General features: G+C 46.3%; 1 protein-coding gene across 3 annotated transcripts; it reads right to left on the minus strand.

Moving 5' to 3' along the window:
- Positions 1 to 3,054: 3,054 nt before the first annotated feature.
- Positions 3,055 to 117,209, minus strand: SOBP (sine oculis binding protein homolog). 3 transcript variants are annotated; one of them, XM_054174113.1, is made up of 7 exons: positions 116,750 to 117,206; positions 107,135 to 107,273; positions 104,292 to 104,477; positions 92,853 to 93,004; positions 49,304 to 49,399; positions 14,657 to 16,611; positions 3,055 to 3,338 (listed from the first exon to the last, which is right to left on the minus strand). In XM_054174113.1, the coding sequence occupies exons 1-6, from the start codon at positions 116,843 to 116,845 to the stop codon at positions 14,659 to 14,661; spliced, it is 2,622 nt and encodes an 873-aa protein (XP_054030088.1). In that variant the 5' UTR covers positions 116,846 to 117,206; the 3' UTR covers positions 3,055 to 3,338; positions 14,657 to 14,658. The 3 variants fall into 3 exon arrangements, with proteins under 3 accessions (XP_054030088.1, XP_054030090.1, XP_054030089.1); XM_054174115.1 differs by lacking the exon at positions 116,750 to 117,206 and adding an exon at positions 114,357 to 115,493; XM_054174114.1 differs by lacking the exon at positions 49,304 to 49,399 and having other exon boundaries at positions 116,750 to 117,209.
- Positions 117,210 to 127,306: the final 10,097 nt, after the last annotated feature.

Below are 127,306 nucleotides of genomic sequence, written 5' to 3' on the forward strand. Positions count from 1 at the left end.
GTTTTGCTGAAGGTTTGCGTGTACTTGGATACTCCTCTCTAGATATGCAGCTGGGGATACGTTTAAAATAGCAAACAATGAACTGATTCAACTGTCCAGAGCAGTTGTTCAGATTCCAGATTTTGGGGTGAGATGTTCAGAAAGCGCAAGGCAGGCAAGCGTTCAGGAAAGCTAAGGTAAGTTTGTGATCACTGGAAACGTGTGAAGCCAGCTCCAGCCTGGCTCACTCGCTCTACCTCTGCTGTCCTGATGATTTTTGACAAGCTGATTGCGTTTCTGGAAAAAAGCAGCTCATGAGAGAGGAAGATTTCTCTGCAGAGTCTGTTGTTTTTCAGAAGAGTGAAAATGTGTGCTAACAATTCTGGACCGCTGACAAAAGCAGAATCAATACACACGGCCTTCAGTTTACAGCCAAGTTCAGATGAATAAATAGCAATGCAGCAAGCTGTTTACTAGGGAGACAAGCTTTGCTCTGCAAGCCCTTCCAAGCAGTCATACTTGGGCTGCTGCTGGCCTTACTTGGCTGGTTAATCACATGAAGGAGTTCCAGAGCTCACCGGACCTTTCAAACTCCTCCATCAGCACTGCTGGCTGTGCTGGCCAAGAGCTAGGAGGAAAACTCCACTGTGTGAGATAGCTCAGGACCTGCAATTCTGTTGCTGTTGCAAGAGTTTCGGGGGGCATGTGGAAAGAGTTTTTTGCTTTGAAGACCTTAGGCTGGATTTCAGGGGGAGCTGATGCGTAGGACAGGCCTGTCCCTACAAAAGGCAGGCAGAACGCGCTCCATGCACAGCTCCAAGCGCAGCGCGAGCAAACTGCGCTGGCGCTGACCCCCGGGGAACGAACGAAGCCGCAGCAAGCGCATCCCTCTAGGGCTCTTCTCTGAGATCAGGACCCAACTCTGCACTGTGCTAACAGCTAGCTAAACACTGCAGAAACTCAGAAGCGGTGAAGGAGGCATGAAAATGGCAGGGACATAGATACAGCCTTCGAGAAGAACCCTGAAGGCTGAGTTTCATTTGGTCTGTGACCAGGCAGGTAGAGAAGAATGAACAACCGCGTGCACCACAAAAAAAAAGGCAAAGATAATAATAAAACCAAATGCACATTTGCAAAGAGAATAATAAAACAACAGCACATTGAAGTGCTTTTTCTTTTTTTCTTTTTTTTTTTCTTTTTCCTTGGAGATTTATTTTGCTTTAATAAATCTGACACCAGCCAGGGAGAGAGAAAAGCGTTGCAAGCCCAAAAGGAAAGCAGAGCGCGCTGAGAGCGCTTCGGATTCTTGCTCTCTCGATGATGTTTCATCAGTCTCTCTTTGTGCTCTCTCCCTAGACTCAAGAGCTGTTGGATTTCCCCACCATCACTCCTTTTTGTTTGTTTGTTTGTTTTTCATTCTTTTTTCTTCTCTTTTTTTTTGTTTTGCAGGTTTTTGTTTTTGTGTCTCTTGTTGTGTTGTATTAAAAAGCGAGCTCGCTCGCCCGGTGTCTTTCCCAAGCTTTCACAGCTCTAATAAATAAGGAGCACCTGTAAAACAGTAGCTTGACTGAAGTGAATCTGTACAAAGGAAAATATAGAAATACAGTATATACACAGTGCTCACAGTGCACCTTCACTGCAAGGCTCTGACCCTGCTGCCCTCGCTCCCAGCCCTGCGGACAGCCGCTGGAGGCGCCGCTCCTGCGCCGCGCCGCTCCTGCGCCGCGCCGCTCCTCTCTTCCCCGCAGCAGCCTTATGGAAAAGGTGTGCTCTGAACACTCAAGAGTGAACAATTGCTTTATTCGAGTTAGTAAACAGTTACACTGAATCACAAGGTGATCTGAATTCAATTTTTTTTCTTTTTTTTTCTTTTTTTTTTAGTTTTTTGTCTGGTTTTGATTTTTTTGGGGGGGGGTTGGGGGAGGGGTTATCTTTTTTTTCTCTTTTCTCTTTTTTTGTCTTTTTTTTTGTCTTTTTTGTTTTTTTTTTTTTGTAATGTCTTTGTCAGAACGGGATACTCCACGACTCTCTTACCAATTCAGTGCCAGTATAACATGCTCTAGTGTACTTTTGGACTCTTGGCTACAACTGTACAAGTGCACACAAGTAAATTCTACCCTGTTATCCTCCACCCACTGATTGAGGATCGAATTGCACATTTCTCTTAACCATGACAGGAGAAAGCAAACAGTGAAACAGAATCATGGGGGCTCTTTCTCACTTTACCCTTGTTTTCATTGGTTTGTCCATACCATTCTAATTATCATGAAAGGGCTATGCATATGGAGAGATTGTCTCACTGCCTTCCTGGATCACTGAAAACCATCAGGGTTGAAATTTCATCCAAGTCTTTCGTGACGCCCAGCAAATATTCCCCTCAGATTATTTTACACCTTGAGGGAATTTTGGTCTTTAGTTCAACACTCTTGCTCTGTTCCCAAATGGGGCGCTATTTAGGGGAATTTAAAGAGAAAGCTGAGAAGAATAAACATTTACTGAGTTCTCTTGGCATTCAGTCTCTGAAAAACCACAGTATAAACTATTCATGCTGCTTCTTACATCTGTCAAATCAAAAAAAAAAAGAAGAAGAAAAAATTAAGGGGGGAAAAAAAAAAATGAAAAGCCATAAGAGTGTAACACTGAAAATATGGCATTAGAAAGGATAAAGGTGGCCTTTGTAAAAATAACAAGGAAAAGTATACTAGCCAATAAAATATTCTAACTCTTCATTTAAAAGTGCATCGTGGGTAGGACAGAGATGCCTCTGAAGCGTTGCTACTCCAGTATTACCCCTTTCCCCCATCAAAACTTGAACAGGTCCAAAACCATACAATGCAAATCACGATTCTTAGTGTAGCAGCAAAACCACAGCAGTTTTTCAAAGGAAAAAAACAAAACAAAACAAAACAAAACCCCAAAAATAATAATAATAATAATAAAAAAAAAACAAACAAAAAAATTGTTTCATTGTCCAGTCCCCAAATATCTGAACTTTGAAGTCAGAGAGGGAAAAAGTACCTATGTTGGTCCGTGTGGTTTTTGAAACCAGGGTCAAAAATCTCCCCCCCCCCCCCCCCCCAGCAAGAAACCAAGAGGAAAAAAAAACTGTCCCTTGGAGGAGCAAAGGGGTGGTTGCAGGAATGCTGAGCACACTGTGTGGGTCCATGATGTGCTGTCTTCTGGGTCAAAGGCACCCGTGGGACCGAGGCTTCCTCGGAGGGGCTTCGTGATGGGAAGCTGCTGTCTTTGCTGGACTTTTAGCCAGAGGGGTGGTGAGGACCAGCTGGTGTCATTCAGTGGAGTGGTGTGGATTGCTCTGCTCCCTTTCTCCATGCAAGGTACCCTGTCTGTGAGTGTTCCTGCAAAGCAGACAAGCAGAGGTGGTCAGAGGAGCAGTGAGAGGCTTGTGGAAGGCAGGCTGGGCAGCACCCGAGCTCACGCTGCTGGCCTGGGACATAAACCCACCGCTTCATCAACCCCTTGTGCCACGGGGGCTGTTGGCACACAGCACCTCCAGGCTGCTGGAGAGGAAGATGGAGCAATTCCTGTGATAAAAAGCTGGAAACTGATATAATAATAGTTTATTCTCTGGGTATGATAGAGAGCCTTTCATCCTACAGGAGCATGGGAGAATAATGATACTTTGCAACCACAGAGCACCCTTCTGCCCTGGATCTCAGTGTGCCTTACAGACCTGGGGGTGCTGCTCTTTGCGCAGCACAGGTGGGCAACTGGGCTCAGAGAAGGAGAAGGATTTGAACTGGGATTCCCCAGCACCTTTGATGAGGGTAGGCCAGGGTTCCCCAGAGCCACCTCTCTGCATGGGCTGGTGTGCAGCTGCACAGGGCTGATCCGTCTCACAGAGAAATTGGGAGAGCGCCCAAAGACAGCTCCACTCTCAGGAAATACACATCTCCCCTGACAGAGCTAACTGCAGGTACTATCCATGCAACCTGAGGATGTTCCTCTTGGCCTTGCTCCAAATCTGTCACTTTCTAGGTCCTGTCTCTTTTCCCCTGCTGCAGGTAGAGTCAGTGTAACAGAACATGCAGACTGGAGAGAAGGACCTGCCCTGGCTCACAGGGCAGTAATTACCTTTGGTGAATGCATTTTTGTAGTCACCAAGTGACAGAATCCAAGTCCCTAGCCTGAAGAGATTTCTAAAGGAATGAGCACACACTGGAGTCATCACCACTTCACACTTAGCTGTTGCCCACCTTGTGCCAACACTGATGTGCACGACCAGCACACTACAGTCAGCTATTTATACCTCCCCAAAGCCCCAAATTACTTTTTTTAGGAGAGCAAGAGATGTTCTTCACCCCAGCTGAACTTGTCCTCAACACACACCAAATACTGCTGATCAGCTAGGAAAACTACAGCAGCCATATGAGAAGAATTTTTGTAGGCATAAAGCCACCGAGGTGAATTCATGTGAGATGTACTGAGGTGAGCACACCAGGGGGCTTCTGCTTCCCAAAGCTAAAGCAGGGCTGGGCTGATCATGGATTGGAAGACCACCTAGAAGCCAGGGAGGGCTGTAGCCTCCAGCTCCAGGAGGCAACAAGGAAAGGATGACAGAAAGGGAACAAGCAAGAGGGCTCATTTCTGCCCTGCAGTCAATGCAGGAGGGAAAAGGGATAGTAACTCAGTTGGATGCTGACCCAGCTCCAGCCGGTGACTTGGAAGCTCATCTGTGTGGGCTGAGTGCTCCCCTGAGCAGCAGGTGCCAGCCACGCTGATGGGCTCTGTGGATGTGAGTCATAACCTGAGCAGTGGGCAGCTATGAAACTGGCTGCACCAATGCAGAGCTGCCTCTTTGCTTTGTGCCCTGACACATGAGGATTGAAATCCTTGCTCAGAACAGTACACAGTTTGAGTTCAGCAGGACAGTTTGGTAGCTAGGGCAAGGCCTCCCCAGCAGGCTTCCCTCCTCCCTTTCTGCAGGCACTCAGCTCTTTCCAGGTGTTGCTGCACACCTCCAGTCCTGCAGCAGCACCTGGTTAGAGGTATGGTGGAAAGCTTGGCCCTGCTTGGTAGAGCCAGTTGCTGGAAGTGCTTCTTACTCCACTTTCCCTCCATGTCTCTGTGCTGAGGAGCTGGGTAGCTTGGCTGTGGGAGCATTTCCTACTCACCCATACCCATATCCTTGTGCTGCCCCACAAGCCACACCAGCTGGATGTTCCTGCAAGCAGAGACAGCTGCCAGAAACAGATGTTCCTACCCTGTGCCCTCCCCAGTCATGCCCTACCTCCTCAGGAGGCCATGCCACTGACATGGCTTTGGACACCGGCACGCATGCAGAACCTCACAGCTCTTTCCATGGTGGCTTCTCCTCATCCTGCACTCCATTGGACCTTCCTGTCTCCAGACTCACATCTTATTGTTCAGCAAAACTCAGATGCTGGGTGGGGAGAGCTGAGGCACCCGTTGATGTGGGCTGGGCTGGCAGAGTTTCCATCATTTAGCACAGCACTTAATTCACCCAGACAATGAATGCTGATGTGCTACAAGAGGTCTGGTTCATCTGGGACGTGCATGGCCCTAGAGTAAAGGCACTGCAATTATTTTCTCAGGGAAACTGCTCTGAAGAGAAACCACAAGAGTGCAGCTAAAGTCAGCATGGGAGCAAGCTCAGCCCTGGAAACACTCTGGACTCATCTGTTACTTGTAATAGTTCTGTCATTTTATTTATTTAATTATTTTCAAGCAATTCTTCAAACCATTCAAGCTTCTTCATTAAAACCTTCCCCTTTGAATACTTAATGATTTATCCTTCCATGAGCAAAGTGAAGGGATGCCACATTGAGGCAGGGGAAGCCTTCCTTCAGCACCAGCCCTTGATTTTGAAGGTGGTGTTTCCCCCCTTGCTCTGGTGTTGTCAGCTCTGGGTCAGATATGGGACTCAGGCTCTGCCTGCTGACCGAATCACAAGCTGTAATCTGAGCAGACATTGTGACTCTATGGAATGCACTGGGGAAGAGGCTTGGGATTTGCCCTCCTTTTATGTCTAAGCAGAAGAAGTGGTAGGGACAGCTTAGTCATCCCCAGCTCTGTGACTGAATTTTGTAGGGATGCACCAGAAGCTGTGCTTGCAATCATAGCCAGTCACCTTGTAGTTAGGGAAGGAGCTTAAGGGAGAAACATGAACTGGAAAGCAGATCTGTTGTGTGCTGGCTCCTGCTGCCTTGCATCTATTCCTAGAAAAGCCTTTGGGGAAGTTTCACCAATTTCCATCTCTGATTAGCTCCTTGCTGGTAGGTTTTGTATTGTCTATCACTAAACTCATTCAATGTATCTTAAACTGAACCCTGAAAGGAGCTGGTGAAGGTAGGAAGAGGGATGTGTGTCACCATCCATGCTCTTGTTCTGTAGCAAGGACACGGTGGAAATACCAGTTCCAAGCTCTTCTTCAAGGCCCATTGCCCGCTGGTTAGTGCAGCACCAGGGCACTGGGCAAGCCTGGAAACAGTTTGCTTTGCCCCACTGATGCTTCACGTGCAGATGAGGCTGGCTTTCACAGCCCCCATCCTGGATCATTTCAGCCTAAGCAAGAGCAGATGCAGGCTCATCCAAAGCCAAGGGGGCATACTTATGTGGCCAAAAGGTCAGATAGATTACACTGTAAGGGCAGGAAGAGAACAAACAAGGACCAAGTGAGTGAGACCTGGCATGGAGCTCAGTGCAGTGCCAGGCACCCCAGGGCATCTCCCTTATCCCCACAACTGCTGGACACCAACTGACCTGTGTTGGACCTAACTGTTGTTTTAGGTTTCCTCTATTTCCCACTTCCCCTCCCACCTCAAGAAAACTGGAACAGGTCAGGCACTGGAACAGGCTGCCCAGGGAGGTGGTGGAGTTGCTGTCCCTAGAGGTGTTCAAGAAATGTGTGGATGTGGCACCTGGGGCCATGGTTTAATGTCCATGGTGGTGTTGGGTTGATGGTTGGACTCAATGATCTTAGAAGTCTTTTCCAATCAAAATAATTCTGTGATTCTAGGAGTATTTTTTAACCACCAAGACACCCACTCCAGCAGTAACTGGTAAACTGCTTGAAATAAAACTGAACTGGCATTTTAACTGATCTTTTACCTTTGGGATCAGAATTCAGATTCTCAGTGACTTCATCAGGTATTGCTTCTTGGCTGCTCGTGTTCAAACATCTCTCAGTTGGAGGATTCCTGTGGGAAAGGGGTGCTGTGGCCCTCCTTTTGGATAAGCAACTTAGAAGGGGCAGCACAAGTGGTTCATGAAAGCTTTTAAATATCTGGAGCACAAGCAGGCAACACCAAAGTTTTACACTGAACCACGTGGGTTCCAATTAAACAGCTGAGAATTGCTCTAACCATAGGTTTTAGTATCAATCAACACGTGATGGGATGCAGATCTTTCCAGAGAGCTCAGAACTTGAGAGTTATTTCACTCTGCACTGCCCAATCCCTACCTCTCCTGTTTAAAATGTCTTTTGTGTGTGTGTGCTTCCATACATTACACAGCCTGGCAGTCCAAAACCAGGACTGAAAAACGGAGTGCAGCAGAGAGTGGAGGCGTCCTCTGGACCGACGCAGTTCAGCCTCTTTGCCTCTAGATAATTTGTTATTGTAGGGTTGGCTCGAGTTTAAGACAGTAATGTTTCAGAAACACTTGGAAAAACAAGCCAGCTGCAGGGAGGATATCATTACAAATTGAGACACATGTTGTACTGCAATGCCATTCTTTTTCAAATACCAAAATCGTGTCTGGGGGAAGTAAAGCCATGAAAACGAGTCAAGAGGCAGGACCTCGGTCTGTAACGCGCTGAGGACCTTCAGCTTGCATTAGAGGCACCAAGAGCTGAGTGCACACAGGATCAAGCCCAGATATTTAATTAGCTCTAATTTTTCATGGTAGAAGCAAATGTAGAATAGTTGAGGGTTCTGCAAAATGTCCAAGGTTGCTTCAATTCACATCTCTCACGAGCTGCTCACACTGCTTCCAAACACAGCCTCTGCTTCCAGCAGTGTGATGCAGCTCGTTATCAAAAGAGTGCAAATAAGGCAATGATTAGTAGGCCTCAACTGATGGAGGCACCCAGGAATGTGCTTAACTTGCCTGTTTTGCTCGACAGGACCTAAAAATAGAGAGGGAGAGACTCAGCAGGTAATCTGGAAACAAGAAGTGCTTCAGAAAAATCCTGCTCGTCACAGTTTGATTTCCTCCTGATTTCTTGCTCAAACAGCTTTGCTCCTGCTTTGCTTGAATCTCCCACTGCTTTTTTGAGCAGAAATTAATTTCATCTTCAAATCTGTTGCTCACTGCTTGATTATGCCCAACTTTTTCACAGCCACAGCCCTCCAAAGTGCTGTGCTCCTTTCCGACCCACTTTCAGGCACTGCTTTTAACTGAGAAATAGTTTCTAAGCTCCTCACAGTTGTCCAGAGCTCACAGCTCCACACTGAAGTCAACTGTGGCTGTTCAGGGGTCAGGCTTCACAAAGGTTTTTGGATGCTTACCTTCTTATCAGATTTCAGTGGCAGTCAAACATACACTGTCCAGGATCTTGGCCTCTGAATGTAAAGGCAATCGTCTCAGATGATGTTTTTACCAGGGTGCCTGTCCATCTTGCTATGGTTTTTTGTTGTCAGGGACTGTGTTTATTCATGAGTTGTGCTTTTTATCCCCCCATAAACTTTGGCTGTGCCACTGTCTTTGGTAGTTTGGCAGCACAAGAACAGACTGATGGAGAGCTAGAGCCTCTCTCTATGACCATTTTACACTTAACACATCTGAATGCAGCTAAATCTTCTCTGCACCAACTTAAATGAGAGCATTAGGCCTTGCATGTGTGAAAGTGCCTGGTCAGTCTTTAGAGCCTGATGAACAATTACCAGCAACTCCTTGTTTCAAGATGAACGTGGAGTGTGCCACAGATCTCAGTTCAAATCATTTTCATTCCACAAGACAAGTAAAACTAGAAAAAAGGCAAGAAGGCATCAAAATGATCTGTGAAGGTGGTGGCTTCAGATCCTGGGAGCTGTCAGGTAGGCTGCAGCCTCCTGAAGGCACAGGTTCTGCAGATTTCTGTGGCTCTTTCAATCACATGATGATATTCTTTTTTGCTGGCCAAAGTTCTGGCTGCATGTTTTGGTTGCCAGCAAACCCCAGCAGCTCCCCACCTTTGCAAATCAACCCAGCTGTAATTATTTTCTAAACTGAGTGCAAGAATGAGATTTCATATTTGAAACATGAGCCCTGTGAGGTTTTATGGCAAAGCAAGATGAACCCAGCAGAAAGCAGCTCTTGTTCTTTTGATTTCAAGGAGCGTGCAGTGATCTACAGCAGTGTACCACCAGCCTGCTATTTACTGCCACTGAGACGGAAGTCAGAGCTCCCACACCCTGGCAGCAAGATGTGGGAGCTGAAAGCAGTATGGCATTTTAGACCTCACCATCTTTTTCTATTCTCTTTTTTTCTGGGACATTCTTTTTCTGATTTAATATATCTGAGAAACTACACATTCAGTTTGGAAATGTAACACCACGCTGCTAGAGCCTAGAGCCAGGCAGCTCTCGAGGGCAAGACTTCAGTTCCAAGCAGATGTGCTTAAGGCTTTGTGATGTTAACAGTCTCTCCTCTCCCCTCTTGGATACATGGGAAATTCCTGTAGGCTCCTAAGAAGCCAGGTGAAGGAAAACTTCTGAACCAGAAGAGTAGGTGTGAAGCATGCAAGTCCAATTACTCTGCTGATTTAAATTAGTTTAGCATCAGTGGAATGACATCCAGTTAAAATTAGCTAAGACTCGGGCCCCAAGTACTGTGTCAATGAAGATGTTTAGCATTAAAATATGTTTAAATATCTGAAATGTAGAAAATCTGTTTTCAATTGTATCTTTAAGGTCAAATTCTAGCCTGGCCAGAGCAAGGAAGGCAGGGTAAGATGCTCCAGTGACAGGGGAGTGATAAAACCTCTTGAGGCAGAAAAGGTTAATAGCTATACCCTGTGCCTCAGGAAAGGTTGTGCTGGACCATTCTGGGTGGGGGAGCTCACAGCAGGATTTATATTATGTCTGCCCCTAACTGGAGTGTTCTGCATGGTGTGTATTTTTACAACTACAGTCTATGGACTGGACAGATGGAGACCTGGGCCTGTAACTCATCAGATGCTAACCCTAGGACATACAGGTTGGCTCTGTAGGTGGTCACACTCCTACTACTACTTCTATTACTTCTGTGAGAAATTCTGCTGACATGAGAAGAAAAACTCTCTTCTGCCCCCAACATAGGATAAGTCAACACACACAGAGACACATACACACGGAGACAGAAGCTAGTTGTGAGTCTCACTTCTGCCACTTAATTTTCTGAGTTAGTTTACCATAACTGTCGTGTTAAATCCAAGCAGACCTTGGTGCTTCCATTTATTTGCTTTAGGAAAGCCTGACAACAAAACCCGAGGGTTAAAACAGATCCTGCCTGGATGTAAAAGCATGTAGGCAGGCTACACTATCACTGCTAATTTTGGAAACTCACATTGCTCAAACTTGAAAAAATAACACTCAAGAGAATATTCTCCCTTGCTTCACTCCTTATATCATGGCAGGACTTTGGCACTGAGACATCTTTTGCTGGTTCTTTGAATTGCATCGAGCTCGAACAGCTTGACAGTCCACATCCTGATGGAGAGACTAAACTTTAACATCCAGGATTATGTTGCTGATTAGCACTTCCAATAATCAAGTAATTGGTACATTAAATAATCCAGAGTTTGGCAACTTGCCCCAAAAGGTCATGCTTGCATTGAATGCTTTTTAGAGAGTCCATGTTGCTATGACACGAATTCAATCTGCCTGCCCAGAACTCTAGCGTAAAAATATTTGGCTAATTTCCCTCTTTTCATACTATTTGATGGGAAATAAAATCCTGGAAAAGTAGCACATTAGGGCAATATGTTCAGATTTTCCAATCAGAGTGGGTGGGGAGCAAGACAGAAGAATCCAGTCCTCTGGACTTTTCCTCCTCCCAGGTTAGCATGGCCAGAACAGTCCATACAAACTCCCAAGCCAGCACTGTTACGTGCAGCTCCTATCCTCTTTGTGTTTTGGTAGAGTTCCTGTAGGGCTGGGAGTCTCTCATGAGGAATGCTCCCCACAACCAGGATGGTTTTACCTCTGTCTTTCCCCAGGCCTGGGCAGAAGGAATTCATGAGAGCAGCAGAGGTCAGGGCTGGCTGCACCAACTCTCTGCTCCCTCTGCCTGTCCCTGCTCACCAGGCATGGGCGGGCTCTGAGTCCTGCCCTTCACAGTCAGACTGCTGGGAGACCAGAAATCTAAGCAACCCCTGCTATTACCAGCACTAGCAAAAGGAGGGCTCTGCATGAAACCAAAGTCCTCACCTCAAATCAGTCATCAGAGCTGCACTAATCACTTGTGCATGCCTTGAGGGGCCCAAAACCCACCCACATTTCGCCGAGGTACCCACTGGAATGAGCTGGTGTGAGATATCAGGCTGTTTATTTCTGCAGAGTACTTTGGGTATCCTCTTTCCCTTGAAGCACAGAAGGATCCTGGTTTCATATCTCCTGCACAGAGGCTACTGCTTCTCTCTTTGTGGAGAAAGGAACGGATGAACACAGACTAACAACTATCACCATGCCATGCTCTGCTATTGCACAAACCCAAGGCGTGGCAGACACCTAGACTGGGGTTTGCAGTGTCTGTGGGGACATCTATGTCAGTGCCAGCCACCCTAAGTTTCCTTCATGGCAGGGAAAAATAGGCCCTCCTAGGGCACAATTTGTCTGAGCTGTCTTAGTTGTTGACTTCAGGATGAGCTCAGCTGTCTCTTTGAGGTGTCTGCTTCTCTAGGGTGATTTTAAAGGGAGTTTAGACAATTAGCTCAGCTGTGTCTTTGTTCCAGATGTCTATACTGGGTCAGATTAATCTTGTCTGGCAACCTGAAATCTTTCCTGTAAGACAACGCTTACAGTGAGGCAAAGGAATACATAAAACTCTTTGTGAATGGGTTAAAATGCTTTAAAATGGTTACTCCTGAGGGCAACCACAGTGGCAGATATTGACATGCAGAGAATACAAACAACTGAGGACAATAACTGAGTGCTGAAGCATCCTGGTTGTCTTTCCAATGCAGCTTGTCCAGCTTGCCCATTTCCTTTGTCAAACACTATCTGTGAGGTGATGTCACTACAGTTGTGTCAACAGGCTAAGACACAAATCAGTGATGCTAGAGCTCTCCTGAGTTTCAAGGCTTTGGCTCTGGATGATGGGATTGGCATCCTGGAGAGGTGGTACTACTGCAGCCTGGATGGTCTAGGCCAGCCTAAATAGATAGGATGAACCAGCTCCTTTGACTGCAGTGCCAGCACACAAACCTGCAAGTCTCTTAGCGGTGGTTTGAGGTAAACCCCAGCTACTGAGAGCTTGTGCAAGGTGGGAAAGGATGGGTTAAGGACAGCTCTCCTAGAATTAAATAGCAGGGACAGAATCAGAGAGTAGCCTTTTCACTAGATCAAATCACAACCCCTAGACAAAAGCATGCATACTTAATGAAGAGAGACTCTCTCCAGTTCCAAAGGTGGCACACTGGGGTTTCCATATAGTCCATCCACACCTTGGGAGGTGGGCAGCAAGTCTGCAAAGACTTTAAAGATTCATTTGACTCCTGAGTTATTGTATATGTTAGTTATTAGGCCAAGAAATTAGAGTTGCCCTCTGCTCTTACAAATGTATCTCTTAATTGTGTCAGCACGTGCCCAGAGCAAAGAATAATGGTTCTGCTCCACCAAGGAAAGTAAACAAATACTGCCTGTGGTCAGGGGAAGTCATGTTCCCAGCATGGAAGCCAGCACAGGGAATGCAGCATTAACAAATGAAAAAGGGAGCCCTGACTGTACTGCAGTATCTTTGCTGGTGCCATCAGCATGCACTGATGGAGCAGGGAGATGTTGCCATGGCCCAGATTCCACAGCCTGTGCTGCTATCTACGGTTGTAGGTGCCAAGCCCTTGCAGGCAGTATCCATACTGCACCGCTGCAGTCACTATTTGTGCTACCAGGGACAGGGATTTACTGGAGGCTACAGAATATTCCACGGATTGTAATGAAAGCTGGCATCTCATCAAGCCACATCCGGCACACTGTCAGTATTTTACTGCTGAACAGATTTCTTTCAACACCCACCATTTTCCCTGTGCCTGAAAGAAGCTCTCCATGCTTGTGAATCTAAACAAATGCAGTCACATTTGTTTCTTGCTCACAGGTTGGAAGCAACACTCATATATTAAGCTAACAGTTTTACAGAGGCACTGGTTTATCAGAGGGATTCAGAAGGCTGGGAATAGGGAGTGAAGGGTGGGGAGTTTCTGCTTCTGGAGCATTGTCCTTGGGCAGGCTACAGTTGTTGGTGGACTTGGCCGTATCTCTGTCTTATGTTCTAGCCCCACCAGGAACCACACACACACCAACCACAGGGGTGGGGGAGACCTCAGCTGCTTTTCTAATGGGGGGAGACTTGCACCAAAGGCAGATACCCCAGGAAGAGAATAAAGCCCTGTGGCACAGGTCTTGCTGACATAAGCTACAGCAAGCAGGGCCCACAGAGCAGGCAATCCCTAAGCACTGATACCTCAGGGAGGAAAGTGCAGGGTGAGGGACTCTAATCCCTGGAGAACAGCCCAGCTAAAAGCCAGGGTGCAGTCTGGAGGCAGACCAAAGTTAGATGATTGGAGATGATGATTTGGTAAGTCAATTGGATCTGAGCTAGCAGGAAGCAGCTGGGTTGTCCTGCTCTATGCTGTGGTGCAGGACAATTCCTATTGTCATCATGAAGGCTGGAGCTGCTGCATAACAGATGGAAAAAGCAAGAGGATTCATGACTCAGACCTGAACCACATCCTGGGCAGAGCCCCCCTGATTTTGACATGCACTGCACAGCAACTTCCGAGCCAGCACCAGCACGAGACGCTGTGTGAGCCAAGGTGTGAGGAGGCTGCCGGTGGCTGGCGTGGTGAGGAGCAGAGATGCAGTACCACACCGGGAGCAGTATGAAAACACAAATACCAATTGTCCCCTGAAAGTGCTCAGCAGCCCCAGTCTGCAGCTTTGTTTTGGTTTCACAAAGGCCACAGCCACACCAGAGTCTGACCTCAGACCTGAAAATCCCCGTTCTGTCACAGAATCAATCGGGTTGGAAGAGACCTCCAAGATCATCAAGTCCAAGTGATCACCCAACCCTATCTAATCAACTAAACTGTGGCACCAAGTGCCTCATTCAGTCTTTTCTTAAACACTCCCAGGGATGTCAGCCCCACCACCTCCCTGGGCAGCCCATTCCAATGGCAAATCACTCTTTCTGTGAAGAACTTTTTCCTAAGACCAAGTCTAAACCTCCCCCAGGACAGCTTGAGACTGTGTCCTCTTGTTCTGGTGCTGGTTGCCTGGGAGAAGAGACCAACCCCCAGCTGGCTACAGCCTCCCTTCAGGTATTTGTAGAGAGCAATAAGGTCTCCCGTGAGCCTCCTCTTCTCCAGGCTAAGCAACCCCAGCTCCCTCAGCCTCTCCTCACAGGGCTGTGCTCCAGACCCCTCCCCAGCTTTGTTGCCCTTCTCTGGACACGTTCAAGCCACTCAACATCTTTCTTGAACCGAGGGGCCTGGACAGAAGGCAGTAGTGATGGCACAAACCTTTACTTATTCTGATTTCGAATTCGGAGACACCTCCTTTTCAGCGGTGGCTCCAGCTCCTCTGGCCCTGTGCTGAGGATGGGCGCTGAGATAATGCACGGCGCCATGGCAGTCTTGTCTGCTGGCTTTGGCACAGGCTGGATCACGCAGCCTGTCTTGGGCAGCATCCGCAGAGCGTAGGCGTGGTCCTCGTCCGCCGGGTTGTTGAGGTTGGGGTCCTGTTTGTCTCCCCCAGCCAGGGGCTCCTCCCCGGCCTTCTTGCCGGCGTCTCCCTCCAGGTGGCAGTTGGAGGCGCAGTTGTTCTCCTTGACGGACTCCAGCTCGCTCACCGCCAGCTCCTCCGGGGGCTGAGGCTTTTTCAGCTCCTGGGGCGGCTCGGGGTTCTTGGGCCCCTCGGTGCTCTTGGTGCCGTTGACGATGACGTTGCACACCGCGGCGCCGGCTTCCAGCCCCGGCGTGCCGGAGGACAAGGAGGCAGGGCAGCAGTGGGTGCCGTCACTGCAGGGTAACGGTTTGGAGTCAACCGGGCTGCAGTTGTCCCTGCAGTCGCTGCAGTTCCTTTTGTCTGAGCTACCAAAAGCCAAATTGACAACACTGTTAGGTTCACGTTCCACTTTCACTTGGGCGTGTAAAGCCCTGTGGATGACATTGTGCAGCCTAGAGCGGTGCCCTACCGTGAGGTCTATCACACCGTCCTGCGGACCCTGTAGCACGCTGGGGAACCCAAATTTACTGTTCACCGGGCTGCTAGGTCTGACAGTCAAGTCAACGACTTCATTTTTACTGTGCTCCTGAAGCACTTGAGCTTGATTTAGGGACTGGCCTGAGCAGCTCGGTGACGAGTCGGAGGACTTGGACGATCCTTGCTTCGACTCTCGAGGGGATGAAGAGCTATTGGTTGGCTTTGCCCCAGGCGTCTCGCTGGAGGTACTCGGAATGAAGCTTTCGCCGTTGCTGGAGAAGCCGTTGGGGGGTTTGGAGTCGTTGATGTGAGGGATGGGGATGGGAATGGGGATGGGGACGGGCAAAGGGACAATGACAGGATATGGCACTAGTAGAGTTGGGGGTGGCACCAGTGGGGCAAGGGATGGCAATCCGAAGTTCATCATCTGTGGCATAGGCATAGGACCATTTGGCATCATGCTGACGGGGGGGAAGGGAAGACTGGGCAAAGGAGCTCCGGGAGGGGGAGGTGGCAGCAATCCGGGAGGATTCCCAGGCATGGTAGGGGTCGTGGGGGGGTGGATGTGAGGGGAAAGCATCGGCCTGTGCATGGGGCTAGAGGTGGGACCCATATTTCGGGGACCACCTGGTGGGGGACCGATTCCAGGAATCATTGGATTTGACAGAGGGCTGTTAGGGTTTGAGGCATGGTGAGGCGGCCCACGAATAAAGGGTGGACGGATTTGCTGCATGATTTGCTGCTCCATGAATATGGGCAGAGGAACTGGTCCACGGTTTGTCATCACCATGGGAGGACTGCGAGGTGGGACACCAATTGGAGGCACAATGCTAGCAGGTGGCTGGACAGAAACCGGCGGAATATTTGGATTCTCACTGATGGGAATAGGTTTGGGAACTGGTGTGGGGATTTTAGTGACAGAGCAGTTGGCAGTGTCAGACGGAGAGGCAGTGGTAGACGCTGACGGTCCAGGACCTTGAATTTGGCCAGCTGCAGACGCTGGGGATGGGGCTTTTCTCCGAGCATCTGCTAGCGGTATATTCCAAGAATCTGGAGTCAGCAGCTGCACCCCAGTGCCTTCTGCTTTATTTTCGACTGGAGGATGTAATGTACTGCACAGTCCAGCTGGAAGATTGGCCTGTGTCTCTTTGTAGAAAATGTCCATTTTGTACTGATTGAGACATTTTGCACTGCAGAACTGAAGCCTTCTTTCCCCGTCCCCAAAATCCAGATACTCTTTTGTGTGTCTTATGTGCTTACACCAGTCACATACCTACAACACAGCAATAAAATCAAATCAGGTAAGAAAAGACATCTTCTCTTCATAGTGTTACTTTTAAAGTTTGTTGTGTATTTTTTTTCTCAGTTGCTTTCTAAATACATTATTTTTCTAGCAGGAAAAAAAAAGTCATTAAAAAATAGTTATGTTTGTGAAAACCATGGGGGTTTTGCTCCAAAATATCTGTGAATTGAATGTCACTCCCTTTTCTGGCTACCAAGCTCTCAATTCTACCTTGCACAGTACATTACATGTCTTAAACCCATACCACAGAGAAGAATCCTCAGCTGTCATAAACTGTTGTCACCTCCATATGCAAGGGTACAACATCTGTCGGAGCATGGCTGCAATTACTCCTCAGTGGTATCTGAAGCACACCTGCACCATCTGAGATGCCACACCACACGAGGAGTATGACAGCTGGGGAAGGACTCAGAAAGTTGCTGGAAATCATTGCAAACCATTTTTGCCAAGCTGTAACACGTACTACGAATGGTCAGTGGGGAAGGGTGTGGTACTTGACAATGGCATCACGAAGCTAAAGGCATCATTCATCCTTTGCCCTTCGTTCCAACGAGAGACTTGGAAGCAGCCAGGACATTTGTGCAAGGTCCGAATAGTTCCTCATTTGTGATGTTTTGGCAAGCTGCAATTACTCTCTGAGCTGTTTGGCCACTCTTGTGTACAAGCCACTTTGAGTAAAACTTCTTGGCAAGCAAAGGCCTATTTAGCAACTTTTCAAATACTACAGCAAAAAGTTTGCATTGCAGGCTCACTGCTGGTTTGTTTCTCTCCTTTCCATTTAATCCTTTTCGGTGTTACTGTTGGTGTGGCAAAGGCAAAGCCAATTTGTGTACTTTTTTTTTTTTAAAGTAAGACTGCAGAACTAATTAAGCTGTGAAAGGTTTTCCCAGTCGTAAAACCACTAGACACCAAAGTTCAAAAAATAGTCATTCTAAGCTTCAGAATCCATTACTTCAGAGAAATTATTGTGATTTCATTAACACATTAATTTTGCAACACCAACAGCTCTCACAGATGGTGAAGACATGATCTACAATTCAAATATGACTCTTGTTTGCACAAATGCCTTTCCTTCATATGGCATTTTAAACAAGAATTAATATGAGTAATCTTGCCATAGCTATAAACAGATAAACAGATGTCAGATTTTTCCGTGCCGTACTTTCCTGACAGAATTTTGCACACACAAACTCTCCCCCCTCCCCATTTTTTTGTCATTTACATTACTCCTCAAAATACTCCACTGACAGAGATTTTTGATTTGATTCTATTATTTTTATTTTTTTTTTTTTGGTGCTTTCTAGCAGCATGTTGAGCCCCTGACCATTGTCAGAAGGCATCCTGGGATTGTTTGTCCGGCCTTTTTCTCCCCACCCCAATAGCTTGGTTTGAAATGGCTGCAGCCTTTGTGCAGAAGGACAAAAAAAAAAAAAGAAGAAGAAAAGAAAATAATCATTAAAAAAAAAAAAAAAGGAAAAAGTAAAGAAAATGATTGTGGAAAGACTTCATTAAAAGGATAATTAATTTTAATAACTATTGGCCATATAAACAATTCAAAACAACATATGTCAGGCGTCTGATTACCCATCTCATTTAACTCTCAGCTTTCCTTGAGTATCAACAGTGGTGACATTTTTGAGTTTTCAGTCTTATATCTTTAATGTATCTATATATGCACCCATACATGCTCTAGATGCTATGCTATTCACCCATTTATTTCCTCTCTACATCTTTTTGGTTATCCAGCCAGGCTGCTGTTTGATTCCCCCTCCTCCCCATTCACAGCCTCACACACACACACACTCCCTCTCTCTAGCACTAAGTTTTTGACCCAACATTTAACTAAAACAAAATAATGAATTGAGAAGTAGCAACTAAGAAGTCACCCCTGAAGTTTGGGAATGCAGGGCCTGGATTTGTAGCTTGGTCACACAGAGCCAGTGCCAGCTGTGCTAAAGCAGAGAGGGTGCCGGTGCTGCTCGAAGTGTGTTAGCAGCATGGTGCCCCACACAGGGAAGAAAACCTCCTGGTGTGTTACAGATACATCCAGCCCTGCACTGAACACACACTGACAATGTAGTGCACTAAAAAACGTGCACAAAAAGGCTCTCAAATGCACAGAAGGGATATTGAGATGAATGCCTCCACTGCTACAGCACGCCTGTCTCCTGCAGGCATCGGGTGGATGGGAAGCAGGAGTGCACCCAGCAGGGCAGAGCAGGAGCATCCCCAGGCTCCCAGGTTTTACCAGGCATTGGCTCTCCCTCTGCTCCCCACCAGGAAGGCTCAGTGGCAGACAGTACCAGAGCTGGGCAGCCCCTCACTGCATGTACTGAGTGGGCACTGAACCATCCCAGGTATTTGGCACCAAGATGGCTTTTGCCACCCACCCGGCAAGCCAGCACAGGATCATCTGATGGAAACAGCTTATAACTGACCTCCTGAAATTTTCTGGCTTGCCAATGTTTTCCAAGCAGACAAACAAGGAATTTGTGAGTCTGTGCTGTGAGTTAATAGGGTGTTACTGAACCAGTAAAGCTGCTGAATTTCCCTTACAGTCACTTCTGACTGAGAATGCTGTAGCCACGACACACTGTTCTGCATGTGTGGAATCAGGATTCACACCACTTCTCTCCTGCTGCTTGCAAGGTATGCTCATGTCGCAAGGGCTCTGCAGAGGCAGAGGGGCTCCACACATATCTCAAGAGAACCAGGAGCTCCCAGGGCAGGCTGGGGCAGGATGAAGCCCTCCTCGGCCCATCACCCACAAAACCAGTGTCTGCTTGCAGGGGAAAAGTTGAGGGGGACACTTGCCCTAGAGGCAGTGGCTGTAAGGAGTGGGACAGGATTTAGGTCCAGTTGCTTCCCTAATTTAGTCCTGGGATGCTGCAGCTAAGACTTCACAGAATCACAGAATGTTAGGGACTGGAAGGGATCTCAAAAGATCATCCAGTCCAAAATTCCTTCCAGAGCAGGATCACCTATGTCAGGTCACACAGGAACACATCCAGGCAGGTTTTGAATATCTCTGGAAAGGGAGGCTCCACAACCACCCTGAGCAGCCTGTTCCAGTGTTCTGTCACCCTCACAGTGAAAAAGGTTTTCCTCATGTTTCCATGAAACTTCCTACGCCTCAGCTTCGACCATTGCCCCTTGTGCTGTCACTGGGCACCACCGAGCAGAGCCTGGCTCCAGCCTCTGGGCACTCACCCTTTACATATTTATCAATATTCACGAGGTCACCTCTCAGGCTCCTCCTCTCCAAGCTACAGAGCCCCATCTCCCTCAGTCTCTCCTCATAAGGAAGAAGTTCCCACTTCCTTGATCATTTTTGTGGCTCTGTGCTGGACTCTTTCAAGCAGTTCCCTGAAGTCCTTCTTGAACTGAGTGGCCCAGAACTGGGCACAATATTCCAGACGCAGCCTCACCAGGGCACAGCCGAGGGGGTGGAAAACCTGACTCGACCTTTCCTTCCTTCATGGCAAAGGAAGAAAAGCAAGTTGCTGCCAAAGAAGCACCTGAGAAATACAGCAGAGCAAACCCAGCCTCCCTGTATTTTTTTAGGAGGAGCCCCCTCAGTGACTTCAATTAAACAGACTGAAAGACAAAGCCCCCAAAAACCTTGTGGCATTTCCCCTAATAATCAAATTTTATTGGTTATCAGTTGAAAAAAAATCACTGAAATACTTCAGCATTTTATTGCTGTATTGATTTGTTTATCTCAAGTGGGCTCCTGTGTCACCCCTGGCTAAACAAATATTTTCTCTTCCTTGGTAAAATATTTAGAAATCTTGCTAAGAAATTCTCTGCTGATTTCTCCTGTTTTCAATAATTCACTGAGGTACGAGAGACTCTGAAGCCTGCCTGCCTCACTCACATATTGATCACAGCCCATTCTGTATATTTTATCACTGGAGAAAATTAATTAAAGCTACATAAATTAAAGGCTGTGATTCTCTTCCTTTCAACATCCTGGATGGATCAAATATCTAATAATTATTTCATTGATTTTACACAAGATCTCAAAGTTTTGATGTTAATGCCACTGAGAAATGGCTATCTACTACCTCCATGTAGTTCATCTTCTTTTTTCCCCCCTTTCTTCCCTCCCTCCCTCCCTTCCTTCCTTCCTTCCTTCCTTCCTTCCTCTTTCTTCTCTTTTTCTCTTTCCCTTCCTTCCTTCCTTCCTTCCTTCCTTCCTTCCTTCCTTCCTTCCTTCCTTCCTTCCTTCCTTCCTTCCTTCCTTCCTTCCTTCCTTCCTTCCTTCCTTCCTTCCTTCCTTCCTTCCTTCCTTCCTTCCTTCCTTCCTTCCTTCCTTCCTTCCTTCCTTCCTTTTCTTTCTTTCTCTGTCTTAGCACTAATTCTCTGGTGCTTATTTAAGACACAGGTATAAAATGTGCATGTCACACAGAGGCAATACAACATCTTACACTACCAAACTGAAAGGCAGAAAACTGGTCCCTACAATGAGGAGGAAATTACTGGAGGAGAAAAAATGCCACTTAAGAATTAATGAATCAAGTCTGTCTTACAGGATTGATCATTTAAGATGAGGTCAATGAATTTATGATACAAATGGCTATATCACTAGGGGTAATAAAATGGAGCAGTATCATTCATTTTACATCTAACTAATGACGTGCTCAGAGTAATTACAGACCTCTTCTAAAAGCCTACGCTGATTAGTTCAGATGTGATAGGTGAAGCATAGATCTCTCTGCTCAATAGAATAACATTTTCTTATCTGTAAAACACAGTCAACATCTTCTTTTTCAAAGTCCCTGCATTATGTACAGAGCATCCTCGTTCCTCACAGTCAGCTCGAAATCTCTCTGCTCATTTGTTCCTTCTGCTTCCCTTTTCCTGCCTCATCCTTTCCCTTCACCCTACGATCAGGAGCTGAGCTGCTGCAGAGTGCTTGTTAACACAGCACAGTGGATTTGGCAGCAGCTCTCTGGGTTTCAGTGGCTTTAGTCACAGCAGTTAGTGCTGTGGGATCACCTTCAGGGGGTCTGACCCAGCACCCCTGGAATGCAATGGAGAGACTCCTCTTTAAAGCAATCAATCATCTTTGGGTCTGATGGTTAATATCAGTCTCTGCTCACCCTGGAAGCAGTGGGAGCCTTGCCCCTGACCTCTGTGGGAGCAGAGGCATGGCAGGGGATTTTGGAAAGAAGTGCAGCAGACGTACACAGGAAGGAAATGAATGCCATGGGGCTGTTTCCTAACAAACACAGGTGAAGCAACCAGCTTATACATTTGTACCCAAAAGGAGGTGGGGCCAGGAGCCGTGTGACTGGCAAGGAGCACAAACACTTCTGAGATAAAGACTTGGACCTTGCAAGGTGGTAATAGATCCCCTAACACACCTACATCTCCTTTGGAAAGTACTCCCAGCGCTGCTCTTGGCCAAGCACACTTCACACCACGAATGCCAGAACACAAACCCTGAATGACAGAGAGATCAGTAATCAGATAACTGCCTATCATCTCGTTCAGCTGTAAGGCAACAACCCTCAGGAAGATTAAATTTACCTAACTGGGGCATGTCCAACCCTAAACAACAGAATGAACACTTCCCCCAGTACATTTAATGTATTTATATTTTAGTGGCACGTTGCCAGGGTGCTACTTATAAGCTCCATGAGTTGATACCACTCATCCGCTCTCCTGTGAACGACACAGCAATCTACACCAGGAGACAACTCCGAAGACACAGCATCAGCAGAAACACCGACACTGGAGCACCGAGGAAGCCAGCAGCCAGGCAGCCTGCAATGCTCGGGTTTCTTTGACACAAAGAAGGGGCAAAAGCCATTCCCCTTGGCATCTCTAGCTCTATTTTGATAGAAATGCCCAAAGCAGAGCCCAGACCTGGCCACAGGCACAGCGCAAGCAGCCTGCTGCATTTAAAGGAGCCATGCTTGGGCTTTAGAGACACCCACCCTGGACCTGTTCAGCCTTCCTCCAGAGAGTGACTGAGTAGCCTGGGGTGCAGATGGAACCTGAGCAGGGCACAGAGGGGTCTGCCTGTTCAGCACCTCAGTTGCTGCCTGCTAGCTCATGGGGCAGGGGAATTTGGGCCAGGGGTCCCTGGATGAGAGGCAGATTGTCCTCCAAGAGGAAGGGCAGCTCACAGCATCTGCTTTCAAGATGACTGTGACCAAGTCCTGGCCTCAGCTGCTGTGACTGGGAATTGATGCTCTTTCACAACCAAATGCCAAACAATGCTAATAACAGGCAAAACACCAAGTGAGGAGGCTCTCAGCAGCTACCCAGCCTCCGTCACCTTTTGCAATGTGTTTGTTGCAAGACCTTCAGCATCTGTATCCTGGCAGGATTTTTCTGCCCAAGACGGCTTGTGCTAAGTTTTGGTAACAATAGCTCCATTTGAGTGGAGGGATCATTACAAAAAATAAAAATCCCCCCCCCATTCCAGCTGAAACCTGCTGGGAAGGAACCCCGAGGCAGGCTGTAACAGCAGCGGCAGTGTGGTTACAATATAGCTCATAGCAATGTTAGGTGTGAAGGCAAACAGATTTTTACAATGTTTGGAGCTTTGTGCAAAGAACAGTTGACAAAACACAACAGTGCAACTCCAAACCGTCCTGTGATTGGTTTCTTTCTGTTTAAAAGGGACCAAAGCTTTCTTTTTTGTTGTTGTTTTTGTTTTTTTTCACTCATTTAAAGGGTGTGCAAACGCGGTGCTTTGGGACACGGTTTAGTGGTGACCTAGCAGCCTTGGGGTAGTGGTTGGACTCCATGATCTGAAAGGCCTCTGTCAGCAAAATGATTCTGTGATTCTATGAAAACTTGCCTTCTTGCTTCCCCTTCTCCTGACCTAACCCTCCTAGACATCTTGTCCACATGAAAACCATCAGCAGAGTTTTCTAAGGAGCAAACACTGACTTCATGCCAATGAAATGCAAAGACCCACTCTGCCTCCATTTTTCATCCTGATTATGCCAAAGTCTAAGCTACGTGAAGCATAAGGAGAAAATAGAGCTATTTGGTAATTAATGGCTAATGATTAATTGATTTCATTTTTTTGAATCACTGAAGTTGTCATCTGTGGTATTTAAAACAGAGCCTTTTCAAAGGCCTTGCCTTGCTTTATGTTGGGAAGGGGGTGGGGGGAGGTTAATCTTCCCAGCCAAAAGCAACGAATATAAGCTATGCTAATGCCCAGTGGAGATCCAGGCTGGGTCTTGTTTCATCAGAGTGGCTACATATTTGATTTTGTATATAAACAGCTGAGCTCTGTGTTTTCAGCTTCAGTCTGAGGCTTTGAAACCACAGGAGGAACGCTGGATCTGAAACCATTGGTGAAGCCCACAATGTGGAGGGTGAAACTTCAGGGAAAATTAATGTAGGGCGAGGTGGGGCTTGCCAGGGGGGAAGCTCTTCTCCCCAGAAACCTCCCTGCCTGAAATTACACAGGACAGTGACAGCATTTAAACCTTAATATCCTTAATGTTATGAGTTTTACTCTTGTACCATGCAAGAGCTGATTACAGGGCACAGCTGCACTGCTGAATCAGTACTGCTAAGGCCACCACTCCAGCAGTTAAGTCCTACAGAAAATTAAGACGATGCAGCAGATGAAAGCAGGGCAAGACTGGGGCAGAGAGGCAGAGGGTTTGCTTGCTCTCAGACTGACAGACAACCTGGCTCACCAAGATTCACATTTCAGAAATGCCTAAAGGACATCTAAGTCTCAATGCTCTTTTCAAGAGTAATGCAGGCCCTGAGAAACCTCATCCCGCTGCAAATGGATGGGCTTTGAGAATAACTACATCATGCAAGAGATTACAGGGCAGAACAAGCCCTGGCTCAAGCCAGTGAGTCTCAAGCTCCCATCAGGCCTCAAGTTCATCAGATGGCTTCCCATGATGTGCATTCTCAGACTTCTCTTGGTCCTGAAATGATCTGGGGAGACAGCAGCCAGAAGCAAGAACTACATCAATCAGGTGAGGCTGTGAATCTCAGTAAGCTTCAGCAGGTGGGGCTTAGAAGTACTTCCTAAGAGTGTCCAGTGCCTACCAGTTCTTTGGGGCAGCAAGGGAAGGAGGCACCAGGAAATTCCCCCTTTCTTCTCCTTCACAGGGTGGAAATGCATTTCTTCCCTCATAAGGACATTTATTTCCATGTTCTTGGACAACCTTCTGCACAGCTGCTCCACAAGCAGCAGAGCAGCTTCTCCATCCCTGGAGTGCCCAGGCTGCAGGGTCCGGGCTGAGAACCACTGCCAGCCCCTTTGCAGGGGCCAGGTGAGAGAGCCAGCACCTCTGCCGTGCCAGGAGCAGCTTGCTCCTATGCAGGGGCTGCAGGGCCAGGAGAACAGGACCAAGCATCAGCCCCAGAAAGTTTCGTCTGCAGAGCAGCTGCCAACTGAGAAAAGAGAGCCTGTACACATGAGGCTTCACAACACTCCCTGCACTCAGCCCCAGCAGTCAGGAAAAGAAAAATGGAGAGCAATTAACACTGCAAGTGTGTTTCTATCAAATAACTTTTGAGAATTAGGGATGCTGTTAAGTACAGGAAAACTTAAGAGGCAAAAGAGGGAAAGGACACTTCACTGGCCTCCAATAGCATCTCAGTGATTGCCCAAAGTCTCCCCCAATGAGAAATGTTCACCCTTGACAATCTCCTGCTGCCACAGCTGCAGGTAACTTCAGAAGCCAGAGGGAGATTCACATTCTCCCATTAATTCTCTTTTTGATTTTACTCAGTACCTGAATAAACATATTCACCTTGGGTTTTTTTTACCCTGAACACAACTTTATGCTGGTCATATAGCAAAATAACATTGTGGGCTGGAAAAGAACCCATGTGGCTCATCTGTCTAGATTTTATACCCAGTGATATCTTGCATGGGTTTGTGTGTTTTTTCTCCCCTCCAATATATTTTCTTTTTAATATTCAAGAGAATATAAAAATAACAGTAAAACCCACTCCATTATGTTTCCAGTGGCTCATAGGTTGGTTGACAGGACTATAAATGTAATAATGAGGTGGTTTGAGGGGCAGGTTAATGTTTTTTTGCTCACACATGATGCTTTTAGCCTAAGGCATTGCTGGAGGCCAATACCACTTCACCTGGACCAAAATCACCATTGAACAGCCATTAAATCACTCAGACTTAAACACAGTATTGCTGGGTCTAGAGAATAGTACTGTAATCCAGATTTGAAATATCATTAGTGTGTAGAACTGCAAGTGGGAATGCAGTCTGAAACCTTGAGAAATCTTTATTTACCTGTAATGAGGGCTTCTAAGTTCAGTTCTTCCTCTCACCATTTTACAGTGGTGCAACTCTCACAGTTTTTTGTGTTGTTTCCTCTGATTTATGCTTGTACAAGAAAAAGGCTTACAGAATAAATACCTCTGGGTGCTTTGGAATCTAGATTTCTTTCTTTCTTTCTTTCTTTCTTTCTTTCTTTCTTTCTTTCTTTCTTTCTTTCTTTCTTTCTTTCTTTCTTTCTTTCTTTCTTTCTTTCTTTCTTTCCTTTCTTTTTATCTTCCTTCCTTCCTTCCTTCCTTCCTTCCTTCCTTCCTTCCTTCCTTCCTTCCTTCCTTCCTTCCTTCCTCCCTCCCTCCCTCCCTCCCTTCTTTATATCTATCTGTCTATCTATCTATCTACCTACCTACCTACCTACCCACTCAGGTGTTTTCCACCTCTCTGTATAGGCCAGGGATTTTCAGGCTTTACTATTAAATGTTAATCTTTACCATGCACTAATACTTAGAGGTCAGGACCCATAATGCTGTGTGTCACAGCAGCTGCAGATCTGGGGCTCACAGCCTACCTGAGGCAGACCCCCTGCACACATTTCCCCAACTTATACAAGCCCCAAGAGACTGCAGCAGAGGCTGGCTTGGAAACACAATGTTAGGGAAAGATTGACTTGATTAGGGAAAGATTGACTTGACTGTTAGCAAAAATGGATGAAAAGAGATCCAAACTTTCCAAGAGGAGCGTTGCTGGATTTTAGTCTATAGGCCTTTGAAGGGAGTCAGAGCTGTTCCAGATTTGCCTGCGTGTGATTCACACTTTGAGCCCTGCTTGTTTCGCTCTGGGAAGGGTACACGCGCCCCGCGTCCCAGAATACCTTCAGTTTAAAGAGCAGCTCTCTTTGGAAACCACACTTGATTAGAACAGCTCTGGGCCAGATCCAAAATCTGCCTGGATCAAGGAACAGTGTGTCACATTGGTTTCAGCCCAGGACCAAGACATGTCACATGTCTTGCAGATTGGGCATGGAGAGTGGAATTAATTTTCCCATTTCCTCTGGAGTTGGGGGCTGGAGAAGACAAAGCCAAGCGAGGGAAATTGCTCAGCCACGCACAGGGGAAGAATTCTGTGTCCCTCCAGTTTCTCTTGCTGCAAGGCACTGATCCTGGCTGGAACCCAGAGCTTGTTGGTACAGACCCAGCTTGCCTTCTCCCTCCTGTCAGCACAGAATCATCACTGGAGAGAGACTTATTCTGAGCAAATATTGGACTCACTCTTGGGCACTCCCATGTGGTGCAGGTAAGCATGATATAAGGACCAGGGAAAAGAAGAGAGGGGAATGCAACAGTCTGTGCAGACTCCAAATAGGGAGGAGAGAGGGGGAGAGGAGAAAAGAGAAGAGAAAAAGAAAAAAATAAAAAGAAAAGAGAAGAGAAGAAAAGAAAAGAAAAGAAAAGAAAAGAAAAGAGAAGAAAAGAAAAGAAAAGAAAAGAAAAGAAAAGAAAAGAAAAGAAAAGAAAAGAAAAGAAAAGAAAAGAAGAAAAGAAAATAAAAGAGAAAAGGAAAATAGAAGAAAAAGAAAAGAGAAGAAAAGAAAAAAGAAAAGAGAAAGGAAAAAGAACCAGAAGAGAAGAAAGACAAAAGGGATAAAAAGAAAGATTACTCTGTCTGCAGTAGGCAGGATTTAATCCCCATGAGCATTTTGGTCCCTAGCTACCTTCAACCACTGTATTCCAGAATTTTAGTCTTAAAAATAATACATGAGGAGTCATAAAGATCTGAAACTGCAGCTTAGAGCCAAACATATGGTGAACTAATGTGTGTGAAAACTTCCTTGTCTTCTTCTGCTCATGTCCCTCTTGTTTTACTGAGGACATTCCTGCTGTGAAGCCAGGCTTCCTTTGACAGGACCCACCAGCTGTGAGGGTGGTGGGCAGCAATCAGCTTTACTTGTGACTGATGCTTGAGGGAGGAAGGGTCAGCCTTTCACCTCAGCTCCCCACTATGATGCTTTTCTCAGGCCTGGAACACTTACTGTTTCTCAAGGAACAGAAAATGCACCTTCTTCCTTGGTGACTTACACCATCTCCTTCTAAGCAGGGTATGGTTGAGGGGGGGGGGAAATCCCACCAGGTCTTTCCTGTTCAAATTCAAAGGTCTTGCTTATCTCTCTGTTTAGAAAGAGTGCAGTGCTGCAGCCTACCTGACACCCAGCTATTTCCAGCAATCAGATCTATTCTTAGTAACCCCAGGATGAAACTGGGATAACTCCACTGAAGCCAGTGTTGTTCTTTTCAATTTAAAACGTGTAACTGAGAGCTGAATTTGGCACAAAGTCTTCAGTTCTCACCAAGGAAAATACATTGTGGCAGAAGTCATCAGATGTGCTATTGGGCACATTACTCCACTCTGGTGAGACCCCACCTGGAGTACTGTGTCCAGTTCTGGAGCCCCTAGTACAGGAAAGACCTGGATGTGCTGGGACATGTCCAGAGAAGGGCCATGAGGATGAGCAGAGGGCTGGAGCTCCTCTCCTCTGGGGACAGGCTGAGAGAGTTGGGGTTGTGCAGTCTAGCGAAGAGAAGACTCCAAGGAGAACTTCTTGTGGCCTTCCGGTGTCTGAAGAGGGCTACAAGAAAGCTGTGGAGGGACTTTCTAGGGTGTCAGAGAGTGACAGGACTGGGGGGAATGAAGCAAAAATAGAAGTGGGGAGATTCAGATTGGATGTTAGGGAAAATTCTTCCCCATGAGGGTGGTGAGAGACTGGAACAGGTTGCCCAGGGACGGGGTGGAAGCCTCATCTCTGGAAGTTTTTAAGGCCAGGCTGGGTGTGGCTCTGAGCAACCTGATCTAGTGTGAGGTGTCCCTGCCCATGGCAGGGGGACTGGAACTGGATGATCCTTGAGGCCCCTTCCAACCCTGCCAATTCTGTGATTCTTGTAATAGGAATGGCTTATTGCAGGGTGCAATACAGCAATGGGAGAAAGGAAGACAGTCATGTCTGGTGTATTTCCTAGTAGCCATGACTGAGAATATTGACTGTTCCTCACATTTATCACCCTGTGATATAGATGGGGAGATGACTGGGAGGTGGGGAGATGACTGGGAGGTGGGGAGATGTCTGGGAGGTGGGGACATGCCAGTTAACCTCAGGCACTTGTCCAAGCACAACGGGAGATCTGAGGTATGCACGAGGGCTGAAATTCCATTACAGGTTTTAAATAATTAAACACTACATGTTTGGAAGCTCATTCCTTCCTATTACTTTTTAAATAATTAATCTGTATTTACATCTATTGAACTTCATGGAGCTATACACATAACAAATTTGAGTCAAGTTGCAGAAGAGAGATTTTTCTCCTGTCTGACAGCGTTACAAATGTTTTATGTTGTATACAGTAGCTTCAGCTATTAGAGATCAGTCAAAACCCAAATCCAAGCTAGATGCTGTACATCACAGGCACATGTGAAAGGGGGTTTCTATCAAATTATTCACAAGTAATCAAAACACTAAGAGAAACTGTAAATCCCCAGAGGAAAAAAATGTGCTTCTAACATCTTAGAATAGTAAAAAAAGTGATTCAAGTTGGACGAGAGTGAACCAAAAAGCTGCGTGTATTGTTCCTGTTGAACATATTCATTATGTTCAAGCCAATGCTGTCAGTTCCATGCAACTTGGAGTACAGTTGGATTTAAAACAAAACAAAACAAAACACCACAAATTCCTGCAATTGGAAACACCAACCTCAAAGTCTAGAACAGCAGATAGAATGGAGCAACAGAATCTAGAACAGCAAACTAAAAGACCTTCCTGTAGAGGACTTCTCTTCCTGCGGCACCTTATTTCCCTCTATTGCCTTCTGCTTCAAGCTGAGCAAGCCATTAAATACCCACCAGCTTTCACCCAACTGGAGTTACATTTGATCCAACAAAGTGAACAGTTAACACTGTTCAAACCTTCAGAAAAAGAAAGCACTGAAATGGGCTCTTGAAAGCATAGCTCTGCCCTGGGAAATGCATTTGTAGCGATGGCATCAGGATTACATGTTTATTGTACATGTGATTTCCAGCTCAGGTTAGCCTCTATTTACAAGTAATATACATTCACTTATGCAATTCTAGCTGGCATTCCTACAAATTCACTCCCAAAGTCCAGCTAACTTATTTCCTTTTCAAACAGCATTACTACTAATAGAAGTGCTGGTGGCCAAACAGTTCCTTCAATTAGAATAAGTGGAGCAAATCTGCCTTCAAACTGGGATCTCGGTTACACCTGCACAGTTACTCTGGAAGTTAATTAGATTGCACAGGGGTAAATACAGACTTAATGTGCTCTTCAGAGGCCTCATAATGGCAGAAGACATATTAGGGAGAGAAGAAAGAAACCAACTTGACTTTCAAATCCCAGGCTGGCTTTGCTAGGAAGAGAGCAACACCATCTGCAGCTGCAGGGGAAGCAGTCGTGCGTTAGAGATCACGGAATGCCGGTGCCAGCTCCTGGGGGAAAGGTTCGCTTAGAAAATGCCTCACAGGGTCCTTATTTTGTAATGATTATTAAAAATAACCCAAACCAAGGACACCTATATCAAGGGCAGGCATTGGATCCAATAATGACAACTCTCCTGCTTGCTCCTTTGACCCCTGCAGCTCTAATTCAGAGTCCTGAGGACAGAAGCCGCACATCTCTGAGCGGCAGAAGACAAACAGGGCTGCAGAAGGCGGCACCACGAGGTCAGGTTTCAGTGAACGCTGGGCTTGCATGCCAGGCATGGAGATCAAGGACTGACTAACTCAAAGAACAGGAAGAATCAGCACTTCAGATGTCAGCTGTTTCAAGGATTACAGGCCCTCCTGTTTCTGGTGTGAAGGTAATAATCAGAGCAGCGGCAGCGCGAGGCTCCTCGCAGTGATAGCTGAACGTGCAGCCCTCGATCTGGATTCAGTTCGGGGGCTGTGTTTCCTTTTCAGACAAAGCCAACAGTGCCAAGTATTCAGATTTCAAGGCTGTTTTAAGGATCAAAACCCATCTTACTTAATAAAAAGATGAGCAAGATTCAAAGCAGAAAATTATATGGGAGCTTCACGTACAGTAGGTGGAGAGGCAGGATCCTGGGCTTTTTATCAGAGGTATCGGTTCAGACACTGGTCCTAATGACAGCTTCTTGAAAATCCTATGTGTGTGTGTCCCCAGTATTTGTGTTTTCACATAAATCCTGGTTTTGGCATATTACTTTATTGTAGAGACATGTTCTGTGTACTGGATGGCTTATGCAAATTAACCAAATGTCCTATAAATTAGTCTTGAAATGCCTGGGATAATGAGCTGCTTGCATGGTGAGCAGTGCACAGGATTCAAAGGAGGACTCTTTACAGGTTGAGAGAGTGGAAGAACATGATAAATGTACCCAGGCTGCACACCAAGGCAGGATGTTCCCCTGGCATTGTGCTCCTCAGCCTGAAATACAAGGCTCTGACTGACTAGAATTGAAGAATCCAGTGCTAAGAGAGACCTCGAAATTGAAAGCCCCAATAATTAGCTGGTAGGCAATGTGGCCCTCACTACAGAAGCCCAACCCTGCTGACCTTCTCAGCTGACTTGGCCAACATATTTTAATTGGCTGCAGGCTGGGTTTTCCTCCCTGCATAATTTGGATGATCAGTGAAGGCCTTTTGATGTACATTCTGTATGTAAAAGGTCTTGCATGCCCTGCTTTCTTCTGGGGATGGGGATCCACCCACCAAAAGTCATACCTGCCTTGTGCTCCCTGCCTGAGATGGAGAGAAAGCTTCGAAACTCTGCTCCCAGTTGTATTTTATAAACAAATTGGTTATGTCACTTGCCCCTTCCTTGTGAGGTGTAGCTTTAAGAGCAAGCTTTATACACAAAGGGCTGGTTCTCTGCTCCTGGCTCAGGTGTTGCTGTCTGAGGCACAGGAGGTGAGAGATAATGAATCAGGTGCCAAATCAAGAAGACACCACTTGCTTTTGGTGTGTGCTTAACAGGCATTCCCCCTCTAATAACTGCATCCATGTTGAATTTGTGTGTGGGCACCTTGATTTGCAACACCCCAGCAATTAACTGACATCAGTGCTCAGGAGATGGCATGTGAGAGAAGCGTTACCTGGCCACAAATGACAGCCTTGAGGGTGCCTTTGCTCTGCATTTTGTTACTGCCACAGAACTATCGTGGGCAGGGTGAGGGAAAGAAGATGCAGAACAGGGGTGAAAACCGGAGGTGGGTTTTACAGAAGGAGCAATTGCCTTGCCTCTCTCCTGGTACTTTCAAGGCCCCACATTTTCTGCTAACTGCCTCACTGAACAAGCCTGCAGAACAAACCATTTTATCTCTTTGTCCTGCAACAGAAGCCTAGAATCAGAATTATTTCCATTGAAAAAGACCTCTAAGATCACTGAGACCAACCATCACCTAACTACCAAGTCTGGTGCTAAACCATATCCCTCAGCACCACATCTCTGTGTCTCTGAAACACCTCTAGGGGTGGGGATTCAAACACTTCCCTGGGGAGCCTTATACCACAGTGTACTCCTGAGCACCCTGTCTTGGAAACTTCTCTGCTTGCTATTCACAGGTAGCATGGGAAGCTCCTCAAAGCACACGAGACTGCCATGCAAATGGTAATAAAGCTGACTCTCTGATCCCACTGTTGTCAGGATCTGGCGAGCTGCTGGGCCAGCCACTTGGAGCACAACCTTTGCACTGACCCTGGCTGCTCTGCTTCAGTGGCTTTTCATCCCAGCTGACAATTGTGCAGACAAAAAGGATGAGGAAAAGACAAAGCAAGCAGGAGGAATTCATCGCTGCAATTCCACATGAGCTTCAGGAGTGCAATTATGCCAATTTCCTGAACGGTGAGCAGAGGTAGAGAGAGATAAAGTGACTTGGCTGAGGTGGCAGGGAATATCTGTGACAGAGCTGGGGGCTGAACAGGCTCCTCATTAGGGACTGGTCTGATACCTAGGCATGGAGGCAATCTTCCTTCTTGCATGAAATTCAGTCACAAAGAGTCCAGTTTGGTCACACAGTGGAATCAAGCTGTGAGCAGCAGCAGGTAAGCGACAGGCTTCTAGCTGGCAAAAGTCACATTTAGTAACCCTTGAGCCTTAGAACATTTAGGGAAGAGGACTTTCTACAGCTAACAGCACAGAAGAGCCAAAGGCTGCAGAACTTTGGAAGCAAGTGGGAGCATAAGGAATGAGTTATGTGACTTATCGTGGACCTGGGAAAGAAGATTGTTAAACTGAGAGAAAGGAAAGATAGTAACAGAGGAAGAGAGATACTCAGAAGGGGAAGACAGCTCAAAGGCAGAAGATGCAAGGAGCAGAAACCCAAAAAACAAAGGGCAAAAAATAATTCACACTGGAAGAGTAGCAGCTACACTCAGGTGCAAACAGCTCAGCTGGAGTGCCACAGAGACCATCCCTGCCTCCCTGCAGCTTTTGGTAAGCACACACCAGCCTGTGTGGATCTTGGCCAGAGAAGCAGGTCTGTGCTGGGGACAATCACAAGAGGAGCAGCCTGAGGAGAGAGACTCCCGCCTAAGGGGACTGAGGCAGGCGAGGTGCAGCAGCCTTGCCCTTGGGTACACCTCACCTGGTGTCTGCAGTGAGTGTAACATTAGCAGGAGCTGTTGCAATAACGTTTTAAACCTTCCTGCCCTCCTTTTCAGAGCTCCAACATGTAGATTGAAATCCCTGGACATTCACAAGCAATTATTTTCTAATGATGCTAGAAGCAAAGCTTCCAGTCCTACAGCTTCAAAAACCCCTGCCCAGCCATGCTCTGCTGCTGACCTTTTCAAGACCTAAATATATATGAGGTCCCTAAATAAGCTAATTGGCCAAGTATAATGCTGCTGTAAGCTGGAGGTCTTTTACCAGAAGTGACACAGGCCCCCACTAAGCAGGAGAGAAACTGCAGGAACTCCATCCTTGCTGGTTTGCCCCCTGCCTTCAAAAGCTTCTCTGATGCTTGCTCCTCTCCTGATTGTGTGTGATTTTTATTCATGTGCCTCTCAGTGTCAGGTTTCACAGTGGATGTGCTTAGTACAAACTGTGCCAAGCGAGCTTACCAGCATGGCAATGCTGTGCAGAAGATGGCACTTTTGCAAGGGCAGCCCCAAATTCCTGATTTCCAATGGGAACAACCTATCATGACATGCAAGATAACAGTGTCTGGTGGCCTTGCAGATAAGCTGGACGTGCGGCTGATCCCTCAGCCTGACTGCAGCACCGCCACCACCGTGACGGGATGAGGAGCGAGAGCTGATGGCTTCTGCACAACAAACAAACAGGCACAGTCTGAGTGTTTGCTCATTTCAATGTGCAAAGCTGACTTGTTTAAATATGAATATGTTGCTTATAGGCAAATTTTAGTGACAGCAGCCCCGTGGCATCTATCACTGTTTGCACTTTTGCTAAAAATAGTGGCGCCGGCTCTGGACTTTTTCCGATGCCACATTTGCAGGTAGATTTCAACTCCCTCCACCCCATTTCTACCATTCCCTCCATCCTCCAGGGCATATTGTGCTCAGGAAGATACTAACCATGCCAGATTTGCACCGTGTCACAAATACCTGAAATCACTTCCCTGTCCTCACCAAAAGTCTGTGCCCTTTTTAATCTCTCTCATCTCCTCTCACTTTCTTTCTCCATCACGTTTTACAGGCAGGGGCACCAGCTTCAAAATGCCCCCAAAGCCTTCACTGAAGAGTGAGGTTGTCTAAAATAGAGCACACACTGTCTCAGATCAGATCATGATACCCACAGCTTCTCCATTCACAGAAAAGTAAGTGATTTCCTCTTCCCCTCACACAGCCTACAGCATGTTACAGTTGTGCTTCAGAATCGGAGCACAGACCGGAGGAACTAAGAGATCTTTTCCATTGCTAGGTTGTCACTGTATGTATTTATTCAGGTGAAACACCAGTCTCAAAGTCAGAGTGACCTGCCTTGAGTCAGGCTCCTCCCAAAGCTCACCTGGGTGCTGTGAAAAGGAGCAACTCCCAGGCAGCAAACAAGCAGCAATGGGAAGACGTGCAAAATCTAAACACTTCTGGTTCCCTCTGAGTGCCACAGCCCAGACAGTCTCCAAATTCCTCTTCTAAGACAAAGTTCCTGAAGGATCAACAAGGTCCAGGCTATTTTGGATTTGCCCTCTTTGCAGTTTTCTAACCCTGAGAGCACTGGGAGGTCCCCATGCCCACAGGAGCTTGCACAGGATCTTGCACCTCCAGCACAGGTACCTGCATTCATCTGGATGGATTTTGGTGCAGGACCAGGGCTTTGCATACCAGATGTGGCACCTCCCCTGTTTCCATGTGCTGCCACTCGAAAAGGGGCTCTGAAAAGGTCTTGCAGGACTTCTTTTGCTAGCTCATCACCCCACAGCCAGCCACCAGAGCCCATGGACTGCTGTGCTCATCAGTGCACAAACATTCAAACAGGCATTTTGCCTCCTGCACAGAAGGTACCTGCACTAGTGGCAAACCTCGGTGATTTGCAGCAGGGCTATTTACTCTGCTGTGTTAATCACATTTGCTTTCAGCAGGTTTTCCTAACAGTGAGGGGGGGAAACTGGGCCAAACTTGTCCACATGATGGCTCCTCCCTGTACTCACACTGACTCAGCTGAGCTGGAGGCAAACAGTGGTGGGATTATAGTAAACTGGATGGAGGCAAGCACAGCCTGCTTTCCAAGAATGTGAGCAAGCTACCGCAGCTCACCCACACAGCCCCCCGCCTCCTGGCTGAGCGCTGAGGGGGACACAGAGGGACAGCAGCTCAGGGACATCTCACCAGGGTGGCATTGGAGGGAACAGCTACTGCTTCTGGTGTGGTGACTGAGGGCAGCTGAGATTTCAGAGAGGTTCTCAAGGAAGAATGTTGATAACCATTGCAGGCAAATATCTCCATTTCTTTGGGGAGCATGTCAGCAGCCAGGACTTCTGGTTATTTCCTTTCACCGACCGCAGGATATCGCTCTAATCTCATCTGAACTTGGGAGAGCTTGCACTCATCCAGGCCTTGGCTGTGCCTGGCTGCTGGGGAGACTCCAGCTCTAGTTTGTGCTGGAGGAAAAAGGAACCTGAAGGTGGGCTGCCGGACTCTGCAAGCACATCAGCTAGAACCCGTCATTAAACAAATGTGGCGTGCTGAATAGGAAGGATGAGAGCACAGAGCCCTCTGCAGAGAGCATGGCTTGCTCAGCACAGGCACTGACAATCTCTCAGAAAGGAAGAAATAGGATATGCATAAGATAAGGCTGAACACATTTTCCAGGTCCTGCACAGCCCCTGTGCCTGTAAGGGTGTGCAAGCTCCTGTCGAGGACACTGTTCCTCCCTGGGCATGTGCTCTGGCAGGAGCACCACGTGCTGTGGGTGCCTGCACACCCAGGAGTCACCTCTGTGCTTGGTTCATGGCACTCTCTGCTTCCTGAGACTGGATCCTGAAGGATCTGGCAATTTACAGGAGATACAGTCTCAGAGATTTATTAATGGAAAGTGAAAAATAACTGATAAGAGAAGCATTTGCCATTTCTCTCTGCTTTAGTCAATCTCTCAGCTCTTTAATACTTCAGTTTCCAGCATCCTTCAGGCCTTATGACTGGGTGCAGGGCCAGCTGTAACACGATACCAACACAATGTCCTAGTGCTGGCTTCTGGCATTACATAAACCTATATTTGGGTCAGATTCTCATCCACTTTGAGACTCCTTTGCACCATGCTGGCAGCAGAAAGGGGCCACAGCAGTACATTACATGCACAACACCATTTGAGCCGCCTTTCTCTTGCCAGAGTGATGCCTGGCCCGAGCCAGAATCTGGCCCTTCACTTAATGTGTTTAACAAATGAGGCTGTTCCTTGAATCTCGAAGACAGAGAGAGGGTCAGCAACTGCCTGAGCACCAAGCAATTCTTCCCTGGGCAGCTGGGAATCTGCGCTGTTAGGAAGTGGAAATGCATCTTGTGTGTTAGCTGCCTCCCCACAAAGAAACCTCTCTCAGCAAATGCCTGTTTCCCCTCTTGACTAAGGAGACATCCATTTCAGTGGCAGTGTGCAGCAACGCTCATCAGGACGGGCCACAGGTGGTCAATTATTCCTCTGCCTGTCTACAAGAAGTGTGTTTATTCCTCATAATAAAAAGTATTAGTACAATACAGAGTTTATTGCTCAATTAGGAGAGTGACACACTAAGAGTTACAACCTCTCCTGGAGGATACAACCAGAAGGGAATTTTTGCAGCTAGAAGGGAATTTTTGCAGCTGAGTGAAGCACCAATCTCCTCCCCTCCAGGCACAAAACCTGCACAGCTCAAGAGGAACCTGGTCCAGTGCAAGATGTCCCAGCCCATGGCAGGGAGGTTGGTACTAGATGATCTTTAGGGTCCCTTCCAACCCAAACCATTCTATGATTCCATAATTCTGTGAAGGCTTCACTGAAGTTGCTCTTGCCAGTTTGCTGTAAGGTGTACAGCATGGAAGTAATTCAGATTGCCATGAGCAAAAGGGACCCTGCTTGTAAAGAACATCTGGGCTCAAGATACTGCTGCAGGTTGATCATGTACCCCCATCTGAAAGCCCCCAGCGTGCAAATGAAAGCATGAGCAAGACAACTCTGTGTAGGGAAGCAGACATCTCTACCCAGAGAGAGAACCAACAGCACACCAACAGCACACCGCGAAAGACAACATCCATAAAAATGTTGACAGATATCATCCCCTGCCTGACTTATGGAGCCATCAAGAGCTCACTTCCACAGAGCATTTTTGGAGCCTTTAGTTGACTAAATCACCAATTTAGAATCTGTCAGACTTCATTATGCAGATCAAGAGCCTCTCCTTCATTTCATTTGTTATGCATTAATAAGAGCACCGGTGACTGTATTCTCCTGCACAGCCAAAGCCTCTCTGCCCTTGCATAGTAAATTTTGTTCTCTCTGGCATTCAAAAGAAGACCTGAACACAACAGCAACATGGCTTAGTTGCTATGCAGAGACTTAGAGCTGCTGCATAGGGATCTGTTCCAGAGTTTGGTTTAGATTTGAAGCAAGCCAGGCAAACTGGGGTTGGGATCTGATGAGGTTTTCCTGCTTGCCTGCTTGTCTCATCCGCAGGTGAAGTGTGTGCTCAGGCCAGACTGACCCCAGGATCCCCCCCAGCCCGGTGCAATCCCAGTTTACTGCCATCCAGCTTGCTGCCTGCTGCAGTTACAATACTCCTAACAACAGGCAGATTTATTATGAATGCTGGTAAGGATCTTTTTTCTCTCTCATTGACTAGATGTGACTCAAAAAGTTAATGGTAATTGCTCTCATCTTCATTTAGCAACGAGAGAGAGAGAGAGAGAAATGGGAGCAATTTGCAGATCTGAGAGCAGGTCATTACAGGTGTGTTATATTAGTGTATTCATGAGCCCCCTGGGACAGCCATGCTGAGATATCCAATAACTTTCTTAATGTGTAATTACACACCATTGGACTATAATTGATTAATTGAAAAGGGAATGTAGGCAGATGCTAGGCCAAGGCTGCTGCTGCTCATTAAACGAGTATGTCCTTGCTTCTTTTTAATAAGTTAACTACTCAAAAGCAATTAAGTGAGAACTGGTATTTGTTAGATTTTAGGTAATGATTGGTGTAAACTTCTATACTAAAATGCAGGATTTATATTTTGGTGTTTGGGATTTTTTTCCCCCCATCCCCAAAGCAAATGATACATGTCACTGCTGAGATGCAGAAGAGGTGCCTGCTCCAGACAGCAGTGAGCAGTGAGAGATGCTCCTCACAGACAAATCTTCCTCCCTGTGCTCTGAGATGACTGCATGGCATTTGTCTGCCTTCTTGGGACGTCATTCCTGGAAGCCCTGCACAGTGCTGGGGATTCCCAAAGAGATGAGGCCACAGATTCGAAACCCCAGAGCACCCCCAAGCCTCCCTAACAGTCCAAGTGGTGGCCAAGCTCTTCTCAACTCTCCTTCCCATAGGCTGGATCTTAGCTCTGAGAAACAAAAAAAGCTCGGGCTTCTGATTGTCAAAATCCCTTACCACTGCATGTTGGCTTTTAAAGTGGTCACAACCTTGAAACTGCTTTCCTTTATCATGGGGAGGACAATGCAGGCAGCAAGGGGTGGCATAAGCCAAGTGCATTACAGAAAGTCACACTGCTCTACACAGGCATCTTGTCAGACCTGGCCAAACTCATTAACACCCTGCATGAGTGAGACTCAGGCTGAGGTGCAAAAGGGTCTGAGCAGCAGGGGACTAGCAGCAGTTTTACAGGCCGGCTGTGCTGTGGGTCCAGCCGTGGTGAGGCGTGGTGTGAGGGACAGCTCCCCCCCAGGTAGCTGCCAGGGTGCTCCACAGGCCCTGCAGACCCCAAGAAGGAAGTAATTTATAGCTCTGGGTGACGGCTTTGGAAATATTCTTTCCAGTTTCTGTGGAAGGAAATCCGCCGCAGAATTTTCTTTCCCCACACTTCCCCTCCTTTGGAACAAGGCATATCTTTATTCTTTGACATTCTATAAAAACTGTCTGAATTTTATTTAAATTGGTTATGAATGCCAGGTTCAGAGAGCAAAGCCATGATTCACAACTCGTTTTCTTTCCAAGGGATACACACTTGGGTTTGGTTTGGGCTTTTTTTTCCCCCCCACAGTTTTATAGAGGTTTAGGTTGGGGGGGGAAGGGGTGGCTGAAGTTGTTGTTGTTGTTGTTGTTGTTTTCAGGCTTTTTTATTTTAACATGTATTGAAATGGTTATTAAGAGGCAGCCTGCTGCAAAGTTACATTTTCAGTTAACACCGAATCACCCAAGTGCCAGGTTCTGCACATTGGCCACAGCAACCCCAGGCAGTGCTACAGGCTGGGGTCAGAGTGGCTGAGAGCAGCCAGGCAGAGAGGGACCTGGGGGTGCTGGTCGATGGTAGGCTGAACATGAGCCTGCAGTGTGCCCAGGCAGCCAAGAGGGCCAATGGCATCCTGGCCTGCATCAGGAACAGTGTGGCCAGCAGGAGCAGGGAGGTCATTCTGCCCTGTGCTCAGCACTGGTTAGGCCACACCTTGAGTCCTGTGTCCAGTTCTGGGCCCCTCAGCTTAGGAAGGAGGTTGACTTGCTGGAATGAGTCCAGAGAAGGGCAACAAAGTTGGTGAGGGGCTTGGAACACAGCCCTGTGAGGAGAGACTGAGGGAGATGGGGTTGCTTAGCCTGGAGAAGAGGAGGCTCAGGGGAGACCTTCTTGCTGTCTACAACTCCCTGAAGGGAGGTTGTAGCCAGCTGGAGGTTGGTCTCTTCTCCCAGGCACCCAGCACCAGAACAAGAGGACACAGTCTCAAGCTGCACCAGGGGAGGTTTAGGCTGGAGGTTACGAAGAAATTCTACACAGAGAGAGTGATTGAAGGTGTTTAGGAGGAGACTGGATAGGGTGCTTGGTTTCATGGTTTAGTTGATTAGGTGGTGTTGGATGATAGGTTGGACACGATGATCTCGAAGGTCTCTTCCCACCTGGTTTATTCTATTCTATTCTACTTGGAAGAGACCTCTAAGATCAAGTCCAGCCTCCTACAAGGGGATTTTCTGTGCTATTTACTCATTTAAATTCCCAGTCAATAACCTGGTGTTCTTCAAAAAAAAAGAAATCACTTTGGAAAGGGGAATTTGTCAGGGAGGAGATGTGGAATCTGAAGATTATAACTTCAGTAAACACGTCGAGGGAGGAAAGCGAAGAGTGCAAACGCAACACAGGACTTAATGAGGAGAAATTAAGGCTGGAGAGATTATTCAGAGGTTAGCAGTAATTGCACATTTATTAATAAAAATTTTAATGCTTGTTCTGGGGAGGAAGATGACAGAATTTGAGCTGTAATGGAATTTTAATTATTTTCCTTCTTTTTTTCCCTCACAAATGCAATTTGCTTCTCTTCCTATGTAATAACAATAATAATAGCAGCAGTGCTGTTAGAAAACATGTCTCCTTCTGGGGAAAGGCAGGCTGGGGCTCACAGTGTGTCAAGTGGCACATCCTCATATTGCCCCCCTGTTGGCATGAAGGCAATGCTAACCAGAGATGCTGAGCACAAGGTGCTTGCTGTTCCCAGGGGCCCCAAGCAGTGCTGTGGGACAGGGGCTGTGACTCACTTTGGGCTCTGGGAGGCCAAACACCCACATTGGTAGCCATGGTCTTTCCCAAATCTGCCCTGTTTCCATTGCCTATCTTCCTGTGCCACCCCCTCCTCTCACTGCCACACCTATTTTCCCATCTCTTTAGCTCCCTGAACTCTTTAGTTCACTTGACCAAAAAAGGCAGGGCTTATGCAGTGCTACTGGGGGTACCATCCTGCTTCTGCTGAAAGCCACATCCCTGACAGGGAGGAGCTTCGCTCCTTTCATCCCCTTCTCCTTCCCTTCCTCCCCATGCTCCTGGGGATTTTGTACCTTGTATTTTGTATGTCACTGGGAACTGACAGGGACTTACTTTTCTTGCTGCTCTCAAGGGTTAATGCCCCCCTGCTCTCTGCAGGAGGTGTGCTGAATTCCTCACTCTCCTTCCTGATGCAGGTCACTCCTAACCCTGAATAAAGAAGTGAGGTTTGGATCTCATTTCCAGTGGAGCTGCTGTCTCAGCCTTGCTGTGGCAGGGTTGTATTTTCTATGTATTTTCTGTGTATTCCTACAGCTGGTCTCTGATTGCAGCCTTCAGCTTAAGCAGTATCAATGAAGATTTGTGTTTTCTACACTTTGTATTAGCTGTTAGCTGTCTACAGCAGTTTTTGGTCAGAGATGGGGAAGACATCTCAAAGCAGTCATTGGGAGGCTTAATGGGAGGCTTCCTACTGATTTCACTGGGCTTTGGGTCACAGGTCATGGAGTCCTAAACTTCATGGGAGTCAAGGAAAAAAATCACAGAATGCCAGGTAGGAAGGGACCCCAAGGATCCTCTGGTCCAACCTTTCTAGGTGATAGCGCAGTTTAAATGAGATGACCCAGCATCCTGTCAAGTTGAGTCTTAAAACTGACCAGTGTAAGAGAATCCACTAGTTGGGAGATGATTCCAGTGTTTAACTGTTCTCACGGTGAACAATTTTCTTCCGGATTGCAATCAGAATGTCTCCAGGATTAATTTGCACCCATTGCCCCTTGTATTTTCCATGTGTTTCCTTGTAAAAAGGGAGTCTCTGGCATCCTGGTAGCCCTAATTTTTCAGTAGAATGGAGGTACAGGATGTGGGAAGGGGAACAGAAGGCCTGAAACACCATGGAAATCTCTCAAGACCCTCAAGGTTTCTGCAGCCCCAGGAACAGGTCCCAAACCTGCCAGGTCCAGCCCATGCTGCTGTAACATGAACAACAGCCTTCAGCTCCACTGTTGGGTAGAAAAACCTATATTTCAAAGGCAGGGCAAGGAGGACACAGCCTGTGCACCGAGCAAGACAGTAGAGGCATTTATTCTCAAGCAGGAAACAGATCTGTGCAGACAGGCACGGGGCCTATCGCTTCCCAGGGCCTGCGTATCGCACGGCGGCTGGCAGGCAGCAGCTCCACGCCTGGCCCTGCATTATCCCAGCGAGATGCTATCAGGGCAGGGGAGCAGAGGCAGCCGGTGCCCCGTGGGGACCTGTGCAGGTAGGCAGCGGGCAGGGAGGTTCAGCCAGAGCTAGGTGTCACAGGATCACAGGATGTTAGGGGTTGGAAGGGACCCCAAGTCCATCCCCCCTGCCAGAGCAGGACCATAGCATCCAGCACAGGTCACACAGGAACACATCCAGATGGGTCTTGAAAGTCTCCAGAGAAGGAGACTCCACAGCCTCCCTGGGCAGCCTTTTCCAGAGCTCTGTGACCCTCACAATGAAGTTCTTCCTCATGTTGAGGTGGAACCTCCTGTGCTGCAGTTTATATCCATTGCCTATCCTTGTCCTATCACAGGGTGCAAGTGAACAGAGCCTGTCCCCTCCCTCTTAACTCCCAGCCCTCAGATATTTGTAGATATTTATCAAATTCCCCTTCAGTCTTCTCTTCTCCAGACTAAACAGCCCCAGGGCTCTCAGCCTCTCCTCATCAGGCAGTGCCAGTCCCTTAATCATCCTGGTAGCTCCCTGTTGCACTTTCTTCAGCAGATCCCTGGCCCTCTTGAACTGGGGAGCCCAGAACTGGATGCAATATTCCAGGTGAGGTCTCACCAGGGCAGAGTAGAGGAGGAGGAGAACCTCCCTTGATCTGCTGGACACACTCCTCTTAATGCACCCCAGGATCCCATTGGCCTTCTTGGCCAAAAGGACACATAGCTGACTCATGGATAACTTATCCACCAGGACTCTCAGATACTTCTCCAAAGGGTTTCCTCTCCACCTTGGGGCTGCAAATCTGCCTGTGGTCTGAGCACTGCCTTTGGCAGTGTGTTCACCCAGCACCCATGGACTTCCACAGTCCCTAGGAGCGTGCGACCGGGGAACAGCACACAGACCTTTGTTCAGCCTGGCTGCAATTAAGGACCAAGAAACCTTGACAATAATTTTGCCTGGTTTGCTGCCCTTGCTTGAAAAGAAACAGAATGTGAAGTTATTTTGGTGGGGGCTTTAAAATGCTCTGCTAGGACTCAGGAACAATTTGCTTTCTGCAAATGAAATGTTACAGGCGATTAGTCCACGACATGACCTAAGCCTCACTGTTATTTCAGTCACAAGAAAGGTTGGATTTCACGTGGCCAAGATTACTGAGCTTTTAAGAACATCAGCAGCAATTCACTGCTGCAATTGCTTTTCTCAAGCAATATTTTTGTTCCAGAGCCATAACTGCCATTCTGACAGCTCCTTGTGCCTGGTCCAAAGTCCCCCAAACCCAGGGCGAGCTTCTCCGTTGGCAGCTGTGGGCTTTGCACTGCTGTCTGCTCCAGCCACTGTGTGCACCATGGTGCAGCTGATGGAGCAGTACCAGTTGTGCTCAGGCTGCTGTAGCAAAAATGATGAAATCTATTGGTAAACCACCAAAAATCAGCACCAGTGGTGAGACACAGCAACCACTGAGTGATGCTGAAGCAGCAGTAGGCACTTCCATGGATGTTTTAACTCTCAGCAGGCTTGGTACCAGTAGCTCTACAACCTGGAGCTCCACAGGGTGTCACATGTCTAGTCCTCCTCTCCTGTCCTCCCCTCCAGGGTGCTGAAACCACCTCCTGGTCAGTACCACAGAGGCTAGATGTGGCTCTACACCCCTCAGTGCTGCTGGGCAGCAGTCCTGCTCCAGCTTTCTGGCTGAAAGTTCTGCGTGTCCCAAAGCTGCAGCCAGGATGAAGGCTGAGCTCTCCCTGGTTCCCACCTAACAGGCTGAGGGCAGATCCAGGGGGATCTACAAGGGGAAGAACTTTTGCTTCCTCTCTCTTAAGGATAGAGGCAACCTGGGACACAAAAAGGGTGGAGAGGCAAGAGAGGGGATGAGCAAAGCTATCTCCCCCTAATCCAGTCCTCCCTTGAAGGCACTGTGATGACAAATGGACTGAAAGGTATTTTCTGTTCATGCTAAATCATTTACAGGCAGCAGTTTTGCTTGACACTGGGGCACAGGAATTCACACCTCACTTCCTGGAACCAAAACTCTGACAGCCTCCAAAGGATACCAAAATGCATATTTACATTTACCTGGACTCTGACAACAAAACCCATGGGCCCCAACTGATCACAAACATTCTCACTGCTTCTAAAACTCAGTCTTGTAGGCATGACCTCTCTCCCACATTCCAGTACCATAACACTGATGGGAGCCTGCCTGCATCCTTGCTGCCCTGCCTGGACGTCCCACAGTGTGCCATGCTTTCTGACCCTATCTCTAGTGCTGGAACAGCAGAGCAAAGCAACACAACTTTAATCAAAGTATCAGCTGTAGCTCTGGCTCCTCTCAGCCTTGCCAGAGCCTCCCCAAAGGCCTTCTGCTCACAGAAGAACATTTTGCATTTCATGTTGCAGATGCTTTCAGAGCTTTCTATACCTCTTTGTTAGTGACCAAAGACAAAGTCTGCATTAAATCCAGTAACAGGAATGTTTAGTTTTGTGTCTTTTACCTAACAGCTTCCAAGGACTATCCTATAATTCATCACATATTGGACTCGATGAATTTATCCTCCCAGAGCAGAACTGCTAGGAGCAGACTTTTTGATTTCAAAGAGGGGAAGATCATGATTTTACTGCAGGAAAAGCGGGGATCACAGCTGGGTATGGGACTGGAAATGAATTTTTTGTTTCCAGGGTGTTTATGCTCTGTTTGGCTATTTGTTTGCTTTACATAGAATCCCACAGTGGTGGGTGGCACTCAGGTCATCTCTATAAACAAATGATCTGGAAAGCAACCTGGGGTTTAATTTCCTTAACCCATCAAATTCTCCTCTGCTCGTACAGCAGCATGCCAATCTGAACCCTTGACTCAATACTCTGGGTAACTCGGGAGGGGGAGGATGAACTGTTGGTTTTTCTTTCCCACTTTTGTTAAAAGGCATCCAAGCATGGCTCTTCCTACCCTGACTAACCTGGGTAGGTGCCAGATGGATTCTTCCTTTCTCTAGGCAATGGCTCAGGAATTCCAGCCGGCTAGAGCTGGGGCTGTGGGCTTTTCATTGGCCTTTTCACTCCAGCCTACCCTTTCTCTGCAGTTAATCCCATCTCTCTCTCCACATCCACTATGAGCTGGGCTCTACTACTCCCTAACAATCAGCTTCCAGAGGACTAAATTCTGCCTTTCCCTTCTGGAAACAAAGACCTGCATGAAAGAAAAGCTTCCAGCCACTGGTGGAATAAGAAATTAAAATCCTGAGGCAGCGCTTATGGGAGAGGAGTGGACAGCTGGCCAAGACAGCTTGCTGGCCTGGCTCTTGAAAAAGAAATTTGTTTTATGTAGTTCCCAGTATTTATCATGGGTAACTACACTTAAGAAAGCAAGGTTCTCAAAAATACTCAGAAGTTCACAGGGAAAATTTGGTGTCCTCACTGAGCACTGCATCTTAGCTGCTTTGTTCTCCGTGCTTCACAACACGCGGCATGAGACGGCGCGTCGGGATTAGCATGGGCAATGAGTGTCCTAATCCTCTCCCTGCACAATGCCTGCCTACACCAACCACAATCTGTGATTCTCACTGCTCTGCTTACTCTCTAGAGCTACCATAAGCACTTCAGGGCTTTCTTTTGCCTTGCATTATACATCTTCCTTCCTCCTATTTTCTGTCAAGCTCTCTCTCAAAAAAACCCCAAACCCAATAGCTGAGTTTTACCTCACTACCCAAAACCCAGTTGAGTTTTACCTCACTACCCAATACCCAGATGAGTTTTACCTCACTACCCAAAACCCAGCTGAGTTTTACCTCACTACACAAAACCCAGTTGAGTTTTACCTCACTACCCAAAACCCAGCTGAGTTTTACCTCACTACCCAAAACCCAGCTGAGTTTTACCTCACTACACAAAACGCAGTTGAGTTTTACCTCACTACCCAAAACCCAGATGAGTTTTACCTCACTACCCAATACCCAGCTGAGCTCTACCTCACAACCCAAATTATGTCCTCTTCTGGAGAACTAAGTGATGAAGAAAGCATTCACTTTGTAATCCCCTACATCACTATGCTTTCAAATCTCTCCAGGTACCGAGGAGTTAAAGCTTGCTGTGCATGCCTGGGAAGTTGGCACGCAGCACTGCTCTTGTGGGACAGCCATGGCATGCAGAGCCAGCAGCAGCAGCATGACCTATGGATCCCACCTGGCAGCACCCTCCCAGCACCAGCATTTCCCAAACAGAGGAGCCTGCGCTTGCCAGAAGAAACCTTGCTGGAAAATAGCAGCTGAACCCCGGAGCAAAGAGAGCACTTTTAAGCCAAAATCTCCAGTTTCACCTGACAGGCTGCTACAGTCCTCACTCTCAACTGCACTGAGAAAAGTCCAAGGATGTTCCTGATACTCAAAAGCATAAACAAGTTTCAGTTTCTCTTTCATTAATAAAAAAATCTCAGCTTTTCACTCAGCCAAGCATCTGACTTTGCACTGTTGAGATTCCAGGTTTTTACCATCGGGAAAATACTTCTTTTTTAGAGGAAGCAGCTGTCCCCATGCCTGCCTTTCATATTTCTTCCCCTCTCCCCTCCCAAAGAGACAATTCCTAGCACAAACACAGGAATAGTGACTGCCCTTCAGGAGAAAGATGCTATCTTAATGGCCAGTTCCTGTGAAATTTGCTTTAATCTCAAGCACATTTTTATACAGCATTGTTTGCCAAGAAGGAAAAAAAAACCAGAGAAGGAAACCCACGGCCTCTAGTTCCCTCTCCATCAAAGCCTAGACTCAACATTGTATTTTCACTGAAAGTTCCTAAAATACATCTTTAAAGACAGCAGAGCTACACATTCATTTGTCTAGTTTGTTGGGTTGGGGTTTTTTTTTCACATACAAATTGAGTACAGATCACATCCCTGCCAATTTTGTTTCCAATAGCATAGGAAAAACAAAACTATGACAAATTGCTTTTATTACTTCCTTAAACAAGAACTGAAACTTGTCCAAAAAAGCACATGAAAGACTAACTTAGATGGCTTGAGCTTTTGCCAGGTGCAGGAGTGATATAATAAAGCAAATATGTAAATACATGTTAACAGAGGAGTAATTAACTGGGCATTAAAAGAACGCTTGGTTTTAATAGCACAAAGGGGGTTAATTGGTTCATTGATTGCTTGCACTAAAAGTAAAGCAGATTTTCAACCAAAATGATGCACAACTTATTTAATACTGTGCTGTCTGACAATTTGAGTCCTGAACTCCCCCAACACCAAGAGGCACTTGACTTCAGGGGCATCTCAGTGTGCTGGGATGGTTCATCAGGTTTGGTGTGACCAGTGGCACCACCAATAGCTTGGCCTTGAAGCTATTTGGCTTCTTTGGCACAAGCACTGTGACTGCACCGGTGAATTACTTTCTGTTTCCTCCCCTTAGTACATAACCCTCCTGCCCCTGAAACCAAGAGGAATGTTGGTCTTCTGGGTGATGGGAACAAACTGACCCTTCTGAGTGACACCTATGGCCCAAAACCCCACTGTCGTTACCTAATCAGGGGTGGGATCAGCATGGAGGACACCTAAGGGGTAGGAGAGCCTATAGGTCCACTAGTCCAGGTGTGGTCAAGATGCTCTGTGTGAGTAGAGGGGACTGGCCCTCCACTCGGGGCTTCTCTGGTCAACTGCCTGAACCTGAGGGCTGGTTTTGGCACTCTGTAATGTTGGCTCATCAGCTTGGCTTTGCTGGGGAACCATGAACAGGGTTTGAATCCTCCACAGGGAAGGCAGACAGGGGTTGTAACGCAGAGGAAGTGCATCTTGATCCTCTACTGCCACCCACCTCTTCTATAGTTATAGTGACCAAAGAAAAAGTGATGGTGTTTCAAAACATAACCCAAACATTCTGACTCTCCACAAACTTTTCCATTTAGCTAGACAATGCATTTTACTTCAGCAGGGCCAAGAAGAAAGGCAAATGTGAGGGAGAGCTGCACCAAATCACCTCAAGCTCCCCTCCTGATAGCTGTGTCTGCAGCTCTCTTAAATGTATTACAATTCATTCTCTGTTTACTTTAGGCAAACAGAAAAACTCATCGTGGAGCACTCATTTTTGCAAGCTAATCAAGACCATTAGGTCCCAACAGAATCATTTAATAGAAATGTAATAGGCATTCCTTCTTGCTTTTAATCTTGCCTAGCTGCAAATGCTGAAATGAACAGTGAATTAACCCTGCCTTGGAACAGAGATGCTTTCACAGATGATATCATCTCTCTTACGCCTTGTAAACACTCCAGGCTCCCTGTATCTGCTTTCCTTGCTTTCACTCTTTCCTCACAGCAGAGGAGAGGAGAGGAGTGGGGAGGAGAGAAGTGAGGAAGAGAGGAGTGAGGATAGGAGAGTGGAGAGGCTGCTCCCGCCCGCATGCAGCTAGGAAGGGGAGGAACAGGCGAGCTGTGGTGGGAGTAGCGTGCGAGCAGCACAAAACGCAGCACCGCCGCCCGAAAACAAGGCAGAGCTAAAAGGTGGATGGGAGAGAGTGAGTTTTGGGGGTGCCTTGAGGGAAGAGGGGTTTTCTGTGTACCACCAGCCACTCCCTGCACTGCTCTCCCTGATGCAGCGTGCAAGACAAGGTGGAACCACAAGGCCATTCACGCGCTGGCAGCAGACACGAGAGATTTCTTTTTGTTTCAAGCAATCTGAGATCTTAAATCGTTCACGGACAGAGCAGAACTAGCATTAAAACAAAACCTATCATATTTCACACTCTATGTCATCATGAACCAAAAAAAATTTAAATAAATAAATAAAAAAAAAAGAAGAAAAGGAAAAAAAAAAGAAGGTTTTCACTGTGCTAAAGTAACAATCTAGACTTGTTGTAAGTACGTTATTCTTACAAGTAGTTCGCAGTTATTCTTGAAGGCAAGTCTTGGAGTTTCCTTAGCATAGTGCTGCTGGGGAAAATTTTCAGCATGTCCATCTTCATCTCTAGCCTGAAGGGAAATATAATGGCCTATTTAGGGACTTACAAATAATGGAAGGTAAAAAAAAATAAAATAATAATAATAATTTCTTTTTCTTTTTTTTTTTTTCTTTGAATTAAAAATTACTTATTGTATTTATTTAGTTAGTTAGTTATCTTAAATAGCTAAAAGCACAACAGCTCAGATCATTCAAACAGATGGGAATCCCCCAATACAACATCATTGCATTAAGTTTCTTTCAATACACCTTTCAGAGACGAGAACCTGGGATGCTGGTTTTCTTACACAGCTGAGGTTGAACATGCAAATTCATCGGTGCTGTGATCATCAGAACGACAAAAGACAAACCCAGAATGAGAGAGTTGAGCTGGACACTGAAGTAACTCAGGGTTGGTTGGTTGTTGGTTGGCTTGTTTGGGTTTTTTTTTTCCCAATGTACTCCACTGCATTTATCAGGGTCACATTGCATAGGTACTCAGTTAAACTTTTTCAGAGATCCCCTAGGAAATTTGTTTTCAGGGTCGAAAAATGGTTTAAAATAAATAAAGAACTAAAAATAGGTTTTCATACTTGTCCTTTCCATGTAATACTGTCAGGGATAAAGGGATTCTCCCTCCATGTTTAAGGGAAGCTTTGAAAGGAGCAATCATCTAGCAAGAACAATGATCCCTCAGTCAAATGTGGTCAAAATATTTAATGACAAAGATGCATCAGAACTCGCTGGTTACTTGGAACTAGGCTGTTAATTAAGCAAGCTGAACTTTCAATGGAGACATTACCAGAGCCCATCAGCAGTCCTGCTTCCACATAGGACTTTTCTTTTTTTAGGGTATCTTTTTCCCTTTCCTACAGTGTTTTCTGCTTTCCAGTGAAAGCAAAAAGGGAGAAGCAGGTGAAAGGAGGAGTGTCAGCAATCCACTCATTACACTGTTCATTTGAGTGACACTTGCACTCCGTTCCGCTCCATCTCATCTGATCCCTGACTGTTCGCTCGCTCTCTCTCGCAGCCTCCCGAAATTCACAGCTGAGCTGTCTCCCTCACATATGGCTCGCATATAATTATGCACATTCCATTTTACACTGCATTAAAATGATGAGCTCCTGGCTCCCTGCCAACCTATTTAAATCAGCCCCTGCCCAAAGAAGCTGGGGGAGAGGAGGAGGAGGGTTGGATGGCGGCGGGGGAAATGACTGGAGTGGGGGGCGAGGGTGGAGGAGATGGGGTGAGGAGCAGGTAGTCCTGCCTCCCATGCTTCCAGCTGCTTCCCATGCTTCCAGCTGCCTCGTGTCTCCCCTCCCGGGGCAGGGGGCGCAGGGGTGCCCGGGTGCGATGCGGGCGCATGGCGGCATCTGCTCAGTGCCGGCGCGGCCTGAGCTGCCTGTCGCTGTGTGTCACACTCCCCACGCCCAGGCTGCTTCAGCCTTGGCATTTGTGAGAGATATTTACACCTTGTAGGCTCTATGGCTTGTTTGTCTTCGAACAGGCTGCTGCCTCTGCCCGGGTGGAAAAGGGGAGCAAAGGGTTAACAGCACCCTGGGCTTTTAGGAACACGTGAAGGGGTTGTGTTGAAAGCCCCTCCTTGACTTCAGCAAGATTCAACTTGGGGTTCTGCTTGGCAGCCGTGGGGCATGAACAAACTCTGCCCAGCAGAAAATACCGTTTAAAAAAGTGCAGAGTTTGTCCAAAAGTGTGTTTTGAGTGGTACCTACAACTGATGATTTGTACAAGAAGTGGGAAGTGATTTTATTCTACACATTTCCTAGCAGCTCATAGGTATTTTCTTTCACTGCCCTCAGTACCTACAGGGTGGAAAATGTTTACAATTTTTCCTTCAAACCAGAAGGAAAAGGCAGAGCATTCCTCAGCACCTGAAATCACTTTCAGATTGACAAAGGTTTAAATGTATTCATCTAATTATTAGTTTGCAACTGAAACCTGTCTCACACAGTAAATCTACCTCCCAAGCTGCATGGAAGATAAAGTCCAAATTTGACCATGTTTTGTGGAAAAAAACAAACCAAACCCACCCAATTCTCGTTTTGAAAAGAAACTCTGTCCTTTCTTCTCTCTGAAGGGATGTGGGCAACTCACTGAAGCTCCTCCAGGTCAATCAGAAGACAACTGGGGTACAAATGCCTTAAAAATGCCTTGCACCAATAGAAATGGACCTGGCAGCTCGGAGCCGCAGGTGCCAAGGGGATGCTTGGTGACAGAGCTAGCGAGACATTGCGAGGGGCACAGGTGTTTGGTAGGGTTCTGAGTGCTATCAGTGCCCCCAGCCTCCTGAAACTGTATCTTGGCACTATTCTAGACACTGTGCACATGATGGCTGGCACATTGTAACCTGCCAGTGACCCATGGGAGCATTATCCTGCTGCACGCACACACCTTGTCAAAGGAAATGGATCCCAGGGTGTTTGCAGCGCACGTGTCAAAACATAGAGACAGCCTCACTGACCCTGAGCCTCTTCCCACAACTGCCAGTTACACAAAGGTTGTTCACCCTTGCTGATCCAAACGTGATCTTCACAGAATCACACAGAATTGCCAGGGTTGGAAGGGACCTCAAGGATCTTCTAGCTCCAACCCCCTTGCCATGGGCACAGACACTTTCCACAAGATCAGGTTGCCCAGAGCCACATCCAGCCTAGCCCCTAGGGATGAGGCTCCCACCACCTCTTTGAGCAACCTGTTCCAGTGTCTCACCACTCTTACGGTGAAGAACTTCTTCCTGACATCTAATCCAAATCTCCTCTCCTCTAGTTTGGATTAATTCCCCCCAGTCCTATCACTACCTGACATCCTAAGAAGTCCCTCCCCAGCTTTCTTGTAGCCCCCTCAAGATATTGTAAGGCCACAATAAGGTCTCCTCAGAACCCTCTCTTCTCCTAACTGAACAATCCCAACTCTCTCAGCCTGTCCTCATAAAAGAGGTGCTCCAAACATCACCAAAATGTCCTAGTCTCAAAACCAGTTCAGCTACATACTGCTGTCACTTCCTCAGGCAGCAAAGCTTCATCTACATTAGCTAGCTGGTCTCCACTGAAAAAAAAAACCCAAGCCAAAAACTAACCCAAACCCTATTTGCAGCAGTCTGAGCTAATTCTCCATTGCCTTACATTCATTCATTACTTTTGTCTTCCAGTTGTAAATAATTAGCAGAAGGAAAAAACTCTGCGCTCTTCTAAGTGTATTTTAAAAGTGGCTCAGAGTTTATCTTTGCCTTGGTAATATTACAGAATCACAGAATGGTCTGGGTTGGAAGGGTCCTCTAAAGGTCATCTAGTCCAACCCCCTCTGCAGTAAGCAAGGACATCCTCAACTAGATCAGGTTGCTCAGAGCCCTGTCAAGTCTCACCTTGAATATCTTCAGCAATGAGACCTCAACCACCTCCCTGGGAAATCTCTTCCAGTGTTCCACCACCCTCATGGTGCAGAACTTGTTCCTAACATCCAATCTAAATCTGCTCTTCTGTAATTTCAAACCATTCTCTCTCTTGCTATCACTCCAGGCCTTTGGAAACAGTCCCTCTGCAGCCTTCTCATAGCCCCCTTCACATAGCGGAAGGATACCTTAGGTCCCCTGGAGCCTTCTATTCTCCAGGCTGAACAACCCCAGCTGCCTCAGCCTGTCTTTGTAGGAGGGGTGTTCCAACCCCCTGATCACTTTCGTGGCCCTCCTCTGGACCAGCTCCTTCAGGTCCATGTCCTTTTCCTAGTGATTCACTCTCAGTCACCTCAGCACACCAGTGACTGGCTCAGCTCCCCAGCATCCCCACCTTGCTCACAGCAGGCTGGCATCTACAGCTTCTCTGTCAGGCTTCCATGGGATATATTTCACCTGTTATTGTTTAAAAGGAAGCAACTGGGGTAAAAAAAAAACAAGCCAAACCTGTGGTCTCTCTGCTTTTGTAAAAATGCTCTTAAACTGCTACACAATCATTAGAGAAATGAGAGCACCAAGCAATGTGTGCTCACAATGCTGGATGGGATTGATTGCATATATGCAAGATATGCTACGACTGCTCTCACAGCACATTTTGTTCCAGGGCTAAAAAGGCTTCAGCTCCTGCTCTGAAGCCTGGGACCGTGGTGTGCGCTGCTAGATTTATCAGCACAAAACTGCTGCAACTTCACTGTGGCAGCTCCTCTCTTGGGATTTCCTGAATCTCCTCATTCAATAGCCTCTGCTGGCAGGCAGCCACCTTCCCGTCAGCTGCACGGGATGGAGAGGGAAAGCTGCCCACCGCCCGCCCCCGGGGTGCTGGGCTGGACACTCAACAAAGCCAGAGGCACTCACATGGCCCTGGCTACTCCTGGCAGAAGAGAGCACATCACCCAAGGAGCAGTGCTGGCAAGGAACAGCTAGTGAGGAAACGGCAGGGGACTTGGCAGGGTGGCTTGGCTGTAAGGTCAGGCTGAGGAAGGGCTCGAGCAGGAAACGGTGGCCTTTAATTGCAGGTTAGATAGCAGGAAACCCTTCTTAATGATGGGTGCAGCAAAGTGCTGGAGCAGATTGCCTAAGGAGACTGTCAAAGCCCCATCACTGGAGTTTTTCAAGAGCAGATTAGGCAAACATCTGTCAGGAATGACATGCACAGAGTAGCTCCTGACATGGGGAAGCTGGACAGATGAAAACATCTCCTTCCCTGGGTCGCTTTCCTCTCTTCTTTCTACCACTGAGCTTTGAAGGAAAATGTCAGGAGGGTAAGGGGGGAAAAATTTAAAAGAACAGAAAACAAGATCTAAAAGGATCTCTCTGAAAATAGCACAGCATTTGATGTTCAGAGATATGTGTACTCATTAATAAGTGCATGATGACAACTATCCTTGGCTACACAAACTGTGCTATCTGTTTGTAAGCCAGCCAGCCTATATTTGTGAAAGATGCCAATAGTTTGGAAACAGACTATATGTTAACTCAAGATTCCCTTTTTTAACAAGACAGAGGCAGCACTAGCTACAGAACTTCCTCCTCTCTGAAGTGCACAGACATTTGCTTCTCCTTATCCTGAGAGAAAAGTTATCTTGATCCAGACAGAGGATTCCTTAGCTTCACACTAAGTCTCTTTATGCAGTCTTAGTGTTGGGAGAGGTAATCTGTGCTTACATTTTCCTGTAAGAGGTAGGATCTGATGATATTGTACATCACAAGGCAGGCTGAGCAGAATAATTTATTAAGGTGGAAGTTGTTAATGCAAAGCTTCCACTAAAATGGGACAATGCATTTGCAATGAAATCTCACTGCTTGGTACACAAAAGTTTACTGCCACTGAACTGAAAACACCTAACATCTATTTTCTAAGAGCAATAGCCACTTGAGTAATGCAGAGGGGCAGAATATGCTTATTCAGGATAAAATTACCACCTAATTGCCAAAAATGTCTTTTAAAACAGATGAACCATGGGACTGGTACCCCCCTGACATGTTAAACACAGATGTTAGCTGAACACAGATTCCTAGAATGGATTATGTTGGAAGGGACCTTAAAGATCATCTAGTTCCAACCCCCCTGGGCAGGGACACCTCTCACCAGCCCTGGTTGCTCAAGGATTCATCCAGTCTGGCTTTGAACACCTCCAGGGAGGGGGCATCCACAACCTCCCTGGGCAACCTGTTCCAGTGTCTCACCACCCTCACTGTCAAGAATTTCTTTCTAATCTCCAGTCTCAATCCGCCCTCCCCAAGCTTCAATCCATTCCCCCTCATCCTCTCACTACAAGCCCTTGTAAGAAGTCCCCTTTCCAGCTTTCTTGTGGCCTCCTTCAGGTAGTGGAAGGCGGCTAAAAGGTCTCCCCGGAGCCTTCTCTTCTCCAGGCTGAACATCTCTGGGAGGATAAAAAGAAAGCAAGCAGGGCAAAGCTGCCTGGCGTTGCTATAGAAGCAGAGATGAGTGTGCGGAGCCTCTGTCCCGCGGTGATGAACAGAGGAAGTTCACATCACCCTTAATCTATTGTCTCCGGAGCCTGGCTGCAGATGGGAGCTGAAAGCCATGTTTCCGTTTCCCCCACAAAGGTTATCTCTCCCTGCACTGGAACTCGAAGGAAATCCTCGGGGAGAGCCTAATCCTTGAAATTCTAGTTCCTGTGCGTTGCTGTGGTCCCAGATAATCAATTGTCATGCTCTCTACATTCAGCATCATAGCAGCCACAGCAAAAATAGGCCTGCACTTCCATCTGTTGAGTGCATTCCTCCCAGAAATATGAATGCCCTTGCTGTGGGCTGGGGCAGCAGGGGAGCCTGGGCTTGGGGTGCTGGGTCGTGGCTCTGCCGGACACAGAGCAGGGCCAAGGACAACAGTGCAGGGCCAAGGACAACAGTGCAGGGAGGACATCCCCGGTTCAGCAATGGGTAGCTCTAATAGCAGTGAGTGAGCCCTCGGCTCAGGGAACCTCTTCCCTCGGGGAAAGCTCCTGCTAATGTTTGATGAGAGGTTTGCTCTTCACAGGGATTTCAGGATTCTCCTGATGGAATAAGCAGCATTTATTAGCTGGTTGCCTCTCTCAGCTAGCTGCACTCTATTCAGTAATCTCTGCCATTGTAATATTTTGCCACTCCAAGCCTCTAAAATCTTCTCAAGCTTTCTGATCAAGTCCCAGGTATTTTGAAACATGCCAAAGCAGTGTTTTATAAAATCTCCCACAACTCACAACAGTGAAGAGGAAGGACCTGAAACCACACTGGCTAATTATTACATCGTTATCATTGACATCCCACTAAAACTGAGGTTCTCGCTTGTGTTTGACCTCCTATGACAACCCCAGGTTAGAGGTGACCTCCCTGCTCAGCATTTCCCAGCCTGGGGTCCCTCTGCCAGCAGTGGCTCTCTGCACACTTGGTGGTGGTCTAGGGAAAGCTTGCAGGTCACGTGCTACTAACTCCCCTTGTTTCCAGCTGCTAAAATGCATTTAAAGACAGCTAAAAATACATTAAATACTTTCCTAATGTTATTTTTCCATGTAAGCAACTGCTGTAGTCACCACAGGAATGTTATTTGATCGCCAAGGGGAGGGGAAGTGGTCCATGAGACAATCTGTCTACTGGAGGTGAACTACAAAGTTAAAAAGAAACTGGGAACATGCCCTCTTATAACATCTTTATTAAGCATGCAGAGGAGAACCAGGAGGGATTTTGCTGCCTTCTTTTGCTGCCTGCTCTTGTCTCCCTGCACACAAACGCATGTACCAACGCACACGTGCACATCTCCACCCCACATGTAAGTTGGGAACTGAGATCTTGCCTAGGCTGGAAGAAGTCACCAGTGGGCAGAAGCTAACAGAACAATATCAGTGTGGCAAGCAAAGACTGGGGACAGTGTGCATGCCCTTCTGAAGCCACGAGCAGAGGGCAAGCTGCTGGTGACAGATTTGTGCCATTTTGTCACCTGGGATCTACCCACAGCCTCCCCTGAAATCTCTCTCAGGCACTCAGCTGCTCCTGGGTCCTGTATGTTACAGTGTCCATTATAGACAGTGATGAATTTAGACCCAAACTCTAACCTATGGTCAAATCCTAGTTGCTGTTTCAAAAGCAAATACAAACTCTGAACACAATGCCACTAATGGTGGCAGCCCGGGTTAGAAAGGAGTCCCAGGTCCACATTTAGGAGAAGGTTTGGTGTGGAAATACATTCAGGAGGCAGCGATCTGGCTAACATGATTAAAACCATTCAGAATATCCTGCAGCCTCCTCCATTGTGCTGACTGAAGAAATATTCCCCAGCTTCAAAAAGAAACAGTCACCAGGTCAAACCTGCTGCTCTGACTAAACCAAATCCACACCCCCTCATTGTCCCTCTCTGGACAGGTGTAAAAACTCTGGGAAAGAGGAGGTTTTTGCTGAGAAGAGCCACCCCAGGGGAAAATGCATTATGACAAAGAAGAGGAAGGTGCCAAGCTGTGGAATGATAGGGGCAGTGTTTCTGAAATTATCCTTGTCAAAGCAACTGAGGGATGTCATGTTCATTTCTTTGCATAACTGAAACACACACACAAATCCCAACAAATGTGCCTGCAAATCTGATAAATGGTGATTTATGGCTCTGTTCTCTTTTCTTTGAGTAATGCTTAGCTTCCACAGACTGTGGCTCTGAGTGGTCCAGCTTTATGTATTAAAATTTTTCACTCAGAATTTCAGGGTATAAAATTATCCACAGTTCATGTTTAAGCTGCAAACTCTGTTGTAATGTATGGAACATTCTGTGTGAATCAAAAGGAAATACTAATAACAGCACTACCCTACCGCCTGCTAAAGTCATAATCCTACTAGGCTTAAAAGTCACTCAAGAATTACTCCAGGAATAAAGAAATTAAAGGGGGAAAAAAGGAAAGGGGGGAAAAAAAGAGAGAAAATAAAAGAAAGAAAAAGGAAGGAAGGAGGGAAGGAAGGAGGGAAGGAAGGAGGGAAGGAAGGAGGGAAGGAAGGAGGGAAGGAAGGAAGGAGGGAAGGAAGGAGGGAAGGAAGGAGGGAAGGAAGGAAGGAAGGAAGGAAGGAAGGAAGGAAGGAAGGAAGGAAGGAAGGAAGGAAGGAAGGAAGGAAGGAAGGAAGGAAGGAAGGAAGGAAGGAAGGAAGGAAGGAAGGAAGGAAGGAAGGAAGGAAGGAAGGAAGGAAGGAAGGAAGGAAGGGAGAAAGAGAGAGAGAGAGAAAGAGAGAAAGAGAGAAAGAGAGAAAGAGAGAAAGAGAGAAAGAGAGAAAGAAAGAAAGAGAGAAAGAAAAAAGAAAAAGAAAGAAAGAAAGAGAGAAAGAAAGAAGGAAGGAAAGAAAGAAAGAAAGGAAGAAAGGAAGAAAGAAAGAAAGAAAAAGAAAGAAAGAAAGAGAGAGAGAAAAGGTTTCCTCTTTCTGGATTCTATAAACCTTTTTCTCCCCTTCCTTCCTTTTGTGTCATCTGCTGTATAGAAGTTTGATTTCCTGCTGGACTTCTCATCCTTCCAGGCAAAACTGGGACTTGCTGTTCACGCAGCACATGTGCAATGCTCCACATTTGTAGCCCCTTCTACCACAGTCATAAGGTACTTAGGAATAAGTGATGATTGCCTTTGGTTTCGCAATGCATCCAGAAAGAGCAACTGAAGCACAAACAGAGGTGTCCCCTGCCCTGGACTACTCTCCTGATTTTTATAAGAAGAGGAGTAGGATTGAGACATTCAAGGCCCACAAGCAAGCAAAGGTGGTCCAGCCTCAAGCCAGCTGCTTCAGCAGGGAACTGCCATATGCTCTCAAATGAAAACTCCCCTTTAAATCTCCTTTTCCCATTACATTCCAGAGTTCTGCACCTGGCTAATAACCAGGCATCTCCTGCAGCTTTAGCAGCTTCTGCAGGACTGTGCTACCCTTTCCCTGACAGCTCACAGCACGATGATACATGGGAAGTGTTCAGGTGGCTGTCTCAAAAGCTAATTTTTCAAGCTGCACAAACCTTTACCTAGATCATCCATTTTTAATGAGCAGTTTAGGATTGTCAGAGAATAAAGATGATAACAAACACTTAGCATTGTGATAATTTGAAATAAACTGTGGTTATTGCCTCTTTGAACGTTTCTTTGACAAGTCACAGCTGTGTGGGACCTCCATAAAAGTGAGTCTGTCCTACTAATCTCCCTCCTGATAGATGACAGGCCTGACCCAGAGACACTAATGGACCATGCCTGACAGTTATTGCAACATATTCAATACACTTCCTAAAATATGGCCAGGAAAGGAATGAAAATATACTACAGACTTCCCAGCAGATTCCATTTTGATAATGGGCAGCTCACATCAGCACAGCTCTCCCTCTCTCTTCCCATTCCCTGCTTATTGTACTTCATGAGATAAAAGTGTTTCCCAAAGTGTTCTGTGGGGTTCAGCCATCCCTTCTCACCGCTGCCATTTCACAGAATGCATTAGGTTGGAAGGCACCTTGATGATCACTTAGTTTCAAGCCCCCTGCAATGGGCAGGGACACTTTCCCCTACACCAGGATGCTCATCCACCCTGGCCTTGAACACCTCTAGGTGTTCAAGTGTTCCAGTGTCTCACCACCCTCACTGTCAAGCATTTCTACCTAATCTCCACTCTCAATCTGCCCTCCTCAAGCTTCATCCATTCACAACTCCCTGGGCAACCTGCTCCAGCAGCTCACCACCCTCCCTGGGAAATTCTCTTCCTAGTATCTAGTCTAAATCTACAAGAGTTCCCCAGCACAGACAAAAGACTTCTGTGCAGTGCAAGCACACCCTTCCAATCAACCTGCCAGAGAAGGAATGGAAGCAGAAAACCAAAATACAACACCAAAGTGGGGGGGGAATAAATAAATAAATGAAGGGGGGGGAGGAATAAAACAAAATCCTTGAATATTGGTTATGGTTAGCTAAGGCTCACAGACCAAACAAATCACTGTCCCTAATGAATTTGTTCCAATGCATCTGCTTCTTTCAGACTTTGGCATTGTAAATAGCAGAGCACCAGTGTGGTTCTCCTCTGATTGCAGTGTCACATCTATGATTAATCATCTCGACTCACAGCATATTCTTTCTTTTTTTTTTAAGCAATTGCAGGGTGGTTTAATGAACTCCTCTCCCACTGGCTTTTATAGACTAGTCATGATCAACATACCATTAAGATAAACCTCGTGCCCCATCCCTCCCCTCGCTGACAGCTTGCCTTATTTGCCTCACAACAGTCAATATCCAATTAAGAGGCAACGGGTTTGATCGATCCAGAAGGTAACAATAAGAGTTAAACAGCTGGTAAATTCTACATGTAGTCTTTCTTTTCTTTAATACCCATCCTGGTGGCATGTGAATGCAGAGAAGGAAAAACAATGGGCAGGTCTGGGTAGTAAAGATGTCTCTCCAATTGGCTGTGCCTGTAAGCTCCTTCACAGCCAGAAATGCTTGTCTGGGAGCTGTGCAAGGCAGGAGGGATCCTGTTCCCTGCATTTTCTGTGGCCTTTTAAGAGGTGAAAACAGAAATCTCTCCCTGCTTTGGTTTCAAGCAACATGCCACTTGGGCCACTCACACATGGAAACAAAGGGGCTGTACTATTATTAAAGCAATCTCTTAGGGGCAGGAGAATGAGTGGTAAGGAGAGGGGGGCAGAGCCCAACAGGAAGGAAGAGTGTGCAGGAGAACAGGCAAGGAGAGGGTGAAAAGAAAGGAGAGGAAGCTCTGATATAAATGACATCTACAACCTTAATGTCATCTCCCAGTCTTCCCGCTGGTGATGAACGGCTGCAATAAAAGGTGGGATAGCAGCAGATACAAGCAGGACAAAGGCAAAACCTGGCTGCTGGTGAGGAGCATTCGTTATAATTCCCAGCTGGAGGCTAGGGACTGAGGTCACGCTGCTGCCACTGCTTTTGGGTCTGATACCAGGTCCAGGACTCCTCCCTCCTCCCCTGCCACCTTTTTTTTTTCCCCCCAGGCTTTTATTCCAAGTTTTCCTTTCAAAGCCATTTCAGAGTAATAGGCTGAGCTAATCCAAATGAGGCAGCCCTCCTTTTCCAGGGTTTCCACTCTTCTTTTAAGGAGGAGAAATCATGACCATGGGGGATGCCATGCTCTCACTGACAAATGGGACATAACTCAAACTTCTCTGAGCTTGCTCCCAGTGCTGGCAGAAAGTTCTCTCTAAATCACTGTGGTGTGCCTGTGTTTTCCAATGCTCACTGCAACCCTCTGTCACCTGCAGGGATTCCAATAACATATATCATGTCTCAAACCAGGAAACTGTCTGCTCAAACTCAGTAGAAAGTTCAGAGCACACAGATCTTTTCAGGCAATGGGAGGCAACTGACCATAATTTCATTTCCCACCTTCCCTTGGGATCTGACAAGTCCTGTTCTGAGTTTTCTCCTTTCTGTCACAATAAGATGAGAGGTGCTGAAAAACATCTCTTTATTCCTAGTTACATTCACTACCATCTTCCATGGGGGGCTGTTGTGGGTAGATCCTTGGCCAAGTTTCTGAGCCTAAAGGAATCCACTTCTCGCTATTCCCAACAGTTTACTTCAGGCCACGGAGTTTATCAGCCTGCACCTTTGGTTTTGAGTCTTGGCACTGTTATTACAGAGAAAGAAAAAAAAAGTAGTAATTCTACTACCCCAACTCTTAAAGACAGGCTTTAAAATGGGGATGATACCACTGCAAAAGGGAGGAGGTAAAAATTGATTCACCATTTTTTTGTCTTCTGCACTGACTCAGACGGCTTGGTTGCCACTTTTGACCCTCACCCAACCTACCTGGCTCTTCATCACAGGGCAGAGGCTTGCCTGTTTTGCCACCTCTCCTGTAATCTTGATTTGCTCCTTCCTACTTCTCCCTCACAGCTCCTGTCATGAAAAGCATCCCTTGAGTCTGCACCAGGCTCCTGCACGCTCCTGGCTCACACTGCTGTCTCCTCATGGGCCGGCAGGAGTGTGTCCACACCACCCCTACCATTTCAGGGTGGCAGTGGCAGTTCCATGGGTTCATTGCACCTCTGATGTGCTGGTCACTTATATAACACCTCTTGCCTGACAAGTACCAATAACCTTGTGTACAACTCTGGCCCCTTTTAATGCTTCCTCACTGTCCACTGGACTATTTGGTGTGACCTTAAATGTGCACCCATTGTGTTGCTGGGCCTACCCAAGCCCAGCTGGTGGCCTGTGTAATAGATCTGCTGCCATAGGCCTGTCCCATTTTTTTCTAAGATGGAGCTACTGCTTCCACAGGGAAGAAAGGAGATGGAGCTGGGACAAGGACCTTCCCCTGCAAAGTAGGTACCACAGCTATGGAGCTGGGAGCTGCCAAAATCACACCCTGACTCCTCCACTCAAGGGCTGGGCTTGAAGCAGGCAGGTGGGCTTTGCAATATTTAGGGAGCAAAGTGCTCCTGGTGTCTCTCCACTCCCAGGCTGGAAATCAAGCACCTGCCTGTTCTGTCACCAGTGCAGAGCCTTGTCTATCTCATTTGAGGGCAGGGTCTGTCTGAAAGCAGCCTGGAGAAACCAGTAGAATTGTGGCCTTTGGCCTTTCAGCCACCATGCACAGCTCCACAAATTCCCCATTGCCTGACCAAGATGTTAAGGTCTTTATCTTGTGCCCAGCGAGGCCAAAGCTAGCAAGCTAACCACCAGGCCAGTGACAGGCGTTCAGCCCAGCAGAGGACAGAGGCTGACAGGAAAACCTGCTTCCCAGTACCACTAGCAGGAGCAGCACTGTGATGCTGGCCATCATCTTCTTTTCTTTGCCAAGAACAGGCTGGTCAGAGGGAAAAGAAGCTAAGGAAACCTCTTTTCATCGAGTGGGGATTGCAAGAATAGAATTAGAATTTCAATTCATTACATCTAACCATGTAATTAAGGCTCCTGTCAGCCTGGTACAGGCATCTTCCCCAGCCATGCTGTGAAAAGCAACTCAGTGAGGTGTTTTCTTTTTTGTGGGGAATGAGATGGAACAACCATTTGTCTCACTTGCATTGTTTGTATATTAACGGTTAAATTGTTGCTAATATTATTAATCTCATTACCCTAATTACATGTGTTCTCTCTCTTTACAGTAGCATTCCTTCCAGAATTAGACTGCTTCACACATCTCCATTGTTCCTCTCTCTTGGTTTAGAAACCTGATGGGGAATCACTGGCATTGAAGAAAGGGGAAGTGGGTACTGAGCATGAGGGGCTGCAACACAGCATCGTAGAATGGTTTGAGTTGGAAGGACCTTGAAGATCTAGTTCCAACCCCCCTCCTATGACCAGGGATGCTTACCACTAGATCAAGCTGCTCAAAGCCTGGTCCAGCTTGGTCTTAAACACTTCCAGGGATGAGGCACCCTCAACCTGCCTGGGCAACCTGTTCAGTGTCTAACTTCCCTCATAGTAAAGGACTTCTTCCCACCATCCAACCTAAATCCACCCTTCTCTAATTTAAAACCATTGTCCCTTGTCCTGTCACCATATGCCTTCACAAAAAGTCCCTCACCAGCTTTCCTGTGGCCCTCTTCAGATACTGGAAGGCTGCCACAAGGTCTCCCTGGAGCCTTCTCTTCTCCATGCTGAACAGCCCCAACTCCCTCAGCCTGTCCTTGCAGGAGAGGTGCTCCAGCCCTCTGACCAACATCAGCTGCTTAGCAGGACCGGGGCAGGGGGGGAATCTCGGAGCATTCTTTACCAAGCAGCACCCTCCCCAGCACACAGCAGCAGAACATTCAGCAGGGTGGCAGGGAGGCAAGGTTTAACTGGACCATTCTAATCCTTTGGAAGCAGGCAGGGTCTCTCTCTGGAAGTCAGGTCATGTGCCTGGCACCGCGTCATATGGTGTCTCTCCTCCGCCATTTGTTTATTTGCTTCTGGCAGTTTTGGCAGTGAGGTGTCGGAGTGAAATGCACACCGGCTCCATACATATGGTGGGAAGAAGCTAGTGCCTCAGCTGAATGCATACTGTACTGTATACACATTCTGTTTTATCTCTGAGCACAGCTGTGCTGTAAAAGCTTACAAAATGTGAAGCCTTCTGTGCAGCAAAAACATCGACAGGAGAAGCTGGCCTATAACTTATTAGGTTGTGACACAAGCCAACAAAAAAGCCGGAGTTAAAGCTGACAACTCCTGGCATGGTGCTGAAAAGCAGAGTGGCTCGAGTTAAAGAGGGAGTGTCAGCCCTGACTTCGTCTTTGGGGCTTTCACAACCAGCATGGCTGGGCCCTCCTAGGACAATGATCCCCAACCCCAGTGTGTGGCTTCTAGCTAGAGAACATTCAAATCCTAGCCCCCATCCCCTGCTGTGCCAGGCAGCCTGTGCTAGGAAGGGACTTGAGGTGGGGGTGGGCAAGAGCCAAAAAGCAGTTGTGGCTCTCTTCCTTGCCCAGCACAGTAGCCTTCAAGCTGCGATCAGTCCTGTGTCTCCTACTCCCCCAGCTCTTTGGGCTGAAGGTAGTGGAAGCATATGGTAGGAAACTCTCCTCTGCTGGTTGGACCAGATGCCTGATTTTTTTTCCCACCACAACCTTGAAACTGGGACTCTTTATTTTCATGTAAAAATAGTCACACTGGGTCAGATCTAAGGTACCCTAGCCCAGACTTTTCTCCAGCAGTAGCCAGTATCACCTTCTTGAGGAGCAATGAACCACCAGTCCTTCCTGGTGTACTGACCACAAGGGCAGTGGCTGTGTGAGAGGTCTGATGCCCACTCTTCCTGGACTTTTTAACATGTATCTCACTGTGTGGTGCTGAGCTAGGTGAAATTGTAGTGCATCTCCTTTCCTACCTACTGAGGGGTTCCATATGTGCATGTATGTGTAGGAAGAGGAAGTGTAGTGAGTAAGCAAAGGAGGGAAGGGAAACATAAGGTGGGATGACATTTTTAGGATGCAGGGGAACTGCCTCAATAAGGAAAGCCATGACTGGAGATGTCACATTTCCTCCCTGATGCCACAGGAATTAACTCCTCACACAGCTGAGCATTGAAGCTGTCAGGGCTGACCTGTGTGCTTCCCCTGCATGCTCTGAGGGCTCAGCTAATGTCTGGGAAAAACCTCTCCTGTCCAGCCCCACTGCTGTTTGAGATGACACCAGCTCCCCAGGCAGGTCTCCAGCTCCAGTAGCTTCCTTGACAGCTACAGATTGTGGAGAGCAGAACCTTGTGGTGGGACAGCGCCCGAGCATCCCACGGGCACTCAGCAGGGTTAGCACACTTTTGTCTGCTCCTGAGTCCAACTTGCTTCTCCCAGGCAAGAGCCTGCCTGATCCCAAGGGGAAGGGGGAGCTGAGGGAAAAAGGCATCCCATGGGGAAGCTTTCTCCTAGCCTCCACCACATCCCTCAGCTGACAGGGAGTTTCCCTCCTCTGACACGGTCATGTCAGCATCTCCAAACTCAGCTGCTCATTGGGACTGCCCAAAAGGCACCAGAAGAGTCCTGTGACAGGGCACTCAGCCCACTCCCATCACAGCCCTGTGCCTCTGGGGCTCCCCTGGAAGGGTGACTGCCCTGCACAGAACGTTGCCATAGAGGACAAAACACAGTCCTCAGCTAACTTAGCTTATCTGCACGGCTGGATGGTTCTGCCCCTGCCCTGTGTCCACCAACTTCCTCACCATGGCAGAGGGGAAGGGGGACATGGCTGTCATGCTTTTGGGAGGAAGACAGACAAGAAACAGCATTTAATGCTCAGCCAGATATTTTGTCACCTCTCCTATCAAAGATATGAAAATAAAAGAGAAGGAAGGAAAGGGGAAATGAACAAGTTCTTGCCTGGAGCACTAATTACTGCTGATGTTAGCTCATTTTCAACAATCGACTTTAATTGCATCTCCACACTGGATAAACCTTCCCTTTCAGATGTTCTGTTAAATACATGGCAGGCTTCTCCTTCAAACCAGGCCATGGTCTGCACTAAGGGAAATGGTACCAGTGGAGGGCAATCAGAGGTTTGGAACAGCTCTTACGAAGTTATTAAACAACAAGGACTTATCCACTTAAAAAACAACCAACCAACAACAAAAAAAGAGGATGAATAGAGTAGAGGAGGAATAGTAGTCTGTGTAGGCTGCTGTGTTTTTATGTCACCAGCTCTTTTTATGTTACTAACTATCCACTAACTACCCATTGTTTCTCACAACACAAAAGGTTAGAGGTTCAATAAACATGCAAAAAACAAATGAAAGAAAAGGACTCTCTGCAGTCACCAAGCTGGGTGGTGTGCAAGCCAAAGCCACACATGAATTCAGGAGAAGTCCATTCTGGAAGGACACATTCACCAGCTATTAACAACAAAGGGGCAAACATTCCCACACTAGAGCAGCCTGGAGGAATTGCTACAGAGAAGGTCTTGTTAGGAGTTTTATGCCCCCCTGAAATCAGGCTCTGGGAACCGACTTTGGAGATGGGAGCTCTGGATCTCTTTTCATACCTTGAAAGTAACCCATGGAAATCAGCGTGGGCTCCTATTTGTACCTCCAGAAAAAGGTTAACAAACTGTTTCCAAAACTGGTGAGAGACTTCAGAGAAGGGTTGGATTTGCCACCCACAGCAGGCACACCTGGTCATACTACATTGGCTGAGAGATGGAAGGGCAAAGCACATACGCATCTCTCCTGAAGATGGACTAGCTTTTCTTCTCATACATGATCACTGAAGGGCTTTGGAAAGCCAGGAGGTCACAGCCTCTCTGGCATTCCAGGTGTCTGTTCACATCTGTTCTACTCCTGTTGTGAGGAAGCACAGTGCTCTTGAAGCTCAATGACTTTCAATACCCTGACTTGGGCCAAAACAAGGCAACTGGATTTGAAACACATAAATGTGCAGATGGAAGCATGCAAATACCATGAGGAGTACAACAGAGAGAGATTTCGCTCTGATTCCTCATTTTCCTTCCTTCCTGCACTTCTGAGCTCTCCAGGAAAACAATTCAGATTATACTCCTGGAGATAACATGAAGTAACCAGCAATGACATTACTCTCGTGATGCCTTTCAGCAGGAGTTTAAATCTTTCTCTCCCAATCTAAGGAATGCAGAGCTGCTCAGAGGAATCCAGACAATTACAAATGAGCATCCTAGAAAACACCACCACTGCAATGGGAGCTTGCTGAAGTATTGAAGATTACACAGACACCTTCCCTAAAACACAACATGAGTGAGAAGGGAAAGGGCAGCTCTAGATGTGAGGAAATCATTCTGTCTAGACTCTCAGCAGGACCTTCAACATTTTAAATTCTTTTGTTACTGAAATTGAGATCAACACCCAACAAGAAAAAACAAGGGCAGAGAATGCTAGCCTTGGCTAAACAAACTTTGATGCTACAGTTTTAACTAGCTGTATTACCCAGAGCTTTCAAGATCACCTTCAATAGCTCCATTGGCTTCTGTGAGACCCCCCCAAATCCACAGTCTGTTGCTACTGTCAGTCACAAGCTGTGATAACAGGGGAAATGGGGAACGTCTCTGCAGCTCTGAGACACAGAAAGGAGAATGCAGTGATGGCAAAGAAGTAAAACCCACTGGCTGTGCCAAGAGCTGCCATTTCTCTCTAGATGGTTCAGAAGATACAGTGTCCTCACCACGTGCTAGTAGGTGAGCATGAATCTCTAGGTTTGGTTGCACCACTCAAGAGAAGTATTTGACCCTTAACATTCTAAAACTACAACTGAGTTGCTCCACAAGAGAGTGAAGCCACCACATGCAGCTGAGGCTGACCAAATGCTGAGAGCCCACCGAAGTCTCTGGGGGTCATTTTCTTTTTGAGTAAGTTTTCTTCCCTCTTGAGCATCAAGCACTGGCTGCTGTAGAAAGCTCACTGCAGGCAGCAGCAGATCTTAAGAACCAAACTGAAAAGGGCTTTTTAAACCACTCTTGCTGGATCTGCTAGATCAGACCACCTTCTGGTTTTGTACGTCCCTGCTTGCCTCCCCACACACTGGGGATCACCTCTCTTATGCTATGGAATTACTTACATGGAAAAAAAATGAACAGACCTGGAATACCCACAGCACACATGACAGGCTTGATGGCTGACTGGATTTCAGCAACAGCTGGAATCTGATGAGTCTAAAATCAGTTCTTGTGAGAAAAGCTGATCGAGAGGATAAATCTTTCATGGATTACATTCAATTAAGAGCTTTCACATCATTGAGAGGCAGCTAGAAATCCATGGGCAATATAGGCTAAAACTACCTGGGTTCTAGGTTCACCCACCAAGGTTGAAAGCTCAGGCTTCTGGAGTTTCTCTGCCAGGCTGGGTGATTAGTGTGAAAAAAATACCCAAATACATTTGGCAGTGGGCTAACCTCTAAGCATCCCTCCAAGGAGATCCTCTCGTGCTAACAAAGCACACAGCTCCTTTACATTCATTACTCTGATGTGCAGGAGATGGGTTGATTCCTAAGAGCCACCACTCAGTAAGAAAGGCAGCAAATTCTTACACCAGCTGCTTTTAGCTGTGGAGTAGAAAGTGGCAGAGCCAAGCCTGCCATGCATGCAAAGGCTTTCATTCCATGGGCTCCCAGGGTGCAGAAGCTGTGGTGCTCTTAGCAAATCTGAAATAGCTCTCATGGTTGGAGATCAAGTCTCCACAGTGAAACTTCATGAAACAGCAAAGGCACAGAGGCAGGTCCTGAACTCCCAAAGCAAAACAAGCTGACAACTGACTGGGAGGACAGCGTGTCTCGTAGGAAAAGCATTCAAATGCGACTGGGTTTTTGGGGCTAAGAGTTGAGATTAATCAACAACTAAATGTAGAGTTCTTAGAATATCTGAACTAGGAAAAAAAGAAAAGGCAATTGTGGGGGCATTTTTATAAAGGGGCTTACATACACCTGCTTTTTTGACACTGGATGCCTATAAAGTGTCAGATCGAGAAGCGGCCCTCTTAGTCGAAGGAAGATCACGCACATGTGACTGTGAGGAGAAAACCACAACAGCTCTTCTCAGCAGTGAACAAGCTACCAGTCCAAAGTGACATCTCTCATTCTCATTTTTTATCAGAGGAAGGTTTGAAGAGGAACAGATTTCTTGCCAAAATTTCCCATTACAAGTGTGTCATGACAGTAATTAAGACATGACAGAAGGAGATTATGATGTGGGGTTTGGATTTACACAACAGAGCTGGAGCTGAGAGCCCATGTGATTCCCTCTTGCAAGGTCATCTGGGCTTGGATTCTCAGAAGACCCGGTGTGGCTTAAGCAAACAAAGTCCATTGTTCCCTTTTCTTCTGGGAATTCAGCTGCTTCGTTTTGTCCCATGCTTTTGGAAATCCCAGCCTTGGAGAGAGGAGCAAAGGAAACATGCTTCCCTCATTCCAGAGCCACGATGATGACAGCACTGGCCACAAGTGCACAGCTGCATCAAGGCTGCTGGGGTGTGGTGCTCCCCTGGGGTGGTGGGATGCTCTTCTGCTCCCTTTGTGGGTGCTCCATGGAGGAAGAGGCTCCTGTGGTGCAGGAGCCTCCACCCATTTTACACCATGCCTTTGAGGGCACTTTTCCTCTCCTGCTGGAAGCCTGCACCTCTCCAGCTGCTACAACCATTGATCAAAAGGAAAACCCAATGGCAGCAGCCTGTCTTTTCCTGCTGTGTAGCTGTTTGGTGGTGGGAGAAGCTGCTCCCTGCAAACCTCTGGCCAAGATGCAAACTCACCACAGATCTTCAGCTGTCAATCAGCCAATTCACAACCAGTTACCTCAAACACTTGACCTAGGGATCCATCAAGCAGTGGCTGCTCTCTGAGACCTTTTTGGTGGCACCAACATGAGCTTGACTTCACTTCGAACAGTTACTACATCAGATAAGCTCAGCTTCATTTCTCACTCTAGTGGTGGCTTTCTGAGGGTGGATCAGGTTGTGCTTTTCTGTCTCATCAAATCACCCTGTGATCCAAAAATTAAGCTGTGCTCTTTCAGCAAAAGAATCTGTGTCAGGCTCCCTTGACCATCACCCTGGCGATGCCAGCTGAGGTAGGAAGTCATCCAGTCACTCTCTGGCCACACTGAGAGGGACAAGATAGGTCTGGGTCAACACAGGATGCATACAGGGCACGCAGAGGCTCTTTGTTCCACAAGAAGGTCCTGTTTCTAAATTACCATTTTCTTAACTACAATCTCATTTTAAATGCAGGTCACTGGCCTGTGTTCCCCAAGGAGTAAGCACACTGTGATAAAATCAGCACCAGGAAGGACAACAGGGGGCAAGGAGTAAGGATTTAGGCGGTTGAGAGGCTGTGCCTGAGCCTCCGAAAGCGCTCCTTTGCTCCCAACAAAACTGTACCGTTCGGGTCCTGAAACCTGAGACTCACCACAGGAGCAGGAGAGCCCTCACACCAGCCAGGGGTTTCTGCAGCTCTGGCACGGAATTTGGTGCAACAGCTCATGGAAACAGGTGGTGAGTGTCCGGTTCAGGCTTGGAAGCGGTGGACTACTGCAAAATTCCCATCTTCCCACCCCTTGAGTTAAGAATTTCCGTGTCAGAAGCAAGCAGGCAGCTCAGCAAGGAGGCTGCACTCTGTGGTAGGAGCCTCGGGGTTTTGTCACTTACAATAGCTGTGAAATACACAACACAGCTTTAAGATCTTCCAGTGCTATGATATAAAGGACCTTAAATACCTGTCATCTGAAAGGATCTTAATCATTTGGAACATAAAAGCTCTTAAATATCTTATCAAAGCAATAGGCCTGCAGCTCACAGGGATGTTTTATGAACGGCAAACCGGCAAGTCCTGCTTCTTCTTTCTTGGGTCACATTCACAGCAATGCAACAGTAAAGAACAAGTCTTCCTCTCTTTTGAAGAACTGATTTGCTTCATTAAAAGCCAAGCCCTCTTTCTCTTGCCACCTGAAAATAGCTGTGTGGTAGTTTTAGGCTATGCCTTCAAAATTTAGCTGCAGATTTGGAGCAGAGAAGTAGCAAACCATAAATAAACCACTAAAGGGTGCAAAAAGGAAAACAAAAGATTATGCTAAACAAATTCTAACTGAGCTGGTCTGGCTTCAAAGTTAATGCTGGGGGGAAATTTCAACCCAGCACAAGCTGCCTTTGTACCCTTAAGTGGAATCGTTAAAAGCCCTGTCAGGCTGAGAGAGATGTGCTTTTCCCAGGTACTCCTGAAAGCCATTGAGTCCTATGCATCAATGCTATGGAGTTACTCTGCACCACTCCAAGCGTTTGTTTCTCTCCCCAAACAGAGCATCATTGTTCTTATTTAAAGAAATAACCCTCACAAAGCTGAAATAATTATTCAGCCCCAACAGCTCAGAGCAAGTGAAACAGTCTTTAGACAGCTGTCATGGCTCAGTCTTCCGGAAGCTTTGGTTTTAATGAAACTCATTAAGGAAAGAAATTAACAGAAATTAACGGGAAAATATCATAATTTGTCTTGTTTCAGAAAGCTTGAATGGAGACAAAAGGCTCTTTAACTTGACACATAATGTGACCAGTCAAAACTCTCTGTGTCACTGAGTCTCACACGTTTGAGTAAATAAGCCTGAAGTTGCCTGTGCTGCAGCTTCACAGTTTGGTGCAGTGAGATGAAAATGTGAAATGAGAATGCTCTGTCTTTGGGCACTAAGGAGCCTGTCTGCCAGCATCTGCACGCTGTGTGCTCGTACAAGCATGCCAGGATGTTCAAGGTAATGAATATGCTACCTGTAAATATCCTAGGGTAATGAAAGGTGAAGGGTAATAAACTCTCTGGAGAAAGGAACCATCTTATAGATAGTTCATGACAACTGCTCCTTTCTGCAGCACTCTTCGACAGAGGGGGGAAGAAAACCCACAACATTAGCTTTTCAGATACATGCCAGGTACCTCAGTTATCTCTGAGTCCCCATTCAGAAGCACAAAAAGGAACAAGTCATTGTGGCTTTTAATCTGAGGGGAACTGACAGAGGAGCATGCGGTGCTCTAAGCAGCTCAGAAAGGCAGAGATAGTAACATTGGCAGATCTTGGGTTAGTGTCCTCAGCCTCCCCTCTGGCACTCGCTGGCATCCTGGCCCTTGACTGAGCCTGCCACACCACTGCCTCATCCCAGCAGAGCCACGCACAGCCTCCCACAGTGTGGGATGGGCGTCTGCTCAGTCAGAGTGGCTGGGCTAAAATCCTGCCCTTCTGCAACCAGCTGAGCTTTACCTTTGACATTCAAAGCAGCTGGGACCTAGACCCCGGAGAGCTGTGAAAAGGAAAGGAGCAGACCATGCACTCAGGGCAGAGCTGGGGAGCAAAAGGGGCATGGAAATCCACAGACCACACGTACAAACAGTTCCCCACAGTCACTCTTTACTCCTCGCAAAGACAAGTTGTTGCTGCAGAAATGTGGGGGAAGCTAAGAATCCTTTGGAAGCACATAAATAAAAGCATTACCTATTTGACATTTGCCCTTTGCCTCCTGCAGTGGCAGTCAGCTCCAGAGTCATTCTGTTTTGCCATCATATTACAAATCTCCTGGCAATGCCAGAGGAGTACCAGGGACAGGTTACTATCACTTCCTAGCACAAGCAATATGTATAAACACTTCATAACAGACAACATAGTGCTTCTGGGGAAAACAGTCTAAGTTATGTGGAACTTAGAAACAGTTTTCTTATTATTCCTTGTGGAGTTCACAGTGTCAGTGATGTCTGGGAAGTGCCAGAATCCATGAGGGCAGATGCAGAAAGCAGGTAGGACAGACAGGAAGAGCCGAGGGAATAAGCAGAAGCTGGTGGCAGGAGGGAGAGGAGGGCAAAGGAAATAGAGGACTAATGAAAATGCTGCTGAGAAAAGTAGAAAGTGTTGAGCCTTCAGACAAAGGAATTTTGGAGAGACAGGCAACAGCAAAATGAATCCCACCCAGTTTACACAAGCCCTGAAAGATAACACAAGCTGTGGAGGATACGGCTTTGGAAACTGGGTCCTGTCCAAATGGCCTCAGAATGAGCTCTCTCTGTCTAAAGTGGAATCACCTGGACCTTCCTTTATCCCAGCTGAGTAGGAAATGTGCCCCCCCCTTGTAGTTAGATAATTCTCACCTGACCTTTATCCAAGATTGTAGACTGTTTCTAATCAAGAGTACCAGCAACATCCTTCAGACTAACAGGTCCATGCCAAAAGGCAATGGCTCACTTGTGAATGCAGCTGTTCCAAAGTAAATAGTTAACCTATTAAAATCACTCCAGCCAAACTGATGAGAATGACCAGAATTCAACCCCACAGCATACACAGCTAATGCTGTTTACAAGCTGGGGAAAGATGGTGAACTTGTACTTATTCTTTAAACTTTCTGAACCTCAGGATGTTGAGAAAAGCTATTGAAATATATCAAAAGGGAGAGTAACTCCTTACAGTCTCTCAGACTATTTGTTATATGCTTTTGCCTAGCAATGCCATCAGGACAGACTGGGATTAAATTAAACAAATCCTCTTGCAATGCAGGGAAATGTCTTGGTGGCCTCCAGGAGGTAATTCCTGCCCTAACTACCTCTATGTCAGAGTAATTTTAGGAATATAAATGTGTAGAGAGAGTTGAGTCCTGGATATGGAACCATTGTAGGTTCACCAACTTTTTCTCAGCTAGCAGCAAAAAGGAACCCCCCAGAATTCTCCTCCTCTCCCCTGTATTACCTTCTCCCTGACTCTGAGAGGGAGCTGCATGTCTCTTTCATTGGCACTCCTTCTCATGTGATGCTGCAGATTGCTTCCTTAGGCCTGAAGACTCTCTCATGTGTCCTCAACCACACCAAAAAAAAAGCTCACATAAATGATTCAGAAGTACACGTTTTCTCCATTCCTCCTGGTTAAAATCATGTCAGTCAAAAGCTAATCACTTTACTGCCACTCAGCTCACTCTTCTGACTTCAGCCTGCCTATCAACAGACCAAAGATGACCTGGCTTTCCCAGATGAGGATGTCTAGCTGCAGGCTCCATCACAGCTCCTGAGAGAGGAGCTGTTCACAACACCTTGGACAATGAAGTTGCTGTGATACAGCTCTTTACTCTTTGCTTCGCTATCGTGGGGAACAGAAAGCGTTCCACCAAAATACTTCTACTGTCTTGATTTGCTCTCATTTATCCTGGATGCAATTCACATGCACACATTCACAGGAGTTAGTTCAAAACTGTTTGCACTTCATCAATTTTCCTTGTATATCTTCCCTTTTTCTTATTCCAAGGAGGGCAAACATAATTTATTCACCTTTTTATAAAGGAAACTGGGATCCTGCTGAAGCCCTTTGCAAGCCCCCTACTGCCCCATATCTCCACAACTGAAACACTACATTCTTGACTCCCTAGCACTTCTCCTCTTTTGTAATTCCTAACTCTAATCTGTGTGCTCCAGGAGTGACCATCCCAGCAGAAAGCTCAGTGGCTGTACATGAGATGTGCCTCTATGAGCCCTCCAACTACTCAGTGAGGAGAATAGCTCCCACAGGACTGCTGTGTCCCCTGCTTTGGGAAAAGGTCAGCACATCTCTCCTACGTACTGACCTACTTCTGTCCCTGCTCTCTCATTTACAAATCCCACTCCAAGGATGACTGGGAAGGAGACCCATATATCTCCATCACCATTCACTCTTCCATAACACTTGGCTGAAAGAGCTCCCTGGGAAAAGTCAGGAATCCATACCAAGAAACTTGTATCAAGAACACAGAGCCCCTGTACAACAAAGCAAAATCTTTCTCTTCCTATGGAATCCTCAACAGAGCCACCTCAGCATTGCCATCACTTTGGCTGGTACAGAAGATCCTGCCCTTTGCTTTCAGATGTATTTATTTTATGTAGTATGGCAAGAAGCCACAGACAAAACTTTCCATTGCTCTAGCCTGAAAAACAAACAAACCAAAACCCCACACTTTTGCTTCTGTGCTATAAAGCAAGGAAAGCTCTGAGAGCTCAGTAGGCAGGTTTGTTGATGAAGTGCTTTAAATACGAAACAGAAAACATCCTCAAGATCTTTTTCCTGAGTGTATTTCTGGGGCAGCCTTCAGTTCTGGAAACAACAGCATGTGGCCTCTGCATCTGCAATCTCCAGACCAGATTTTCCACCAGTTTTACTTCACTTTTATAGAAACATAATTCAGTCCATTTCTCTGGGACTACTCCATCGTAAAGCTGGGTGATCCCATGGAGAATTTCTCTCTCAGAGTTCTTATTGTTACTTATTGCAAAAAAAAGCATGATCCAGCATTCCAGGAGAGGCAATTTTTCACTGGGTATTTACACACTGCAACAGCCCATGACAATGTACAAGTAAAACATGAGTAGAGTGGAACCACCCAGGGCACTGCTTTCATTTATGCCTGGAAATTTGTGAGTGCGTGTCCCGGCTGCAGGTGAGGTTGGTCAGCTGGGGATAACTGCTATTAAAATCACAGACCCACATTACAGAATCACAGAATCATTGAGGCTGGAATCAACTGAGATCATCAAGTCCAGCCTGTGACCTACACCTGGCAAGAGGCTTGCTTCACCTTGGGAAACGTGCTGCGACTTACTGGAGGCTCACTTTTGTCACTGGCATTGCTCTGGTGGACAAAGGCTTCGTTTCACGACTAGACCCTATCTCATAGCGGAGCATCTGTGCCTCAGCAGTGCCAAACACACACATCCTTCCTGATGGGCTAGTCAGAAGCAGCTCAGCCTGGCAAATGTGTTTGTGCAGGGCACTCCAGCAACACAGCACACGCAAAACCCGCTAGCTTCCTTCCATAATATTTGCAAATTCCACCACAGTTGATTATTTATACATTAACCCACAGACTGCATTTCTTCCAGCATATACCCATCCATTGTGGATGTAGTGTTGTTGCCACTTGCTCTGTTAGGCACAAATTAATGCATCAGAGCCATGTAATTTATGCATGCTACTTTGTCAAGTCTGTTTGTATGGAATCTGCTTTGGAGAGGCAAGCTGCTCTGTACTCTGGGGCCAGAAATAGCATTACATTTGCTTTGCTTTTCTGTTGTTGGTTTTTTGCCTCCCCACCCCCACCCCCTTTCCCCCCCCACCCCCCCTTTGGTGCCATAGATCAAGATAACTTCAGAGCAGTCACCAGCATATCTTGGATGAGATGGAAATTGCAGCATTCCATGTTTTATGCCATTTCAGGTAGAGATGATTTGTGTGCATGCAGAAGTATGAGGCTGATAGAACAGAAGAAAACCTTAGGTGACGTGGATATTCCCGGGATGCCATTGTCAGGGCAGCCAAAGGACCAAGGACAAAGGGCTGATTTACAGAGTTAGAATATGACTGTGCATTTCTAGGCTGTGGAAACGAGGGAGGAAACCAAAGTGCTGCCTTTCCCTGGAAGCAGTCTGACAAGGCAGACAGCTTGTTCCACTTAAACGCGCCCCACTGCAGTAACAGCATTACTCGGGAGATGAAGACACAACACCCAGCCTTCTTCCCAGCGCTTTACAATTCTCAGGTCAAGTGCTAATACATATTACAGAGCTCTCCCTGGCAAGTATTGTTAGAGCTGTCATTAAAGACCTCCAAAAGTCTTAGCTGTGCAATTGAAAATGTTTCCAAATCCTCTTATCCCAAACATAACAAATCTCGCTGTTGTTAAATCTGATGTTTTGTAAACTTGATACTGCTTGGCTTATTGAAAGGGCTGGAGAATGGTTTTGTGCAATAACACAGGTCTCCAGAAAAGGAATAATGCATCTCTGTGGCTAGGGAATAATGTGGATCTCTGGGAAGGGATTTACACAGATGGAGGGAAAAGGAAAAATCAGAGACCACCTCCAGTACAGTGTGAAGATGATTCGGGGATTAAAAGGCACACTAACGCTCCCCAATTACAGCTCCGCCTGGGTCACGCGCTCTGCATAGCAGAAAGAAGCAAGATGGCAGATACCCTGGGTTATTTTAATTAATTTAATCATGTGACTAATTGGTCTCTGCTGGGTTTCTGTGGTAACTGCTTCCTAAGTGCTGATGGGCAATTGTGTTAAATGTAGCTTGGAAACTGCACGTAGGGTGCAGTGCCTTCTAGAGAGCAAAGGGAATTGTACAGCTGTGCGGGGAAGGTGCTCCTGCTGGGGTGCTGATTATCTCCGAGCAGAATGTTTACAGCTGTACTGTCCTCCCTGCTCCTGGGCAAGCAGGCTTCCCCAAGGAACAGGCTTATTTGCAGAAAACCTGCTAGACTTTCTTCCTCTTGGGCGTGAAAGTCGATTTCCTGTAGGAATATGTGATGGCACATGTCCGCGGCACAGCGCGCGCCGCTTGGAGACAAAGGGAGAGCAGCTCCAGAGCCCTGCCTGCGACACTGCAGCCGCTCCTGCGTGCCCAGGGTGAGGCCCTGGCAACCAGAACAGTTCTTCTTAGCAGTGGCTGTGTTCGAGGGTAAATCCATTACTGAGCCCTAACACAAACAATGTGTGAAACTGTTGTTTTGGGGTTGTTTTTTCTCCCCCCCCAACTGCTCCTGCATCTCTTGCATTATTCATGAAATCCCTAAATCCACACGGGTCACAATTAGCATGGAGTACTGCAAAATGGCACAGAGCCGCCTTCCAAATTGGCAAACAAGAAAATGACTTGCAAAAGTCACCCTTTGCTTCACGGGTTGAATTGCAGGCGGCCACGAACAAGAAGTTGTCTCCCTGCTGGATCCGAACTCACAGCCGCTTCTCCCTCACATGATTAACGCAACGGTACGGGTGGAAAGATGATTAATCACAGCCACCTACATTCCAGTAATCACAACTGCACCTCTGAAATGACTGTTTAATGGGCTGGTAAGTTAAACCCCATTAAGGGCACAGAATAATAAAAACCCCAACTGAGAGTCCTCCTCGAAACCTTTCACCCCAAAAAGCAGCCGAAGAACACATCCAACAGACAACACAGGGTCACGCCACGGACACGGGACACGACACACAACAGTAAATGCCACACCTTGCCCTAAGCTTGCCAGTGAAAATGCAGATGCAGGTTAGGAGATGTTAGGAAGACAGCCAGAGAGAGGTTAAAAGTTTGGCAGTTGAATTGCAAAGGCTAGAAAGGCTTCACTTAATAAAGAAAGAGAAAGGATAAGGCAGAAACATAGAATGGTCCAGGCCAGAAGAGACCTCCAAAGGTCGTCCAGTCTGACCTCCCTGCAGTCAGCAAGGACATCCCCAACTAGATCAGGTTGCCCAGGGCCTCACCTTGAATATCTCCAGGGAAGGAGCCTCAACCAGAATGGTGAAGGAGGGAAAACCTGTGTTACCTCCCTGCCCTGGGCTATCTGCTCTGAGTGGGCAGAGCTGGGCTTTATTTTACTGAATGTAAATCAGCTTAAATTTAAAGTACCTTGTACAGCTTCATCAGCAAAAAGGGATGGTTGTAGACAAATATCTGATTCCTCATGCTTCCTGCTGGAATGCCACCATTGGCTGGTAGCTTGGGATTCAATTCTCATCCTCCTGACATCAGTGGAAATAGTGTCCCTGACACCAGCAAGACCAAAATCCCTCCTTTGTCTCAAACCTGGTGGTCAGTACCCCACTGAGCATTCTGTCCTGCAAGTTATATTGAGTTCTCTTCACTTTATATTGACATTTCAAACCCAAGTCCCAGGCTGAAGAAACAAAAAAAGCTCAAAATGACTACACTTGCAATCAGCTGTCTTTAGGAAACCAGATTTAGGAAACACCTCCCAAACTCTGCCACATGCTCTACTATTTCCAGTTGTCTTCTTTGAGAAAGTTAGATGTAGTGAAGGTGCTACACATTGCATTCTACACTGAAATGTGGAGATACAATGAATTAGAGTTCTATGTGATACCTTTCTAAAAACAGCCCTTACTACTCATGGATTCACAGAGTCATAGAATGATTTGGATTGGAAGGGACCTCAAAGATCAGCCAGTTCCAGCCCCCCTGCCAAGGGCAGGGACACCTTCCACTAGCCCAGGTTGCTCAGGGCTTCATCCAACCTGGCCTTGAACACCTCCAGGGAGGGGACATCCACAGCCTCCCTGGGCAACCTGTTCCAGTGTGTCCTCACCCTCACTGTCAAGAATTCCTTCCTAATCTCCAGTCTCAATCTGCCTTCCTCAAGCTTCATCCATTCACAACAAGCCCTTGTAAAACGTAGCTCCTTTCCAGCACTGGAAGGCTGCTAGAAGGTCTCCCTGGAGCCTCCTATGAGAGACTGAACACAACCTCACGTACAGCTTTGGTCTTTTAATAAAAAGTCTTCTTTCTATATTTCCATCAAGAGTAAATACAAGAAAACACTGACAGTTTCAAAATACTTCAAAAGAGCAGCATGGCAACACAGATCACTGCATTACAAACACTGACAATGTTCATGAGAGATCTGAGGATGCCTGAGAGTGAGACAACGCTTTTTCATTTAAATAATAATCATAAAAACCACTTTCCAGTGACACTGCAGCAAGCCTATGGCTTCTCCTGAGCCACTACGAACTAAACGGAGCTATTCCAGTTCCTACACGGGACCAAAAGTACAGCTGATGCAAGCAGCCCCCTTGACTTTGGTACAGCTATGCCTGCTTACACCAGTCTGTGTGTCTGACCAACCAAATGGGACATGTCACTTCAGCTTTGGATTCTGTCACGGAGCCCTTCACGCTTGCTGTGCCATCAGTGCAGCAGCTCTGATTAGGGAGATGAGTCTCGCCATGGTGATCAGCCCATTTGTTCATCTCATCTGGCAAATTGCAGCTGACAATAGCCAATACCTGAAGGAAGGAGTGAAAAATATCCTGTAATCTACGCAGTTCTAGGGTGCATCTGGGGCTTATGCTGGCAGCAATCTCTCTGATGAATGAGGTTTGGTTTCCGTTGCTCTTTTACTTGGCTCAGCTCTGCGTTTTGCTAATAATCATCACTTATCAAACCTATGCAACTCTACTATTGATTTTCAAGCCTAGTTCAACTTCTGCTCTGGACAGAGCACTCCTGATTATTTCACAGAATTACAGAATCCTACAATGGCTTAGGTTGGAAGGGACCTCAGAGATCATCTACTCCAACCTCCCCTGCCATGGGCAGGGACACTTCTCAACTAGACTCAGCTGCTCGAGGCCTCATCCAGCCTGACCTTGAACACCCTCAGGGAGGAGGCATCCACAACTTCCTTCAGCAGCCTGTTCCAGAGTCTCACCACCCTCAAAGCGAAGAACTACTTCCTAAGATCCAGTCTAAACCTACTCTCCTTCAGCTTCAAACCATTCTCTCTTGTCCTATTGCTACACACCCTTATGAAAAGTCCCAGTGGCTTTGAGCTCAGGTCTCTCGCTACCATTTGTGATAGTTCACTCCAAATATGGGCAGTGTAATTCTGGGCAGTGATGCTGCCTGCTGAATCTGAGTGTGCTCTCCCTGCATTCCTGCTGAAGTTGGAGACAGAAAATACACAGAGGATGCTGTATGTGCTCCCTCTGCCAGTGCTAGCTTTGGTATTTACCAGTGTTTGCTCATCCCAGCTTAGTCTGACCCAAGCAAAGCAGCTCACTTCAGGCCACAGTTCCAAGTGCTAACACATCAAAGTATTACACATCAAAACTGCAAAACATGAACTTCCTTCCAGCTTTCTCCTCCTCCACACTCTTGTATTCCCTAAATCATCTTTGACTCTGCTCCTGCCTTAACTCTGCCTGTTCAAACTCCCTCTTGCTGGTTTTTGCTCTCTCTATGTCTCAGCAACCATCCAACTATCTTTTCCAACACCCCCATGCTCCAGACCCTAGCTATGGTCATTTAACAGCCATCAATTCGGCACTGTTCAACTTACTGCCCTTATTCACCCCTCAACCTCAGACTCTCGTCCAGCTTCACTGATTCTACTAAGGTATTTCTTCTAAGATTTTCCCCCCCCTAGATATATTAACCTGCTTTTATCAAAATACAAGTAAGAGAGTTGTTGAGGGGTACAAAAATTATTTCTAATTCCTTCAGAGCACTGTTTTCTGTCCTGCATGGTAACTGCAACTCCTTCTGTTTTATTATCATCTGCAGACTTGGCAAACTTGCTCTCTGCTCTCTCTTGGAGATCATTAATGAAACATGAAACAAGACCAACCTCGCAGAAGTCCCTCTGGCACTTCTCTATCCACAACCTGATACGCTGCTCTTCATCAGCATCCTTTCCTTTACTCCTTGAGCCCATTTTCAAGCCACTTGACAGCGTTCATGTTCAGAATGATTCGAATGAATCTGAGGGTAAGATTTCATGGGATGCCATTTCAAGTGCTTTACTAAATTCCAAATCCATTAGAACTTCTAATTTGCCTCCCTCGGCTGATTCCAAGCCTCTCTGTGTGTACACAGTAGCTGTGTTTGCTTGGCAAAACCTCTGTATTCCTGTGCTCCTCCTCACCCATATGGTATAGCTGCAGGAAAATGGGGCTTTGCTTGAGTGGGTTTATGCATCAAAGCAGCTCAGTTTGGTTGAAAAACTCAACTTTTCCCTACAAAAAACGGTTTAATTTTTCCATAGCAAATTGAATTAAAAACCTTTTTTGTAGTGAACATCAAAACATTCCTCGGCATTACAAAGCAATGTTTTGTGTTGGCAGTTAACTCTGGTCCTCTGGAAAGCAATCAGTCTCTTCTTCAAATGTCCAGTGTCACAGGAAAACGTGGACTGAGGCATGCCGCTGTGCCAAACACGCGTTCACTGCTTCCGTGGAGGCCATCAATCTACCCACAGACAGCAAGCAACACATCAGAAACAATCAGCCTCACCCAGAAAATGTGATCTGGAGCCCAAATAAACTACATTCACCTCGATATCTTTGTCTAAAAGCTGTTATGCATTAAAAAAAAAAAACCCAAACCAAAACACCCCAAACCAACTCCCAGCTGCACTTCATCATGTTACAACCTGCCAGGTCATGCCTAACTGGCAGTGACTTTGTTCTATCGTTAAGGAAGTCAAATAAAAATTACTTAGGACCTCTCAGCTTCGTTTCCTGTGCTCAAGACTAAAGCAACCTTCTTAGATCTCTCTCCTTTTTTTTTAAACACCATACAAATGACTTCCAAATTTTCAGGAACAGTTGCTGGTTTTAATGATATATTGCAGATCCTTGTCAATATCTCTGCTGCTTCACACTTTTATTTCCTTAGGAACACTCAGCTGAGTACCATCTGCTCCTGGTGATTTACTGCTCTCAAGTTGCTGAAGTTGCTCCATAACTTCCTCCTAAGAGACTTCAGTTTCTGTTATGAGGCCACACTCTACGTTTCCTGCAAAGAGTGTCCTTGGAATAGGAATTTCCTCATCATCCTCTGGGATGAGGATGGACACTGAACAGTTAATTTCATTTTCCTGCCGTTGGACTTTTTCAGAAGGTGCTGGAGTCACAGCTGGGTGGCCCACAAGCACCAGGGACTTTCTGTTTGCTGCAGAGACACTTTCCCTACACCTTCTCCAGTGCCACGCAGGTATGCTTTTCAGACCATTTCCTTGCCCTTTTCTTCCTGCACTTTATCTCAGGGGCCTTTGGTTGTAAGTGACTTGACTGCTTCTTCAAGCTTGGGTTTTGCCTTAAAAAAGCCAAAGCACTTGGTATTGCTGGTACTGATGTGCCTGGGATCCCACTGACATTTCCACAGTTTAACAATCACACTTGCAATTTGGAAACCAGAAAAAAAACCCCAACAAACCAACAAAAAAAGCCTTTTTTCCCCTCTCTCACTGTGTGAAAAACCACAGGAACAGCAAGAAAACAGACCACAGGCAAAAGGATGAAACTGCCTATACACAGCATGCGGGCAGATACACCCAGGACCTGACCCGGGGCACATCACAAGCAACAGGACACCACCCCACCGATGCTGATGGCATCTGGATAGGGCCCAAAGGAAGCACACCACAAAGCAGGGCTTTGCCTCATCTTCCAGTTTCAGTGATCATAGGTGTTGTTTGGAACAGTCGTAGGTAACAAATTTTCCAATCAAAGTGTGATTTTGAAGTTGACAGAGTCCCTTGAAGCTTATGCACTTCTTCACTATGCCAGATTTACTCTCCCCTTTCTACTTTTTCCTTGCTCAGAGGTATACATACCATCTGTGCATCTAATATGGTGTTCTTAAATAGCCTCCAGAGTGATTCAATGCTGCTTTTTCTTCCCTTTTTTCTTTCAACTTTCTCTTGGTTAACCCTTTTGCTTGGTCTTTCAGAGCTCCTGGCCCTTCCTTTCTTTAGGGTGAAATTATCATCTCCTGACACAGAAGTCAAGAGTACAAAGACCTCTCCTTCTAGAGCCTTTGCATTAGACTAAAACTCAGTGGGCAGTTGCCTTATCAAGGCATCGATTTTGATACGTTGCTTCTGCAAATGGAGGCACGAGACTGAACCATTCCACAACAGCCAAAGTTGACCATTATTACCACCACACCATGAAATTATTCAAAACCTACCTCCTCATAAATATCTAAATGTCAGTGCTCTGTTCAAATCCCTAGCTTAAGCTTTTAAGGCTTTAATTTAGTTCTAGGAGCTTTCTTCCGCCTGATTTAGGAGCAGGGTGGCCGTGCCTGTGAAAGCCTAGGGCTAAATTAAAACTAATAAGAGAAATTGAGACTGAGTTGTTGCTTGATTTCTAACTCAGCAGGTCTCCCCTTTCATTTGGCAGTCCAAATTTCAGGGGAAGGAAGGGCCACAGGCACATGGGACACTGCACTGCTGCTTCCACCTATGCGAGACATGGGAAATCGCTGCCTTTGGCCAGCCCTTGACGGTCTCACACACTTCCCAGTGTAAACAGCACCGAGTTACCATACCTCACTGGAGATCCTTCCCCTCACAAAGCCCAGACAAGAGCCAGAGTCATGCTCTGCTCTGCTTTTCAAGTCAGTGGACAGCAATGGAGCCATGCCTCTCCATGCCCATCCCATCTGTGCCAGTGAAAGGAGCTGGCTCCTGCCTGAGCACCTCCACCAGCCCCTCCATGCAATGGAGGCAGAATCTCACCTCCTGCTTCTTTGGTAGGAGAATAAATAAACCAAGCCCTTCTGAAGTCACATGTGCAAGCACACACACCTCTCCCACCCCCAAAACCATCAGATACTTTATGACTGTTCCTGAAAATTATTAAACAGATGAGTACATTTACTTCAGGTACACATTTGCATCCAGGCTGACAACTTGCAACATATGTTTGCTTTCAGACCAATTTAAATTCAAACGTGTGAGTTGTAAATGCTCGGGGTTTTGACAGAGCACAACCCATCACTGAACTCAGCTGGCCAGCAAACCATCCTTTGTCATTACAGAAACCACTTTCTACAGCCTTTTTGCCTTATAAAACCCACTTTGCTCTTCCAGCAAGTCTAACATCAAGCACAGCTTGCTATATGGTGAGAAGCTGACTAACAAACAGTTCCTGGTAGTGGATTTTCCTGTTCATTCAACAGCTTGTAAGTTACATCCATTTGGCCTCTCCTAGCCTCATTTAGACTCAGGAGGCCAGAGTCAAGGTTAATGTGTGTAAGGGTTTCTTCAGTCTTCCCATAAACCAGCAAATGTTTGCCAAAAAGAAACCTAAAAAGGGATGAAACTTTCCTACCTGGGAGGAACCAAAGAAACATACAGTGAGATTTACTCCCCTGGTCTGATTTGGTTTCATCCTTTAACTTGCCCCAAGATTTGCATGCATGATGGAGAAGGAAGTCACCGCTTCGGGAGAGTGAGAGAGTAATTAAACACAGAGCATCAGCCGAGGAGAAAGCACAAACTCCACCGAGCTGCTGCCTCACCTGCGCGAAGTAACTCACCACTAGCAAAGTGTGACAGCCACACGTGCTCCCCAGAAAGCATGGGACTAGAAATGTCCTTCCATCTTCAGATGAGCCCCTCAGGTTTCCCACTGCTGCCTACCCTGGTTCCCTGCCTGGGCAGAATTTCACCCCATTAAACTATGTGTCTAGCTGTAATATTCCAGGGAATCACGGAATTGTTTGGGTTGGAAAAGCCCTCTAAGGTCATCAAGCCCAACCACTTACCTAACACCACTATGGCCCTTAAACTGTGTCTCAAGTGCCATGTCTACGTGGTTTTTTGAACACCTCCAGGGATGGTGATTCCAGCACCTCCCTGGGCAGCCTGTTCCAGCACCTGACCACTCTTTCAATAAAGAAACTTTCCCTGATATCCAACCTAAACCTTCCCTGGTGCAACGTGAGGCCACGTCTCTCACCCTATCGCTTGTTACTAGGGAGAAGTGACCAACCCCCAGCTCACTCCAACCTCCTCAGGCAGTTGTAGAGAGCAATGAAGTCTCCCTTCAGCCTCCTCTTCTCCAGACCAAACAATCCCAGCTCAAATGCAGCCTTTGAGGAGCGTGGATGGATGGTGTCATTCACAACATTGTTCCCAATCCAAACATATTTTTGGAAAGCCATATTTGCTTCATTTTGTTTTTCAAATAAAAATATATAGAGTGAAAAAAATACTCGTGCTCCTTGTTCAATATTTCCCTAAATTAATGAGCTGACTGATAAGTGAACAGATGCATTAAGGCAATAATTTATTCAAATGCCATGATATTTTTGAACAAACATATTATTTAATATGCATTTCATTATTTGCCCAGCTCCTATTAGTATTAATGATTGATGTGTTCATTGGGAGAGGGAAAAGTGGCATCAAATCTGTGCAAATTAGATTAACTTGGGAGATCTATCCTGAGTTTCCCTCAGAATAAAGGCTCTTCTCGACGCTCATCCTGTGATGGTCTTGTGAAGACAAAGCTGGAAAGTGCCTCATTTAGGCCAAGGCAGCATGGGCTAATCTACCATAACCTGAACTGAGACACTGAACAGAGGGGAGAGGAACATTTTGTTGAGCAAATTCCTGGCTCATGCAGGGTGAAGTCAAAAGGTGAACCCTTTGGTGCAGAGTTAGCACCATGTGTATTATATCTGCTCATTTTCTGCATGTGTCATTGTTATGCAACTAAATCCCTTAATCAAAAATCCCTTGGGAATAAAAAACCCATCCTGGACAGAAATCATGATAATAGAATCATACAATGGTCTGGGTTGGAAGGGACCTCCAGAGGTCATCCAGTCCAATCCCCTCTGCAGTCAGCAGGAGCATGGGGAGGGAGAGAGCCTCAACCACCTCCCTGGGAAACCCCTTCCTGTGTTCCACCACCCTCATGGTGCAGAACTTGTTCCTAACATCCGATCTAAATCTACTCGTCTCTAGTTTGAAACCATTGCCCCTCATCCTATCACTACAGGACACCTTGCCAAACCTTTCAACACTGCAAAACATTTTGTTTTCTCCTAGTGCCTCCCTCTCCCTTCCAAAAATTCATCCTAGGTGATTTAGGACCTCAGTAAAGCACCTTAGTAATCTTCAGAAAAACAGCTACTGATCATCTTTCTTCCTCTGTCACTCTAGTAGGCAGCAAGTTCTTCCACATCTCCGATATCAAGGTGTCACACACCTATCTAAATCCAAACCATTGCTCTAAGCTGCACATACCTAGTGCACAAAAGCCTTTAAAACATTTCTAGTCAAGTTCTCATGCAATGAGTGGTGTTTTGTTCTCACAGCTGTATGCCAACAACCCCTACTTCCGGCAAGAAGGAGAGATGCAATCACTGAAGCTGTCCAGAACTGGTGTGAGGACACCTGACATAAACTGGTCACTTTGTTTGACCCAAGAGGCAGCAGATTCTCAGGCTGCAGTTAGCATATTCATCTTGATCTAACCAAAGCAGGCAGAATGCAACACGACTGATGTAATGTGACACGGTGGTTAAAATTAGAAGGGAACACGCCTTTTAATTGGATTGGATACCTGCTAGCAATTCAGACAATGGGAATTTGATTCAAATTGATAGTATTAAATGGCAGCAGATGGACAGTAAAATGTCCATTGAGTTTGCAAAGTGACTGGTACACTGGGGTTGCCAGAGCCCTTCATTAAGTCATTGGTGGCATCAGTCAGGTGCTGATGCATTTCATCGTTAGCGATGTTAATCCGTTTCGCTTTGCCATGGGTGAGCAGTGAGATGCTCTGACTGATGGTCTCAGTAGGCCAATTTGGAATTTCATTTGCCTCTTCTAATCATGAAAAATCCTAGCTCTGGTTTAGGGAAGGAGTTTTATGAGATTTCTGGGTTCAGCATGCAGAAAGTAGAAAGGCCAGCTGACGACAGCTAGACAATGATGCCAGCTCTTCTCCTTTCCCACTGATCCCACCCATCTCTTTCACAGCTCAGCATTCGCTTGATATCTCACTGTCTGCTCCAAATTCTTAGTCACTGTCTGCAGCCTTCTACTCTCCACAAACTTCAAAAACATCCTCTGAGGGAGGATATTTTCCTTTCCCCTCCTTCTCCAGATAGTCCCTCAAAGACATTTGCGATTGTGCCCCTCTGCATACTCAGCGTCTCATCTGCATTCACTCATCAGCACTCCTTTACATCTCAACATAGCAATCATAGCTATGGAGCTGTTTGCCATCTTTTCCCCTTCTACCTTCAAGTGTTTGCAGGAAACCAAACCTTATTAACTGGCTGCTGTGGCAAACAGGGCTAGGCAGGCATGCAGATGTGCATACACACACAGAAGCACAGCTAGAGACACACACACACGTTCTCCACACACCCACGGCAGCAGAAGTGACTTTCTGAGCCATAGATTAAATCCCACTTCTCTATGGCTCTGCACAACCAAATGCAGATGATTTCACACCAAACAGGTAGGATACCTGCTCTGCACTGACCTTCCTGAACACCTAAAGAATTCAAATTAAATCTCTAGGAGAAAGAGTTTTGTTATTCAGCTTCCCAAGTGTTTCAAAAGTTATAATGGAAAGGGAGTCTCAAGGCAGAAGCAACAGCTAAACCTTTTGGGGGGTGGGGGTTTTTGTCAAGGGTATTAATTGCATCAAGTTGCCTTTTTTTCCCCCAAATTTCCATGAATGATGATCATTTTACAAATGAAATTTTGCAGGTGCATAAGAAAGAGAAGAAAGTAACACCTTGGGGTTTTTTTGCCACTACTCATTGACTTAACAGGGAGACTGTTAAATGTTTCTTATGCACTGCTAGGCTGCACAATTAAGCCTGAAATCAAGAGAACTTTCTCTGACAACCCTCAGGAATAATTCTGGGGAATAAGAGCTTCTGTTTACTCCCAGTTTTCAGTGTGTGTTGGTATACAACATGTCCAGATTAATCACACGGTGATATACATTAATTAACCAAAGAACCCTACTCAGGCAGGAGCACTGAGGCTTGATGATGTTGTGTGTGCACCTTAGCATCTTCAAACACAGGTTGGAAACGTGAGGAATTGTCTGATGCAGCAGAACTCAGGGCTAGCTAAATGCACACAACTCCTTACAGCCTCACTTGATTGTTCACATTCATTCTTGCTGGGCAGATGAGATAAAAGAGCATAACATGCAGCACCTGTCTGTGCTACCCACTCACACAGGGTGCTGCCCATCACTATCTTCTGCCGGGAGAAAGGAGCCATGGCTGTTTGCATCTTCTGCAGTTAAGCTGCAGTTTACTTTTACTTTTTGATTTATGCCTTTTTTTTTTTCTTTTTGCCTTTTTTTGTTGTTGTTGTTGTTGTTATTGGTATAAATGAAATTTGACTGCACTGTAAACAAACCCATCTATCATCTTTTTCCCCTGATTGGGAGGCAGTGTGAAATAGCAAACAAGGTCAAGTATAAAATACCGACTGACAACCCTGCAGTCACTTTGTCTCCGATGTCTTAGTCAAATCAAGCCCCTTATCCTTTCAAGTGTCTGTGAACAGAGCCTCTAACCCCTGTGAATTCAGTCCTCATTCTAGGTTTGGCTATTTGGTCACAATAAATTTGTTTTTCTGACCCATTGAGTCAATAAACTTCGCTTCAAAATGAATCTTTTTCAGGCTGCAAACCGACTGGATCCAATTACGAATCCAATTGTTCTCTTTAAACTTAATTTTCTGAAACTTGGTGGTCTGGTGCTTTTGGCCCTCATGTGCCTCTCTGGTGCTTAAATTTATATCTGTTGGCCTATAAAATTCAATCTCTAATGAAGGGAGCATCAGGACAGCTACAAATTTGAAACCTTCAGTTGCAAGCACTAGTGTGAAATGCTCGCTTTTACTGCAGCTCTTCCTTTTGTTTGGTATTTTTATGCACAACAGGTTACCATTATGCAGCAGCTGCTTCTGTGCATTTCACTGTGCATACAACACCAAACAGGGGCACAAAGGCAGACTGGAGTTATTTTTTGTTTGGTGGTGGCAGTATTTTAAAGTTTATTCTACATCAGACCTAGTCTAAATACTTCACCTAATATTTTTTTTGCCTAATGAGCTAAAATCTCCAATTCTGTCTTAATTTATGGTAATTTAGATCAAATGACACTCTGTGGGGAGCCCCATTTTAATTTCAAAACATACATATTTCTATTGTTGCAAGGCATGGCTGCTAATAGAGTCAATTCTAAATGCTGCAGGATAGCTGGGGCAAAAGTTGTTGTTTCTCCTGGGAAAAGGAACTCAAAATTGCACAAATCTTTTCGCTTACAGACTGCCCAACCCAACCACGGCTGTGTATGGAAGCACAGGGTGCAGGAGGTGCAGCTTCTGGAGCACAAACTCTGCTGGGACAAAGGGCAGGGAGGAGTGATGTGCACCTCTGACTGAACTGCTGGGGTTCTAACACTCCCAGGCCGGCAAAGCTCCATCTTATTGCAGTGCATTGCTGCTTCTGCTAAAGCTGCTGCAAGAGAGGGCTGGAAAGGAGTTAGAGGCTGGGAGCAGACAGTGTCTAGCTAACCTGGAGTTTTGTGGAGTACTTTTTTTTGTTGGAAATGAGAAGAAACTTCTCCATTGAAAGAGTTCTCAAACACTGGAACTGGCTACCCAGGGAGGTGGCTGAATCCCCACCCCGGAGGTGTTTAAAAGAGGCAGAGATGTGGTGCTGAGGGACACGAGTTAGCACCAGGCTTGGCAGAGTTAGAGAATGGTTGGACTCCATGATCTTAATGAAAGGTCTTTTCCAAAGAAAATGATTCTGTGATTCTATGAAGCTTTCTTCCAGCTGGGAATGTGTGGGCATGCATTGCTCCAGAGTGCATTTGCCCCGTGTATGGGAGATTTGTTATAAGGATGATGACAAAAGTCCTAATTCTGAACAGAGGCATTGGCATTCAGAGCTGGATCATTTGCAGCATTACTTAGTGTCATTTTGAGACATTAGTGATGACACTCTTTACTGTTTAAACAGTCCTATCATTTTAAGCAAGCGCTTATTACAGCACTTCTTATCTAGGGGAGGGAGGGAAGGCTGCTTAACATGATCCATTAGGAAATCCAAGCCTCACATGAAGTGACCACAAAGTCCTATCAGCTCCCAGAAGTGCTGCAGCTGGACATATTTAATGTAATGCAACACTGTATTGTGGTAGAGATCTGCTGTTTAAAACATACATAAGGTAGGTGAAACATGACTGGTTTACTCCTCTGGAAAATGAGTGTAGAGAGGCATAACTTCCCAAATAAATAAGCATTAGACTCCTGGGGAAGACAGGTACACTGCTGGGCTGGTAATAACAGATTAAAGGTCAGTGGTTACACTGAAACTATGGCAGCCTTGGTCCTTTGATCTCATTCCTCAAGACTCTGCTCTATCACTACCAGCTGAAGTGCAAACCAAGAAGCATTCCTGCTGAACTCCACTGCACCTGTCTGAATTTCACAGCAGCATTTCCTGAACATTCTGGCCCCTGAGCGTCTAATGCCATAAATCCACCTGCAAAGGGCAGCTCCAAATTTTCCCTGCTGGGGCAGACCCTGTTCAATTCCAGATTCCACAGGTGCAAAGAGGAAGAAAATTTGCTTCACTGGCTTGGCCTTGACGTGCAGCCAAAGCAGCAACCAACATGTTATCAATTAGATGTCATCTCCCCATATTTTGCCAAGTCCTCCCATATGACATTCTGTTAATTTGCAACCTTTTTAGTGAAGAGAAGGACATTTCACTGGGATATGATGGCACATGGAAAGAGTAGGAACATCTATTGGTGCAAAATCATGGATAGAGAGAGCTTTCTGGATGGATATTTTCTATGTAACTTTTTACCTTCCAGTTAGAAGTTAACAGAAGTGTAGGAAAGGGAACCAGGGGGGAAATGAGATGCTCTAATTCATCCTTTCTCATAATGTAAGGACAAGGAGGCCTCCAACAAAGCACACAGGTGATACATTTTAAGTCAGGGTAAAAAGGAAGTTTTTCCTACACAGCCTGACACTGCATTCATGGCCATAAACTCGTACTGAATCCCACCACTCCTGGGTTAGTGGAAGGCTGAAGCACACCTAGGCATTACATCACCACTACTTTCATTTAGTAAGGGATCTGGATCTCCTGTTTCAGGATCTAAGGTGTAGCTGAGAGAACCCACCATGAATCATAGAATAGCTTCATCTGGAAAAGACCTTTAAGATCACCGAGTTCAGCCATTCTCTAACTCTGCCAAGTCTGGTGCTAAGCCACAGCCCTCAGCACCTCATCTCTGCCTCTTTTAAACACAGGACACAGAGGACCACCGACCTAGGATCACTGGCAATGCCTCCATTGCTACCAACTGTCTTACTCATGTCAATTTGTGACTAAAAGTCACAGCAGTGTGATCTGGATCCTGTCACCCCAGAGTGTCTTACACACTGTGAGGCACGTTGAAGTGAACGTGCATACACCTGCACGCGTGCACACCTACATACACCCATGGGAACTGACTGTCTGATGAGGAGCACCTAAGGAGATGCATTTCCCTCCTCTACACCTCTTCTAGGTACAAAGGATGAACTATAATGGAATGGAATAGAGTAAACCAGGTTGGAATGTAAACACCACTCCTCAGAGAAGGCTCATGTGACACTGTCTTGCCTGTCTGCTTCACTGAACATGATGAGCTTCATTCTCCAAGACTGCCACTAAAATTCCACTCTACTGATTTTTGCAACCTAATTCTTCAGGCATTTTTTAAATATTATTTTTTTTTTGCTGTTGTTGTAGTTGGGTTTCTTGGCAGGACAATGTGACCCAAATTTATACAGGAGGGTAGTTTGCTCTAGCATTGCATCAAGAGTCGAGGATCCATAGGTATTTATTCGTTATAAAAGACCAGATTTGGAGACCTGAATTCAGCTTGAACTCGACAGGCTCTGAATGTTCATTTATACAACCAACATGCAAAAGGGTTTTATGAATAATGAGCATTTCTAGGCTCATAAAAGCTACCCAAAGGCTCACACTATTAAGCACTTTTTCAACAGCTACTTTTTTAACAAGTAAAAATGCTGGAGCGTTTTGTGGTTGTTTCTCTTTAAATGACATATCACACATTCTGCTGCAGAAAAACAGCTGCTGAAGTAACCTAGAGGGCATTTGCAGGCACTGTACTTCAGTGATTACAGCAATTTTTGTAGACATTCAGTGTGAGGACTGCATTCTAATTTTAGGCAGAGTTAAATTTAAATTGAGTGGGAGGGGTTTTCACGCTACTCTACAAGTTCTAACATTGGTCACCCCAAGCTAAACCTCGACTGTATAGTGTCTAAATTTATTAGTAATGACACACTTTGAAAGAATGAAACTAGAGCTCACTAGCAGCAGTGGGAAGATGTCCACTATTGTGATAGGACCTAGATTTTAGCCTTAGAAGAAGTTGCTCACTGGCCATGGGACTCGGTGACACAGCCCTCCTCTACTCTGTTTCCGTGATACTTCCTCTCTGTTCTGTGTCTGCAGCAAGAATCCTGAGATTCTTAGGTCAAACTGGGACACTGACATTAATGCTTATTATTATTTAAATTCCCTGACTGTCACAAAACCCAAGCATGGAGCTGAAGGAAACTGAAAGAAACGAGGTTAGTAAAGGGCTGACAGTCCAACAGACAATACAGATGGAAAGTGGAGGGACTAGGTGGAACAGAGAAAACAAAAGAAAAGAGCTTCTATTAGATGCTAAATGAGACCCAGGTTGGGCCTCTGTCTATGTAGGTTACATCTTTCCTTATTTCTCTTACCTTGTTTCTCTTGAAATATGCTCTTCGGCAAGCTGCAAAGCACTTCTCACTGCAGAAGCATTTCACTTCGCTTCCCATACTCAGGGAATAACGCTTGATTCCAACTTTCTGGCACCAGGCACACATTATTTGTACATTTGACACATCATCTTCTACAACAAAAATAGAAGAACAATGTTTACATGAGATGCAAACACCTTCTTCAGACATTTTCACACTTACTCTTACACACAACCAGTACCATCTCCTCTGATTTCTAACTTCCTCGCTGCCTGAGAGCAGAACTGTGCAAGCCTGTGATCACCAGCTTTGTCCTCAGGCAGCTGGTAACCTGTGCCAGCCAGGCTCAGCAGATTGGCAAAGCTTCTAAGATGGCTGGAAAAGATTATTAGCTGAAAAAATGGTGCATTGCTGAAAAGCTCTGGAAATCTCGAGAGCCTTTTAGCATGTTTAAGAGTGCACAACTCTTTATTAAACCAGTAACCAAGGCTAGAGGCTTAATGAGTATTGCTCCTTTGTTCTTGTTACTTACAGTCTGTTATAGTGAACCCCTGAGATGTTCTTCTCAGCAAGCTGGTGATGAAACACACCCAGAAGGTACTGCACCGAGGCAGGTCTCTAACAGGAGCCCTATTCTAAATACAAAGGAGCACAAAATGCCCTTTTTCCATGTTTAGAAAGAAGGATCAGTGTCCCAAATGGGGAGTTTTCAAGTGAATAGAGCAGTCACAGAAACGCAGACTTGAGCAAGATGGAAGCTGCAGCACTGTGGTAAAGTCTGATGGGTTACTTTCCAGCCATTATGCTCATCAGTCAAATTTTAATTCAGGCAGAGTTCCCCAGCCTCTTTCAAGCTCTTCTCCCATGTGTGTCACAAATGTGGCATGCAAGCTCTCTGCCATGTCAAAACCCACTGGGCGTATTGCTAAAGTGCTGGCAACATCTTTGTGTCATCCTCGTGAAGCCCAGAAAGCCAACATATCCCAGGCTGTATCAAAAGCAGGGTGACCAGCAGGACGAGGGAGGTGATTCTGCCCCCTCTGCTCTGCTCTCCTGACACCCCACTTGGAGCACTGTGTGCAGTTCTGGTGCCCCCAGAAGGACATCTGGTACACAAGAAGGACATCAAACTGCTGGAGTGGGTCCGGAAGAGGCCACAAAGATGATCAGAGGGCTGCAGTACCTCGCCTATGGGGGCAGGTGAGAGAGTTGGCACTGCTCATCCTGGAGAAGGCACCAAGGCCTTCCAGTACCAGAAAGGGGCTACAAGAAAGCTGGGAAGCTACATTTTACAAGGGCTTGTAGTGATAGGATGACAGGAAGTGGATTGAAGCTTGAGGAGGGGAGATTTAGACTGGAGATTAGGAAGAAATTCTTGAGAGTGAGGGTGGTGAGACACTGCGAGGGAGGTCGTGGGTGCCCTTTCCCTGGAGGGGTTCAAGGCCTCTGGTTGGATGAGGCCTTGAGCAACCTGGGCTAGGGGAAGCTGTCCTCGCCCACGGCAGGGGGTTGGGACTAGATGATCTTTAAGGTCCTTTCCAACCCAAACCATTCTATGAATCTGTGAATCACTCCCATCCCAGCTTCACAGACAGGGGCAGTGAATACTTAAGCCTCCAAAACAGATCAAGAAGGTTAAGCAGGAATCTTTCTGACTTAAAACTTAAGACTTCTTTGGTTCTTATGTCCAGTCTAGAATACAGAGTGACCTTTCAGCTACAGACAGCAGCCATTGTCTAGCTTCTGGGAAAACAAAAACCCCCAAAATCCCTGAAGACTAATTGTTGAAGCAGTTCCTGGTCCATGAGCTGTGGAGAATGCATAGCTCAGAGAGTCTGTCATGCAGCCATCCCATTTCCCTATAAAGGATTTGTTTTTGAAGCTACGCTGTCATCCTTCTGTAAAATTATTGGCAAACTAATTTTTAGCAGAGTGATTTGGCTCCTTTCCCTGACTATCATAACTCAGAACTACGTGCTGCCTTTGCTTCACCTTAACGGAATAAATACTGCCACTTTAATAACTTCTTCTTCTCTTTCCCCCCACCCCCACCCCCCTTCCCCTTCCACAAATTGTGTTATGATTTATAGCTACAAATAAAATTGTACAATGTAAAGTAATGACCTTTTAGTTTTAATCAGACTGTCTGCCTTTAAGCCTATATTTAAGCCTAAGTTATTACGCAGATTTGTGTTTAATGTATTTTACCACTCAGCCTTTAGAGGGGGATTTGCCAATATTCTAAATGCTTTTATATACTGAACACCAAGGGAAATCAAACCAATTTGGCTAGAATGATCACTAGCCCTCTATAGGATCAAGCAGCCTGCCCTTGAGCTGGTTGTCTCTGGGCCAGTCTTGGCTAGGATGCTACCTACTCTAGCACAGCCCAAGAGCTCTTCCCTCTGTTTGTATCCTGAGCCATTTGAAGTCCTAAGCTTTTACAGAAGTGTCCTGATTCAGCTACTCTTACACCATAATAAACCAATTCCTTACAGGCTGAACTTGCCCCTTTGAATGTATCAAGACAACAGAAGATCCTGTGAACCAAAGGAAAGATGGCAACCTCTTGTTTCAGATAACAGCAAGATACATTCTCCTACTGATAAGAAGTACTTTATCTCTGGAAAAGAGATGATCCACCAGTGATACCTTTCTAATAGCCTTCATTTCTGGTGTCAGCAGCTGTCATAAATGAAAAAAAGAAAATTACAGAGCTGAAAGGGAGTTTGCTGGCAAGGCAGGTATTGGAGTAGCTCTTTCTGAAGCAAGTTGGCTCATCTGGGGCACAGTTTTTAAGGAGAAGCAAAAAGGCTCCACTGCTAGGATTCTTAGGGGCTTTCATGTGTGACTTTGTAGGGGAAACAGCTCAGCTATCACTCAGCTCCTGTTCACTGACACACATGAACTGTCTCCCATAGGTGATCAGAAAGACCACCCAATTGTCCCTTTTCAAACACACAGCATCCCAGCACCAGCAACAACTGTTTGCATGGAAAAGCTGCTATGCAGGAGGTCCTGTTCTTCAGAACTCACTTCACCAGACTCCTGCCCTTCTCTCAGGAGAATGTGCCAAATCCCCATCCTTACGGCACTCAGCAAGAAGAACCTGCTGCAAGGAGAACACTGGGAAGGAGGGAAATTCAAATCCAGCAGTTTGAGACTCTTTGGCTGCCTTGAGTCTTTAATCTTTTTCTGAGGAGGTCAGCAGCAAGAAAGCTCCTCCACAGTAACTACATCGGGGTACGGATCAGCAACGCTCCCCTTCGCTCACCGCCAAGCTCTCACCGGTCCAGCTTAGCGTATCCGCTCGGGTAACATGAGCTCATCCTGACAGCATGCCTGGGGCCACCATGTGAGCTTTGGCTGGGGCAGCTCTGCTTGATGAAGATCGTTCACCACCACCAGTTTCAGACCTTGACACATGTTTGTAAAGTACAAAAATAACATTTGCAAGCCCTGGTACAGATTGTTTTGAGGTGAAAGAAAATAGTTTTCAACTACTGCTTTGGGTTTTTTCCCTCCATGTAGGCTTGCAGCTTTAAGACTTGCTCTGGCAATGTGCTTAGCATGTCCTCAGGTCTGTCATGTTTATGACAGGTAGTGTGGGTACTCATACAGGTGAGACAAAGAGGAGCTGGCACAGAGACAACTGAACAGTAACAGGGAAGTTTTCAGCAGAACATCTGTACTGCCATCTTCTAGAATTACACCAGGTAATGGAATCACAGAATGGTAGGGGTTGGGAGGGACCTCTAGAGATCATCCAGTCCAACTCCCCTGCCAAAGCAGGATCACTCAGGGCAGGTCACACAAGAACACAGCCAGGCAGGTTTGGAAAGTCTCCAGAGAAGGAGACTCCACAACCTCTCAAGGCAGCCTGTTTCAGTGCTCCATCACCTTCACAGAAAAGAATTTTCTCCTCATGTTGAAGTGGAACCTCCTGTGTCCTGCCTTGTACCCATTGGTCCTTGTCCTATTACTGGGCACCACCAGAGCCTGGTACCTTCATCTTGACACCCACCCCTCAGATATAGAGACATTGATAAGATCCCCCCTCAGCCTTCTCTTCTCCAGACTAAACAGCCCCAGGTCTTTCAGTCTTTCTTCATAGCAGAGATATTCATGTCTCTTCATCATCCTCACAGCTCTCCATTGGACTCTCTCCAGCAGATTCCTGTCCCTCTTGAACTGGAGAGTGCAAAAATGGACACAGTATTCCAGGTGTAATCTCACCAGGGCAGAGTAGAGGGGGAGGAGAACCTCTCTAGATCTGCTGGACGCACTTTTCTTGATGCACCTCAAGGATACCATTGGCCCTCTTGGCCACAAGGGCTGTCCCATGGATAACTTAACACATTCCTTCCACATACAGCACAAGATCTGAATTTCCAGCTTCTGCTTTTCTGTGCTCTGAGCTCTTCCTAGGGAGAGCTATTGAGTTCCAAAACTGTGTTTTGCTGCCCCTGGGTTGTGTCACTACAGGTGGAAGAAGTACTCCCTGCACCCACCACACAGATGCTGCTCAGATACATCTCCTTGTGGTTTGCAGCCTGTGTGTTTTTCATAATGAACAATGCAATAAAGACAGAGTGTTTGCAGTGTTAAATCATGTTCCCAAAGGGAGCAGTTTGTATAACAAGATAAAATTATCACATTATAATAACTAAATATGCATCAGTCTAAAGCATGCTTCAATTAATCATCAAAAGTTTGCACCGCCTCTTTACGTCTTAATTAAGCAGAAGGTTTTGTGGTTTGGTGGTTTTTGTTGGTGGTTTGGGGTGGGTTTTTTTTCTTTCAAACCAGTGTGAAGAAGCTGCAGAAAAATTCTTCCTCTTAAACCCAATGAGCAGCAGTTTCCACTAATCAATCTTACATGGAGCCATAATTTGGAGACGTGGGGGGATGAGGAGCAAGGCAGTGAGAACAAATCCATCATGTACAGCTCTGTCCCCTCAGCTAAACAAACCAGCAGGGCCTATGGTGTTTAGCAAGATGATCCTAAAATCCCTACAAATTTGGAGTTAAATCCTGGATCAGTTTGCTAACTTTCAGGCTGCAAGATTCTACTAATTTTAAACTACCTATTCCATGTCTTCAATTTTAACTCCAAGAATTTGGGTGAAACTAAGTGCAGCCACAGCTCTAATCCTGCAGATTATGATGAGCCACAGGCAGGCACTCCAAAACCTTACTTTTCATGTTTCCTTGCAAGAAACTCAGCAGGAGGCACTCAACTCTTCTGGAAAGAAGAAAACATCACTCCTGAAGGTGCCCAGCTCCAGCACTGAAGAAGTGCTGCTATGCAGAAGGAAGACCAGGAGGGCACAGGGTTTGGGACTGAGATCTCAAAGAGTACATCCCCTGGACTGAGTGAGCCTCTGTGAAACCTGTACCTTGGCTGTGGCTGTATCTGTGATCTGATACAGAAAACAGTTTGGCATCCCATGCCTCCTTGGTGCCTGCCCACCACCAATCTCTTTCCAGCATGAACTTCTTTCTACCACAGCTCTCAGAAGCCATGCCTCCCCACTACTGCTTTCTTCTTGTCCTTTCTTTTTCTCTTTGCTGCACCCCACCCCCTCACCCAGGCAGTTAGGATCCCAGAGGGTTTTTAGGGGAGCTAGAACAACCCTTTCACACCATGCTGGGAACTGTGCTCAATCTACAGGCACACATCTTTAAACATTTTAGCTGCTTTCACTCCTACTTTCCAATGAAAAGCTGCAAAAGTTCTTTTTCAGATCTTGACTCTAGCATCTGCAGCATTAACAACAAGGGCTCACTGTTTCCACTGGGACCTGCCAGGATTTCAGAATGGTTAATTCTGAGTTACCTGCCATGGAAGAAAACCATGTAGCACATATTTAGATTTTTCAGCCCAAAGCAGTTCCCGAGGTTGATGCTCCCAACCAAAGCAGAAGCACCACTGCAGTTACTTTTCTTACATCCAAAATGTTTTAATCTGGTTAATCTCACACTAAAAACAAACACACACACAAAACTCCTGAGATATTGCTGCACATCCCCCTCTGATAGCACCCAAGTGCTGATCCTTCAAATAGGTGAGGTGTGTGACAAACTTAAGATACAAAGAGCACCTCGGTAAAGGTAATTAAGAGAGGAGGATTCAGAACCAGGGCTGACAATAGAGAGCTCGCCGCAGCCATCACTGTGGAAATATCTCAGGGGCTCTACCATGCATGTCCTTTTAAGGACCAGTCTCTGGAAGTTCACTGCTCTGCCAATAAAGCAAAGTGTCCCAGCTCATTTGGGGGATCCATGGCTTGCCAGCATTTTCTGCACATGGGCTGAGGTCCCGTCTCATGTGTAGCTCAGCAAGGCCTGAATGCAGGACACAAATAAAAGCCTGCATTTAGGCAGGCTTTAAACATGCAAGCAATAAAGCAGACAACAGGGAGGGAACTCCCGGTGTGTTTTGAATACCTGCTATTAAAGCACATCGGTGGACTTGGTGGTTTTCTTTTTAGCACAAAGGAAACACTCAGCCCTCCACAAAGAGCTAAAGACTTCAGCAGTGGGCTAGATGGGGCAGGCAGCCTGGCAGCCTTTGGCATTTTAAAACCCAAGCACTAATAACCCTATGATCAGTGTAAACTAGACCATGTTTCAAAGTGAAAACGAGTAAAAGCATTTGAAGAGTAGTGACTAAAGGATTTGTTGCAATGCTCTTTATTAGAGAGCTAAACCTGCCGCTAGAGAAACTGTAATGCTGTTCAACAGGAAATACCAAAGAGGGATCCAGAGCACAGTAAAATGAAAGTCTCCTCAATATAGAGACTTAATTAGATCTGATAATATGGTCTTTATTTAAGGAAAACTGCCACTGGGTTCTGCCTGGAATCAGACTTCTTGGTAATGTAGTCACAGAACCAATTCCTCAGTGAATTTAGACAGATGAGCTTGGAATTCATTTTTACTGCCCTGCTAACTACCGTTTAAAACATCTTTCATGCTTCCAGGTTCCTCCAACACAATTTAAATACTCAGAGAGGCAGCACCAGAGTGCTCACAAGGATCTCAGGGACTCTGCTTAGTCCCACGTGTTGCAGCAGGTTACAGATTCAATGCAGCAACTCCTGTGCATTTTAATCCAGAGTCATGTTAAGCTAGAACACAGAAAGCCACTTGTTCCTTTCAATAACACAGCTATTTACTCACTCCACTGTTAGAAGATGACATTTCCTTGCCAGCTTAAATCACTATTTTACAAGGCAGTCAGCACTGGTGATGCTCCTGTTCCTCCTGCAAGATGTTTTACCTCACCAGATACAGTTCTCCAGCCGATTCCTTCACTGCCAGGAGACTCTGATAACTTTTGGTACAGCCCAAATCATTACAATTTGGAAATCACTGAACCAAACATTATGCAGAGACAATGACCTGCAGGTTGGAGGATTAAAATCCCTTTTCCTACCCCAAAGGTACTAATTTTCTTGTGAAAACTCAGGGAGGGAGCATTTTTTCCCCCTGTACTTCTTTTCCCTGTGGGGAGAGCTTAGCCAGCTGCACAGCATCCTTCTCTCTGCCTCCTCGTCCACTGTGTCCCATGACAACGACCTCCCCTCACAGCGCAGCATGGCAGGGAGATGCTTCTTGTTTGGGATGCTTAGAACAGCAGCCACAGTCAGTGCATCACTGGCACAGAAGGAGGCAGGAAAGGGAAGGGTTTTACCAACACCCATGCTCAAAGGCTAGACCAACAAGCAGCTGTACCTCCCCTACCGAGGTACTGCCATGGGGATCACAAGAGAAGGTAAACCAAAGCAACTCTTAAAGAGTGGAGACAGCATAGCCTCCAGCAGGTGCCAGGGGAAGGAGGCAGCATGTTCTCACCTGCACTGGAAGGATTTTTTGCATTCTTCTTTAACTAGTCTTGATTTTAGCCTTCCTTCATCCCTTGCAACAACAGCCGTCCAGACTTGTCTGAGCAAAAGGGCAGAGTCACCCCAAGTGCCCTCTCAGGTTTACCCTATCACTGAGGGCTGCAGAACAGCAGTCAGGATGTTTGCATGCTACAGCCACACACCCTGCACAGCTGTGCTGGGGGTCATATTTCCAGATCATTCCTGGCTATTGCACTTCTGTCCCTTGCTATTTCTATACCATTTTGTCAGCTTTTCACACAAAATATTAATGTAGAAAGGGCACTGTGCAAAGTTTCCCAGCAGGCTCAAGGAAGACCTGATCTGCTCAAATCTTTAATGAGTGCTTCCTAGGCACAGTTCAGAATCAGTACTCCTTCATCCTCCTTCCTGAGCTGCCAAGATACCAAGAACCATATCTGCCTCCTTGGAAATCCTGTTTGCCTTGGCTTCTGACTCTGTCCTCCCCCAGTGTGTTTTTTTTACCTCTGCAGTGGCTCCATCAGTGCACACTGCACAGCATCCTTCCTACTCCTCCCTTCAGGCTTCTGTGAGCATCCCCTGTACTCCGCTCTCTCTCTTCTCCCTCTTATCTGTATAGAATCTTATCTGCAAAACTATTCAGCTAATAATTCACTGTGACTGTTTCTTGGATCTGCTTTTCTTCTTCAGCCCATTGCTCTCCTGTCCAAGTGAATAACTCAGCCTGTCTTTCTGACACTTCTTTACTAGTGCTGATCCTTCAGCTCAAAATCAATACAGCAAGAATTAAAGTCTTAATAATTTCTCTCCAAGTGCTCACTCCATATTATTTGCTCAGTAACAGTGAATCACCCCATCTTTCCTGGCCTTCAGGTTCATGATTTAGATATCATTTTCATCTCTGGGCATTCTCTTTGGAGCTATATTTAAATCTTGTCAATTTTTCTCCTGAATTCATCCAGATTCTCAGCATCTCAGTCATTACAGTACATCACTACCAGGTTTTCTCTCTAGCCTGCAATGTAACCCTGTCCCATGCACATCCACTCCAAATGTGCTGCAAAAAATCCCTTTCTCTGCCCAGGGTTTTAACCTTGAGGCTTTCTTTTGGGCTCTTTCCTCATTTCTCAACTCAAACAAATGTAAACTGCTTCTGCTCTTGTGGCAGGTCAGCCCCAGCCTGTCTCTCCCTCATGTTGAAAACGTTGACTTTCAGCTTTAGGAATCTACGCTGTGAGTCTCTTTCATTTACGTCCTCAACTCAAAGCACTTTTTTGCTGTTTCCAAAGTCATTCCCTGTGCTTGTGAGGGGCTCTAACAGAACATCCCTAGAGTTACTCCTATCTGGCTTTGTATCACTCTGAAGTTTTCTGCTTTGATGTAGTGCCCACAAAACAGTGTCAAAGTGCAGTACCAAGACTACTGCCTCACACGCTGGCTCTCCTGCCTCCTTTGTACTCCCTTTTCTACTTGCATCCACCAGTTGTTTCTTGCCAGGCTCTTTGGGGTGATCATGACTGGGGTACCTACGCCTCAAGATAAAACAAAACAATTCCTGGCAAGGCTTACTGCAAATCCCACAGAGGTTGTGGTTCTCCTTCCCCTCCAGTCCTCCCAAACTTTGCTCTCTAAACCAAAGGTAAGATAACTCTGCTCAGGCGGCCTGGTAACCCTGCGCTCATTGATGATCATGGGATAAAGTCAGAGGAAGGAACGTGCTCATATCCCCTTTGCAAGTGAAACAACAACATTCATTATTAATGACTAAATGGAAGATACTTGTGAAAAGCCTTCTCTGCACGTCACCCTCAGCAGCACGTTTGAACACGGGACCGCACGTGGCAGGCAGACGAGCAAAGAACAGGAGGCAGCTGGCTCAGCCAAGGTTCCCCTGTGTCCACTTAACTACTGTTGCAGTGATTTGTTTTTCTACTTCATAGTTCCATCTCCTCCTGCTTGTTTGATGTCATAAAAACCCAGCAACTGTGGCAGTTTGCACAATGCATGTTATAGCCTTGTGCTCGCACACCACAAATTCAGCACTCTGGATTCATTCATGACTCAGATTGGAGGAGAAAATAGCTTGGGATGGCACAGGCCCTTGATTAAAGCTTTAGGGCCAAATCAACAACAGCTTAGGATCCAGCCCATATGGCCTGAGATCTTAAGCTGTGTAAAGGCTGCAGGAATGGGCCCAAATAGCTTTGGTAATTAGCAGATAGAGTATAAAATAGATGAAAAGTCTTTGGCATGGAATGTGTACCGAGGAACATTTGAAAATGATTCATAGCATATTAGGATATGTCTTTAGAAAGAAAACTCAGTGACATCAAAATCATTTGGGATGGACAACTGTAGTCTATCACATAACTGTCACCAGGCAAACACCTCCTTGGGCCGATCATAGAATGGTTTGGGTTGGAAGGCACCTCCGAAGGTCATCCGGTCCAACCCCCTCTGCAGTCAGCAGGGGCATCCTCAACTAAATCAGGTTGCCCAGAGCCCTGTCCAGCTTCACCTTGAACATCTCCAGGGATGGGGCCTCAACCACCTCCCTGGGCAACCTGTTGCAGTGTTCCAGTACCCTCGTGGTAAAGATCGGCACTTTATAGTTAGCGTTAGTCACTGTAACTAAGGGCAGAGGGGACCATCTAGAACTCCTGATCCTACAAGTTGTTCTGCCACTGTAGAAGGGTCCCCACTAGGTTTGGGGACACTTTATCCAAGCTAAATGGTGCAGAGAGCTACCACTCTTCAGTAGGTATTGCAGGTCACTCTGTACTCCTCGCCAAGAGCACCCAGAATGACACACAGGGACACCCACCGAAGCAGGACTGAGCCTGCTCCTCTCTAAATCCCCAGTCACCACACTACACAGCAGTAAACAACAACACAGCAATTCATCACCCTGCTGCAGCCTGAAGAGTTGCTTCCACAGGTGATGGTGAGCAGCATACAGCGTGGAATAAATCATTTTTTCATGCAAAGGCTGAAGAATGGCAATGTTATGAAATCACTCCTGATCAAAATCTAATGAAAATGTAAAACATCTCAGCTCAGTCTCCTGGGTAGAGGCAAGATCACATTAAACCCTCAAGAGACAACAGCCAGGGATTTCAATGAGAATCAAGAGACAGTTTTCCCAGGATGAGCCTGTTAACCTGATGCAAAGACATGATATTGATTTGAGGGCTTTGTCTCTTTCGCTGTTTCTTTCGTGGAGCCTATTCTTAATTTAATCATCTTCCATTAATTTATTTAAAGTCTTTATTCACCAGAACAAAATCTTTTCATCTTTCCTTTTTTTTTTTCCCTCCCCTCAAAGCAGATATTGCTGAAGGCTGGGAGTACAAAGCAGCACCCTGAGTGTCACAGGCAGCCCAGGTTTGTTGTAGTTGCATTAGCAGAAATTTTCCAAGAATACTAACAAAGGAAGTCTCTTTCACACTCCATTTTCCGGCCCCCTGCCACTGGTGTTCAAACCACCCTCTCACAAAGACATGGTGATCAAGCAATCTCAAGGCATGTCAATGACAGCAATCATTTTTCAATGTTCATTACAATTTACCTGCTGGTGGCTTTATGAAAGGTGTTGGAATTAATGGGACAATAATAGGTACATTCCCGTGATCCTTTGACCCTGCTGGTGAGTCTGAAAGTCCATTTCCTGTGGCAAGCCCTGGGTAGCTTGGGTTTATATTGTAGGGTGAAATAACACTGTCCTCAGGTAATTTTGGTTTTGGCAAAGAATTTTCTGCAAAAGACAAAGAACACATTGTACAGTATGACAAATAGATTTCTTAAATGCCCTTGCATACTTTCACCAGTCTGCTCATTGCATTACTTAGCCTAATACAAGCAAAGTGCAAAAACCTCCAGACATTTTCCCTTTTAAAAGATGGACACTTTCCAGTATTCTTCAGCCATGCTCCACTCTTCTGGTAAGCTCACTTTAATCCAAAAGGTGGGATTGTTCTGTCATGCATATCATAGACTCATTCAGGTTGGAAAGGACCCTTGAGATCATCAGCTCCAACCATTAACCCTACTCTACCAAGTTCACCACTAAATCGCATTGCTAAGCGCCACATCTAAACAACCTTTGAGCACATGAAGGGATGATGACTCAACTGCCTCTCTGGGCAGCCTGTTCCAGTGCTTCACCACTCTTTCAGTAAAAAATATTCTCTAATGTCCAGCCTAAAGCAACCCCGGTGCAGCTTGAGGCCATTCCCTCTTTTTCTATCGCTAATTACCCAGGAGAAGAGACCAGCACCTACCTCTCTCTATAGTCCTTTCAGGTAGTGGTAGAGGGTGACAGGATCTCCCCTCTTCCTCACACTAAACAGCCCCAGTTCCCTCAGCCACTCTTCATCAGATTCTTCACCACCTTCGTTGCTCTTCTCTACACCTGCTCCAGCCCCTCAACGTCATTCTTGTACTGAGGTGCCCAAAACTGAACACAGTGCTTGAGGTGTGGCCTCAGCAACGCCAAGCACAGGGGGACAATCACCTCCTTACTCCTGCTGGTCATACCATTGCTGATCCCAGCCAGGATGCCGTTGGCTTTCTTGGACACCTGGGCACACTGCCAGCTCATATTCAGCTGCTTGTCGACTAGAACCCCCAGGTCCCTTTCTGCCAGACAGCTTTCCAGCCACACTGCCCCAAGCAGTGCCTGGGGTTGTTGTGGCCCAAGAGCAGGACCTGGCACTTGGCCTTGTTGAAGCACATCCCATTGACCTCAGCCTATTCATCCAACCTGTCCAAGTCTCTCTGTAAAGCCTTTCTACCCTCAAGCAGGTCAACACTACCACCTAACTTGCTGTCATCTGCATATCCTTAGGATGTCCAATTTAATCAATGACTCCTTGTTCCTGTCCTTTACTTCTACTGTTTGCATGGTGATCACACTCAGTGTGCTGTGACTTCACCAATGCAGGAAGCATAAACCAACAACTAAAAGAATTCCTAATTCTCTATCAATAATATGAAGAGTAGTAATGGAAAGCAAAACACTGAAATCACAGCTAAGTGTGCATTAAATGATGACAGTTATTACTCTTCTAATTCTTTAATCCTAAACCACCTCAGGATCCTTATTTGTAGGGATTTCTCTAATGCACCTCAGTTAGCTGTGGGGCAAGACTCAATTCTTATCATTCCCTCTCCTCTCCATCTCTCAGAAAAGGAAACACACTTTTTTTCCCTCCCACAGACTGCACACACCAAAACTTTTCTGCCCATCACAGGTTTTTGTTGGTACATAAAACACATGATTTGTATCATGTGTCTACAAAAAACCCTGTGTACTGAATTTCATCAGGCATACACTGCAGCCACAAAGCATTCAATAAAAGATCTATTGATGAAAACATAAAGAAATGAATCACATTACCACACAGCAACAAGATTCTTCACAAGTGCCTTAATGACATTGCATTTTCAATGAAAAATAAACACTGCTCGCCAGGGTCACTACAGAACTGACAAGCTGCAAACATTCCATTTGAACAGAACGAGGTTGTTTCACCTTACCTCCAATTTTCCCACCTTTTTTTCTAGCCACCTCTCCTTCAGAACTGGTTTCTCTGGTATCTACTCATTGCAGCACACACTGAACACAGTGCTGCTGCTGGCCATCAGAAAGAAAACACAAGCACTGCTGGCTGCAACGGCAGTGAGAAGTGGCAGTCCGAGAGCACAAAAGCTGCTGCAGTTTCCTCTTTCTCTCACCTTTGAGGAATTCTTGTTGGATAAATCAAGATGCAGTGATTTCCTCCTATTCACTCTGATGACAAGTCCCTACCCACCCCTTGTGACTGAGTCAGAAGGCAGCAACTGAAAGGCTGAGCAGAGAGAACCCCACCCTTCACATTTTGAATCATGAAGATCCAGTTACTGCCCAAAAAATTCCCATCCCTGGAAGACTCCCACAGCACTTGCAGAAGACAGTGTAGTACAAACACGGATGAGTAGCCTTTTGTGAACATCCACACTCTTTCCTACATGTTGTGACTATTCCAGCTCAAAATCTTTCAGCATTTTAAAAAGCCAGATGCCAAAAAAACCCTTAGTTTTGAAAGCAAAGTTGTTCCTTGAAGCCACAGTGCTAAGAAAGTGCTTCCTTTTTATTTCCAGTTGTGAGCAGGTTGTTGGTACCACAGGTCCTGACTCACAACAGGTATTGTCTGCGAGGATGTATCACTAAGTGCCTACTAACAGCAGTCCTGTTAAGTGATTATCCTCATACCCTATTGGCTTCCTCATACTAGCAGGCACTCTCTGGTATTTTTGTGTGCACCAACCACAAAGCGAGCAGCAGAACACGCTTCCCAATCCACGCCAGCTCAGACAGGTTGAGATATTAATCCTTCTTTGCATGAACACAGAAACATGAAGTCTCATTACCTTTGAGAACAGAAATGTGCTGGCGGCTTTCCCCATCTGCCGAGTAGTTCCTGAATTCAATATCTTCTCCATCTTTCAATTCAACCTTATCATAACCATACCAGCCAAGGAGCTCATTCATAGTGTTTTCTGCGAAGTTCTGAAAGAGAAAAATTACCTACTTGTTTATGTAATCAATAAGCATTTGGAAGGAAGGGAGGGCTGCATAAATCGAAGCCTACACGAGGAAGTGTCAGGTCTGGCCCACCTCCTCAAAGACTAATGCTCATTTCATAAGTCGAGTGCATAAAGTGCAATGCATTTAAATCTCTGAGTGGCACATGTAATTGTGACAGAGGCTCACACATCTGTAATTTAAAGAAAATGAAAAGCAGAGCTATTTACGAGTTTTGCTCTGGCACCCACTGCCAGAAGGATTTTAACGCGCATTTGTCACGCAAACTTGTCTGCGTCGCCATCAAATCTTTAAGGCTGCAGCAAGAGAGTAACAGAAAGCCAGCAGTTAATCAACCTTATCGTGCTACAGTCTCTTCAGCTGGAGCAGGTCACTGACACAATTACAGCTCCTTGAGGTGCCCGTGAACCAGATCAAACACAATCACAGCAAAGACGTTTTCCCTCAGAGTCAGGAGCCCTTGCATAGTCAAACCGCTTCAGAACTCTCCAGCGCGGAAGCGTTTGGCCAGAACTTTTCACACAAACACCTCTGGTATTTGTTTAAGAAAACCTTTCTCAGCTTTGCCACATTTGCTTTCAAGCCCATCTCCAAGCAGCGGTGTGGTTACGTTCTGTGTTTGAATGGAAATGCAAACTATGGAACATGAGTGTCACAGCGCTCGACTCCTAATAAAAACACATCCTCCAGGTCATGTGGCAAAGGGACTGATTACTGGGCCAGCTTTAGTGGAGTAAGTTAAATCTGCAGCCAGGCAGAGCTCTCTGAAATCAAATAGTGCTGTGGAGCTCTACAGCTGATCTAGGAAACCAGCAAAGAAATCATTGTGCCCCTGTACTTTGCACTGGTTAGGCCACACCTTGAGTCCTGTATCCAGTTCTGGGCCCCTCAGTTCCAGAAGGACATCAAGACTCTTGAACATGTCCAGAGAAGGGCAACGAGGCTGGGGAGAGGCCTTGAGCACAAGCCCTACAAGGAGTGGCTGAGGGAGCTGCGATTGTTTAGCCTGGAGAAGAGGAGGCTCAGGGGAGACCTCATAGCTCTCTACAACTACCTGAAGGGAGGTTGTAGCCAGGAGGGAGTTGGTCTCTTTTCTCAAGCAACGAGCACCAGTACAAGAGGACACAGTCTCAAGCTGCGCCAGGGGAGGTTTATGTTCGAGGTGAGGAGAAAGTTCTTCACAGAGAGAGTCATTAGCCATTGGAATGGGCTGCCCGGGGAGGTGGTGACTCCGTCCCTGGAGGGGTTCAAGAGGGGATTGGACGCAGCACTTGGTGCCATGGTCTAGTCATGAGGTCTGTGGTGACAGGTTGGACTTGATGATCTTTGAGGTCTCTTCCAACCTTGGTGATACTGTGATACTGTAATGAATTACTGTGATGGCAAATACCAGTTTCAAGTAGTGCAATGACTATAAAACTAAATAGAAAAACCCACACACAAAGCCTTTCTATTTGGTCTCCTCATTTTTTTATTATCACTCTTTTAAAACAAATTCCAAGCTTCATGTCTGTGAAGGATCTTGACATCTAAAACAATGCTCCTGACAACCACCATCTCCCGGGGCTCTGGCTACCGGCAAAGGAATAAGGACAATATGACTCCAATGCAAAAAGAAATGGTACGTGTCAAACTCGCAGGTTGCTAGATTTTGTCCAGCAACTGCTCCAACTTCATTTTGAAATGGGAGCAAGTCTCCAGTCATTTAAATAAAGAAATAAAATTAATCAGATGATAATTGCTCCTGAATTCAAAGCTACAGCAGGCACTCTGCCCCAGAGCGCGGCACCGCTCCTGGCTCATTCATCACACCAGATTGCATAGGTGTTCCTGTCACTCAAGCAGAGCTGTAAAGCAGCTATAAGCAATAAACACAAGCAATTTGTACTCTTCCAGGAGTAACATCTGTGCCATTGTGCTACAAACACACATTTCAGGAAGAGAAAAACCAAAACAAAACCCCACCGCAGACCCCCGGAGCATCAATTTCCTTTTGGTTTCTTCTTCCTTTTTCATTTTCCCTTGACCTCCTGCTGGAAGTCTTTATTCTGTGGCTGTCCTCTGCAGACCCAAATTGCTGGAAAACACTGCATTGTTCCACCTCTACCTCTAGTGTCAGCATTGTAGGTATGACAGCCCCTTGTTTCTGAACCATCTCACTATTACAGTTTGCAACGGCAAGTACAACCCGGAGTAAGGTGGCTAACAGCTACACTCATTTCTAAACCATCTATTTAAACTCTCATTTGAATGATGCTCTGTTTTAAGTGGTTTAAATACCAGCAAACCCAGGACATTTTTCTGAAGTTGCTTTGTTTGGGTTTTAGCTTGTTAGAAAACCTCTCTTTCAGCACTGCAAGCCCCAACGCACCAACCCTCTCTCCAGCCCATGGCAATCCAACAATGAAGTGAGATGGAGATGGGGAGCGAAACCTCACCGCTGCAGCTCAACCAGAATGACCTGAAGAGGTCTACGGAGGCCTGAAAGCAAGCTCTGCCAGCTTCTCTTGCTCTGCTAAATTTCAACTATGGAGACACAGCCCTAGGGACTAATCTAGCAAGGTACAGACCAATTGACAAAGTCTTCCTGACTTAAACCCCACGCAACCAAATTAATTGAGTAGCTCTAAATTTGCCTCCTGTGGATGCTTTGTGTTCTATTTGCACTGTTGATCAACTCGGGCAATGAGTAATTTCTAATTACTTGCTGTGGAATACGTAATCAAGGCTGTATAGATGTTTATTTTTCTCCTGGCAATTCATACATGTGTATGTCTCCTCAGAATCTAGGCAAAGCGATGGTTAGGTTTGTAATGGCACAAAGCTGAAGTACTTTTCAAGCCTCATTTTTACTATCCAGGCAATCACAGAAATGTAGGGGTTGGAAGGGACCTCTAGAGGACTTAAATCTCATTTTCACTCTCCATGATGAGCAACACACAAAAATGAACACTTGCAGTGACAAGAAATAGATTTGACTTTGAAATCACCCATCACAGGGACCTGCCTATATAAAAAAAGATACTTCACTGGTATAGACCAATCAGGTTTTTCCTTTTTCAATGAGAGAACAATGAGGTTGCATATTAGCAGTAACAAAAATTAATGCCTTTTGAACACTGTGATTTGTCAACAAGGATGCTGAAACAAAGCCAAATTATTACAATTCAGCCACTCTCCTTCATAATTTATTTTACCTACTACAATGATGCTGATCACTCTTAATCCTATTCTCTCAGTGCCTAACAACAAAAGACTTCATTACACAGTGCTTTATAGCCAGCAAACCAAGAGGATGATCCCATCATTAGCAAGCTGGTAGTCAAAGCTGAGCTGGTTTCTTCCATGGATGAGCATCCACAGAACTATGGTATCACCTTCCTTGACTCTTGACTGCAACACCCATTTTCAGCAATGCCTAACATCCCATCAATCCCATCCCATGGTCACCCAGGTCATACAATCATAGAATTGTTTCAGCTGGAAAATGTCTCTAAGATCATTGAGTCCAGCTGTCAACTCAAGACCACCATGGCCATGTCCTTGGTGAAGCCATTGCCCAGAAGCTGACCACTATTATTTCATTGTCCTCATGTATTCTCCCTTCTTCCATTTCAATGGTAGGCCAAATCTGTGTGGATTCAATATACAGTACAAGATGGGGCTTGTAATGATCAGTGTGGTGGCAATAGCCAAAACACAATGATGAGATGGGGTGAGACAAAACAATTTTTCTTTGTGTGAAGTGGGAAAACACAAATAAACAAACAAAAATGAGGCCAAAAAAGCCCAGTTCTTGATGTAGTTAAGGAAAGGAAGCAAGCCAATTAATACACAATGAGTACATGCAGAGTAGAACCTCAGTGAAAGATGTACAAGCTTCAAGGGCTTAGTTAAAAGAAGGATAAAGCCTGTAATGATAGCGCTTGAGATAAGCAATGTGGGAAGTCTAGTGAGAAGGAGACATGAAGATGAGTGCAGATGGCCAGATGAAGGATGTTCAAGGAGCTGCAATTCCAAGCTTTTGCAGGAACAGAACAGCAGAGGTACTGAGCTAGTTCATGCCTACTTTCAGACTTGTTCCTCAAAAAGACATGGAGGGTCTGCAGAATGGAGGCTTCCACCCCAACCTCACAGCCCTGCCAGAGGGATGAGGTGAAAAACCAGCACACCAGGGAAAATCTTGCCCATCATCAATAGAGCCCCAAATCAGCAATCACACTGCTAACCTGGTACCTTTGATCCCAGACCAAATTCCACTGAATCCAAAGGGAGTTTGTAGCGGTCTGTGGATTTCACTGCAAAATTACAGCACTACAGCTGCAGCACAACCAGCTCATCCCTGCCAAAGAAACGGGCCCAAAAATGCTCCAGTGGCCCCACTCACACAACACTGCCAAAGCCCTCTCTTCTTGATGGACAGCAGTTCTTATTTTGCCCCCTGCTAAGTCCCAAACCATTTATCACCTCTGCGGGGCAACACGCAATTTGCGTGTTTGAACTGTTCGAACTCTCTTCTTGTGCTACACAAAAATATCCTCCCTCCTGGAAGGGACAAGATTAACAACTAACTAACTAACAAACTAAATAACTAAACTATCTAACTGACTAATTATTATGCTTTTTGACTTGTATTTGCTTCCTACTCATGGGAAAGCTGAAGAAGAGTGTGTTGACTCTCCAGACTGGATTGCCTCCTTTATGAGACTGACTGACACGCTTGGTGGTAAAAATACAATCACATTTATTCCCACTTTAGGATTCATTTCATTGTAACACTACACCTACAGCCCGATTTGTTCACATTGCAATGCATCACTCTCCCAAACCTTCGTTAATGAACACATTCTGAAGCTCAGCCACGCTTCTCTTTCCATCTTAGACCTCTTGCCTCTCCTTCTCTATGAACCTTATTCACAGGGGGCAAGGCCTGGCTTCACCAAACAAGGCCTGGCAAACACGGAGGCAGGAAACGCCAGGGAGAATGAGTCTGTCAGACTCATTTTCTTCTAGGTTTTACTGCTGAATGTTTATTTCAGATCTGGGAGGAAGCACAGTGGCTCCATTCCATTTCCTTGCCTGCATAAGCCACTCGCTGCAGAGCCCCACAAATTCCCTTTTCACTTGCACTGCATCAAGGAAATAAAACTGTTTCTACAGTCACAATATGAACTTGGATTATTCATTGGTTTTTTTACCAGCCCTCAATTATTTATGTTGCCACCATGTTGAATTTTATAGTTAGACCTTTATGCTATTAGAAAACAACATTCCTTGATGCTTTTCTTTCCCTTGTCCTCCTATGTACAGGTTGGGTTCTGTGACACCCACTTTGGGGAAGCACTCCCTTTGCAGCCATCCCACAAAACTCCTTCCGCACAGACTGCAAAAAGCCTGCTCCACCTTGGTCTCCTGAAATAACACAACTGATAAAGTCTGTCTGCTTTTCCACTTTCTCAAAGACATTTTTTGCTTTTCAGGAGAGAAGGGAGGAGTTTCCTTGGAATCTTCTGAGTGCTCTGGCTTGCTCCAGGCACAGGGCTGCTATGCCTGATTCACCACTCTCCTCCTCCTGACAGTAGTACTTCTGAATGCCAAATGGGGAATATTAAAACACTGAACTGAAAGATCTTCTGATGAGCTTACTATTAAACTGCAACAGATGGGACTGTCTTAAGCTCTAGGCTTTAGGAATGAAGCCCAATTTTGGATACAAATTAGTTATTGAGAATATTTATAGATGGTAAACTCCTCGGGCACATGAAGCAGGATGTGAAATTACAGCACAGATTAACTGCTTGCCTTTCAACTGACAGAGACATGCAGAGACATTATCTTGTTTGTTCAGAACTTCCAGTGCAGTCCAGTTGCTGGACCTAACCTCTTCATAACACACCTAACTGTTCCCCCTGAGCAGCACTGCTGCCTGGCAGCAGGATGGTGAATGGAAAGAAGGTGAGGAGGGATGGGTGGGAGAGCCATCATCATGCCTTGAGGAGTGCTTTCATCAATTAAATTGTAAAAAGTATTTTGGTCTTCAAGTAGTGCTGGGTTCCCCAGTTATGATAGCTTTGGACCTCTTGGGTGCTCTGCTATTCACCAGAGAGCAAGAAATGGCACTGAACTGCATTTCAGAGTAACTATCTGTTCCTCTTCCAAAGCACAAGGTGAACCTCTGGAAGAAGAAATGGAAAGTATCTGAGGGAGGAAGGAGAACAAAAGGGGAAAAAATAATAACTTGAGGGGGGGAAAAACTAAGAAAGAGAGGCTATGAAGGTCACAGCAAAACAAACCAGTTCCTCCTGAATATATTTCTCATTGAAATGTAATATCAGCAAACTGTGGAGAGTCAAGAGCTTTTTGCAGACAATGTTGTACCAAATTACAATTTGTTACAACCATGGTGCACATTAGGCTAGCAATGACAAAAGCACAGCTTAACATCTGTCATAAGGAAAGAGCAAACAACCTGAATCTCCATCCAGTCATGTTAGAACCAAGCTGTCACTACTGTTGGAAGACACCAAACCAAGCAGTTAGGTGTTGTGATTCCTCTCAAGTAAATATCTGACTGCATCAAACAGCAACTCTTGAAGGAGGTCTCGGTGGTGAGGTAATTTTATTGCTCATTCATAGTATTTGCTGTACTTAAAATAGACACTTGTACCAGTGGCCTTTTTATTATGAAGGGGGAGGGGAAAAAAACACAAAATCACATATACACCAGTCCTTGTTCTTTCTGCTAGCAAGGGGAGGCAATTCGATCCAATGTGGGCTGAAACCTGAGTAGGTCACTGTACACCATGATAAAATTCCCTAATCCCTGAGCCAAATTTCCCTGAGGGGGCCCTCCTACTTCTCCTCCACTTTCCAAGCTGACTTTTCCATTCCCTCTCTTGTCTTTTCCTCCCCTTCATCTCTTTCATTTCCCCTACCTTAAAGCCTTGATATCTGATCTGCTGCTGATACTCGAGTTACAGTTTTTACAGCTTAGGCTGTCTATTGCTGTATACATTCCTTTCTTTTTGCTCTGCCGTGATTACTTACCAGAGCTTATTTTACACTGGTCCAGATGAAAGCAGTTCAGATGAAGAGAAACAGTCAGCCTGTTTGAACATTACAGATATGAACCTACACAAGGGCACATTGTGCGGCCTCTGTCATTCGGCTGCAAACATTTTGCACAGTGTAACCAATGTGTTACATTATTTGCATCCCTCAGGTTTATGAGGAACAAGTAGACATCTTAATTCCTCAGTGAAGCAAAAGAGTAACTGATCGCCACAGGATTTTAACTTGTTCAACCAGGCAAAAATTCAACTTCTTTTTTCCTCCCTCCCTCCCTCTCTCTCTTTCCCCTTCTTGGGAGATAGCAGGCAACTGTCCTACTGAGAATGCAGAGCATACATAACATAGTTTGCACTGAAAGGTGACCTGCCTTTTGCAAAAGGTTCTGCCACCAGCTTATCTCACCCTTGACCAGAAATCACACCGGTTCAAAACGCTGCCTCTACCTGCCTTGAATTTCTGTGCTGAAATCCTGAGGTTTCTAACCTTAAGCAGCTACCCACGACTGAAAAAAAGAGAAACCCTCTATGCAAAACTTGACACCAGTGCTTAATACCAAAGCATTAGCTGAAAAATTGTGTAATTTTTCTCCTTCACACAATGTTGTTTTTGTTTCTTCCTCACCCTTTCAGACAAACATCTGTTATACTGTAGAAGAACAACTATCTCCCAAACCGCTGAGTGTGCCTGCAGCCAAAGTAAACAAAACAAACCCAGAGGATCCAGCACAGTCAGCCTTTATATCCAGCCAGGATAACATTTCACATGTTTTGATTAAAATTAGCTAATTTGTAATTCTAGAACCTATGAAACTTAAAAGCTGCAATCCATGTAGATCGCATTAGGCGATGCTCTGAGGGGCCAGTGCCCTATCCTACAGACCTCTGCAGTCCTCAGAACTATGTGGGATTACAACCAGCAATGACTCTTAGTCTCCGGTGCCCGCACAGAGCCCTCTCCAAAAATAGGATGTGTCATATATCTCCCAAAGAATAATACTGCTCCTCGGGGCTTGAAACTAGTACGGTTTGTTTCCAAAGGGCTGAAGGGAGGCTTTATTTTGTTTGTTCCCCTAACACCTCTCTTGTCCACCCTTCCAGCTGATGGCTCGCTGGGCAGGCAGCAGGAGGAAGAATGCCTGCCTTGGGCAGGAAAAAGGCACCTAACCCAAATTAGCGGAGAGGGGGGATCATGCATTCCTGTTTCATTTTACACGGGGAGATCGATGTTCCAGAAAGCAAAGATATTTTTCACTAGGCATCAAGCATATTTATCTATTTGCCTATATGACATGCATACTGTGTGGCATTTTCCAGGCAGTCCCCTACTTAGAATCAGCCTTTTAATAAATGACAAATTCAAATCAAACGCCAGTGCCTTTATCTCATAGCCAGGCTACGCTGCTTTAGTCACTTTATCTGAGCATTAAACAACAACAAGTTCAGCTGAAGTCTTGTAATACATTGGTCCCAACTTCGGTGCATTAGAGACGTAAAACAAACAGGCATGAAATAGACATGGAACAGACGTGGGAAACAGACGCAAAAAAATAGGATCGGTCAAGGCTGGAACAACGACCTAATAATAAAAGAAGTCCCGAAATAAGGCGTTTGTGCAATCGCAGCCATCCTAACATCTGGAGCAGCCGTCTCAAGAGCTACCTCCAGCGCACAGCTGAACTGGCAGCGATTCCTATCAGGCAGGACAGCCCCTCCGCATGGCAGATCCATCGAAAGCAGCCCTCGGACGGCCACCTCTGCCCAGCACCTCTGCCGCGGTGGGGGCTGCCAAGCCCAGCACGGTGGCAGGGAGCGGGGGAGGCGAGAGGGACAAGGAGAGAAAAGGGGTCTCCGCGCTTCAGTGCCAGAAGGCTGCGCGGCTCAGACCGCAGCGTTTCACTTTGACAATTTAATTACACAGTTGCAGCTGGCTACCGGGGAAGAGGGAAAAAAAAAAAAAGAAAAAGAAAAAAGAAGAAAAAAAGGGAAAGAAACAGTGTTTAAAAGAGGTCCCTTTCTTTCCTAACTTTAGGGCTTCCCAGCTACCTGAGGGGGTGGCTATAGAAGGGGGTGGGGGGAAGCACCAAAAAGGCTCATCACTGGCACACAAGCAGCTTAAAAGCCCAGCGAGGGGCGAGTTATTTTTTTTTTTAAGAAATAAATCAAAGCTGGTCAATGAACAGGATTTGCAGCCTGTGAATTCGTCTCTGTTTTCAGCCCAGGAGGCGGAGTTGAGACACATTCAGTGCATCCTACAAAAAAAAAAAAATGACAAGAGATCCTTTCTTATTCCATTGCCATGCACGGAGGCGGGGGGCGGGGGGGAGGGGGACACGGGACACCCCCGCTCCCTTCCCCATCACAGGCACCTACCTTCATCTCCTCGTTGATCTCCCGCTTCACCGGGTGAGCCGGCTTCCTGCTCCTTTTATTTTCGGGAGGTCTCCCTTCTTTCTCCATTTCTGCCATTTTTTGCGCCTACTTGGTGGTGGAGATGAAATGGCTGCTGGTGCTCTGGGGGGGCCGGGAGGGGCGCGGGGTGGGGTGTGTGGGGGGCTGTGCGGCGGTGGCGGCTCTCAGTGGTGGCAGGCGGCGCCGCGGAGGGCCCGGGGGGAGCGCGGTGGTGGTGGCGGCGGCGGCGGGCGGGCGGGGGGCGCGGGCGGGCAGGGGCGCGGGTGCCCCGGCGAGTCAGCCATCTTCTGCCTCGCCGCCGGCCTGCATGGGAGCGGCGCGGGGCGGCGGGGCGGGCGGGCGGGCGAGAGGCAGCGCGGAGCGAGCCGGCCCCGCGCCTGCCGTGGCGCTGCTGGCGGGCTGCCGCGGAGGGGGCGGCGGAGGGAAGGGGGGAGGCCGGCCTCGGCCTGCCGGCGGGCGGGGCTTACCGACACCGAATCGGCCGCCGCTGCCCGCCATGGGAGCCGGGAGAGGGGGGAGGAAAGGGGGGGCGAGCCTCGGGCGGAGCGGAGGGAAAGGGGCGGGCGGTGCGCACCCGCTCCCCCCCGCCGGGATGGGGAAGGGGAGCGGGGACATAGAATCACAGGATCGTTAGGGATGGAAAAGCTCTCAAAGATCATCAAGCCCCACCGTCAACCCCAGAGCAGCGTGCCCACCAAACCGCGTCCCAAAGTGCCATGTCCACACGTTCACTGAACACCTCCGGGGACGGTGACTCCAGCACCTCCCCGGGCAGCCTGTTCCAGTGCCTGACCACTCTTTCAGTAAAGACATTCTTCCTAACATCCAACCTAAACCTCCTTTGGTGCAACTTGAGGCCGTTTCTTCTCGTCCTATCGCTAGTTCCTTGGGTAAAGAGGCCGACCCCCACCTCACTACAACCCCCATGTGCCCCGCAGCCCACCTCCAGCGCGGGGATGCCGCCGCCGTTCCCCCTGCCCGTCCAGCCCGTGTCCCCGCACTGCCCCCCGGTGCCCGTCCCGTCCCCGGCATGGTCAGACGGGGCGCTCCGCCGCGCTGAGGGTTGATTACTCCTGGTTTTCCCTTTATCTGCTTCAGGGAGGTGAGGATGAATGGCTTGGTGGGACGCGCTGCAGCGACGAGGTGCTGGATTACAGTACACACTGCGGGGGACGCATCGATTATTCCTGGGTTGTGCTTTCCCGCTCCCTAATTACCCGATACAATAGAGTACGGTACGGGGGTGTCCATTGTTCCATTATTCACAGTTGTAATTGCATGGGGGTTCTCGTTATGACTACCGTACACCTCAAAATCAGCATTATTTTTAACAAACAACCCCGCAGTGGAAAGATAAACTGCGTTCCGTGTGGGTATGAGTAGGCTTCCCATAAAAATCTCTGTTTAGCCTGTCAAGGATAAGTTCGTTTTGTGTGCAACAATGTCTGATTTACATTCTCTGTTTCTGGAGCTTTAACTCATTGACATTTCTCAGTATGAAAAGTTGGGCACAACTCCTTTGCTCGTTTCGTGACTAAAATGAGCCTCGCTCGCCTGCTTCAGATGGCAGAGTGATTAAAGACACGCAGTACATTTTCCTCGGTAGCGCTGAAAATAGGGAGAAACTGGGGGTTTTCATCGTCCTTCTTAGCTGTTAGAGCAGTCTCAAAAAGGTGACCTCAGTTTGTGAGATCCTAGAGCCCATCTGCAGCAGTAAGGTCACTGATATTGTGAAGGCAAGGTGCTGCCATTCCCTGTAGGAATCGAGTTCTGGATGCAAATCACCTTGTGAATGCATCAAGAACTGAGATGCGTCCCAACAAAGGATAAGATCTGTTCACCTAGGCAGCAGCTGCCGCGGGGGTCGTGGACAGACCCCCTTGGAATGTGCAACAAAGGCAAGCACATCCTGGGCGGGTGGTTCGCCTGATAATGCCACTATTGCCCCGGGTTGGGGTGGTGGACAGACCCCCTTGGAATATGCAACAAAGAATATGCACATCCTGAACCGATAAGCCCAGGGGGGTGTGAACAGGGAGGGGCGAAGGCCCACCCTGGCGCCGGACCCCTGCAGGCACAAGACTTCCTGGAGGCAACACCTGGACACATTTGCATACTAACGGTGAGGGGCCAGGAGGAAGCTGCTATTAAAAACCTGTATAAAAAAGCTTCAAGTGATGCCTGCTTAGAGAAGAAAAGAACTCCTGAAGAAGAAGAAGAGAAGAACTCATCTGAAAACACTATCGAGGCACGATACGATCCTGGAACGTCTCCCCCCTCCTCCTCCCGGCTAGAGACACCACACCCTCGGACAGCACAAGCCGAAAAGGACTTGGACTTTGGGATCTCTTTCTCCCTTCCTCCGGCTGAAGACGGTAACATAATTCCTTTCCTGCTCTCCCCCTCTCTTCCTCCATTTACTCCTCTCCCTCTCTCTTTCTCCATTTACTCCTCTCCCTCTCTCTTTCCCTCTCGTTCTCCTTTTTCTCCCTTCCTCTGTTCCGTTTGATTTAACCTTTAATAAATAGCCTCACTTTTGATATTTGGTCTCATTTGTGCTTTAATTTCACACATGGGAATGTTAAAAAAAAGAACAATTCTCTCCCCTCCTCTGGACAGACGCTCCCCTCGCTGCCTGAAAGAATTAGGCAGATTTGGGGGGGTGGGAAACAGATCTGATCATTCATTTTTGTAGGTTGGCAGAACCTCACAGAGACCCTCTAGATGGCTCTGCCAGCACCAAGGATTCAGCTACAGAGAGGGTCATGCCATGGGCTCAGCCTGTTCTTTGCACCCCAGGAACACAAGGTCTGACCTCAGCCTCACCACCAGCAAGCATGAAAAGAAACTGACTTTCCCCCCGCCCCCAGCTTTTCCCTGTAGTATTTTAAAGTACAGAATGTTCTGAAACTTGAGGGAACGAACTTGTGATTCCACAGGTAACCTCCAAAGAATGGCACTTTAATAGGGAAGTTTCCCTCCTTCTGTGCCTCACCACCAGCAGCAACATCATCTCTTACGTGTTGTTCACCATACTCCGTTACAAAGTGTTTTACTTGAGCTCTCATCAAGTATGGGAGATATTCCCAGGATCTCAATGTATTGTCTCACACAGTGGGGATAAACCAGGTAATGCAAGGGGAAGCCTACACACCCTCATGTAGCCTCAGAGCTCTTTGAAACATTTAGTTCTAGTCAAATACTCTGCCTTGAATTGCCACTACTTTGCTGATACCTGAAGTCATTCTAATGAAAAAGGCAAAGCTGTTTATTGTATTAGGGACATATCACTAGTTAGAACAACTTCGCTTCTAAGACTTGCAGAAACAAAGTGTTTAACAAAAACTTAGAACTCCTGCTAACAGAATATTGCCTGAAATGGTTCTTGCTCAGTGCAACACCCAAAGACTACTTCTCAACCCTTATATACAGCCTAATAAAGCAGAGTTTGGCTACCTAAATTTAAAAGATTGATCATCTGACAAAACCATTAATCCCACAATCCCAAGATAAACAGAATTTCCTTTCATATTGGAAGGGATTACCTGGGCAACCTGATCGAGTGGAAGGTGACCCTACCCATGGCAGGGGTTTGGAACTAGATGATCCTTGAGGTGCCTGACAACTCTGCGATTCTGTGACTTTGGAGAGTGAAACTTCAAGCCCCAATCATGCAAATTGTCTTCAGTAGGTTACAGTGAGAAGATCAAAAAGAATGTCTTCAGGATCAAATCTGTCCTTCCAGTTTTCCTGACAAACAGCTGAAGGTTTGGCTGTAAACCGAAGCACTTCCCACCCCTCTCACTACTGGTTCTGGATGCTGATCCTCACTTCTAGATCACTAAACCCAGAGGCTTTCAGTTAGTTGTTTTTCTCCAGTTGCACACTCTGAATACTTGCAGTGGAGATGTGAATTAACAGTAGGCTGTGCTGAGCCTGACAACAGCTCGGTTTTCTCAGCTACTTCTGGTAAACTGCTTAAAGCAGCCTACAGTCCACAGTACCTTACCAACCACTAGATGAAATCCATGGGCTTAGAGCACATCCTGCTTTGTTAGGCTTTGGATGGATACAAAAGTTCGACCTCTCTGTGTCCTAACAGCCCCTCTGCATGTGACACAGCAGATTATTTCTGCAACTGTCACAATTCCTGTTTTTCTAGAGCTGTTAATACCTTTAGATATTGCACATTATTATACTACATATTCTTGGGAATTTGTTCTTCCAGTGACAGCATATGGTGGACCATCAACTGTCAACACAGAAGTTCATGCATTTAGAATGCCCAGATGTTACCTGACACATGTTGTAGATGCTGAAATAAGTTTTGGAAACCATCTGATTATTCCACTCGTTACTGGGGATGGAAAAACTAGTAAAATTGAACGTTTTGAGTCTCTAATAGCAGCCTGTGAACTCCTAAGGAGAAGCAGAATATCAAAATCTCTGGAAGCCATGAATTTGTCAGCCATACAATGGCATCAAATCTGGATGTCTCCAAAAACTTAGGAGAAAATGATTCTGGTATTTACATTCTGGTATTTACATTACAGGGACCTTAACATTAAATACATCTACTGAACTGTGGCAGCACAGCTTTCTGGTGTGAAAACCTCTATTTTTTGATAATGAAACCTGCTCAATATGGAACATCTTAGGTGAATAAAGGTAGCTGATGGGACCAACAGGGCTGCTCACATTTATTCTACCAGAGATACTGGGGAACGTGGTAGCAGTTAGCAGTTAGCAGCCAGAGGTGAAATCCTCATCCTATGGAAATCAGTGAAGATTTTGCTCCTGAGTTTAATGAGACCAAACTCCTTGTGAAATGTACAAGGTTATTTTAAATCACTAAGTTTGTCAATTTGGTCTTTATTAATGTGCAACTCTCTTTAATATTATTATTGAGCTATTTCTTCTCATTCTTGCCTGGGGAGGGGAGGAGATACAGCTGCTAAACACATAGCAGGAGACAGGAGCGGCTTCGCAGCAAAAGGTTTGACAAGGCAACGGCATCACACAGATGGCACTCTGTGGGCACACTGGAAAGGAGGCGATGGTTTCCAGAGCCCAAACTGTTTTAAGGGAGGTAGCTGCTGCAGGGGCTGCGGGAGGAAGAAGCCGCGGCCCCGCGGTGCCCGGTCCACAGGAGCAACCCTGCCCGGCGGCTGCGGCGAGAGCTCCCCCTCCTGTTCCTCTCCTTCCCAGCACGGTGCGAAAAGCGCCCTGGAACCTCAGACACCGAACCTTGTGTAAGCAACACGTCTGCGTGTGCTCATGCACGTAGAAACGCACATGCACCCCCCCACACACAGGGAGGAAGCTGAAGGCAAAAAAGGGCTCTTGTGGGGTTTTTTCCAAAGAGGAGCCGCAGAGGCTGCAGGTCAAAATAAAGATGAGGCTCTTCCCTGCTTTCTCTTCACACTGCTGGTAATTTGCCTTCTTGTTCCCTGCTTGCCAAGGTGTTGTCAGCTCTCCCTTGGGTTGCTTAGTGATGCCAGTCTCCGTGGAAAACATGTGTCTGTGCAGCCTTTCCCCAGCTAACCTCTTCTCCTCTCACCTGGATCCGAGGTGAAGCCACAATAAACAGCAATTTAAATTCACATATTTGGTTTGCTGAAGTGTTTAATTAAACAAAGAAATCCATTATGTGTGCTCACAGAAAAGTGCTGTTATGTTGATTTTTATTTATTTTTTATCTATTTTCATTTGACTTGAAGTTCCTTTGGTTTGCTGCATGACACGCTGAGGTGACAGGTTATTTATGCCACCGGGAGCAAACACATGCACCGAGTAACTCAAATATCAGTTCCCAGTCTTTGCCTTTTGAAGTACAGCCAGCCAGTTTCATACACATGGGAAACACACACCTGAACTTCTCCCTTGCTTGGGTTCCACCCAATCCCGAATTCCACCTCAGTGATGGTATTTCACCCATACCTTTGGGCAGGGGTACATTCCACTCATTCCTGAGCTTGGACCAACACCCGCAGCGTTACTCACACAGCAGTGCCTGTGGATTCCTTTCTGTTGTGGACACTAATCCCAATCCCAAATTTCCTTAGATGATCAGAGGTTGTTCTGTAAAACATCAAGAGGTAGCCTCTCCAAAGCAGACACAGTGTGGGAGTTGAAATGGGAGAAGTGGCAGCTCTCCAAATACAAAGGCCTGGAAACGTTTGGAGGTACTTCAATATTGGTGAAGATTTCACCTTTTTTGGTGCTGCTTTAGGGTATCAGTGTCAAACCTGTACAGTTTAATGGCAGAACAGAGCCTCCACACTGCTAATGCTTTTTAAAGTTCTGGCAAACACTGAAACTTTACCCAACTTCTTAAAGCATTAATTGATGATTGTTCATCACATAGCTGGATAAGCAGAAAGAAATGTTAACGTGTTTCACTGGTTCTTTGTGAAATACTTCCAGGGCTTCTGTTAAAAATGCCTTTTTGTTTCTTGCTTCATTTCTCATATTTCCTACACCAAAAGTAAGCAGGGAGGATTCTTTTCCTTCTTCTGCATCAGAGAACACCCACACCATTAAAGATCAATCAATATGAAACCTTTAAAAAGGTATCAGCAATGCATTAAAAACCAAATTAGCAAAATATGCCCCGGCCACCACTATTGACTTTGGGGAAAAATCTTTAGCATCTGTCTGCTGCTGCACCCTATCTGTCCACTATGGGTATTCAGTGACTCACATGCAATGTAACACCAAGGATCAGGCAGGTGAAGGACCTATGGATGAGCAAGAAACTTAGACACATTACACCAGACTTGAACTTGACTGTGACACACTATGGCTCTGCAACCTCTGGCCTTCATTGCAGTTAAAGACTGTACCACAGAATGAAGCTTCTGAAACTTTAGAAGGTTCAGATGTTCAAAAGAGAGGTCTACTTGCTCTGTCATATGGGTTTGTAGGAACATATACTAAGGCCTATTTTCCTGAGGGCTTCTTATTTCCTTGTGGCTGACACCCCAAATGCTGATCTCCAAAACCTACTTTGGAAAGGGCCTGAGCTACCTGAGACCCTGTTTCTCATATACCTGAAGGAAGGGAACTCTTAAAGCCAGAAGGAAAACCGCAGCTGTCCCACAGCTGTAAAGCTCCTTCTGAGGCAAACTGAGGATATTTACAGTCAAGACAAACTCATTTCTTCACCACTCCTTTCTCAATTACAGCCATTTCCACCCCTTCCCATTCTTTTCCTGCTCCACACAGAAGGTGACAGGGAAGAGTCGTCTTGTTTTCACTGTAAGAAATGGGTTAAGTCTCCCAGGTGCTGCAACAGCAGGAGGGGAAGGGGAGAAGTTGTATGGATTGGGATACAGTGAAAAGCTCTCCCTTCTTTTTTAACTTCATCCTTCCTTTTTAATAGACCAATTGTGCTGATACATTCCTGAAAATATTATTACAGCAATCAACATCAAGTTCTTCTCTAAAAGGCATCCCTCCTCTCTTTGTCTTTCTATGAATAACACAAGAATTTTTCACAATAAAGATAGTGGTTTATACATTTTCTCACGATCCTGTATTCCCCCTGTGAGCTTTGTTGCATGATATAGTATGTCACTTTAAGTAACATCTGTCAAGGGATGGCAAACAATTACAGGTTCTTTTCATTCACAAAAGTCATTCTGGAGTTTCTTCATCCTTAATTTTCTTGTCATGCTTTCAAATAACATTGCATCATTTTGTCCAAATCACCCCCTGCACTGCATGTGCAAGGCACAGTGGGGTGTTCATTGCTTCCCTGGGCCCAAAAGAAGCACGTCAAGGTATCTGCAGTGACATATACTAAATGATTTAGGTTTGGGTAAAGTTGGGCTTTGACATGCCATTATTTGACAATTACTCTTCTGCTGCAATGCTTGCTTTCCTGCCAGCATCTCACTAGAATCCTACATGATATGTGATTCAATCTCTTGATCTCCTCAGTTATATTTACATGAATTTTGCACAGCCTAATACATAATGGCAATGCATTCACATGGCTGTGGTGAAAAGTCTGTCAACAGAATCCCAAACATGCCTTGGGAATGCATATGTATTCAGGACTAGGATGTGGCATGAATTTTCAGTGGAGGAAAATGTCCTTGATTCAGCGAATCAAAGAGAGATTACTGAGGTTAGAAAGGACCTCTGGAGATTTATAGATTCATAGATTCATAGAATGGTTTAGGTTGGAAGGGGTCTTAAAGATCACTTAGTTCCAACCCCCTGCCATGGGCAGGGACACCTTCCACTAGCCCTGGCTTCAAACAGCTCCAGGGACAGGGGCATCAGCAACCTCCCTGGGCAACCTGTTTCAGTGTCTTACCACCCTCACTGTAAAAATCATACAGCCCAACCTTCCTGCTCAAAGCAGAGCAGGATTGGTCTCTATCCAGTCATATGTTGAATATCTCCAAGGAGAGAGACTCTGCTGTGTCCCTAAGCTACCTGTTCCAGTGCCACCTCCACAGTGAAAAAAACATTTTCTTACATTTAAATGGAATTTGCTGTACTCTAATTTGTGCTGAAGTGCCCCTTGTCCTTTCACTGAGAAAAGTCTGGCTTCAGCTTTGGGTAACTTCTGGGAGTCAGGGGTCAGGGCCTCCATGGCTATCTCGAGTAGCACGCATGGAAATCCCGCCCACATACAAGTCAACCCCTGCCATACTGGGGTTTATCCTGAGTATCACTAGAGGTCCCCAGATACACCCCCACTCCTGCAAACTCAGGCACCAATTCACTTGGCTTCCAGAGGCAAATTTCTGTGTTACTGCTTCCAAGACAACAGGAGAAATCGCCTCTTGCATGCTCTACATGTGTCCCAGCTAGGGCCTCTTAAGCCCTGCTGTGAGGATCTGTAGGCTGAGGTTTATTGGCTTTACCTAAACTGCCAAAACTAGGTCCAAGGCCAACTTCAAACCCTTATGATTAGTTGAGGTCTTCTTGTCTGTTGTTAACTAATATTACAATTATCAGTTAGCATTACAGCTCTTTTGCAGATGAGAAATCATCGAGAGAGAGAGATAAAGTGACAAAACACATGTACTTGAAGGGCCTCGCGGCCTCAGCTAGAACTCAGCTCTTATGTTTTGTAGGACAGTGCTGTCACCATTAGAACATGTAATCTAACCTTCTTGGAAAAAAAAAGGAAATGTGAGCCTCCCTTTGAACCAGCTTGACTTTGAGCTCACTCATGAAACACCAACGACCTTTGAAGGAACAGGAGGACACCACCATTGACAGATTTTGCCTCAGTTGGCTGCAGATGAAGTTATTTGAAATAACTGCCAAAGCTGGAATTTATCAGACTTTTTCACAGATTCCACAAAGGCAGGGAAATTCAAAGTTGAAAGGCTTTCTCCAGGCAGCACATGCCAGGCATTTGTGCATGAATTGCAGGAGGGGAAATGATATGTTTCTTTAGAGCTGTTGTTGCCATCACGGAAAGCGAACAAGCATCTGTGCTTCGGAAATCAGTGGAAGGAAGGTGTTCCGTGAAAGGGAGCATGTGGGAAAGCTGCTTAAAATGGTGAGAGTGTATGGAAGAAGCAGGAGCTCTGAATGCCATTGGGGAGAAGAACTGCAACAAGGCTGACACATAGAAAGGTGGTGAGAAAGCAAAAAGAAATGCAGAGAGGAGTACACTGAAGGAAGAGGGGGGGAAAAATGAAAGACTTTTGGCTAGAGACAAGGTCTGAGCAAATTCCAAGAGTGAGAGAGGAACAGAGAAAGAGGAGAAGTTATGGGGCAGATGGAAAATGTATCTACTGGATGATTGTGCAGGTGAACATGTAAGTTCAAGTTTGGGTGTGTTTATCTGTGCAGATAGATATAAAGCTGAAAATCAGGTGTGTGAGCAGGGGTCCTGATACAGCAATGATCTATACAGTCATGCTGCACACAGTCTGCAATAAGGTGATTGTTCCTCTGTAGCATTTGCCTCTGTTCCTGAAAAAGGGGAAGGTTCACACTTAGCAATATTTAATTCAAGAGGACTTGCTCACCTTAAATCACCATAAGTAAGGGTTGCACTGCCACTCCTAAGGTTCTTAATTTCACTCTGGGGCTGATGATTTCCTGTCTCACTACACTGTGAGGCTGAATCCAGAATAACAATTTAATACTCGAGTGCCCTGATCCAGGCAGATGCTTTGCGTTAAAGTGTTGCATGCCCGCAGCTCTCCCCCGGGGGGTGGCGGGTGCTAAGCACCTCTGAAAACCAGGTCACCACCACTTGGGAGCTCAGAAAGGAATGGAGGTGCCAAGCTTCAGACTAAATTTACAAGCAAATGACATCACCACGGCAGAGTGTGTCTCTGAAGGACTGCCACGCTTTTGGTCATTTGAGTTCTGGTACGCAACAGGCATGCGTTTGTGAATCGCGTGCCTGTGCAGCTCCTGACAGCCTCCTGAGATAACACAAGGATCCCAGAAAGAGGGAATGAGAGGGGAAAAAGGGAGATGGGGAAAATTAATATAACAGAAAGGGATGGAGATGCTGTTCAAGAGTTCTCTTAG

Source organism: Dryobates pubescens, chromosome 28 (assembly GCF_014839835.1).
Source record: "Dryobates pubescens isolate bDryPub1 chromosome 28, bDryPub1.pri, whole genome shotgun sequence".
In the NCBI taxonomy this organism is placed as follows: Eukaryota; Metazoa; Chordata; class Aves; order Piciformes; family Picidae; genus Dryobates; species Dryobates pubescens.

Coding starts and splice junctions, on each gene's coding strand:
- SOBP (XM_054174113.1), bottom strand. CDS start 116,845: ATGGCAGAAATGGAGAAAGAAGGGAGACCTCCCGAAAATAAAAGGAGC. Junction 104,478..107,134: donor GCACATTTCTGTTCTCAAAG/GTAATGAGACTT, acceptor TGTCTTTTGCAG/AAAATTCTTTGCCAAAACCA. Junction 93,005..104,291: donor TTTCATAAAGCCACCAGCAG/GTAAATTGTAAT, acceptor TTTTTGTTGTAG/AAGATGATGTGTCAAATGTA.